At 50.3% G+C, this 127,874-nt stretch overlaps 2 protein-coding genes across 2 annotated transcripts; both read right to left on the bottom strand.

Moving 5' to 3' along the window:
* Positions 1-166: 166 nt before the first annotated feature.
* Positions 167-1,389, bottom strand: SRRT (serrate, RNA effector molecule; the record flags this gene model as incomplete). Its single annotated transcript, XM_075344157.1, is given in 5 exon segments — positions 167-650; positions 725-871; positions 1,060-1,163; positions 1,165-1,189; positions 1,274-1,389. Coding segments are annotated over 5 exon segments (600 nt in total), but the record flags the coding sequence as incomplete, so codon positions are not given.
* Positions 1,390-8,109: 6,720 nt separating this feature from the next.
* On the bottom strand, positions 8,110-62,699 carry TSC22D4 (TSC22 domain family member 4). The gene is made up of 5 exons (XM_075343277.1): positions 62,628-62,699; positions 23,211-23,639; positions 22,917-23,062; positions 22,567-22,615; positions 8,110-8,889 (listed from the first exon to the last, which is right to left on the bottom strand). Exons 2-5 carry the CDS (start codon positions 23,625-23,627, stop codon positions 8,701-8,703), a joined length of 801 nt encoding a protein of 266 aa, XP_075199392.1. The 5' UTR covers positions 23,628-23,639; positions 62,628-62,699; the 3' UTR covers positions 8,110-8,700.
* Positions 62,700-127,874: the final 65,175 nt, after the last annotated feature.

Here is a 127,874-nt window from a genome sequence, read left to right as displayed (position 1 = left end):
GGGGGGAAGAAGACGAAGGGAGGGGGGGGGAAGAAGACGAAGGGAGGGGGGGGAAGAAGACGAAGGGAGGGGGGGGAAGAAGACGAAGGGAGGGGGGGAGAAGACGAGGAGGGGGGAGAAGACGAAGGGAGGGGGGGAGAAGACGAAGGGAGGGGGGGAGAGGGGGGGGGGAGGCGGAAGAAGATGAAGGGAGGGGGGGGACGGAAGAAGATGAAGGGAGGGGGGGGGACGGAAGAAGACGAAGGGAGGGGGGGCAGAGGCTGAGAAGGAGCATGAGAGGATGGAAATGGTGGGACAAAGGATGAGGAGCTAGGAAGAGTAAGGGAGGAGTGAGACAACTGAGGAGGAGGCAGGGAAGGGATGACACTAGAGAGTAGAGTTTGAGGAGAGGGGCGGCACAACACTGGAGGTACAGGATGACACTGGAGGGTGGGCTGACACATTACTCGGGGGTCACATACCACTCCTCATCTTTATGTGCCAGGAAGAAGTCCTGCATCTGTTGCCTCCTGAACTCCATCTTGTACTCGTTGTAGCGGCGCACCGCCTCCGTCTCATCCACCGTGTCCTCCAGGGACAGCAGGAACTCCTTGAAGGTCTTCATAATGGGCGCTGGAGTCCCCAAGTCCACATCATGGAGGTTCCCCAGTCTGAGGAAGCATATATAGGAGTATACAGTATATACATACGGGGGGCGCTGCACCTGACCAGACCGAGCTCCTACCTGGCCTGTATGGGGATCCCATGATGCTGCATGACGTGCATCTCTGGGTGAGCCCAGGGCTGCGGGGGACCGTACGAGGGGGCACCCGACGAGCCGGAGTACTGCATGTCATAGCCGCTGTGGTACGGGTCCGAATTATGGTCATCCCTGAAAAAGAAAATCACATCATCCACAGGAGTCAGAGAACCTGCTGGACACGCCCCCCTCCCGCCAGCCCCCTGCTGGACACGCCCCCTCCTGCCAGGCCCCTGCTGGACACGCCCCCCCCTCCCAACAGCCCTGAGGGCGCGCAGTCCTCCTTACGCCACCCCGGCAGATGCCGGCCCCTCTCTTACCAGTCCCTCCTCATGCGTTTCTGCGGGGGGCTCATCTCATGGCGCGGTGGGGTGAACCTCTCTCTCCGGCTGCGGTCATAGTCTCGATATTCTCCGCGGCTTCTCCCTCTCTCGCCCGCGGTCCCATTCCCTGAATGAAGCAGAGCGTCGCCCCATTAGTGGTTCGGCTGCAGATATCAGACCACCGGCCGGCTCCGTGTGTGCGGCTCCTCACCTGTCGCTCCAGTCATCTCTCCTCCGCTCCTCCCTTTCCCGGGATCGGTCATAGTCGCTTCTCTCCCGTCTGAACTTGTCCCTGCGCCGGCGGTCATACTCATCATCACTGTCCCCCCATTATCTGACGGGAAGACGAGACCGCACAAATAAAGCCCCCAACATATACTAGAGGGCAACTAGCTCGACACACTGGGGTCACCGGCAACTGAGAGCCTTCCCCATACATAGATTGTTGCCCCCCTTCATCTCCCGCCCCGTTGCTCCCCACTTCATCTCCCGCCCCGTTGCTCCCCCTCTCCTCCGTCCCGCGGTGCCTCCCGCCCCGTTGCTCCCCCCTCTCCTCCGTCCCGTGGTATCTCCCGCAGCGCCGCTCCCCCCCTCCCTTGGTATCTCCCTTACCGTTGCTCCCCCTCTCCTCCATCCCGTGGTCTCTCCCTTACCATTGCTCCCCTCTCCTCCATCCCGTGGTCTCTTCCCTTACCGTTGCTCCCCCTCTCCTCCGTCCAGTGGTCTCTCCCTTACCGTTGCTCCCCCCTCTCCTCCGTCCAGTGGTCTCTCCCTTACCGTTGCTCCCCCTCTCCTCCGTCCCGTGGTCTCTCCCTTACCGTTGCTCCCCCTCTCCTCCGTCCCGTGGTCTCTCCCTTACCGTTGCTCCCCCTCTCCTCCGTCCCGTGGTCTCTCCCTTACCGTTGCTCCCCCTCTCCCTTGGTATCTCCCTTACCGTTGCTCCCCTCTCCTCCATCCCGTGGTCTCTCCCTTACCGTTGCTCCCCCTCTCCTCCATCCCGCGGTCTCTCCCTTACCATTGCTCCCCTCTCCTCCATCCCGCGGTCTCTCCCTTACCATTGCTCCCCTCTCCTCCATCCCGCGGTCTCTCCCTTACCATTGCTCCCCTCTCCTCCATCCCGCGGTCTCTCCCTTACCGTTGCTCCCCTCTCCTCCATCCCGTGGTATCTCACTTACCGTTGCTCCCCTCTCCTCCATCCCGTGGTCTCTCCCTTACCGTTGCTCCCCTCTCCTCCATCCCGTGGTCTCTCCCTTACCGTTGCTCCCCCTCTCCTCCATCCCGTGGTCTCTCCCTTACCGTTGCTCCCCCTCTCCTCCATCCCGTGGTCTCTCCCTTACCGTTGCTCCCCCTCTCCTCCATCCCGCGGTCTCTCCCTTACCGTTGCTCCCCCTCTCCTCCATCCCGCGGTCTCTCCCTTACCGTTGCTCCCCCTCTCCTCCATCCCGCGGTCTCTCCCTTACCATTGCTCCCCTCTCCTCCGTCCCGCGGTCTCTCCCTTACCGTTGCTCCCCTCTCCTCCATCCCGCGGTCTCTCCCTTACCGTTGCTCCCCTCTCCTCCATCCCGTGGTATCTCACTTACCGTTGCTCCCCTCTCCTCCATCCCGTGGTCTCTCCCTTACCGTTGCTCCCCCTCTCCTCCATCCCGTGGTCTCTCCCTTACCGTTGCTCCCCCTCTCCTCCGTCCCGTGGTCTCTCCCTTACCATTGCTCCCCCTCTCCTCCGTCCCGTGGTCTCTCCCTTACCGTTGCTCCCCCCTCCTCCATCCCGTGGTCTCTCCCTTACCATTGCTCCCCCTCTCCTCCGTCCCGTGGTATCTCCCGCAGCGCCGCTCCCCCTCTCCCTTGGTATCTCCCTTACCGTTGCTCCCCCTCTCCTCCATCCTGTGGTATCTCCCTTACCATTGCTCCCCCTCTCCTCCATCCCGTGGTATCTCCCTTACCATTGCTCCCCCTCTCCTCCGTCCCGTGGTCTCTCCCTTACCGTTGCTCCCCCTCTCCTCCGTCCCGTGGTCTCTCCCTTACCGTTGCTCCCCCCTCCTCCATCCCGTGGTCTCTCCCTTACCGTTGCTCCCCCTCTCCTCCATCCCGTGGTCTCTCCCTTACCGTTGCTCCCCCTCTCCTCCGTCCCGTGGTCTCTCCCTTACCGTTGCTCCCCCTCTCCTCCGTCCCGTGGTCTCTCCCTTACCGTTGCTCCCCCTCTCCTCCGTCCCGTGGTCTCTCCCTTACCGTTGCTCCCCCTCTCCTCCGTCCCGTGGTCTCTCCCTTACCGTTGCTCCCCCTCTCCTCCGTCCCGTGGTCTCTCCCTTACCGTTGCTCCCCCTCTCCTCCGTCCCGTGGTCTCTCCCTTACCGTTGCTCCCCCTCTCCTCCGTCCCGTGGTCTCTCCCTTACCGTTGCTCCCCCTCTCCTCCGTCCCGTGGTCTCTCCCTTACCGTTGCTCCCCCTCTCCTCCGTCCCGTGGTCTCTCCCTTACCGTTGCTCCCCCTCTCCTCCGTCCCGTGGTCTCTCCCTTACCGTTGCTCCCCCTCTCCTCCGTCCCGTGGTATCTCCCGCAGCGCCACTCCCCCTCTCCCTTGGTATCTCCCTTACCGTTGCTCCCCCTCTCCTCCATCCTGTGGTATCTCCCTTACCATTGCTCCCCCTCTCCTCCATCCCGTGGTATCTCCCTTACCATTGCTCCCCCTCTCCTCCGTCCCGTGGTCTCTCCCTTACCGTTGCTCCCCCTCTCCTCCGTCCCGTGGTCTCTCCCTTACCGTTGCTCCCCCTCTCCTCCGTCCCGTGGTCTCTCCCTTACCGTTGCTCCCCCCTCCTCCATCCCGCGGTCTCTCCCTTACCGTTGCTCCCCCCTCCTCCATCCCGTGGTCTCTCCCTTACCGTTGCTCCCCCTCTCCTCCCGTCCCGTGGTATCTCCCGCAGCGCCGCTCCCCCTCTCCCTTGGTATCTCCCTTACCGTTGCTCCCCCGGTTCCTGTCACTTGGACCTCCCCACGTCCCGCACTCAGGTATCTCCTGCACACTGCCTCCGGTTTAATGACAAGGGGGTTTCCCAGGCCCCTGCTACACACCGACTCACACAAATCCTCCCCGCTCCACACGCTCCGGTCAGGCCGTCTGCAATACACTAAAAGATGGAGGTGGGACGTTACGTCACTTCCTGTCCTTGCCGGAAACACTTCAGTATAGGAGGAGTTAGGGCAGAAAAGGCGGGAGCGAGGAGGACGCCGCCATATTATGTGAGGGCAAAGAAAAGACTGATACTAGCCTGCCCGAGACACATAAGTGGCAGATGAGAGTGCGGCTGACGGCAGGGTTAGGAGCTGCGCACACTGAGATGCCGGGAGGAAGGCGAGCTGTGCAGTGTGGGCTGTGCGCGAAGCCTGCCCTACACAAAGATGGCGGAGGCGGCGTCTCCTCAGACATGCTATGAGGCGTGGACTGTGAGGGGCTCATATAACACGAGTAATCTGAGGTAAATTGTGTGTGTCAGTCCCGTCCGCACATGTACACGTCGTGCCGCACTGTTCTGGTCGCGTATACTTCAGGCGGCAGTTTTACTCATTATTATAGCGCCATTTATTCCAGGGCGCTTTAAACATTATTATTTATTATTATAGCGCCATTTATTCCAGGGCGCTTTACACATTATTATTTATTATTATAGCGCCATTTATTCCAGAGCGCTTTACACATTATTATTATTTATTATTATAGCGCCATTTATTCCAGGGCGCTTTAAACATTATTATTTATTATTATAGCGCCATTTATTCCAGGGCGCTTTACACATCAGGCAATTGTGGATTGTAACACGACTAGGAGGTAATAAACCTCTGTAAGTTAGGACACCATGTCATGGATGTCGTGTGGTGTGTGTTCGGACTAAGCGCAATGTTGCCTGAGACTAATCACGAATATGAGTCCGTACAGCATCAGATACTCCAAAATCTGAGGTAAAGTATGGCCCGGTATACAGAGAAGACCATTCACGCTTTACACCTCACTGCTCTCATTAATTTCACACGGTATTATGGTTGCTCTGGAGTTGCCATAGTAACTTCCTGTCATGTGACCTCCCCTCATGCAACAGGTGTCGATCAGCTGATAGAAAGTCTTATTGTGCTTCCATGGCAACCCCAGAGTGAGCACAAAGCTTCCATGGTGGTGGCAGATCTCTTTCACACTCGTTGAACCTCATTGTCCGGCTGTGAGGTAACGTATGTTCTGAATGGTCGTGTGTCACAAGTACGGGACTACAACCCGATTATCTCACACGCTCAACGATAGTAATTTAAGCAGGATCTGACATACAGAGGGAGAGAAGAAACCAGGAGCGGCTGACTGACATACAAGAAGCCAAGATGGCCGATAGAAAGCAAAAATATCTGACATACTGAGGGAGAGAAGAAACCTGGAGCAGCTGACTGACATAACCAGAAGCCAAGATGGCCGACAGCAACAATATCTGACATACTGAGGAAGAGAATAAACCAGGAGCGACTGACAGATAACAAGAGGCCAAGATGGCTGACAGAAAGCAACAATATCTGACATACTGAGGGAGCGAAGAAATCAGGAGCAGCTGACTGACAGATAACAAGAAGCCAAGATGGCCGACAGCGACAATATCTGACATACTGAGGGAGAGAAGAAAGCAGGAGCGGCTGACTGACATAACCAGAAGCCAAGATGGCCGACAGCAACAATATCTGACATACTGAGGAAGAGAATAAACCAGGAGCGACTGACAGATAACAAGAGGCCAAGATGGCCGACAGCAACAATATCTGACATACTGAGGGAGAGAAGAAAGCAGGAGTGGATGACTGACATAACAAGTAGCCAAGATGGCCGATAGCAACAATATCTGACATACTGAGGGAGAGAAGAAAGCAGGAGCGGCTGACTGACATAACAAGTAGCCAAGATGGCCGATAGCAACAATATCTGACATACTGAGGGAGAGAAGAAAGCAGGAGTGGATGACTGACATAACAAGTAGCCAAGGTGGCCGATAGCAACAATATCTGACATACTGAGGGAGAGAAGAAATCAGGAGCGGATGACTGACATAACAAGTAGCCAAGATGGCCGATAGCAACAATATCTGACATACTGAGGGAGAGAAGAAATCAGGAGCAGCTGACTGACATAACAAGTAGCCAAGATGGCCGATAGCAACAATATCTGACATACTGAGGGAGAGAAGAAAGCAGGAGTGGCTGACTGACATAACAAGTAGCCAAGATGGCCGATAGCAACAATATCTGACATACTGAGGGAGAGAAGAAATCAGGAGCAGCTGACTGACATAACAAGTAGCCAAGATGGCCGATGGCAATAATATCTGACATACTGAGGGAGAGAAGAAAGCAGGAGTGCCTGACTGACATAACAAGTAGCCAAGATGGCCGATAGCAACAATATCTGACATACTGAGGGAGAGAAGAAATCAGGAGCAGCTGACTGACATAACAAGTAGCCAAGATGGCCGATAGCAACAATATCTGACATACTGAGGGAGAGAAGAAAGCAGGAGTGCCTGACTGACAGATAACAAGAAGCCAAGATGGCCGACAGAAACTGACAATATCTGACATACTGAGGGAGAGAAGAAAGCAGGAGTGCCTGACTGACATAACAATTAGCCAAGATGGCCGATAGCAACAATATCTGACATACTGAGGGAGAGAAGAAATCAGGAGCAGCTGACTGACAGATAACAAGAAGCCAAGATGGCCGACAGAAACTGACAATATCTGACATACTGAGGGAGAGAAGAAATCAGGAGCAGCTGACTGACAAATAACAAGAAGCCAAGATGGCCGACAGAAAGCGACAATATCTGACATACTGAGGGAGAGAAGAAAGCAGGAGCAACTGACAGATAACAAGAAGCCAAGATGGCCGACAGAAAGCGACAATATCTGACATACTGAGGGAGAGAAGAAAGCAGGAGCGGCTGACTGACATAACAAGTAGCCAAGATGGCCGATAGCAACAATATCTGACATACTGAGGGAGAGAAGAAATCAGGAGCAGCTGACTGACAGATAACAAGGGGCCAAGATGGCCGACAGAAACTGACAATATCTGACATACTCAGGGAGAGAAGAAAGCAGGAGCAACTGACAGATAACAAGGGGCCAAGATGGCCGACAGCGACAAAATCTGACATACTGAGGGAGAGAAGAAAGCAGGCTGACTGACAGATAACAAGAAGCCAAGATGGCCGACAGTAAGCGACAATATCTGACTTACTGAGGGAGAGAAGAAAGCAGCAGCAACTGACTGACATAACAAGAGGCCAAGATGGCCGACAGCGACAATATCTGATATACTGAAGGAGAGAAGAAAGCAGGAGCAACTGACTGACATAACAAGAGGCCAAGATGGCTGACAGAAAGCGACAATATCTGACATACTGAAGGAGAGAAGAAACCAGGAGCGGCTGACTGACAGATAACATGGGGCCAAGATGGCCGTCAGAAAGTGACAATATCTGACATACTGAGGGAGAGAAGAAACCAGGAGCGGCTGACTGACAGATAACATGGGGCCAAGATGGCCGACAGAAAGCGACAATATCTGACATACTGAGGGAGAGAAGAAACCAGGAGCGGCTGACTGACAAATAACAAGGAGCCAAGATGGCCGATAGACAGCGACAATATCTGACATACTGAGAGAGAAGAAATCAGGAGCGGCTGACTGACAGATATCATGGGGCCAAGATGGCCGTCAGAAAGTGACAATATCTGACATACTGAGGGAGAGAAGAAACCAGTAGCGGCTGACTGACAGATAACAAGGGGCCAAGATGGCCGTCAGAAAGTGACAATATCTGACATACTGAGGGAGAGAAGAAAGCAGGAGCGGCTGACTGACAAATAACAAAGGAGCCAAGATGGCCGATAGACAGCGACAATATCTGACATACTGAGAGAGAAGAAATCAGGAGCGGCTGACTGACAGATAACATGGGGCCAAGATGGCTGACAGAAAGTGACAAATCTACGTTCCGCCCGGAGTGAAGACGACATTTCTGTGGTAGAAAAATAGTTTTATTTATCAGTACAGTTAAATCGCTTCACACAGGAGTGTAAGCTGGGACCTCGCGATCCGCCATTAGTAAAATATATTGTACCGTTACAATATTAACCTGTCGTATCTCCCATTGATCCACCAAGAGGACAGCGGCCAAACCAACTGTGCAGATGCCGCGTCCGCAGACCGGAAGTCACCACTTATGACATCTTTTATTTAGCGTTAGTCCATTAACTACATTCATTAAAATAATTAAGACGGCCCGTCCCCTTGCGCAGGGCCGCAGCAGACAGGACTAGTATTGGCAAACCAGCCTGGTAGTAAACACTGAGGTTGCAGCTGAAAACGTGTAAAATGGCGCGTTGCGAGAGGCTCATCTTTATGGCAGTGTCGACTGTGTGGCAGAATTCTGGAGGTGACCAATATCCCGGATCGAGCCCTCTCATCTAGTGTGAAAGCAGCATGGAGATGGCGTCATTAGGACCCTCTTCATTATTCCCTTTTGTAAAGTGTCTCCGCTACAGGCTTCGCCTTCTTGTCTTCAGATTCCGTTACACAAAACGGAACCATAGTCCGTCTTCTACCGAACGCGAGGCTCACAGCATTTTTCTAGACGTCTGGAGACGCACATTCAGTTCGGAAAGTTGCTGCGGAGTAGCGAGAGTACGCAGCAGGCTGTTCTCATGCTCCAAAATGCCGTTCCTCTCTGTGAGGTCTTTAATTTGTTCCCGTAACGCCTCCACCTCCTCACGTACAGCAAAAAGGAGGTGAGTCTTCACCAGATCCTGGGGACAGCAGTGCGAAGACAGTATAACACACAGATACAGCACCACAAAAAGGTGTAGTACAAGAATAGTAGATACAGGACAGGATGGAGGTGTAGTGTAGAGCTGTGTATACCGTACAGGAATAGTATATACAGGGCAGGATGGAGGTGTAGTGTAGAGCTGTATACAGTACAGGAATAGTATATACAGGGGAGGATGGAGGTGTAGTGTAGAGCTGTATATACAGTACAGGAATAGTATATACAGGACAGGATGGAGGTGTAGTGTAGAGCTGTGTATACAGTACAGGAATAGTATATACAGGGGAGGATGGAGGTGTAGTGTAGAGCTGTATATACAGTACAGGAATAGTATATACAGGGCAGGATGGAGGTGTAGTGTAGAGCTGTGTATACACAGTACAGGAATAGTATATACAGGGCAGGATGGAGGTGTAGTGTAGAGCTGTATATACAGTACAGGAATAGTATATACAGGGCAGGATGGAGGTGTAGTGTAGAGCTGTATACAGTACAGGAATAGTATATACAGGGCAGGATGGAGGGTGTAGTGTAGAGCTGTATACACAGTACAGGAATAGTATATACAGGGCAGGATGGAGGTGTAGTGTAGAGCTGTATACAGTACAGGAATAGTATATACAGGACAGGATGGAGGTGTAGTGTAGAGCTGTGTATACAGTACAGGAATAGTATATACAGGACAGGATGGAGGTGTAGTGTAGAGCTGTATACAGTACAGGAATAGTATATACAGGGCAGGATGGAGGTGTAGTGTAGAGCTGTGTATACAGTACAGGAATAGTATATACAGGACAGGATGGAGGTGTAGTGTAGAGCTGTATACAGTACAGGAATAGTATATACAGGGCAGGATGGAGGTGTAGTGTAGAGCTGTATATACAGTGCAGGAATAGTATATACAGGGCAGGATGGAGGTGTAGTGTAGAGCTGTATATACAGTACAGGAATAGTATATACAGGGCAGGATGGAGGTGTAGTGTAGAGCTGTGTATACAGTACAGGAATAGTATATACAGGGCAGGATGGAGGTGTAGTGTAGAGCTGTGTATACAGTACAGGAATAGTATATACAGGACAGGATGGAGGTGTAGTGTAGAGCTGTATATACAGTACAGGAATAGTATATACAGGACAGGATGGAGGTGTAGTGTAGAGCTGTATACAGTACAGGAATAGTATATACAGGGCAGGATGGAGGTGTAGTGTAGAGCTGTGTATACAGTACAGGAATAGTATATACAGGGCAGGATGGAGGTGTAGTGTAGAGCTGTATACAGTACAGGAATAGTATATACAGGGCAGGATGGAGGTGTAGTGTAGAGCTGTATACAGTACAGGAATAGTATATACAGGGCAGGATGGAGGTGTAGTGTAGAGCTGTATATACAGTACAGGAATAGTATATACAGGGCAGGATGGAGGTGTAGTGTAGAGCTGTATATACAGTACAGGAATAGTATATACAGGACAGGATGGAGGTGTAGTGTAGAGCTGTATATACAGTACAGGAATAGTATATACAGGGCAGGATGGAGGTGTAGTGTAGAGCTGTATATACAGTACAGGAATAGTATATACAGGGCAGGATGGAGGTGTAGTGTAGAGCTGTATATACAGTACAGGAATAGTATATACAGGGCAGGATGGAGGTGTAGTGTAGAGCTGTGTATACAGTACAGGAATAGTATATACAGGGCAGGATGGAGGTGTAGTGTAGAGCTGTGTATACAGTACAGGAATAGTATATACAGGGCAGGATGGAGGTGTAGTGTAGAGCTGTGTATACAGTACAGGAATAGTATATACAGGGCAGGATGGAGGTGTAGTGTAGAGCTGTGTATACAGTACAGGAATAGTATATACAGGGCAGGATGGAGGTGTAGTGTAGAGCTGTGTATACAGTACAGGAATAGTATATACAGGGCAGGATGGAGGTGTAGTGTAGAGCTGTGTATACAGTACAGGAATAGTATATACAGGGCAGGATGGAGGTGTAGTGTAGAGCTGTGTATACAGTACAGGAATAGTATATACAGGGCAGGATGGAGGTGTAGTGTAGAGCTGTGTATACAGTACAGGAATAGTATATACAGGGCAGGATGGAGGTGTAGTGTAGAGCTGTGTATACAGTACAGGAATAGTATATACAGGGCAGGATGGAGGTGTAGTGTAGAGCTGTGTATACAGTACAGGAATAGTATATACAGGGCAGGATGGAGGTGTAGTGTAGAGCTGTATATACAGTACAGGAATAGTATATACAGGGCAGGATGGAGGTGTAGTGTAGAGCTGTATATACAGTGCAGGAATAGTATATACAGGACAGGATGGAGGTGTAGTGTAGAGCTGTATACAGTACAGGAATAGTATATACAGGACAGGATGGAGGTGTAGTGTAGAGCTGTATACAGTACAGGAATAGTATATACAGGGCAGGATGGAGGTGTAGTGTAGAGCTGTATATACAGTACAGGAATAGTATATACAGGACAGGATGGAGGTGTAGTGTAGAGCTGTATACAGTACAGGAATAGTATATACAGGGCAGGATGGAGGTGTAGTGTAGAGCTGTATACAGTACAGGAATAGTATATACAGGGCAGGATGGAGGTGTAGTGTAGAGCTGTATACAGTACAGGAATAGTATATACAGGGCAGGATGGAGGTGTAGTGTAGAGCTGTATATACAGTACAGGAATAGTATATACAGGGCAGGATGGAGGTGTAGTGTAGAGCTGTATACAGTACAGGAATAGTATATACAGGGCAGGATGGAGGTGTAGTGTAGAGCTGTGTATACAGTACAGGAATAGTATATACAGGGCAGGATGGAGGTGTAGTGTAGAGCTGTATATACAGTACAGGAATAGTATATACAGGGCAGGATGGAGGTGTAGTGTAGAGCTGTATATACAGTACAGGAATAGTATATACAGGGCAGGATGGAGGTGTAGTGTAGAGCTGTATACAGTACAGGAATAGTATATACAGGACAGGATGGAGGTGTAGTGTAGAGCTGTGTATACAGTACAGGAATAGTATATACAGGGCAGGATGGAGGTGTAGTGTAGAGCTGTGTATACAGTACAGGAATAGTATATACAGGGCAGGATAGAGGTGTAGTCTAGAGCTGTATACAGTACAGGAATAGTATATACAGGACAGGATGGAGGTGTAGTGTAGAGCTGTATACACAGTACAGGAATAGTATATACAGGACAGGATGGAGGTGTAGTGTAGAGCTGTATATACAGTACAGGAATAGTATATACAGGACAGGATGGAGGTGTAGTGTAGAGCTGTATATACAGTACAGGAATAGTATATACAGGGCAGGATGGAGGTGTAGTGTAGAGCTGTATATACAGTACAGGAATAGTATATACAGGGGAGGATGGAGGTGTAGTGTAGAGCTGTATACAGTACAGGAATAGTATATACAGGGCAGGATGGAGGTGTAGTGTAGAGCTGTGTATACAGTACAGGAATAGTATATACAGGGCAGGATGGAGGTGTAGTGTAGAGCTGTGTATACAGTACAGGAATAGTATATACAGGGCAGGATGGACGTGTAGTGTAGAGCTGTATATACAGTACAGGAATAGTATATACAGGGCAGGATGGAGGTGTAGTGTAGAGCTGTATATACAGTACAGGAATAGTATATACAGGGCAGGATGGAGGGGTAGTGTAGAGCTGTGTATACAGTACAGGAATAGTATATACAGGGCAGGATGGAGGTGTAGTGTAGAGCTGTATATACAGTACAGGAATAGTATATACAGGGCAGGATGGAGGTGTAGTGTAGAGCTGTATATACAGTACAGGAATAGTATATACAGGACAGGATGGAGGTGTAGTGTAGAGCTGTATATACAGTACAGGAATAGTATATACAGGGCAGGATGGAGGTGTAGTGTAGAGCTGTATATACAGTACAGGAATAGTATATACAGGGCAGGATGGAGGTGTAGTGTAGAGCTGTATATACAGTACAGGAATAGTATATACAGGGCAGGATGGAGGTGTAGTGTAGAGCTGTATATACAGTACAGGAATAGTATATGCAGGGCAGGATGGAGGTGTAGTGTAGAGCTGTATATACAGTACAGGAATAGTATATACAGGGCAGGATGGAGGTGTAGTGTAGAGCTGTATATACAGTACAGGAATAGTATATACAGGGCAGGATGGAGGTGTAGTGTAGAGCTGTATACAGTACAGGAATAGTATATGCAGGGCAGGATGGAGGTGTAGTGTAGAGCTGTATATACAGTACAGGAATAGTATATACAGGGCAGGATGGAGGTGTAGTGTAGAGCTGTATATAGTACAGGAATAGTATATACAGGGCAGGATGGAGGTGTAGTGTAGACCTGTGTATACAGTACAGGAATAGTATATACAGGGCAGGATGGAGGTGTAGTGTAGAGCTGTATATACAGTACAGGAATAGTATATACAGGGCAGGATGGAGGTGTAGTGTAGAGCTGTATACAGTACAGGAATAGTATATACAGGGCAGGATGGAGGTGTAGTGTAGAGCTGTGTATACAGTACAGGAATAGTAGATACAGGGCAGGATGGAGGTGTAGTGTAGAGCTATGTATACAGTACAGGAATAGTATATACAGGGCAGGATGGAGGTGTAGTGTAGACCTGTGTATACAGTACAGGAATAGTATATACAGGGCAGGATGGAGGTGTAGTGTAGAGCTGTATATACAGTACAGGAATAGTATATACAGGGCAGGATGGAGGTGTAGTGTAGAGCTGTATATACAGTACAGGAATAGTATATACAGGACAGGATGGAGGTGTAGTGTAGAGCTGTGTATACAGTACAGGAATAGTATATACAGGGCAGGATGGAGGTGTAGTGTAGAGCTGTGTATACAGTACAGGAATAGTATATACAGGGCAGGATGGAGGTGTAGTGTAGAGCTGTATATACAGTACAGGAATAGTATATACAGGGCAGGATGGAGGTGTAGTGTAGAGCTGTGTATACAGTACAGGAATAGTATATACAGGGCAGGATGGAGGTGTAGTGTAGAGCTGTATACAGTACAGGAATAGTATATACAGGACAGGATGGAGGTGTAGTGTAGAGCTGTGTATACAGTACAGGAATAGTATATACAGGGCAGGATGGAGGTGTAGTGTAGAGCTGTATATACAGTACAGGAATAGTATATACAGGGCAGGATGGAGGTGTAGTGTAGAGCTGTATATACAGTACAGGAATAGTATATACAGGACAGGATGGAGGTGTAGTGTAGAGCTGTATATACAGTACAGGAATAGTATATACAGGGCAGGATGGAGGTGTAGTGTAGAGCTGTATATACAGTACAGGAATAGTATATACAGGGCAGGATGGAGGTGTAGTGTAGAGCTGTATATACAGTACAGGAATAGTATATACAGGACAGGATGGAGGTGTAGTGTAGAGCTGTATATACAGTACAGGAATAGTATATACAGGGCAGGATGGAGGTGCAGTGTAGAGCTGTGTATACAGTACAGGAATAGTATATACAGGGCAGGATGGAGGTGTAGTGTAGAGCTGTATATACAGTACAGGAATAGTATATACAGGACAGGATGGAGGTGTAGTGTAGAGCTGTGTATACAGTACAGGAATAGTATATACAGGACAGGATGGAGGTGTAGTGTAGAGCTGTATATACAGTACAGGAATAGTAGGATGGAGGTGTAGTGTAGAGCTGTATATACAGTACAGGAATAGTATATACAGGGCAGGATGGAGGTGTAGTGTAGAGCTGTGTATACAGTACAGGAATAGTATATACAGGGCAGGATGGAGGTGTAGTGTAGAGCTGTGTACAGTACAGGAATAGTATCTACACGGACAGGATGGAGGTGTAGTGTAGAGCTGTATATACAGTACAGGAATAGTATATACAGGGCAGGATGGAGGTGTAGTGTAGAGCTGTGTATACAGTACAGGAATAGTATATACAGGGCAGGATGGAGGTGTAGTGTAGAGCTGTGTATACAGTACAGGAATAGTATATACAGGGCAGGATGAGGTGTAGTGTAGAGCTGTGTATACAGTACAGGAATAGTATATACAGGGCAGGATGGAGGTGTAGTGTAGAGCTGTGTATACAGTACAGGAATAGTATATACAGGGCAGGATGGAGGTGTAGTGTAGAGCTGTGTATACAGTACAGGAATAGTATATACAGGACAGGATGGAGGTGTAGTGTAGAGCTGTATATACAGTACAGGAATAGTATATACAGGGCAGGATGGAGGTGTAGTGTAGAGCTGTATATACAGTACAGGAATAGTATATACAGGGCAGGATGGAGGTGTAGTGTAGAGCTGTATATACAGTACAGGAATAGTATATACAGGGCAGGATGGAGGTGTAGTGTAGAGCTGTGTATACAGTACAGGAATAGTATATACAGGGCAGGATGGAGGTGTAGTGTAGAGCTGTGTATACAGTACAGGAATAGTATATACAGGGCAGGATGGAGGTGTAGTGTAGAGCTGTGTATACAGTACCGGAATAGTATATACAGGACAGGATGGAGGTGTAGTGTAGAGCTGTGTATACAGTACAGGAATAGTATATACAGGGCAGGATGGAGGTGTAGTGTAGAGCTGTATATACAGTACAGGATAGTATATACAGGGCAGGATGGAGGTGTAGTGTAGAGCTGTGTATACAGTACAGGATAGTATATACAGGGCAGGATGGAGGTGTAGTGTAGAGCTGCTGTATACAGTACAGGAATAGTATATACAGGACAGGATGAGGTGTAGTGTAGAGCTGTGTATACAGTACAGAATAGTATATACAGGGCAGGATGGAGGTGTAGTGTAGAGCTGTATATACAGTACAGGAATAGTATATACAGGGCAGGATGGAGGTGTAGTGTAGAGCTGTGTATACAGTACAGGAATAGTATATACAGGGCAGGATGGAGGTGTAGTGTAGAGCTGTGTATACAGTACAGGAATAGTATATACAGGGCAGGATGGAGGTGTAGTGTAGAGCTGTGTATACAGTACAGGAATAGTATATACAGGGCAGGATGGAGGTGTAGTGTAGAGCTGTGTATACAGTACAGGAATAGTATATACAGGGCAGGATGGAGGTGTAGTGTAGAGCTGTGTATACAGTACAGGAATAGTATATACAGGACAGGATGGAGGTGAGTGTAGAGCTGTATACAGTACAGGAATAGTATATACAGGCAGGATGGAGGTGTAGTGTAGAGCTGTATATACAGTACAGGAATAGTATATACAGGGCAGGATGGAGGTGTAGTGTAGAGCTGTATATACAGTACAGGAATAGTATATACAGGGCAGGATGGAGGTGTAGTGTAGAGCTGTGTATACAGTACAGGAATAGTATATACAGGGCAGGATGGAGGTGTAGTGTAGAGCTGTGTATACAGTACAGGAATAGTATATACAGGGCAGGATGGAGGTGTAGTGTAGAGCTGTGTATACCAGTACAGGAATAGTATATACAGGACAGGATGGAGGTGTAGTGTAGAGCTGTGTATACAGTACAGGAATAGTATATACAGGCAGGATGGAGGTGTAGTGTAGAGCTGTATATACAGTACAGGAATAGTATATACAGGGCAGGATGGAGGTGTAGTGTAGAGCTGTGTATACAGTACAGGAATAGTATATACAGGGCAGGATGGAGTGTAGTGTAGAGCTGTGTATACAGTACAGAATAGTATATACAGGACAGGATGGCAGGTGTAGTGTAGAGCTGTATATACAGTACAGGAATAGTATATACAGGGCAGGATGGAGGTGTAGTGTAGAGCTGTGTATACAGTACAGGAATAGTATATACAGGACAGGATGGGGTGTAGTGTAGAGCTGTGTATACAGTACAGGAATAGTATATACAGGCAGGATGGAGGTGTAGTGTAGAGCTGTATATACAGTACAGGAATAGTATATACAGGGCAGGATGGAGGTGTAGTGTAGAGCTGTATATACAGTACAGGAATAGTATATACAGGGCAGGATGGAGGTAGTGTAGAGCTGTATATACAGTACAGGAATAGTATATACAGGACAGGATGGAGGTGTAGTGTAGAGCTGTATATACAGTACAGGAATAGTATATACAGGCAGGATGGAGGTGCAGTGTAGAGCTGTGTATACAGTACAGGAATAGTATATACAGGGCAGGATGGAGGTGTAGTGTAGAGCTGTATATACAGTACAGGAATAGTATATACAGGACAGGATGGAGGTGTAGTGTAGAGCTGTGTATACAGTACAGGAATAGTATATACAGGACAGGATGGAGGTGTAGTGTAGAGCTGTATATACAGTACAGGAATAGTATATACAGGGCAGGATGGAGGTGTAGTGTAGAGCTGTATATACAGTACAGGAATAGTATATACAGGGCAGGATGGAGGTGTAGTGTAGAGCTGTGTATACAGTACAGGAATAGTATATACAGGGCAGGATGGAGGTGTAGTGTAGAGCTGTGTACAGTACAGGAATAGTATATACAGGACAGGATGGAGGTGTAGTGTAGAGCTGTATATACAGTACAGGAATAGTATATACAGGGCAGGATGGAGGTGTAGTGTAGAGCTGTGTATACAGTACAGGAATAGTATATACAGGGCAGGATGGAGGTGTAGTGTAGAGCTGTGTATACAGTACAGGAATAGTATATACAGGGCAGGATGGAGGTGTAGTGTAGAGCTGTGTATACAGTACAGGAATAGTATATACAGGGCAGGATGGAGGTGTAGTGTAGAGCTGTGTATACAGTACAGGAATAGTATATACAGGGCAGGATGGAGGTGTAGTGTAGAGCTGTGTATACAGTACAGGAATAGTATATACAGGACCAGGATGGAGGTGTAGTGTAGAGCTGTATACAGTACAGGAATAGTATATACAGGGCAGGATGGAGGTGTTGTGTAGAGCTGTATATACAGTACAGGAATAGTATATACAGGGCAGGATGGAGGTGTAGTGTAGAGCTGTATATACAGTACAGGAATAGTATATACAGGGCAGGATGGAGGTGTAGTGTAGAGCTGTGTATACAGTACAGGAATAGTATATACAGGGCAGGATGGAGGTGTAGTGTAGAGCTGTGTATACAGTACAGGAATAGTATATACAGGGCAGGATGGAGGTGTAGTGTAGAGCTGTGTATACAGTACAGGAATAGTATATACAGGGCAGGATGGAGGTGTAGTGTAGAGCTGTGTACACAGTACAGGAATAGTATATACAAGGGCAGGATGGAGGTGAGTGTAGAGCTGTGTATACAGTAACAGGAATAGTATATACAGGACAGGATGGAGGTGTAGTGTAGAGCTGTGTATACAGTACAGGAATAGTATATACAGGGCAGGATGGAGGTGTAGTGTAGAGCTGTATATACAGTACAGGAATAGTATATACAGGGCAGGATGGAGGTGTAGTGTAGAGCTGTGTGTATACAGTACAGGAATAGTATATACAGGGCAGGATGGAGTGTAGTGTAGAGCTGTGTATACAGTACAGGAATAGTATATACAGGACAGGATGGAGGTGTAGTGTAGAGCTGTGTATACAGTACAGGAATAGTATATACAGGACAGGATGGAGGTGTAGTGTAGAGCTGTGTATACAGTACAGGAATAGTATATACAGGGCAGGATGGAGGTGTAGTGTAGAGCTGTATATACAGTACAGGAATAGTATATACCAGGGCAGGATGGAGGTGTAGTGTAGAGCTGTATATACAGTACAGGAATAGTATATACAGGGCAGGATGGAGGTGTAGTGTAGAGCTGTATATACAGTACAGGAATAGTATATACAGGACAGGATGGAGGTGTAGTGTAGAGCTGTATATACAGTACAGGAATAGTATATACAGGACAGGATGGAGGTGTCAGTGTAGAGCTGTGTATACAGTACAGGAATAGTATATACAGGGCAGAATGGAGGTGTAGTGTAGAGCTGTATACAGTACAGGAATAGTATATACAGGGCAGGATGGAGGTGTAGTGTAGAGCTGTGTATACAGTACAGGAATAGTATATACCAGGGCAGGATGGAGGTGTAGTGTAGAGCTGTGTATACAGTACAGGAATAGTATATACAGGACAGGATGGAGGTGTAGTGTAGAGCTGTATACAGTACAGGAATAGTATATACAGGGCAGAGATGGAGGTGTAGTGTAGAGCTGTGTATACAAGTACAGGAATAGTATATACAGGACAGGATAGAGGTGTAGTGTAGAGCTGTGTATACAGTACAGGAATAGTATATACAGGACAGATGAAGGTGTAGTGTAGAGCTGTATATACAGTACAGGAATAGTATATACAGGGCAGGATGGAGGTGTAGTGTAGAGCTGTGTATACAGTACAGGAATAGTATATACAGGACAGGATGGAGGTGTAGTGTAGAGCTGTGTATACAGTACAGGAATAGTATATACAGGGCAGGATAGAGGTGTAGTGTAGAGCTGTATATACAGTACAGGAATAGTATATACAGGGCAGGATGGAGGTGTAGTGTAGAGCTGTATATACAGTACAGGAATAGTATATACAGGGCAGGATGGAGGTGTAGTGTAGAGCTGTGTATACAGTACAGGAATAGTATATACAGGACAGGATGGAGGTGTAGTGTAGAGCTGTGTATACACAGTACAGGAATAGTATATACAGGGCAGGATGGAGGTGTAGTGTAGAGCTGTGTATACAGTACAGGAATAGTATATACAGGGCAGGATGGAGGTGTAGTGTAGAGCTGTGTATACAGTACAGGAATAGTATATACAGGGCAGGATGGAGGTGTAGTGTAGAGCTGTGTATACAGTACAGGAATAGTATATACAGGGCAGGATGGAGGTGTAGTGTAGAGCTGTGTATACAGTACAGGAATAGTATATACAGGGCAGGATGGAGGTGTAGTGTAGAGCTGTGTATACAGTACAGGAATAGTATATACAGGGCAGGATGGAGGTGTAGTGTAGAGCTGTGTATACAGTACAGGAATAGTATATACAGGGCAGGATGGAGGTGTAGTGTAGAGCTGTGTATACAGTACAGGAATAGTATATACAGGGCAGGATGGAGGTGTAGAGTAGAGCTGTGTATACAGTACAGGAATAGTATATACAGGGCAGGATGGAGGTGTAGTGTAGAGCTGTGTATACAGTACAGGAATAGTATATACAGGGCAGGATGGAGGTGTAGTGTAGAGCTGTGTATACAGTACAGGAATAGTATATACAGGGCAGGATAGAGGTGTAGTGTAGAGCTGTATATACAGTACAGGAATAGTATATACAGGGCAGGATGGAGGTGTAGTGTAGAGCTGTGTATACAGTACAGGAATAGTATATACAGGACAGGATGGAGGTGTAATGTAGAGCTGTGTATACAGTACAGGAATAGTATATACAGGGCAGGATGGAGGTGTAGTGTAGAGCTGTATACAGTACAGGAATAGTATATACAGGACAGGATGGAGGTGTAGTGTAGAGCTGTGTATACAGTACAGGAATAGTATATACAGGGCAGGATGGAGGTGTAGTGTAGAGCTGTGTATACAGTACAGAAATAGTATATACAGGGCAGGATGGAGGTGTAGTGTAGAGCTGTGTATACAGTACAGGAATAGTATATACAGGGCAGGATGGAGGTGTAGTGTAGAGCTGTGTATACAGTACAGGAATAGTATATACAGGGCAGGATGGAGGTGTAGTGTAGAGCTGTGTATACAGTACAGGAATAGTATATACAGGGCAGGATGGAGGTGTAGTGTAGAGCTGTATACACAGTACAGGAATAGTATATACAGGGCAGGATGGAGGTGTAGTGTAGAGCTGTATATACAGTACAGGAATAGTATATACAGGGCAGGATGGAGGTGTAGTGTAGAGCTGTATATACAGTACAGGAATAGTATATACAGGGCAGGATGGAGGTGTAGTGTAGAGCTGTATATACAGTACAGGAATAGTATATACAGGGCAGGATGGAGGTGTAGTGTAGAGCTGTATACACAGTACAGGAATAGTATATACAGGACAGGATGGAGGTGTAGTGTAGAGCTGTATATACAGTACAGGAATAGTATATACAGGACAGGATGGAGGTGTAGTGTAGAGCTGTGTATACACAGTACAGGAATAGTATATACAGGGCAGGATGGAGGTGTAGTGTAGAGCTGTGTATACAGTACAGGAATAGTATATACAGGGCAGGATGGAGGTGTAGTGTAGAGCTGTGTATACAGTACAGGAATAGTATATACAGGGCAGGATGGAGGTGTAGTGTAGAGCTGTGTATACAGTACAGGAATAGTATATACAGGGCAGGATGGAGGTGTAGTGTAGAGCTGTGTATACAGTACAGGAATAGTATATACAGGGCAGGATAGAGGTGTAGTGTAGAGCTGTGTATACAGTACAGGAATAGTATATACAGGGCAGGATGGAGGTGTAGTGTAGAGCTGTGTATACAGTACAGGAATAGTATATACAGGGCAGGATGGAGGTGTAGTGTAGAGCTGTGTATACAGTACAGGAATAGTATATACAGGACAGGATGGAGGTGTAGTGTAGAGCTGTATACAGTACAGGAATAGTATATACAGGACAGGATGGAGGTGTAGTGTAGAGCTGTATACACAGTACAGGAATAGTATATACAGGACAGGATGGAGGTGTAGTGTAGAGCTGTATACAGTACAGGAATAGTATATACAGGACAGGATGGAGGTGTAGTGTAGAGCTGTATACAGTACAGGAATAGTATATACAGGACAGGATGGAGGTGTAGTGTAGAGCTGTATATACAGTACAGGAATAGTATATACAGGACAGGATGGAGGTGTAGTGTAGAGCTGTATATACAGTACAGGAATAGTATATACAGGACAGGATGGAGGTGTAGTGTAGAGCTGTATATACAGTACAGGAATAGTATATACAGGGCAGGATGGAGGTGTAGTGTAGAGCTGTGTATACAGTACAGGAATAGTATATACAGGGCAGGATGGAGGTGTAGTGTAGAGCTGTATATACAGTACAGGAATAGTATATACAGGGCAGGATGGAGGTGTAGTGTAGAGCTGTGTATACAGTACAGGAATAGTATATACAGGGCAGGATGGAGGTGTAGTGTAGAGCTGTATATACAGTGCAGGAATAGTATATACAGGGCAGGATGGAGGTGTAGTGTAGAGCTGTATATACAGTACAGGAATAGTATATACAGGGCAGGATGGAGGTGTAGTGTAGAGCTGTGTATACAGTACAGGAATAGTATATACAGGGCAGGATGGAGGTGTAGTGTAGAGCTGTGTATACAGTACAGGAATAGTATATACAGGGCAGGATAGAGGTGTAGTGTAGAGCTGTGTATACAGTACAGGAATAGTATATACAGGGCAGGATGGAGGTGTAGTGTAGAGCTGTATACACAGTACAGGAATAGTATATACAGGGCAGGATGGAGGTGTAGTGTAGAGCTGCGTATACAGTACAGGAATAGTATATACAGGACAGGATGGAGGTGTAGTGTAGAGCTGTATACAGGAGTAGTATATACAGGACGGTATGGCGGTGTAGAGGTTGTTTAATAGTGGAGCACTAGGTACTCACCATCGCCTGCTCGATCTTGTTGTCTATCGCCCCCATGCTGTTGGAGTTGCTGGTGGGAGAGACAGTGAGAGGTGTCATCTTGATGTAGCAGTGTTAGTTTAGTGCAGTGCGAGTAGCTCTTAGTTTCGTATCTTGGTGTGAATTTCGCACCTCACATTTCTCATAAAGTTTCCACATTTTTTGTTGCTTCATTTTGCTTATTTGTCATCTTGAGTAAAGTGACCCGCATTCACTAGCGTCTCCCTCTTCCCTGAAGCGCTTTCCCATGTGCCGCCATGTTTTGATGAGCTCTATTGCTCCTCATATTTAAAGGCCAAGTGTTCTGTCTTGATTTGGTTTTCGGCACTTACCTGTCACTCTCATTCTCGCTTCCGATGCTGAACACTGATCGAGCCAAGAGCAGACGTTCATTGAATACATCAGAGACCGGTCGGCTAGGACGCACCTCATTCTGCGCTGTTATGGGCGGTGACACAAGACGTGGGGGAGGAGACAGCTGCATATGGGAGGGACAATGAGAATGTGACAATGAAATGATACATTGTATAGACGTTTGTGTAATTTTGTAATAATCTTATAATTAGCTGATGGGTTGCCTATATTTTACAGGTTTTCTATTTTATTGGTGATGGAGGGGGTCTCACCTGAGCTGTTGGCTCTCTTTCTGTCACAGCACCAAATATAGGGGCCCCTTGTGACCTTGGAGCCTGTTGTCCCTTTCCCCCTGCTCCTGGTGAGAGCAGTAAGGGGCTGGTTGGAGTAGACCTAGGAAGGCCGGAGTCCAAGGAATGTCCGGCGCCGGCTCTGTGCTGGACCCCCACCTCTAGGTTGTAAAAGTCCACACATGTCCACCGCCCTTTCTGATACCGGCGTCCACCGCCCAACGGATCCTGGTCTAACCGTACGAGTCGAAAGCGAGAGGTGGGAGGAGAGCGAAGACCATTGGGCGGTGATGGAGACAAGGATCGCTCTAGAGGAGCTGGAGAGACTGGGGAAGATGGCTGGTAGTCATTGGTCACACTCGTGATCTGGAAACCACTCCGCTTCTTCCCTCCACTCATAATGGAGAGTTCCTAATGAAGAGAAAGATTATGTCACTACAATACCATCCGCCACTTACCACCCGCCACTTACCACCCGCCACTTACCATCCGCCACTTACCATCCGCCACTTACCATCCGCCTCTGCTACATTCAAAGTATACTCCACTATTGTGTCACACCAACATCATACACCAGCGTGACACTGAAGTATGTATGTGTGCTATTCCACTACACACAGGGTATATACCACCATGTGACTACAAAACTCACCTACACACACATCATACACCAGCGTGACACTGAAGTATGTATGTGTGCTATTCCACTACACACAGGGTATATACCACCATGTGACTACAAAACTCACCCACACACACATCATACACCACAATGAATTTAGACCATACAGCTACCACTACATACACATGATTTACTATACACCGAGCATCATACACCGCCATGTACCATACACGTATTATACCACTACGCGATGGCTATCTACTACAATGTCACTACCACACTGCACTATTCTATGTTTTAACTCATATCACTCATAAGATCCTGTAAAATCCAGAAACACATGATCCTACCACGCTCCTGGACTGAACAGACACATCACATACTATGGGGGCATAACTTAAAGCGTTTACTCACAAAAACTGATGTAAAAGACTTTGAAAAGTCACAAGACTTTTGCTTAACAGAATTGGATAAAAATACTTTTGTGTCTCGATTCCTCCTAACAATGTTCCTGGATGCAGTGAATGACAGATCAGCCATCCAATCAGAGGCAGGGGCGTGCTGAGCTGTCAGTATGGTGATGGACAGTGCAGCCGTCCAATCTTGGGCAGGGGCGTGCTGAGCTGTCAGTATGGTGATGGACAGTGCAGCCGTCCAATCTTGGGCAGGGGCGTGCTGAGCTGTCAGTATGGTGATGGACAGTTCAGCCGTCCAATCTTGGGCAGGGGCGTGCTGAGCTGTCAGTATGGTGATGGATAGTACAGCCGTCCAATCTTGGGCAGGGGCGTGCTGAGCTGTCGGTATGGTGATGGACAGTGCAGCCGTCCAATCTTGGGCAGGGGCGTGCTGAGCTGTCAGTATGGTGATGGATAGTGCAGCCGTCCAATCTTGGGCAGGGGCGTGGTGAGCTGTCAGTATGGTGATGGACAGTTCAGCCGTCCAATCTTGGGCAGGGGCGTGCTGAGCTGTCAGTATGGTGATGCACAGTGCAGCCGTCCAATCTTGGGCAGGGGCGTGCTGAGCTGTCAGTATGATGATGGACAGTGCAGCCGTCCAATCTTGGGCAGGGGCGTGCTGAGCTGTCAGTATGGTGATGGACAGTGCAGCCGTCCAATCTTGGGCAGGGGCGTGCTGAGCTGTCAGTATGGTGATGGACAGTACAGCCGTCCAATCTTGGGCAGGGGCGTGCTGAGCTGTCAGTATGGTGATGGACAGTGCAGCCGTCCAATCTTGGGCAGGGGCGTGCTGAGCTATCAGTATGGTGATGCACAGTGCAGCCGTCCAATCTTGGGCAGGGGCGTGCGGAGCTGTCAGTATGGTGATGGACAGTGCAGCCGTCCAATCTTGGGCAGGGGCGTGCTGAGCTGTCAGTATGGTGATGGACAGTGCAGCCGTCCAATCAGAGGCAGGGGCGTGCTGAGCTGTCAGTATGGTGATGGACAGTGCAGCCGTCCAATCTTGGGCAGGGGCGTGCTGAGCTGTCAGTATGGTGATGGATAGTGCAGCCGTCCAATCTTGGGCAGGGGCGTGCTGAGCTGTCAGTATGGTGAGGGACAATTCAGCCGTCCAATCTTGGGCAGGGGCGTGCTGAGCTGTCAGTATGGTGATGGACAGTGCAGCCGTCCAATCTTGGGCAGGGGCGTGCTGAGCTGTCAGTATGGTGAGGGACAGTTCAGCCGTCCAATCTTGGGCAGGGGCGTGCTGAGCTATCAGTATGGTGATGGATAGTGCAGCCGTCCAATCTTGGGCAGGGGCGTGCTGAGCTGTCAGTATGGTGAACGACAGTTCAGCCGTCCAATCTTGGGCAGGGGCGTGCTGAGCTGTCAGTATGGTGATGGATAGTGCAGCCGTCCAATCTTGGGCAGGGGCGTGCTGAGCTGTCAGTATGGTGATGGGACAGTTCAGCCGTCCAATCTTGGGCAGGGGCGTGCTGAGCTGTCAGTATGGTGATGGACAGTGCAGCCGTCCAATCTTGGGCAGGGGCGTGCTGAGCTGTCAGTATGGTGATGGATAGTGCAGCCGTCCAATCTTGGGCAGGGGCGTGCTGAGCTGTCAGTATGGTGAGGGACAATTCAGCCGTCCAATCTTGGGCAGGGGAGTGCTGAACTGTCAGTATGGTGATGGACAGTACAGCCGTCCAATCTTGGGCAGGGGCGTGCTGAGCTGTCAGTATGGTGATGGACAGTACAGCCGTCCAATCTTGGGCAGGGGCGTGCTGAGCTGTCAGTATGGTGAGGGACAGTTCAGCCGTCCAATCAGAGGCAGGGGCGTGCTGAGCTGTCAGTATAGTGATGGACAGTGCAGCCATCCAATCAGAGGCAGGGGCGTGCTGAGCTGTCAGTATGGTGATGGACAGTGCAGCCGTCCAATCAGAGGCAGGGGCGTGCTGAGCTGTCAGTATGGTGATGGACAGTTCAGCCGTCCAATCAGAGGCAGGGGCGTGCTGAGCTGTCAGTATGGTGAGGGACAGTTCAGCCGTCCAATCAGAGGCAGGGGTGTGCTGAGCTGTTAGTATGGTGAGGGACAGTTCAGCCATCCAATCAGAGGCAGGGGTGTGCTGAGCTGTCAGTATGGTGAGGGACAGTTCAGCCGTCCAATCAGAGGCAGGGGTGTGCTGAGCTGTCAGTATGGTGATGGACAGTTCAGCCGTCCATTCTGCGGCAGGGGCGTGCTGAGCTGCCAGTATGGTGAAAGACAGTGCAGCCATCCAATCGGGGGCGAGCTGAGCTGTCACTATGGTGATGGATAGTTAAACCATCCCTTCTTGGGCAGGGGCGTGCGGAGCTGTCAGTATGGTGATGGACAGTGCAGCCGTCCAATCTTGGGCAGGGGCGTGCTGAGCTGTCGGTATGGTGATGGACAGTGCAGCCGTCCAATCTTGGGCAGGGGCGTGCTGAGCTGTCAGTATGGTGATGGACAGTACAGCCGTCCAATCTTGGGCAGGGGCGTGCTGAGCTATCAGTATGGTGATGGACAGTGCAGCCGTCCAATCTTGGGCAGGGGCGTGCTGAGCTGTCAGTATGGTGATGGACAGTGCAGCCGTCCAATCTTGGGCAGGGGCGTGCTGAGCTGTCAGTATGGTGATGGACAGTGCAGCCGTCCAATCTTGGGCAGGGGTGTGCTGAGCTGTCAGTATGGTGATGGATAGTGCAGCCGTCCAATCTTGGGCAGGGGCGTGCTGAGCTGTCAGTATGGTGAGGGACAATTCAGCCGTCCAATCTTGGGCAGGGGCGTGCTGAGCTGTCAGTATGGTGATGGACAGTGCAGCCGTCCAATCTTGGGCAGGGGCGTGCTGAGCTGTCAGTATGGTGAGGGACAGTTCAGCCGTCCAATCTTGGGCAGGGGCGTGCTGAGCTATCAGTATGGTGATGGATAGTGCAGCCGTCCAATCTTGGGCAGGGGCGTGCTGAGCTGTCAGTATGGTGAGGGACAGTTCAGCCGTCCAATCTTGGGCAGGGGCGTGCTGAGCTGTCAGTATGGTGATGGATAGTGCAGCCGTCCAATCTTGGGCAGGGGCGTGCTGAGCTGTCAGTATGGTGATGGGACAGTTCAGCCGTCCAATCTTGGGCAGGGGTGTGCTGAGCTGTCAGTATGGTGATGGATAGTGCAGCCGTCCAATCTTGGGCAGGGGCGTGCTGAGCTGTCAGTATGGTGATGGATAGTGCAGCCGTCCAATCTTGGGCAGGGGAGTGCTGAGCTGTCAGTATGGTGATGGACAGTACAGCCGTCCAATCTTGGGCAGGGGAGTGCTGAGCTGTCAGTATGGTGATGGACAGTACAGCCGTCCAATCTTGGGCAGGGGCGTGCTGAGCTGTCAGTATGGTGATGGACAGTACAGCCGTCCAATCTTGGGCAGGGGCGTGCTGAGCTGTCAGTATGGTGAGGGACAGTTCAGCCGTCCAATCAGAGGCAGGGGCGTGCTGAGCTGTCAGTATAGTGATGGACAGTGCAGCCATCCAATCAGAGGCAGGGGCGTGCTGAGCTGTCAGTATGGTGATGGACAGTGCAGCCGTCCAATCAGAGGCAGGGGCGTGCTGAGCTGTCAGTATGGTGATGGACAGTTCAGCCGTCCAATCAGAGGCAGGGGCGTGCTGAGCTGTCAGTATGGTGAGGGACAGTTCAGCCGTCCAATCAGAGGCAGGGGTGTGCTGAGCTGTTAGTATGGTGAGGGACAGTTCAGCCATCCAATCAGAGGCAGGGGTGTGCTGAGCTGTCAGTATGGTGAGGGACAGTTCAGCCGTCCAATCAGAGGCAGGGGTGTGCTGAGCTGTCAGTATGGTGAGGGACAGTTCAGCCATCCAATCAGAGGCAGGGGTGTGCTGAGCTGTCAGTATGGTGAGGGACAGTTCAGCCGTCCAATCAGAGGCAGGGGTGTGCTGAGCTGTCAGTATGGGGAGGGACAGTTCAGCCGTCCAATCAGAGGCAGGGGTGTGCTGAGCTGTCAGTATGGTGATGGACAGTTCAGCCGTCCATTCTGCGGCAGGGGCGTGCTGAGCTGCCAGTATGGTGAAAGACAGTGCAGCCATCCAATCGGGGGCGAGCTGAGCTGTCACTATGGTGATGGATAGTTAAACCATCCCTTCTTGGGCAGGGGCGTGCGGAGCTGTCAGTATGGTGATGGACAGTGCAGCCGTCCAATCTTGGGCAGGGGCGTGCTGAGCTGTCGGTATGGTGATGGACAGTGCAGCCGTCCAATCTTGGGCAGGGGCGTGCTGAGCTGTCAGTATGGTGATGGACAGTACAGCCGTCCAATCTTGGGCAGGGGCGTGCTGAGCTATCAGTAAGGTGATGGACAGTGCAGCCGTCCAATCTTGGGCAGGGGCGTGCTGAGCTATCAGTATGGTGATGGACAGTGCAGCCGTCCAATCTTGGGCAGGGGCGTGCTGAGCTATCAGTATGGTGATGGACAGTGCAGCCGTCCAATCTTGGGCAGGGGCGTGCTGAGCTATCAGTATGGTGATGGACAGTGCAGCCGTCCAATCTTGGGCAGGGGCGTGCTGAGCTGTCAGTATGGTGATGGACAGTACAGCCGTCCAATCTTGGGCAGGGGCGTGCTGAGCTGTCAGTATGGTGAGGGACAGTTCAGCCGTCCAATCAGAGGCAGGGGCGTGCTGAGCTGTCAGTATAGTGATGGACAGTGCAGCCATCCAATCAGAGGCAGGGGCGTGCTGAGCTGTCAGTATGGTGATGGACAGTGCAGCCGTCCAATCAGAGGCAGGGGCGTGCTGAGCTGTCAGTATGGTGATGGACAGTTCAGCCGTCCAATCAGAGGCAGGGGCGTGCTGAGCTGTCAGTATGGTGAGGGACAGTTCAGCCGTCCAATCAGAGGCAGGGGTGTGCTGAGCTGTTAGTATGGTGAGGGACAGTTCAGCCATCCAATCAGAGGCAGGGGTGTGCTGAGCTGTCAGTATGGTGAGGGACAGTTCAGCCGTCCAATCAGAGGCAGGGGTGTGCTGAGCTGTCAGTATGGTGAGGGACAGTTCAGCCATCCAATCAGAGGCAGGGGTGTGCTGAGCTGTCAGTATGGTGAGGGACAGTTCAGCCGTCCAATCAGAGGCAGGGGTGTGCTGAGCTGTCAGTATGGGGAGGGACAGTTCAGCCGTCCAATCAGAGGCAGGGGTGTGCTGAGCTGTCAGTATGGTGATGGACAGTTCAGCCGTCCATTCTGCGGCAGGGGCGTGCTGAGCTGCCAGTATGGTGAAAGACAGTGCAGCCATCCAATCGGGGGCGAGCTGAGCTGTCACTATGGTGATGGATAGTTAAACCATCCCTTCTTGGGCAGGGGCGTGCGGAGCTGTCAGTATGGTGATGGACAGTGCAGCCGTCCAATCTTGGGCAGGGGCGTGCTGAGCTGTCGGTATGGTGATGGACAGTGCAGCCGTCCAATCTTGGGCAGGGGCGTGCTGAGCTGTCAGTATGGTGATGGACAGAACAGCCGTCAAATCTTGGGCAGGGGCGTGCTGAGCTATCAGTAAGGTGATGGACAGTGCAGCCGTCCAATCTTGGGCAGGGGCGTGCTGAGCTATCAGTAAGGTGATGGACAGTGCAGCCGTCCAATCTTGGGCAGGGGCGTGCTGAGCTATCAGTATGGTGATGGACAGTGCAGCCGTCCAATCTTGGGCAGGGGCGTGCTGAGCTATCAGTATGGTGATGGACAGTGCAGCCGTCCAATCTTGGGCAGGGGTGTGCTGAGCTGTCAGTATGGTGATGGACAGTGCAGCCGTCCAATCTTGGGCAGGGGCGTGCTGAGCTGTCAGTATGGTGATGGACAGTGCAGCCGTCCAATCTTGGGCAGGGGCGTGCTGAGCTGTCAGTATGGTTATGGACAGTACAGCCGTCCAATCTTGGGCAGGGGAGTGCTGAGCTGTCAGTATGGTGATGGACAGTGCAGCCGTCCAATCTTGGGCAGGGGTGTGCTGAGCTGTCAGTATGGTGATGGACAGTTCAGCCGTCCAATCTTGGGCAGGGGAGTGCTGAGCTATCAGTATGGTGATGGACAGTTCAGCCGTCCAATCTTGGGCAGGGGTGTGCTGAGCTGTCAGTATGGTGATGGACAGTTCAGCCGTCCAATCTTGGGCAGGGGCGTGCTGAGCTGTCAGTATGGTGATGGGACAGTTCAGCCGTCCAATCTTGGGCAGGGGCGTGCTGAGCTATCAGTATGGTGATGGACAGTTCAGCCGTCCAATCTTGGGCAGGGGTGTGCTGAGCTGTCAGTATGGTGATGGACAGTTCAGCCGTCCAATCTTGGGCAGGGGCGTGCTGAGCTATCAGTATGGTGAGGGACAGTACAGCCGTCCAATCTTGGGCAGGGGCGTGCTGAGCTATCAGTATGGTGATGGACAGTGCAGCCGTCCAATCTTGGGCAGGGGTGTGCTGAGCTGTCAGTATGGTGATGGACAGTTCAGCCGTCCAATCTTGGGCAGGGGTGTGCTGAGCTGTCAGTATGGTGATGGATAGTGCAGCCGTCCAATCTTGGGCAGGGGCGTGCTGAGCTGTCAGTATGGTGATGGACAGTGCAGCCGTCCAATCTTGGGCAGGGGCGTGCTGAGCTGTCAGTATGGTGATGGACAGTGCAGCCGTCCAATCTTGGGCAGGGTTGTGGTGAGCTGTCAGTATGGTGATGGACAGTGCAGCCGTCCAATCTTGGGCAGGGTTGTCCTGAGCTGTCAGTATGGTGATGGACAGTACAGCCGTCCAATCTTGGGCAGGGGAGTGCTGAGCTGTCAGTATGGTGATGGATAGTGCAGCCGTCCAATCTTGGGCAGGGGAGTGCTGAGCTGTCAGTATGGTGATGGATAGTGCAGCCGTCCAATCTTGGGCAGGGGAGTGCTGAGCTGTCAGTATGGTGATGGACAGTGCAGCCGTCCAATCTTGGGCAGGGGCGTGCTGAGCTATCAGTATGGTGATGGACAGTGCAGCCGTCCAATCTTGGGCAGGGGCGTGCTGAGCTGTCGGTATGGTGATGGACAGTACAGCCGTCCAATCTTGGGCAGGGGTGTGCTGAGCTGTCAGTATGGTGATGGATAGTGCAGCCGTCCAATCTTGGGCAGGGGCGTGCTGAGCTATCAGTATGGTGATGGACAGTTCAGCCGTCCAATCTTGGGCAGGGGTGTGCTGAGCTGTCAGTATGGTGATGGACAGTGCAGCCGTCCAATCTTGGGCAGGGGCGTGCTGAGCTATCAGTATGGTGATGGACAGTACAGCCGTCCAATCTTGGGCAGGGGTGTGCTGAGCTGTCAGTATGGTGATGGATAGTGCAGCCGTCCAATCTTGGGCAGGGGTGTGCTGAGCTGTCAGTATGGTGATGGACAGTGCAGCCGTCCAATCTTGGGCAGGGGTGTGCTGAGCTGTCAGTATGGTGATGGATAGTGCAGCCGTCCAATCTTGGGCAGGGGCGTGCTGAGCTATCAGTATGGTGATGGACAGTTCAGCCGTCCAATCTTGGGCAGGGGAGTGCTGAGCTGTCAGTATGGTGATGGATAGTGCAGCCGTCCAATCTTGGGCAGGGGAGTGCTGAGCTGTCAGTATGGTGATGGACAGTTCAGCCGTCCAATCTTGGGCAGGGGTGTGCTGAGCTGTCAGTATGGTGATGGGACAGTTCAGCCGTCCAATCTTGGGCAGGGGTGTGCTGAGCTGTCAGTATGGTGATGGACAGTTCAGCCGTCCAATCTTGGGCAGGGGTGTGCTGAGCTGTCAGTATGGTGATGGACAGTTCAGCCGTCCAATCTTGGGCAGGGGCGTGCTGAGCTATCAGTATGGTGAGGGACAGTACAGCCGTCCAATCTTGGGCAGGGGCGTGCTGAGCTATCAGTATGGTGATGGACAGTTCAGCCGTCCAATCTTGGGCAGGGGTGTGCTGAGCTATCAGTATGGTGAGGGACAGTTCAGCCGTCCATTCGGAGGCATGGTTGTGCTGAGCTATCAGTATGGTGATGGACAGTTCAGCCGTCCAATCGGAGGCAGGGTTGTGGTGAGCTGAGAGAATGATGATGGACAGTTCAGCCGTCCAATCGGAGGCAGGGTTGTGGTGAGCTGAGAGAATGATGATGGACAGTTCAGCCGTCCAATCGGAGGCAGGGTTGTGGTGAGCTGAGAGAATGATGATGGACAGTTCAGCCGTCCAATCGCAGGCAGGGTTGTGGTGAGCTGAGAGAATGATGATGGACAGTTCAGCCGTCCAATCGGAGGCAGGGTTGTGGTGAGCTGAGAGAATGATGATGGACAGTTCAGCCGCCTAATTGAAGGCTGGGGTGTGCTGGGTTTCCTCCATGTGTGTCATGATTCAGGCTGGTATCTGCCGCTGTGGTATATTCCAGCTCCTGCCTGGTCATGTTAGGGGTTAATTTCTCGCTGCCTTTTTCCGGTTTCCGGGACGATATATGTGGGTGCTGCACCTTTTGTTCAGCGTCAGTGATAGTCTATGTCTCATAATGTGTGTAACTGGCTCTGTTGAGGTACCCGATCTATCCTCCGCCCCCTCTCCCGCCTAACTTGTGTCTGTCTGTCCTCCCCGGCCTCATCCCGCTTGTAATACCTTTGTTTATAGTTTGGACTTCCTGGTACTTGACTTACGCTCCCGTCCCTGTATTGATTCTTACTCTCCCTTCAGCTTTCTCTGTACATTGTTTTGACTTCCTGTTGCTGACTCGGCTCTCTGACTACTCTGCTGCCACCTTGTGGTGACTTTGCTGTACTACTCCATGTCACGTCTTAGCACAGCGTGACATTACTCTGCTGCCACCTTGTGGTGACTCCACTGTACTACTCCAAGCCACGTCAAAATGCAGCATGACATGTGTCTCCTGTTCGTGGTGATTACCTGGCACTGAATCCCTGCCTCCAATTTGCTGCCAGTTATAGCTTATGCTCGGTGGTGTCTGCATGCCTTTGGTTCCTGTGCTCAGTATCTGATATATTGTTACCCGACCTTGGACCTTTCTTCTGACTCTCTGTTTACCTAGCCTGTTTGTCTTTATCTGCTACCTGCCTGGAATGCTGACCTCAGACTGTGACTATGCCTTTTCACTTATCCTTTTGTTTATTAAGGGCCCTCTTGGTATTTTGACCTCCGGCTCTCTAGACTACCCAGCCAAAAGACTAGCCTGCGAGTAGTGGCTAGCATCACATCATGCCAGTTTTAGGCAGTTCCGTCAAAATAGGCAGAGCTGGGGATGTGACGGGGGTGGGTCGGGGCGTAGCTACATCACTGTGACAAATTCATGAAAAGTGTCGGTGTTTCTTACTAACCTAGTGACATTTCCGGCAGGGCGCACACCACTTGATGAAATCAACGCTTCTTATCAATGGTGTGCGCCTCGCCACATATGTGACGCAAGACAGGGACTGGTGCAACCTTTTTGGTGTAAGAAATGCAAATAGAAAGATCAAGAAGTGAAGATGTACTGTGCAGGGTGCAGGGCTGAGCTGTGAGAGTGTCCTGTGCAGGGTGCAGGGCTGAGCTGTGAGAGTGTCCTATGCAGGGTGCAGGGCTGAGCTGTGAGAGTGTCCTGTGCAGGGTGCAAGGCTGAGCTGTGAGAGTGTCCTGTGCAGGGCTGAGCTGTGAGAGTGTCCTGTGCAGGGCTGAGCTGTGAGAGTGTCCTGTGCAGGGTGCTAGGCTGAGCTGTGAGAGTGTCCTGTGCAGGGCTGAGCTGTGAGAGTGTCCTGTGCAGGGCTGAGCTGTGAGAGTGTCCTGTGCAGGGATGAGCTGTGAGAGTGTCCTGTGCAGGGTGCTAGGCTGAGCTGTGAGAGTGTCCTGTGCAAGGTGCAAGGCTGAGCTGTGAGAGTGTCCTGTGCAAGGTGCAAGGCTGAGCTGTGAGAGTGTCCTGTGCAGGGCTGAGCTGTGAGAGTGTCCTGTGCAGGGCTGAGCTGTGAGAGTGTCCTGTGCAGGGCTGAGCTGTGAGAGTGTCCTGTGCAGGGCTGAGCTGTGAGACTGTCATGTGCAGGGCTGAGCTGTGAGAGTGTCCTGTGCAAGGTGCAAGGCTGAGCTGTGAGAGTGTCCTGTGCAGGGCTGAGCTGTGAGAGTGTCCTGTGCAGGGCTGAGCTGTGAGAGTGTCCTGTGCAGGGTGCTAGGCTGAGCTGTGAGAGTGTCCTGTGCAGGGCTGAGCTGTGAGAGTGTCCTGTGCAGGGCTGAGCTGTGAGAGTGTCCTGTGCAGGGCTGAGCTGTGAGAGTGTCCTGTGCAGGGCTGAGCTGTGAGAGTGTCCTGTGCAGGGTGCTAGGCTGAGCTGTGAGAGTGTCCTGTGCAGGGCTGAGCTGTGAGAGTGTCCTGTGCAGGGATGAGCTGTGAGAGTGTCCTGTGCAGGGTGCTAGGCTGAGCTGTGAGAGTGTCCTGTGCAAGGTGCAAGGCTGAGCTGTGAGAGTGTCCTGTGCAAGGTGCAAGGCTGAGCTGTGAGAGTGTCCTGTGCAGGGCTGAGCTGTGAGAGTGTCCTGTGCAGGGCTGAGCTGTGAGAGTGTCCTGTGCAGGGTGCTAGGCTGAGCTGTGAGAGTGTCCTGTGCAGGGATGAGCTGTGAGAGTGTCCTGTGCAGGGTGCTAGGCTGAGCTGTGAGAGTGTCCTGTGCAAGGTGCAAGGCTGAGCTGTGAGAGTGTCCTGTGCAGGGCTGAGCTGTGAGAGTGTCCTGTGCAGGGCTGAGCTGTGAGAGTGTCCTGTGCAGGGCTGAGCTGTGAGAGTGTCCTGTGCAGGGCTGAGCTGTGAGAGTGTCATGTGCAGGGCTGAGCTGTGAGAGTGTCCTGTGCAGGGCTGAGCTGTGAGAGTGTCCTGTGCAGGGCTGAGCTGTGAGAGTGTCCTGTGCAGGGCTGAGCTGTGAGAGTGTCCTGTGCAGGGTGCTAGGCTGAGCTGTGAGAGTGTCCTGTGCAGGGATGAGCTGTGAGAGTGTCCTGTGCAGGGTGCTAGGCTGAGCTGTGAGAGTGTCCTGTGCAAGGTGCAAGGCTGAGCTGTGAGAGTGTCCTGTGCAGGGCTGAGCTGTGAGAGTGTCCTGTGCAGGGCTGAGCTGTGAGAGTGTCCTGTGCAGGGCTGAGCTGTGAGAGTGTCCTGTGCAAGGTGCAAGGCTGAGCTGTGAGAGTGTCCTGTGCAAGGTGCAAGGCTGAGCTGTGAGAGTGTCCTGTGCAGGGCTGAGCTGTGAGAGTGTCCTGTGCAGGGCTGAGCTGTGAGAGTGTCCTGTGCAGGGCTGAGCTGTGAGAATGTCCTGTGCAGGGTGCTAGGCTGAGCTGTGAGAGTGTCCTGTGCAAGGTGCAGGGCTGAGCTGTGAGAGTGTCCTGTGCAGGGCTGAGCTGTGAGAGTGTCCTGTGCAGGGCTGAGCTGTGAGAGTGTCCTGTGCAAGGCTGAGCTGTGAGAGTGTCCTGTGCAGGGCTGAGCTGTGAGAGTGTCCTGTGCAGGGCTGAGCTGTGAGAGTGTCCTGTGCAGGGCTGAGCTGTGAGAGTGTCCTGTGCAGGGCTGAGCTGTGAGAGTGTCCTGTGCAGGGTTGAGCTGTGAGAGTGTCCTGTGCAGGGTTGAGCTGTGAGAGTGTCCTGTGCAGGGTGCTAGGCTGAGCTGTGAGAGTGTCCTGTGCAGGGTGCTAGGCTGAGCTGTGAGTGTCCTGTGCAGGGTGCTAGACTGCAAGGCGTGCATCAGATTATCTAAAACTGATAAACAATTAAGTCTGTAAGAAACGTCAAAAGCAATAAAAAGTAGTTTGGGGGTATGTCAAAAGTAAAAGTAAAGGATGCTATAGGATGAAAATGATGCAGTGGTAAAAAATGATGAAAAGAAACCATACATACAAATACCTTTTTTGCACCTGTTTTCTCTCAGAAAGTAATTGTAACATTATCTGATCACTGTAATATTGAAGGATTAGGAGAATCCAGGCAATAACAGAGAGATAGTGAGGGAAGACTGAGCTAATGAAGGATTAGGAGAATCCAGGAGATCTATGCATGGATAGTGAGGGAAGACTGAGCTAATGAAGGAACAGATGAATCCAGGAGATCTATACACAGAGAGATAGTGAGGGAATACTGAGCTAATGAAGGATTAGGAGAATCCAGGAGATCTATACACAGAGAGATAGTGAGGGAAGACTGATCTAATGAAGGAATAGAAGAATCCAGGAGATCTATACACAGAGAGATAGTGAGGGAAGACTGATCTAATGAAGGAATAGAAGAATCCAGGAGATCTATACACAGAGAGATAGTGAGGGAAGACTGAGCTAATGAAGGATTAGGAGAATCCAGGAGATCTATACACAGAGAGATAGTGAGAGAAGACTGAGCTAATGAAGAATAGAAGAATCCAGGAGATCTATGCATGGATAGTGAGGGAAGACTGAGCTAATGAAGGAATAGAAGAATCTAGGAGATCTATACACAGAGAGATAGTGAGGGAAGACTGAGCTAATGAAGGAATAGAAGAATCCAGGAGATCTATACACAGAGAGATAGTGAGGGAAGACTGAGCTAATGAAGGAATAGAAGAATCTAGGAGATCTATACACAGAGAGATAGTGAGGGAAGACTGAGCTAATGAAGGAATAGAAGAATCCAGGAGATCTATACACAGAGAGATAGTGAGGGAAGACTGAGCTAATGAAGGAATAGAAGAATCCAGGAGATCTATACACAGAGAGATAGTGAGGGAAGACTGATCTAATGAAGGAATAGAAGAATCCAGGAGATCTATACACAGAGAGATAGTGAGGGAAGACTGAGCTAATGAAGGAATAGAAGAATCCAGGAGATCTATACACAGAGAGATAGTGAGGGAAGACTGAGCTAATGAAGGAATAGAAGAATCCAGGAGATCTATACACAGAGAGATAGTGAGGGAAGACTGATCTAATGAAGGAATAGAAGAATCCAGGAGATCTATACACAGAGAGATAGTGAGGGAAGACTGAGCTAATGAAGGAACAGAAGAATCCAGGAGATCTATACACAGAGAGATAGTGAGGGAAGACTGAGCTAATGAAGGAATAGCAGAATCCAGGAGATCTATACACAGAGAGATAGTGAGGGAAGACTGAGCTAATGAAGGAATAGCAGAATCCAGGAGATCTATACACAGAGAGATAGTGAGGGAAGACTGAGCTAATGAAGGAATAGAAGAATCCAGGAGATCTATACACAGAGATAGTGAGGGAAGACTGAGCTAATGAAGGAATAGAAGAATCCAGGAGATCTATACACAGAGAGATAGTGAAGGAAGACTGAGCTAATGAAGGAATAGCAGAATCCAGGAGATCTATACACAGAGAGATAGTGAGGGAAGACTGAGCTAATGAAGAATAGAAGAATCCAGGATATCTATAAACAGAGAGATAGTGAGGGAAGACTGAGCTAATGAAGGAACAGAAGAATCCAGGAGATCTATACACAGAGAGATAGTGAGGGAAGACTGAGCTAATGAAGGAATAGAAGAATCCAGGAGATCTATACACAGAGAGATAGTGCGGGAAGACTGAGCTAATGAAGGATTAGAAGATTCCAGGAGATCTATACCCAGAGAGATAGTGAGGGAAGACTGAGGTAATGAAGGAACAGAAGAATCCAGGAGATCTATACACAGAGAGATAGTGAGGGAAGACTGAGCTAATGAAGGAACAGAAGAATCCAGGAGATCTATACACAGAGAGATAGTGAGGGAAGACTGAGCTAATGAAGAAATAGACAAATCAAAAAGGTCAGTGGAGCCTCTGTTAGGAGTCTCAACACAGAAACCAGCCAGATATCCCTCCGGGAAGGGCCCAGCCAAGGGGTGACTCTTTTTAGGAGACCACCATAACCACCATATTAAGTGGCCCTTTTAGTCAATATCCAACTTTTTGTCAAGTTTAAAGATATGACAAGGGAAATACCAAGTCCAGGTATCCATCCACAGATAGCTGTTTCGGGGTATTGCCCCTCATCAGTGTGGAGTAGGATTCTGGCTGGGTGGGAGCAATGCCTAGTAGACCAACAAAACAAAACAATCACTGATCTCGGGGAGACCAGCCAGAGAAAACACTGCCGGCAGCCAGCGAGGGTGCTCAAGACAGTGAAATCTTAGGTACATTGCCCCCTCTCTCTGGCTGGCCTCCCCGAGATCAGTGAATGAAGAAATAGAAGAATCCAGGAGATCTATACACAGAGAGACAGTGAGGGAAGACTGAGCTAATGAGGAATAGAAGAATCCAGGAGATCTATACACAGAGAGATAGTGAGGGAAGACTGATCTAATGAAGGAATAGAAGAATCCAGGAGATCTATACACAGAGAGATAGTGAGGGAAGACTGAGCTAATGAGGAATAGAAGAATCCAGGAGATCTATACACAGAGAGATAGTGAGGGAAGACTGAGCTAATGAAGGAATAGAAGAATCCAGGAGATCTATACACAGAGAGACAGTGAGGGAAGACTGAGCTAATGAAGGAATAGAAGAATCCAGGAGATCTATACACAGAGAGATAGTGAGGGAAGACTGAGCTAATGAAGAAGAGAAGAATCCAGGAGATCTATACACAGAGATAGTGAGGGAAGACTGAGCTAATGAAGGAATAGAAGAATCCAGGAGATCTATACACAGAGAGATAGTGAGGGAAGACTGAGCTAATGAAGGAATAGAAGAATCCAGGAGATCTATACACAGAGAGATAGTGAGGGAAGACTGAGCTAATGAGGAATAGAAGAATCCAGGAGATCTATACACAGAGAGACAGTGAGGGAAGACTGAGCTAATGAAGAAATAGACAAATCAAAAAGGTCAGTGGAGCCTCTGTTAGGAGTCTCAACACAGAAACCAGCCAGATATCCCTCCGGGAAGGGCCCAGCCAAGGGGTGACTCTTTTTAGGAGACCACCATAACCACCATATTAAGTGGCCCTTTTAGTCAATATCCAACTTTTTGTCAAGTTTAAAGATATGACAAGGGAAATACCAAGTCCAGGTATCCATCCACAGATAGCTGTTTCGGGGTATTGCCCCTCATCAGTGTGGAGTAGGATTCTGGCTGGGTGGGAGCAATGCCTAGTAGACCAACAAAACAAAACAATCACTGATCTCGGGGAGACCAGCCAGAGAAAACACTGCCGGCAGCCAGCGAGGGTGCTCAAGACAGTGAAATCTTAGGTACATTGCCCCCTCTCTCTGGCTGGCCTCCCCGAGATCAGTGAATGAAGAAATAGAAGAATCCAGGAGATCTATACACAGAGAGACAGTGAGGGAAGACTGAGCTAATGAGGAATAGAAGAATCCAGGAGATCTATACACAGAGAGATAGTGAGGGAAGACTGATCTAATGAAGGAATAGAAGAATCCAGGAGATCTATACACAGAGAGATAGTGAGGGAAGACTGAGCTAATGAGGAATAGAAGAATCCAGGAGATCTATACACAGAGAGATAGTGAGGGAAGACTGAGCTAATGAAGGAATAGAAGAATCCAGGAGATCTATACACAGAGAGACAGTGAGGGAAGACTGAGCTAATGAAGGAATAGAAGAATCCAGGAGATCTATACACAGAGAGATAGTGAGGGAAGACTGAGCTAATGAAGAAGAGAAGAATCCAGGAGATCTATACACAGAGATAGTGAGGGAAGACTGAGCTAATGAAGGAATAGAAGAATCCAGGAGATCTATACACAGAGAGATAGTGAGGGAAGACTGAGCTAATGAAGGAATAGAAGAATCCAGGAGATCTATACACAGAGAGATAGTGAGGGAAGACTGAGCTAATGAGGAATAGAAGAATCCAGGAGATCTATACACAGAGAGACAGTGAGGGAAGACTGAGCTAATGAAGGAATAGAAGAATCCAGGAGATCTATACACAGAGAGATAGTGAGGGAAGACTGAGCTAATGAAGGAATAGAAGAATCCAGGAGACCTATACACAGAGATAGTGAGGGAAGACTCAGCTAATGAAGGAATAGAAGAATCCAGGAGATCTATACACAGAGAGATAGTGAGGGAAGACTGAGCTAATGAAGGAATAGAAGAATCCAGGAGATCTAAACACAAAGATAGTGAGGGAAGACTGAGCTAATGAAGGAATAGAAGAATCCAGGAGATCTATACACAGAGAGATAGTGAGGGAAGACTGAGCTAATGGAGGAATAGAAGAATCCAGGAGATCTATACACAGAGATAGTGAGGGAAGACTGAGCTAATGAAGGAAGAGAAGAATCCAGGAGATCTATACACAGAGATAGTGAGGGAAGACTGAGCTAATGAAGGAAGAGAAGAATCCAGGAGATCTATACACAGAGATAGTGAGGGAAGACTGAGCTAATGGAGGAATAGAAGAATCCAGGAGATCTATACACACAGAGATAGTGAGGGAAGACTAAGGTAATGAAGGAGGAGAAGAATCCAGGAGATCTATACACAGAGAGATAGTGAGGGAAGACTGAGCTAATGAAGGAATAGAAGAATCCAGGAGATCTATACACAGAGAGATAGTGAGGGAAGACTGAGCTAATGAAGGAATAGAAGAATCCAGGAGATCTATACACAGAGAGATAGTGAGGGAAGACTGAGCTAATGAAGGAATAGCAGAATCCAGGAGATCTATACACAGAGAGATAGTGAGGGAAGACTGAGCTAATGAAGGAATAGAAGAATCCAGGAGATCTATACACAGAGAGATAGTGAGGGAAGACTGAGCTAATGAAGGAATAGCAGAATCCAGGAGATCTATACACAGAGAGATAGTGAGGGAAGACTGAGCTAATGAAGGAATAGAAGAATCCAGGAGATCTATACACAGAGAGATAGTGAGGGAAGACTGAGCTAATGAAGGAATAGCAGAATCCAGGAGATCTATACACAGAGAGATAGTGAGGGAAGACTGAGCTAATGAAGGAATAGAAGAATCCAGGAGATCTATACACAGAGAGATAGTGAGGGAAGACTGAGCTAATGAAGGAATAGCAGAATCCAGGAGATCTATACACAGAGAGATAGTGAGGGAAGACTGAGCTAATGAAGGAATAGCAGAATCCAGGAGATCTATACACAGAGAGATAGTGAGGGAAGACTGAGCTAATGAAGGAATAGAAGAATCCAGGAGATCTATACACAGAGATAGTGAGGGAAGACTGAGCTAATGAAGGAATAGAAGAATCCAGGAGATCTATACACAGAGAGATAGTGAGGGAAGACTGAGCTAATGAAGGAATAGCAGAATCCAGGAGATCTATACACAGAGAGATAGTGAGGGAAGACTGATCTAATGAAGAATAGAAGAATCCAGGATATCTATAAACAGAGAGATAGTGAGAGAAGACTGAGCTAATGAAGGAATAGAAGAATCCAGGAGATCTATACACAGAGATAGTGAGGGAAGACTGAGCTAATGAAGGAACAGAAGAATCCAGGCGATCTATACACAGAGAGATAGTGAGGGAAGACTGAGCTAATGAAGAAATAGACAAATCAAAAAGGTCCGTGGAGCCTCTGTTAGGAGTCTCAACACAGAAACCAGCCAGATATTCCTCCGGGAAGGGCCCAGCCAAGGGGTGACTTTTTAGGAGACCACCATAACCACCATATTAAGTGGCCCTTTTAGTCAATATCCAACTTTTTGTCAAGTTTAAAGATATGACAAGGGAAATACCAAGGCCAGGTATCCATCCACAGATAGCTGTTTCGGGGTATTGCCCCTCATCAGTGTGGAGTAGGATTCTGGCTGGGTGGGAGCAATGCCTAGTAGACCAACAAAACAAAACAATCACTGATCTCGGGGAGACCAGCCAGAGAAAACACTGCCGGCAGCCAGCGAGGGTGCTCAAAACAGTGAAATCTTAGGTACATTGCCCCCTCTCTCTGGCTGGCCTCCCCGAGATCAGTGAATGAAGAAATAGAAGAATCCAGGAGATCTATACACAGAGAGACAGTGAGAGAAGACTGAGCTAATGAGGAATAGAAGAATCCAGGAGATCTATACACAGAGAGATAGTGAGGGAAGAGTGAGCTAATGAGGAATAGAAGAATCCAGGAGATCTATACACACAGAGATAGTGAGGGAAGACTGAGCTAATGAAGAAGAGAAGAATCCAGGAGATCTATACACAGAGATAGTGAGGGAAGACTGAGCTAATGAAGGAATATAAGAATCCAGGAGATCTATACACAGAGAGATAGTGAGGGAAGACTGAGCTAATGAAGGAGTAGAAGAATCCAGGAGATCTTTACACAGAGATAGTGAGGGAAGACTGAGCTAATGAAGGAATAGAAGAATCCAGGAGATCTATACACAGAGATAGTGAGGGAAGACTGAGCTAATGAAGAAGAGAAGAATCCAGGAGATCTATACACAGAGATAGTGAGGGAAGACTGAGCTAATGAAGGAATAGAAGAATCCAGGAGATCTATACACAGAGAGATAGTGAGGGAAGACTGAGCTAATGAAGGAACAGAAGAATCCAGGAGATCTATACACAGAAAGATAGTGAGGGAAGACTGAGCTAATGAGGAATAGAAGAATCCAGGAGATCTATACACAGAGAGACAGTGAGGGAAGACTGAGCTAATGAAGGAATAGAAGAATCCAGGAGATCTATACACAGAGAGATAGTGAGGGAAGACTGAGCTAATGAAGGAACAGAAGAATCCAGGAGATCTATACACAGAGATAGTGAGGGAAGACTGAGCTAATGGAGGAATAGAAGAATCCAGGCGATCTATACACACAGAGATAGTGAGGGAAGACTGAGCTAATGAAGAAGAGAAGAATCCAGGAGATCTATACACAGAGATAGTGAGGGAAGACTGAGCTAATGAAGGAATAGAAGAATCCAGGAGATCTATACACAGAGATAGTGAGGGAAGACTGAGCTAATGAAGAAGAGAAGAATCCAGGAGATCTATACACAGAGATAGTGAGGGAAGACTGAGCTAATGAAGGAATAGAAGAATCCAGGAGATCTATACACAGAGAGATAGTGAGGGAAGACTGAGCTAATGAAGGAATAGAAGAATCCAGGAGATCTATACACAGAGAGATAGTGAGGGAAGACTGATCTAATGAAGGAATAGAAGAATCCAGGAGACCTATACACAGAGATAGTGAGGGAAGACTCAGCTAATGAAGGAATAGAAGAATCCAGGAGATCTATACACAGAGAGATAGTGAGGGAAGACTGAGCTAATGAAGGAACAGAAGAATCCAGGAGATCTATACACAGAGAGATAGTGAGGGAAGACTGAGCTAATGAAGGAATAGAAGAATCCAGGAGATCTATACACAGAGAGATAGTGAGGGAAGACTGAGCTAATGAAGGAATAGAAGAAACCAGGAGATCTAAACACAAAGATAGTGAGGGAAGACTGAGCTAATGGAGGAATAGAAGAATCCAGGAGATCTATACACAGAGATAGTGAGGGAAGACTGAGCTAATGAAGGAATAGAAGAATCCAGGAGATCTATACACAGAGAGATAGTGAGGGAAGACTGAGCTAATGGAGGAATAGAAGAATCCAGGAGATCTATACACACAGAGATAGTGAGGGAAGACTGAGCTAATGAAGAAGAGAAGAATCCAGGAGATCTATACACAGAGATAGTGAGGGAAGACTGAGCTAATGAAGGAATAGAAGAATCCAGGAGATCTATACACAGAGAGATAGTGATGGAAGACTGAGCTAATGAAGGAATAGAAGAATCCAGGAGATCTATACACAGAGAGATAGTGAGGGAAGACTGAGCTAATGAAGGAATAGAAGAATCCAGGAGATCTATACACAGAGAGATAGTGAGGGAAGACTGAGCTAATGAAGGAATAGCAGAATCCAGGAGATCTATACACAGAGAGATAGTGAGGGAAGACTGAGCTAATGGAGGAATAGAAGAATCCAGGAGATCTAAACACAAAGATAGTGAGGGAAGACTGAGCTAATGGAGGAATAGAAGAATCCAGGAGATCTATACACAGAGAGATAGTGAGGGAAGACTGAGCTAATGAAGGAATAGAAGAATCCAGGAGATCTATACACAGAGAGATAGTGAGGGAAGACTGAGCTAATGGAGGAATAGAAGAATCCAGGAGATCTATACACACAGAGATAGTGAGGGAAGACTGAGGTAATGAAGGAAGAGAAGAATCCAGGAGATCTATACACAGAGAGATAGTGAGGGAAGACTGAGCTAATGAAGGAATAGAAGAATCCAGGAGATCTATACACAGAGAGATAGTGAGGGAAGACTGAGCTAATGAAGGAGAAGAAGAATCCAGGAGATCTATACACAGAGAGATAGTGAGGGAAGACTGAGCTAATGAAGGAATAGAAGAATCCAGGAGATCTATACACAGAGAGATAGTGAGGGAAGACTGAGCTAATGAAGGAACAGAAGAATCCAGGAGATCTATACACAAAGATAGTGAGGGAAGACTGAGCTAATGGAGGAATAGAAGAATCCAGGAGATCTAAACACAAAGATAGTGAGGGAAGACTGAGCTAATGGAGGAATAGAAGAATCCAGGAGATCTATACACAGAGATAGTGAGGGAAGACTGAGCTAATGAAGGAAGAGAAGAATCCAGGAGATCTATACACAGAGATAGTGAGGGAAGACTGAGCTAATGAAGGAATAGAAGAATCCAGGAGATCTATACACAGAGAGATAGTGAGGGAAGACTGAGCTAATGAAGGAATAGAAGAATCCAGGAGATCTATACACAGAGATAGTGAGGGAAGACTGAGCTAATGAAGGAAGAGAAGAATCCAGGAGATCTATACACAGAGAGATAGTGAGGGAAGACTGAGCTAATGGAGGAATAGAAGAATCCAGGAGATCTATACACAGAGAGATAGTGAGGGAAGACTGATCTAATGAAGGAATAGAAGAATCCAGGAGATCTAAACACAAAGATAGTGAGGGAAGACTGAGCTAATGGAGGAATAGAAGAATCCAGGAGATCTATACACAGAGATAGTGAGGGAAGACTGAGCTAATGAAGGAAGAGAAGAATCCAGGAGATCTATACACAGAGATAGTGAGGGAAGACTGAGCTAATGAAGGAATAGAAGAATCCAGGAGATCTATACACAGAGAGATAGTGAGGGAAGACTGAGCTAATGAAGGAACAGAAGAATCCAGGAGATCTATACACAGAGAGATAGTGAGGGAAGACTGAGCTAATGAAGGAATAGAAGAATCCAGGAGATCTATACACAGAGAGATAGTGAGGGAAGACTGAGCTAATGAAGGAATAGAAGAAACCAGGAGATCTAAACACAAAGATAGTGAGGGAAGACTGAGCTAATGGAGGAATAGAAGAATCCAGGAGATCTATACACAGAGATAGTGAGGGAAGACTGAGCTAATGAAGGAATAGAAGAATCCAGGAGATCTATACACAGAGAGATAGTGAGGGAAGACTGAGCTAATGGAGGAATAGAAGAATCCAGGAGATCTATACACACAGAGATAGTGAGGGAAGACTGAGCTAATGAAGAAGAGAAGAATCCAGGAGATCTATACACAGAGATAGTGAGGGAAGACTGAGCTAATGAAGGAATAGAAGAATCCAGGAGATCTATACACAGAGAGATAGTGATGGAAGACTGAGCTAATGAAGGAATAGAAGAATCCAGGAGATCTATACACAGAGAGATAGTGAGGGAAGACTGAGCTAATGAAGGAATAGAAGAATCCAGGAGATCTATACACAGAGAGATAGTGAGGGAAGACTGAGCTAATGAAGGAATAGCAGAATCCAGGAGATCTATACACAGAGAGATAGTGAGGGAAGACTGAGCTAATGGAGGAATAGAAGAATCCAGGAGATCTAAACACAAAGATAGTGAGGGAAGACTGAGCTAATGGAGGAATAGAAGAATCCAGGAGATCTATACACAGAGAGATAGTGAGGGAAGACTGAGCTAATGAAGGAATAGAAGAATCCAGGAGATCTATACACAGAGAGATAGTGAGGGAAGACTGAGCTAATGGAGGAATAGAAGAATCCAGGAGATCTATACACACAGAGATAGTGAGGGAAGACTGAGGTAATGAAGGAAGAGAAGAATCCAGGAGATCTATACACAGAGAGATAGTGAGGGAAGACTGAGCTAATGAAGGAATAGAAGAATCCAGGAGATCTATACACAGAGAGATAGTGAGGGAAGACTGAGCTAATGAAGGAGAAGAATCCAGGAGATCTATACACAGAGAGATAGTGAGGGAAGACTGAGCTAATGAAGGAATAGAAGAATCCAGGAGATCTATACACATAGAGATAGTGAGGGAAGACTGAGCTAATGAAGGAACAGAAGAATCCAGGAGATCTATACACAAAGATAGTGAGGGAAGACTGAGCTAATGGAGGAATAGAAGAATCCAGGAGATCTAAACACAAAGATAGTGAGGGAAGACTGAGCTAATGGAGGAATAGAAGAATCCAGGAGATCTATACACAGAGATAGTGAGGGAAGACTGAGCTAATGAAGGAAGAGAAGAATCCAGGAGATCTATACACAGAGATAGTGAGGGAAGACTGAGCTAATGAAGGAATAGAAGAATCCAGGAGATCTATACACAGAGAGATAGTGAGGGAAGACTGAGCTAATGAAGGAATAGAAGAATCCAGGAGATCTATACACAGAGATAGTGAGGGAAGACTGAGCTAATGAAGGAAGAGAAGAATCCAGGAGATCTATACACAGAGAGATAGTGAGGGAAGACTGAGCTAATGGAGGAATAGAAGAATCCAGGAGATCTATACACAGAGAGATAGTGAGGGAAGACTGATCTAATGAAGGAATAGAAGAATCCAGGAGATCTAAACACAAAGATAGTGAGGGAAGACTGAGCTAATGGAGGAATAGAAGAATCCAGGAGATCTATACACAGAGATAGTGAGGGAAGACTGAGCTAATGAAGGAAGAGAAGAATCCAGGAGATCTATACACAGAGATAGTGAGGGAAGACTGAGCTAATGAAGGAATAGAAGAATCCAGGAGATCTATACACAGAGAGATAGTGAGGGAAGATTGAGCTAATGGAGGAATAGAAGAATCCAGGAGATCTATACACAGAGAGATAGTGAGGGAAGACTGATCTAATTAAGGAATAGAAGAATCCAGGAGATCTAAGCACAAAGATAGTGAGGGAAGACTGAGCTAATGGAGGAATAGAAGAATCCAGGAGATCTATACACAGAGAGATAGTGAGGGAAGACTGAGCTAATGGAGGAATAGAAGAATCCAGGAGATCTATACACAGAGAGATAGTGAGGGAAGACTGATCTAATGAAGGAATAGAAGAATCCAGGAGATCTAAACACAGAGAGATAGTGAGGGAAGACTGAACTAATGAAAGAATAAAAGAATCCAGGAGATCTATACACAGAGATAGTGAGGGAAGACTGAGCTAATGAAGGAATAGAAGAATCCAGGAGATCTATACACAGAGAGATAGTGAGGGAAGACTGAGCTAATGAAGGAATAGAAGAATCCAGATCTATACACAGAGAGATAATGAGGGAAGACTGAGCTAATGAAGAATAGAAGAATCCAGGAGATCTATACACAGAGAGATAGTGAGGGAAGACTGAGCTAATGAAGGAATAGAAGAATCCAGGAGATCTATGCACAGGGAGATAGTGAGGGAAGACTGAGCTAATGAAGGAACAGAAGAATCCAGGGGATCTATACACAGAGAGATAGTGAGGGAAGACTGAGCTAATGAAGGAAGAGAAGAATCCAGGAGATCTATACACAGAGAGATAATGAGGGAAGACTGAGCTAATGAAGAATAGAAGAATCCAGGAGATCTATACACAGAGAGATAGTGAGGGAAGACTGAGCTAATGAAGGAATAGAAGAATCCAGGAGATCTATACACAGAGAGATAGTGAGGGAAGACTGAGCTAATGGAGGAATAGAAGAATCCAGGAGATCTATACACAGAGAGATAGTGAGGGAAGACTGATCTAATGAAGGAATAGAAGAATCCAGGAGATCTAAACACAAAGATAGTGAGGGAAGACTGAGCTAATGAAGGAATAGAAGAATCCAGGAGATCTATACACAGAGAGATAGTGAGGGAAGACTGAGCTAATGAAGGAATAGAAGAATCCAGGAGATCTATACACAGAGAGATAGTGAGGGAAGACTGAGCTAATGAAGGAATAGAAGAATCCAGGAGATCTATACACAGAGAGATAGTGAGGGAAGACTGAGCTAATGAAGGAAGAGAAGAATCCAGGAGATCTATACACAGAGATAGTGAGGGAAGACTGAGCTAATGAAGGAAGAGAAGAATCCAGGAGATCTATACACAGAGATAGTGAGGGAAGACTGAGCTAATGAAGGAATAGAAGAATCCAGGAGATCTATACACAGAGAGATAGCGAGGGAAGACTGAGGTAATGAAGGAATAGAAGAATCCAGGAGATCTATACACAGAGAGATAGTGAGGGAAGACTGAGCTAATGAAGGAAGAGAAGAATCCAGGAGATCTATACACAGAGATAGTGAGGGAAGACTGAGCTAATGAAGGAATAGAAGAATCCAGGAGATCTATACACAGAGAGATAGTGAGGGAAGACTGAGCTAATGTAGGAATAGAAGAATCCAGGAGATCTATACACAAAGATAGTGAGGGAAGACTGAGCTAATGAAGGAATAGAAGAATCCAGGAGATCTATACACACAGAGATAGTGAGGGAAGACTGAGCTAATGAAGGAATAGAAGAATCCAGGAGATCTATATACAGAGATAGTGAGGGAAGACTGAGCTAATGAAGGATCCAGGAGATCTATACACAGAGAGATGGTGAGGGAACGCTCAGCTAACATAAATGAATTCTTGTCTGCAGGTCCAGATGAATGACACCCCAGGGGACTCAAAGAGAGAGGACATTTCTAAACCACTTTCCATAATCTTTTGTCCCCATCTTCAAAAAGGGGATGAAGGTGGACCCAGGGAACCTGTGAGCCTGACTTCCATACCAGGAAAGATCTTTGAACAAATTATTAACAACATTTATGCAAGTACCTGGATGAGAATGAAGTGATTACCAGAGCCAGCATGGGTTTGTAACTAATAAGTCATGTCAGACTAACTTAATTTCCTTCTATCACAGAATGACTGACTGGGTGGATCAGGGAAATGCAGTAGATATAGTATATCTCAACTTCAGCAAAGCATTTGACAAAGTATCTCATACAATCCTTATTGAAAAAATGACCAAGTACTGAATGGACAAGAAAACTGTATTTATAACTGGCAGTGATCGGACCCAAGGAGATGTCATAAATGGCTGCACATCCAGTTGGAAGACTCTCAAGTGGGGTACCACAGGGCTCTGTCCTGGGCCCCATGTAGTTCAACATCTTTATCAATGATTTAGATGAAGGAATTAAGGGTAAACTGATTAAATTTGCTGATGACACAAAGCTAGGAGGAATAGCTAATACTAGAGAAGAGAGCGAGAAAGGATTCAACAAGATCTAAGGCTACATGCGCACGCTGCTTTTTTTCCTGCTTTTTTTGCTGCTTTTTTGGCTGCAGTTTTGTCAGCAGAACTTTCTGACATCTGACTTCCCAGCAAAGTCTATGAGAAGTCAGATTTGTCATGCGCACATTGCAGTTTATTTGTCAGCGTTTTTTTTGTCAAAAGTTTGTGACAAAAAAAATGCAGCATGTTCATTCTTCCTGCGTTTTTGTCAACATTTGTCACCCATTGAAATCAATGAGGGCATCAAAACGCAGGAAAAATGCATGCTAATCAAAAGTGGTGCATTTTACCTGCCTTTTACCTGCGTTTTTGGTACCAAAAACGCAGGTGATTTGTCAGGAAGTGAGGTCAGGCAAGTGGTCCCGTCCCGTCCTCCATGTGTTCCCCGAAGTACCGCTGTCCCCAGGGGAGATGATGTGGAGGACGGGACTATAAGCAGCGGCGGCAGCGAGAGGGAAAAATCAATGTTTTCAGCTGCCAATGTCCATCCCCCTCTTGCTGCCGCCGGCGCTGATAGTCCCATCCTCCACGTGTTCCCCGACGTACCACTGTACCCAGCGTGCACGCACAGGGGAGATGATGTGGAGGACGGGACTATCAGCGGCGGCGAGAGGGGGATGGACATTGTCAGCTGAAAACATTGATTTTTTCCCTCTCACTGCCGCCGCCGCTGATAGTCCCGTCCTTCACGTGTTCCCCGAAGTACCACTGTCCCCAGCGTGCACGCACAGGGGAGATGATGTGGAGGACGGGACTATCAGCGGCGGCGAGAGGGGGATGGACATTGGCAGCTGAAAACATTGATTTTTTCCCTCTCACTGCCGCCGCCGCCGCTGATAGTCCCGTCCTTCACGTGTTCCCCGAAGTACCACTGTCCCCAGCGTGCACGCACAGGGGAGATGATGTGGAGGACGGGACTATCAGCGGCGGCGGCAGCGAGAGGGAAAAATCAATGTTTTTAGCTGCTAATGTCCATCCCCCTCTCGCTGCCGCCGCTGATAGTCCCGTCCTCCACGTGTTCCCCGAAGTACCGCTGTCCCGGCACAGGGGAGATGATGGACCCCTCTCACCGCCACCGCTGAAAGTCCCATCCTCCACGCTCCTGTCAGCTCCACGCAGTAGCGCGATCAGCTGAGCTGTCACTGAGGTTACTCGCGGCCACCGCTGGATGCAGCGGTGGCCGCGGGTGACCTCAGTGACAGCTCAGCTGATCGCGCGGCACTCTTCATTTGCTGCATGGAGCTGACAGGAGCGGCGGTTTCTTCTGCTTCTCCGGTCACCTCCATGCAGCAGAGCTGGATGCGGCGCTGGACCATCCTGGATTACGCCGGATATGGAGGGCTTTGTCGGGGTTAATAAATTGGTAATGAGGGAATGTGTTTGTGTTTTTTATTTCTAATAAAGGATTTTTTCAGTTGTGTGTGTTTATTTACTGTAATTTACAGATTAATCATGGAGGGTGTCTCATAGACGCCTGACATGATTGATCTAGGACTTATTGGCAGCTATGGGCTGCCAATAACTCCTTATTACCCCGATTTGCCAACGCACCAGGGCAAATCGGGAAGAGCCGGGTACAGCCCCAGAACTGTCGCATATAATGTATGCGGCAATTCTGGGCGGCTGCTGACTGATATTGTTAGGCTGGGGGGCTCCCCATAACGTGGGGCTCCCCATCCTGAGAATACCAGCCTTCAGCCGTATGGCTATATGTGGCTGGCATTAAAATTGGGGGGGACCGCACGCCAGTTTTTTTAATTATTTATTTATTTCTAATTTTTTTTTTTTCAATTCAACAAGCTTTATGGGCTTGTTTGAACTGAAAAATACATGAAACAATTGTTGACAAAACTGCAGCCAAAAACGCACCAAAAAAGCAGCAAAAACGCACCAAAAAAGCACCTACATTTTTTGTGACATTTCCAGGCTCTCTCTGACAAGGTGCAGTTTTGGCTGCAGTTTTGGCTGCAGTTTGTTAACACGAAAAAGAAGCAGCGTGCGCATGTAGCCTAAACAAGCTGGAACAATGGGCAGAAACTAACAGAATTGTTTATAACAAGGAGAAATGCAAAGTCCTACATCTGGGCTGGAAAAACAATCTACAGAATGGAAGGATTAGGGATAAGCAACAGCATGTGTGAAAGAGACCTTGGTATACTAATAGATCCACAGACTGGACATGAGTCAACAGTGTGACGCAGCAGCAAAAAGGCAAACACCATTCTAGGATGTATTAACAGAAGCATCCAGTCTAGATCACGTGAAGTCATTAACCCCCTCTACTCCTCTTTGGTCAGACCTCATCTGGAATACTGGGCCAGTTCTGGGCACCACACTATAAAAAAAGACATTAAAAAACTAGAGCAAGTTCAGAGAAGACCAAGCAGAATGATGACCGGTCTATAAACCATGTCCTATCAGGAACGGTTAAAGGAACTGGGAAGGTTTAGCTTGCAAAAAAGAAGAGTGAGAGGAGACATAATAGCCGTCCACAAATATCTCAAGGACTGTCACGCTGTAGAGGGATCAGCCCTGTTGTCATTTACACAAGGAAAGACGAAAAGCAACGGGATGAACCTGATGAAGAGGAGACACATTAGATATTAGAAAAAAACTTTTGACAGTGAGGAGATCAATGAGTGGAACAGGCGACCGTGAGAGGTGGTGAGGTCTCCATTAATGGAAGTCTTCAGAGACTGGACAGACATCTGTGTGAGATGATAGAGTGAATCCTGCTGTGAGTCGGGGGCCGCACTCGAAGACCCTGGAGGTCCCTTCCAGCTCTAACATTCTGTGATTCTATATATTCTGCTCTGTGCTAGGCTGAAGTGTGGTAGTGTTCAGTCGTAGGATGAGCTGTGAGAGTGTCCTGTGCATGGTGCTGGACTGAACTGTGTGAGTGTCCTATGCTCAGTCCTAAGCTGAGCTGTGAGAGTGTCCTATGCTCAGTCCTAAACTGAGCTGTGAGAGTGTCCTATGCTCGATCCTAAGCTGACCTGTGTGAGTGTCCTATGCTCGATCCTAAGCTGAGCTGTGAGAGTGTCTTATGCTCAGTCCTAAGCTGAGCTGTGAGAGTGTCCTATGCTCAGTCCTAAACTGAGCTGTGAGAGTGTCCTATGCTCGATCCTAAGCTGAGCTGTGAGAGTGTCTTATGCTCAGTCCTAAGCTGAGCTGTGAGAGTGTCCTATGCTCAGTCCTAAACTGAGCTGTGAGAGTGTCCTATGCTCAATCCTAAGCTGAGCTGTGACAGTGTCCTATGCTCAGTCCTAAGCTGAGCTGTGAGAGTGTCCTATGCTCAGTCCTAAGCTGAGCTGTGAGAGTGTCCTATGCTCAGTCCTAAGCTGAGCTGTGAGAGTGTCCTATGCTCAGTCCTAAACTGAGCTGTGAGAGTGTCCTATGCTCAGTCCTAAGCTGAGCTGTGAGAGTGTCCTATGCTCAGTCCTAAGCTGAGCTGTGAGAGTGTCCTATGCTCAGTCCTAAGCTGAGCTGTGAGAGTGTCCTATGCTCAGTCCTAAGCTGAGCTGTGAGAGTGTCCTATGCTCGATCCTAAGCTGAGCTGTGAGAGTGTCTTATGCTCAATCCTAAACTGAGCTGTGACAGTGTCCTATACTCAGTCCTAAGCTGAGCTGTGAGAGTGTCCTATGCTCAGTCCTAAGCTGAGCTGTGAGAGTGTCCTATGCTCAGTCCTAAGCTGAGCTGTGAGAGTGTCCTATGCTCAGTCCTAAGCTGAGCTGTGAGAGTGTCCTATGCTCAGTCCTAAGCTGAGCTGTGAGAGTGTCCTATGCTCAGTCCTAAACTGAGCTGTGAGAGTGTCCTATGCTCAGTCCTAAGCTGAGCTGTGAAAGTGTCCTATGCTCGATCCTAAGCTGAGCTGTGAGAGTGTCTTATGCTCAATCCTAAACTGAGCTGTGACAGTGTCCTATACTCAGTCCTAAGCTGAGCTGTGAGAGTGTCCTATGCTCAGTCCTAAGCTGAGCTGTGAGAGTGTCCTATGCTCAGTCCTAAGCTGAGCTGTGAGAGTGTCCTATGCTCAGTCCTAAGCTGAGCTGTGAGAGTGTCCTATGCTCAGTCCTAAACTGAGCTGTGAGAGTGTCCTATGCTCGATCCTAAGCTGAGCTGTGAGAGTGTCCTATGCTCAGTCCTAAGCTGAGCTGTGAGAGTGTCCTATGCTCGATCCTAAGCTGAGCTGTGAGAGTGTCCTATGCTCGGTCTTAAGCTGACCTGTGTGAGTGTCCTATGCTCAGTCCTAAGCTGAGCTGTGAGAGTGTCCTATGCTCGGTCCTAAGCTGACTTGTGTGAGTGTCCTATGCTCAGTCCTAAGCTGAGCTGTGAGAGTGTCTTATGCTCGATCCTAAGCTGACTTGTGTGAGTGTCCTATGTTCAGTCCTAAGCTGAGCTGTGAGAGTGTCCTATGCTCAGTCCTAAGCTGAGCTGTGAGAGTGTCCTATGCTCAGTCCTAAGCTGAGCTGTGAGAGTGTCCTATGCTCAGTCCTAAACTGAGCTGTGAGAGTGTCCTATGCTCAGTCCTAAGCTGAGCTGTGAGAGTGTCCTATGCTCAGTCCTAAGCTGAGCTGTGAGAGTGTCCTATGCTCAGTCCTAAGCTGAGCTGTGAGAGTGTCCTATGCTCAGTCCTAAGCTGAGCTGTGAGAGTGTCCTATGCTCAGTCCTAAACTGAGCTGTGAGAGTGTCTTATTCTCTGTCCTAAGCTGAGCTGTGTGAGTGTCCTATGCTCAGTCCTAAGCTGAGCTGTGTGAGTGTCCTATGCTCGGTCCTAAGCTGAGCTGTGAGAGTGTCTTATGCTCGGTCCTAAGCTGAGCTGTGAGAGTGTCCTATGCTCGGTCCTAAGCTGAGCTGTGAGAGTGTCCTATGCTCGGTCCTAAGCTGAGCTGTGAGAGTGTCTTATGCTCGGTCCTAAGCTGAGCTGTGAGAGTGTCCTATGCTCGGTCGTAAGCTGAGCTGTGAGAGTGTCTTATGCTCGGTCCTAAGCTGAGCTGTGAGAGTGTCCTATGCTCAGTCCTAAGCTGAGCTGTGAGAGTGTCCTATGCTCGGTCCTAAGCTGAGCTGTGAGAGTGTCCTATGCTCGGTCCTAAGCTGAGCTGTGAGGGTGTCCTATGCTCGGTCCTAAGCTGAGCTGTGAGAGTGTCCTATGCTCAGTCCTAAGCTGAGCTGTGAGAGTGCCCTATACATGGCATTAGGCTGAGCTGTGAGAAGGCCCTATACATGATGCTAAGCTTAGCTTTGTGTTTTCTTTGCAGGGTGATAGACTGAGCTGTGACAGTGCCCCGTATGAGGCTGAGCTGTGGGATTGCCCCGTATGAGGCTGAGCTGTGGGATTGCCCCGTATGAGGCTGAGCTGTGGGATTGTCCCGTATGAGGCTGAGCTGTGGGATTGCCCCGTATGAGGCTGAGCTGTGGGATTGTCCTGTATGAGGCTGAGCTGTGGGATTGCCCCGTATGAGGCTGAGCTGTGGGATTGCCCCGTTTGAGGCTGAGCTGTGGGATTGTCCCGTATGAGGCTGAGCTGTGGGATTGCCCCGTATGAGGCTGAGCTGTGGGATTGTCCTGTATGAGGCTGAGCTGTGGGATTGCCCCGTATGAGGCTGAGCTGTGGGATTGCCCCGTTTGAGGCTGAGCTGTGGGATTGCCCCGTATGTGGCTGAGCTGCGGGATTGTCCCGTATGAGGCTGAGCTGTGGGATTGCCCCGTATGAGGCTGAGCTGTGGGATTGCCCCGTATGAGGCTGAGCTGTGGGATTGCCCCGTATGAGGCTGAGCTGTGGGATTGCCCCGTATGAGGCTGAGCTGTGGGATTGCCCCGTATGACGCTGAGCTGTGGGATTGCTCCATATGAGGCTGAGCTGTGGGATTGCCCCGTATGTGGCTGAGCTGTGGGATTGCCCCGTATGTGGCTGAGCTGTGGGATTGCCCCGTATGTGGCTGAGCTGTGGGATTGCCCCGTATGTGGCTGAGCTGTGGGATTTCCCCGTATGAGGCTGAGCTGTGGGATTGCCCTGTATGTGACTGAGCTGTGGGATTGCCCCGTATGAGGCTGAGCTGTGGGATTGCCCCGTATGTGGCTGAGCTGTGGGATTGCCCCGTATGAGGCTGAGCTGTGGGATTGCCCTGTATGTGACTGAGCTGTGGGATTGCCCCGTATGAGGCTGAGCTGTGGGATTGCTCCATATGAGGCTGAGCTGTGGGATTGCTCCATATGAGGCTGAGCTGTGGGATTGCCCCGTATGAGGCTGAGCTGTGGGATTGCCCCGTATGTGGCTGAGCTGTGGGATTGCCCCGTATGAGGCTGAGCTGTGGGATTGCCCCGTATGAGGCTGAGCTGTGGGATTGCCCCGTATGGGGCTGAGCTGTGGGATTGCTCCATATGAGGCTGAGCTGTGGGATTGTCCCGTATGAGGCTGAGCTGTGACAGTGCCCCGTATGGGGCTGAGCTGTGGGATTGCCCCGTATGAGGCTGAGCTGTGGGATTGTCCCGTATGAGGCTGAGCTGTGGGATTGTCCCGTATGAGGCTGAGCTGTGACAGTGCCCCGTATGGGGCTGAGCTGTGGGATTGCCCCGTATGAGGCTGAGCTGTGGGATTGCCCCGTATGAGGCTGAGCTGTGGGATTGCCCCGTATGAGGCTGAGCTGTGGGATTGCCCCGTATGAGGCTGAGCTGTGGGATTGCCCCGTATGAGGCTGAGCTGTGGGATTGCCCCGTATGAGGCTGAGCTGTGACAGTGCCCTGTATGGGGCTGAGCTGTGACAGTGCCCTGTATGGGGCTGAGCTGTGACAGTGTCCCGTATGTGGCTGAGCTGTGACAGTGCCCCGTATGAGGCTGAGCTGTGGGATTGCCCCGTATGAGGCTGAGCTGTGGGATTGTCCTGTATGAGGCTGAGCTGTGGGATTGCCCCGTATGGGGCTGAGCTGTGACAGTGCCCCGTATGAGGCTGAGCTGTGACAGTGCCCCGTATGAGGCTGAGCTGTGGGATTGCCCCGTATGAGGCTGAGCTGTGGGATTGCCCCGTATGAGGCTAAGCTGTGGGATTGCCCCGTATGAGGCTGAGCTGTGGGATTGTCCCGTATGAGGCTGAGCTGTGGGATTGTCCCGTATGAGGCTGAGCTGTGGGATTGCCCCGTATGAGGCTGAGCTGTGGGATTGCCCCGTATTTGGCTGAACTGTGGGATTGCTCCGTATGTGGCTGAGCTGTGGGATTGCCCCGTATGAGGCTGAGCTGTGGGATTGCCCCGTATTTGGCTGAGCTGTGGGATTGCCCCGTATGGGGCTGAGCTGTGGGATTGCCCCGTATGAGGCTGAGCTGTGGGATTGCCCCGTATGAGGCTGAGCTGTGGGATTGCCCCGTATGAGGCTGAGCTGTGGGATTGCCCCGTATGAGGCTGAGCTGTGGGATTGCCCCGTATGAGGCTGAGCTGTGGGATTGCCCCGTATGAGGCTGAGCTGTGGGATTGCCCCGTATGAGGCTGAGCTGTGGGATTGCCCCGTATGAGGCTGAGCTGTGGGATTGCCCCGTATGAGGCTGAGCTGTGGGATTGCCCCGTATGAGGCTGAGCTGTGGGATTGCCCCGTATGAGGCTGAGCTGTGGGATTGCCCCGTATGAGGCTGAGCTGTGGGATTGCCCCGTATGAGGCTGAGCTGTGGGATTGCCCCGTATGAGGCTGAGCTGTGGGATTGCCCCGTATGAGGCTGAGCTGTGGGATTGCCCCGTATGAGGCTGAGCTGTGGGATTGCCCCGTATGAGGCTGAGCTGTGGGATTGCCCCGTATGAGGCTGAGCTGTGGGATTGCCCCGTATGAGGCTGAGCTGTGGGATTGCCCCGTATGAGGCTGAGCTGTGGGATTATCCCGTATGAGGCTGAGCTGTGGGATTGTCCCGTATGAGGCTGAGCTGTGGGATTGCCCCGTATGAGGCTGAGCTGTGACAGTGCCCCGTATGGGGCTGAGCTCTGGGATTGCCCCGTATGAGGCTGAGCTGTGACAGTGCCCCGTATGAGGCTGAGCTGTGGGATTGCCCCGTATGAGGCTGAGCTGTGGGATTGCCCCGTATGAGGCTGAGCTGTGGGATTGCCCCGTATGGGGCTGAGCTGTGGGATTGCCCCGTATGAGGCTGAGCTGTGGGATTGCCCCGTATGAGGCTGAGCTGTGGGATTGCCCCGTATGAGGCTGAGCTGTGGGATTGCCCCGTATGAGGCTGAGCTGTGGGATTGCCCCGTATGAGGCTGAGCTGTGACAGTGCCCCGTATGGGGCTGAGCTGTGGGATTGTCCCGTATGAGGCTGAGCTGTGGGATTGCCCCGTATGAGGCTGAGCTGTGGGATTGCCCCGTATGAGGCTGAGCTGTGGGATTGCCCCGTATGAGGCTGAGCTGTGGGATTGCCCCGTATGAGGCTGAGCTGTGGGATTGCCCCGTATGAGGCTGAGCTGTGGGATTGCCCCGTATGAGGCTGAGCTGTGGGATTGCCCCGTATGAGGCTGAGCTGTGGGATTGCCCCGTATGAGGCTGAGCTGTGGGATTGCCCCGTATGAGGCTGAGCTGTGGGATTGCCCCGTATGAGGCTGAGCTGTGGGATTGCCCCGTATGAGGCTGAGCTGTGGGATTGCCCCGTATGAGGCTGAGCTGTGGGATTGCCCCGTATGAGGCTGAGCTGTGGGATTGCCCCGTATGAGGCTGAGCTGTGGGATTGCCCCGTATGAGGCTGAGCTGTGACAGTGCCCCGTATGGGGCTGAGCTGTGACAGTGCCCCGTATGAAGCTGAGCTGTTGGATTGCCCCGTATGAGGCTGAGCTGTGGGATTGCCCCGTATGAGGCTGAGCTGTGGGATTGCCCCGTATGGGGCTGAGATGTTGGATTGCCCCGTATGGGGCTGAGCTGTGGGATTGCCCCGTATGAGGCTGAGCTGTGACAGTGCCCCGTATGGGGCTGAGCTGTGACAGTGCCCCGTATGGGGCTGAGCTGTGGGATTGCCCCGTATGAGGCTGAGCTGTGGGATTGCCCCGTATTTGGCTGAGCTGTGGGATTGCCCCGTATGGGGCTGAGCTGTGGGATTGCCCCGTATGAGGCTGAGCTGTGGGATTGCCCCGTATGAGGCTGAGCTGTGGGATTGCCCCGTATGAGGCTGAGCTGTGGGATTGCCCCGTATGAGGCTGAGCTGTGACAGTGCCCCGTATGAGGCTGAGCTGTGGGATTGCCCCGTATGAGGCTGAGCTGTGGGATTGTCCCGTATGAGGCTGAGCTGTGGGATTGCCCCGTATGAGGCTGAGCTGTGGGATTGTCCCGTATGAGGCTGAGCTGTGGGATTGCCCCGTATGAGGCTGAGCTGTGGGATTGCCCCGTATGAGGCTGAGCTGTGGGATTGCCCCGTATGAGGCTGAGCTGTGGGATTGCCCCGTATGAGGCTGAGCTGTGGGATTGCCCCGTATGAGGCTGAGCTGTGGGATTGCCCCGTATGAGGCTGAGCTGTGGGATTATCCCGTATGAGGCTGAGCTGTGGGATTGTCCCGTATGAGGCTGAGCTGTGGCATTGCCCCGTATGAGGCTGAGCTGTGACAGTGCCCCGTATGGGGCTGAGCTCTGGGATTGCCCCGTATGAGGCTGAGCTGTGGGATTGCCCCGTATGAAGCTGAGCTGTGGGATTGCCCCGTATGAGGCTGAGCTGTGGGATTGCCCCGTATGAGGCTGAGCTGTGGGATTGCCCCGTATGAGGCTGAGCTGTGACAGTGCCCCGTATGGGGCTGAGCTGTGGGATTGTCCCGTATGAGGCTGAGCTGTGGGATTGCCCCGTATGAGGCTGAGCTGTGGGATTGCCCCGTATGAGGCTGAGCTGTGGGATTGCCCCGTATGAGGCTGAGCTGTGGGATTGCCCCGTATGAGGCTGAGCTGTGGGATTGCCCCGTATGAGGCTGAGCTGTGGGATTGCCCCGTATGAGGCTGAGCTGTGGGATTGCCCCGTATGAGGCTGAGCTGTGGGATTGCCCCGTATGAGGCTGAGCTGTGGGATTGCCCCGTATGAGGCTGAGCTGTGGGATTGCCCCGTATGGGGCTGAGCTGTGACAGTGCCCCGTATGAAGCTGAGCTGTGGGATTGCCCCGTATGAGGCTGAGCTGTGGGATTGCCCCGTATGAGGCTGAGCTGTGGGATTGCCCCGTATGGGGCTGAGCTGTGGGATTGCCCCGTATGGGGCTGAGCTGTGGGATTGCCCCGTATGGGGCTGAGCTGTGGGATTGTCCCGTATGAGGCTGAGCTGTGGGATTGCCCCGTATGAGGCTGAGCTGTGGGATTGTCCCGTATGAGGCTGAGCTGTGGGATTGCCCCGTATGGGGCTGAGCTGTGGGATTGCCCCATATGAGGCTGAGCTGTGGGATTGCCCCGTATGAGGCTGAGCTGTGGGATTGCCCCGTATGAGGCTGAGCTGTGGGATTGCCCCGTATGAGGCTGAGCTGTGGGATTGCCCCGTATGAGGCTGAGCTGTGGGATTGTCCCGTATGAGGCTGAGCTGTGGGATTGTCCCGTATGAGGCTGAGCTGTGGGATTGCCCCGTATGGGGCTGAGCTGTGACAGTGCCCCGTATGGGGCTGAGCTGTGGGATTGCCCCGTATGAGGCTGAGCTGTGACAGTGCCCCGTATGGGGCTGAGCTGTGACAGTGCCCCGTATGGGGCTGAGCTGTGGGATTGCCCCGTATGGGGCTGAGCTGTGGGATTGCCCCGTATGAGGCTGAGCTGTGGGATTGCCCCGTATGGGGCTGAGCTGTGACAGTGCCCCGTATGAGGCTGAGCTGTGGGATTGCCCCGTATGAGGCTGAGCTGTGGGATTGCCCCGTATGAGGCTGAGCTGTGGGATTGTCCCGTATGGGGCTTAGCTGTGGGATTGCCCCGTATGTGGCTGAGCTGTGGGATTGCCCCGTATGAGGCTGAGCTGTGGGATTGTCCCGTATGGGGCTGAGCTGTGGGATTGCCCCGTATGAGGCTGAGCTGTGACAGTGCCCCGTATGGGGCTGAGCTGTGGGATTGCCCCGTATGAGGCTGAGCTGTGGGATTGCCCCGTATGGGGCTGAGCTGTGGGATTGCCCCGTATGAGGCTGAGCTGTGGGATTATCCCGTATGAGGCTGAGCTGTGGGATTGCCCCGTATGAGGCTGAGCTGTGGGATTGTCCCGTTTGAGGCTGAGCTGTGGGATTGTCCCGTATGGGGCTTAGCTGTGGGATTGCCCCGTATGAGGCTGAGCTGTGGGATTGCCCCGTATGAGGCTGAGCTGTGGGATCGCCCCGTATGTGGCTGAGCTGTGGGATTGCCCCGTATGAGGCTGAGCTGTGGGATTGCCCCGTATGAGGCTGAGCTGTGGGATTGCCCCGTATGAGGCTGAGCTGTGGGATTGCCCCGTATGAGGCTGAGCTGTGACAGTGCCCCGTATGGGGCTGAGCTGTGACAGTGCCCCGTATGGGGCTGAGCTGTGACAGTGCCCCGTATGGGGCTGAGCTGTGACAGTGCCCCGTATGGGGCTGAGCTGTGACAGTGCCCCGTATGGGGCTGAGCTGTGACAGTGCCCCGTATGGGGCTGAGCTGTGACAGTGCCCCGTATGGGGCTGAGCTGTGGGATTGCCCCGTATGGGGCTGAGCTGTGGGATTGCCCCTTATGAGGCTGAGCTGTGGGATTGCCCCGTATGAGGCTGAGCTGTGGGATTGCCCCGTATGAGGCTGAGCTGTGGGATTGCCCCGTATGAGGCTGAGCTGTGGGATTGCCCCGTATGAGGCTGAGCTGTGGGATTGTCCCGTATGAGGCTGAGCTGTGGGATTGCCCCGTATGAGGCTGAGCTGTGGGATTGCCCCGTATGAGGCTGAGCTGTGACAGTGCCCCGTATGGGGCTGAGCTGTGACAGTGCCCCGTATGGGGCTGAGCTGTGACAGTGCCCCGTATGGGGCTGAGCTGTGACAGTGCCCCGTATGGGGCTGAGCTGTGGGATTGCCCCGTATGGGGCTGAGCTGTGGGATTGCCCCGTATGAGGCTGAGCTGTGGGATTGCCCCGTATGGGGCTGAGCTGTGGGATTGCCCCGTATGGGGCTGAGCTGTGGGATTGCCCCGTATGAGGCTGAGCTGTGGGATTGCCCCGTATGAGGCTGAGCTGTGGGATTGCCCCGTATGAGGCTGTGCTGTGGGATTGCCCCGTATGAGGCTGAGCTGTGGGATTGCCCCGTATGGGGCTGAGCTGTGACAGTGCCCCGTATGAGGCTGAGCTGTGGGATTGCCCCGTATGAGGCTGAGCTGTGGGATTGCCCCGTATGAGGCTGAGCTGTGGGATTGCCCCGTATGAGGCTGAGCTGTGGGATTGCCCCGTATGGGGCTGAGCTGTGACAGTGCCCCGTATGAGGCTGAGCTGTGGGATTGCCCCGTATGGGGCTGAGCTGTGACAGTGCCCCGTATGGGGCTGAGCTGTGGGATTGCCCCGTATGGGGCTGAGCTGTGACAGCGCCCCGTATGAGGCTGAGCTGTGGGATTGCCCCGTATGAGGCTGAGCTGTGGGATTGCTCTGCACACGGTGTTGTGCTGAGGTGTGAAGGATTTGTGCACGGTGCTGCGCTCCTGTAAACCTGTGCCAGGTAACTCAGTGTCCTGTGAGGAGCTCTCTGGCACCACATAGTAGTGAGCATACCCTGCAGCGCTCCATGTAACCCTGTGGTGGTGGCAGAGGGGTCTCATCTGCTGTGGACCTGGAGGGCTGGGCAGGTGTGGTGCCCCTCAGCTAGGTGGTAGAGAACCTCCTCAGTGAAGTTGTGGCTGGTGTCAGGAGACACCCCGGGCCTCCTGTCCCCCTCATCCTCCGGGTTGTCCCCTTTCGTCCCTGTCTATGCTCACCCTGTTGACATCTCGCCTGTCAGGAAGTCCTGCCTCTTCTCTCTGCCTGTCCCCCAAGTGCTTCCTTCCCTCTTTCTCCTCACTGTGTCTCTCCTCCCCTTTCTGCTGTCTCTCCCTCCTCTCGGGGTGTCTCTGTAACACCCTGCTGTCTATCCTCCCTCTAACCTTACTGCTCTGTGTCTTCTTCCTCTCTCTTCAGGAACTTCTTGAACTCCTGTAGACTCCTCATAGCTCTGCCTGCCCTTACTCTGGGACGTCTCCCCATCTCGCGTCTGCTATCTCTATTTCTTTGTAGCACCCTTTCACTCCTTTATTTCTTCCTGACACTCTCTTGCCTCTTTTCGCCCTTACGGGTTTGATTTCCCTTAGTGATCGCTGGGTCAACGTAAAGCATTAGACAACGACGCGTTTCGGGCGACAGTCTTACTTCGATGGGCGCTCCGGACAATTGATTGTTGGGAGAGTTAAGGATCTGGCATGCCCAATTTCAGATTTCTAATCCTCCTGTTCACACTGAGATAAGCCGCCATCAGAGGTGTCTGTATGGGAGAGACTACATAGGTAAGGATGGTTCACCTCCCCTAGGTCAACCATCCTTACCTGTGTAGTCTTCTACTAGGCATTGCTCCCACTAGCCAGTTTCCTACTCCACACTGATGAGGGGCAAATACCTGTGGATGGATACCATGTTTGGTATAGGTGGTCTCCTTGACTGGAGACTGCCCTTCCCGTGGTTGTCCCTTCCCGGTGAAAGACCTGGCTAGTTTCCTGCCAGCGTTGAGAAACATGTGATGGTGTCTCCGCGGCATTCTTGTTTTGTATGGGAGAGACGGCTGAGAATCCGCATTCTGCCGACATCGATCTAGTGTGTATGGGGGCTTCAATCCAGCCGCCATCGATCAGTCAATGACTGCGCGCTTGGTAATTGCTGATCTCGTCTTACGTGCTGACCATTACTGTTTGAATGACCGGTCTAAGCAGCAGGAGAGGAGGGAAGCGGAGCGATCGCCCCACCGCTCACAAAAGATCAGGGAATTGTATTGTACAGTGCCTTGACAATCCATCATCCAACAATGGAAGGCGTATGGCACAGCTGCAACCCTACCAAGCCGTGCCCGTCCACATAAACCGACATCCCAAGCACGGAGAGCCATAATTAGAGAATACACACCATCGTCACTCTGGAGGAGCGGTAGAGATCCCAGCGCAGGTGGAAGAATCTGTGCACAGGACGGTGGCTCAGTGGTTAGCACTGCAGTCTTGTGGTGGCCAGTGGTTAGCACTGCATTCTTGTGGTGGCTCAGTGGTTAGCACTGCAGTCTTGTGGTGGCTCAGTGGTTAGCACTGCAGTCTTGTGGTGGCTCAGTGGTTAGCACTGCAGTCTTGTGGTGGCTCAGTGGTTAGCAGTGCAGTCTTGTGGTGGCTCAGTGGTTAGCACTGCAGTCTTGCAGCGCTGGGGTCCTGGGTTCAAATCCCACCAAAGACAACATCTGCAAGAAGTCTGTATGTTCTCCCCAAGTTTGTGTGGGTTTCCTCCAGGTTCTCTGTAATTAGATTGTGTTGCTGATGAATGGCGCTATATAAATAAATAAATATGTATCTGGAGCAGCAAGAAAAAAGCTATTTTTTTAAAGCAAGAAGCCATAAGACATCCTGTGGCTAGGTTGCAAAAAGCCATGTAGTGGTTACAGCGAGCAGTGGAGGAAGGGGCTACGGTCACATGAGACCAATGGAGAACTGGGCTAAATACAGAATCCTAACCTTGCACATAACCTTGAGATCACCATCCACACCATCACACATGGTGGAGGCCGCATCCTGTAGTGGGGAGGCTTTTCTTCAGCAGAGGCAGAGAAGCTGCTTAGAGTTATGGGAAGATGGATGGAGATAAATACAGGACAATTCTGGAGGAAATCTATTAGAGGCTGCAGAAGACGGGAGACCGGGGCAAAGGTTCAATTTCCAGCAGGACAACGACCCTCAACATCCTGCAGAGCTGCAATGGAGGGTTCAGATGAGAGCATATTCCTGTGTGCTTCTGGCTAGCACTCTCTTTCTCCTCTATTTCTGGCCAGCACTCTCTTTCTCCTGTATTTCTGGCCTGCACTCTCTTTCTTCTCTATTTCTGGCCAGCACTCTCTTTCTCCTCTATTTCTGGCCAGCACTCTCTTTCTTCTCTATTTCTGGCCAGCACTTTCTTTCTCCTCTATTTCTGGCCAGCACTCTCTTTCTCCTATTTCTGGCCAGCATTCTCTTTCTTCTCTATTTCTGGACAGCACTCTCTTTCTTCTCTATTTCTGGCCAGCACTCTCTTTCTTCTCTATTTCTTAACAGCGCTCTCTTTCCCCTCTATTTCTGGCCAGCACTCTCTTTCTTCTCTATTTCTGGCCAGCATTCTCTTTCTTCTCTATTTCTGGCCAGCACTCTCTTTCCCCTCTATTTCTGGCCAGCACACTCTTTCCTTTCTAATTCTGGCCATCACTCTCTTCTTCTCTATTTATGGCCAGCGCTATCTTTCCTCTCTATTTCTGGCCAGCACTTTATTTCTCCTCTATTTCTGGCCAGCACTCTCTATCCCCTCTATTTCTGGCCAGCACTCTCTTTCTCCTCTATTTCTGGCCAGCACTCTCTTTCTCCTCTAGTTCTGGCCAGCACTCTCTTTCTCCTCTATTTCTGGCCAGCACTCTCTTCCTCCCCTAGTTCTGGCCAGCACTCTCTTTCTCCTCTATTTCTGGACAGCACTCTCTTTCTCCTCTATTTCTGGACAGCACTCTCTTTCTTCTCTATTTCTGGCCAGCACACTCTTTCCCCTCTATTTCTGGCCAGCACACTCTTTCCCCTCTATTTCTGGCCAGCACACTCTTTCCCCTCTATTTCTATCCGGCACTCTCTTTCCCCTCTATTTATGGCCAGCACTCTCTTTCTCCTGTATTTCTGGCCTGCACTCTCTTTCTTCTCTATTTCTGGCCAGCAATCTTTCCCCTCTATTTCTGGCCAGCACTCTCTTTCCCCTCTATTTCTGGTCAGCACTCTCTTTCCCCTCTATTTCTGGCCAGCACTCTCTTTCTCCTCTATTTTTGGCCAGCACTCTCTTTCCCCTCTATTTCTGGCCGGCACTCTCTTTCCCCTCTATTTCTGGCCAGCACTCTCTTTCTTTTCTATTTCTGGCCAGCACTCTCTTTTCCCTCTATTTCTGGCCAGCACTCTCTTTCTCCTCTATTTCTGGCCAGCACTCTCTTTCCCCTCTATTTCTGGCTGGCACTCTCTTTCCCCTCTATTTCTGGCCAGCACTCTCTTTCTTCTCTATTTCTGGCCAGCACTCTCTTTCCCCTCTATTTCTGGCAAGCACTCTCTTTCTCCTCTATTTCTGGCCAGCACTCTCTTTCCCCTCTATTTCTGGCTGGCACACTCTTTCCCCTATATTTCTGGCCAGCACTCTCTTTCTTCACTATTTCTGCCCAGCACTCTCTTTCTCCTCTATTTCTGGCCTGCACTCTTTCTTCTCTATTTCTGGCCAGCACTTTCTCTCTTCTCTATTTCTGGCTAGCACTCTTTCCCCTGTATTTCTGGCCAGCACTCTCTTTCCCCTCTATTTCTGGCCAGCACTCTCTTTCTCCTCTATTTCTGGCCAGCACTCTCTTTCTCCTCTTTTTCTGGCCAGCACTCTCTTTCTCCTCTAGTTCCGGCTAGCATTCTCTTTCCCCTCTATTTCTGGCCAGCACTCTCTTTCCCCTCTATTTCTGGCCAGCACTCTCTTTCTCCTCTAGTTCTGGCCAGCACTCTCTTTCTTCTCTATTTCTAGCCAGCACTTTCTTTCTCCTCTATTTCTGCCCAGCACTCTCTTTCTCCTCTATTTCTGGCCAGCACTTTCTCTCTTCTCTATTTCTGGCCAGCACTCTCTTTCCCCTCTATTTCTGACCAGCACTCTCTTTCTTCTCTATTTCTGGCCAGCACTCTCTTTCTTCTCTATTTCTAGCCAGCACTTTCTTTCTCCTCTATTTCTGCCCAGCACTCTCTTTCTCCTCTATTTCTGCCCAGCACTCTCTTTCTTCTCTATTTCTAGCCAGCACTTTCTTTCTCTTCTATTTCTGCCCAGCACTCTCTTTCTCCTCTATTTCTGGCCAGCACTTTCTTTCTCCTGTATTTCTGGCCAGCATTCTATTTCTTCTCTATTTCTGGCCAGCACTCTCTTTCTTCTCTATTTCTGACCAGCGCTCTCTTTCCCCTCTATTTCTGGCCAGCACACTCTTTCCCCTCTATTTCTGGCCAGCACTCTCTTTCCCCTCTATTTCTGGCCAGCACTCTCTTTCTTCTCTATTTCTAGCCAGCACTTTCTTTCTCCTCTATTTCTGCCCAGCACTCTCTTTCTCCTCTATTTCTGGCCAGCACTCTCTTTCTTCACTATTTTTGGCCAGCACTCTCTTTCCCCTCTACTTCTGGCCGGCACTCTCTTTCCCCTATATTTCTGGCCAGCACTCTCTTTCCCCTCTATTTCTGGCCAGCACTCTCTTTCTCCTCTATTTCTGGCCAGCACTCTCTTTCCCCTCTATTTCTGGCCAGCACTCTCTTCTCTATTTCTGGCCAGCTCTTTCTTCCTCCTATATTTCTGGCCAGCACTCTCTTTCTCCTCTATTTCTGGCCAGCACTCTCTTTCTCCTCTATTTTTAGCCAGCACTCTCTTTCTCCTCTATTTCTGGCCAGCACTTTCTTTCTCCTGTATTTCTGGCCAGCATTCTATTTCTTCTCTATTTCTGGCCAGCACTCTCTTTCTTCTCTATTTCTGACCAGCGCTCTCTTTCCCCTCTATTTCTGGCCAGCACTCTCTTTCCCCTCTATTTCTGGCCAGCACACTCTTTCCCCTCTATTTCTGGCCAGCACTCTCTTTCTCCTCTATTTCTGGCCAGCACACTCTTTCCCCTCTATTTCTGGCCAGCACTCTCTTTCCCCTCTATTTCTGGCCAGCACTCTCTTTCTCCTCTATTTCTGGCCAGCACTCTCTTTCCCCTCTATTTCTGGCCAGCACTCTCTTTCCCCTCTATTTCTGGCCAGCAATCTCTTTCCCCTCTATTTCTGGCCAGCACTCTCTTTCTTCTCTATTTCTTGCCAGCACTTTCTTTCTCCTCTATTTCTGGCCAGCACTCTCTTTCTCCTCTATTTCTGGCCAGCACTCTCTTTCTCCTCTATTTCTGGACAGCACTCTCTTTCTCCTCTATTTCTGGACAGCAATCTCTTTCTCCTCTATTTTTGGCCAGCACTCTCTTTCCCCTCTATTTTTGGCCAGCACTCTCTTTCCCCTCTATTTCTGGCCGGCACTCTCTTTCGCCTCTATTTCTGGCCAGCACTCTCTTTCTTCTCTATTTTTGGCCAGCACTCTCTTTCCCCTCTATTTCTGGCCAGCACTCTCTTTCTCCTCTATTTCTGGCCAGCACTCTTTCTCCTCTATTTCTGGCCAGCACTCTCTTTCCCCTCTATTTCTGGCGAGCACTCTCTTTCTCCTCTATTTCTGGCCAGCACTCTCTTTCCCCTCTATTTCTGGCCGGCACTCTCTTTCCCCTATATTTCTGGCCGGCACTCTCTTTCCCCTCTATTTCTGGCTGGCACTCTCTTTCCCCTATATTTCTGGCCTGCACTCTCTTTCTTCTCTATTTCTGGCCAGCACTCTCTCTCTTCTCTATTTCTGGCTAGCACTCTTTCCCCTCTATTTCAGGCCAGCACTCTCTTTCTTCTCTATTTCTAGCCAGCACTTTCTTTCTCCTCTATTTTTGGCCAGCACTCTCTATCCCCTCTATTTCTGGCCAGCACTCTCTTTCTCCTCTATTTCTGGCCAGCACTCTCTTTCTCCTCTATTTCTGGCCAGCACTCTCTTTCTTCACTATTTTTGGCCAGCACTCTCTTTCCCCTCTACTTCTGGCCGGCACTCTCTTTCCCCTATATTTCTGGCCAGCACTCTCTTTCCCCTCTATTTCTGGCCAGCACTCTCTTTCTCCTCTATTTCTGGCCAGCACTCTCTTTCCCCTCTATTTCTGGCCAGCACTCTCTTCTCTATTTCTGGCCAGCTCTTTCTTCCTCCTATATTTCTGGCCAGCACTCTCTTTCTCCTCTATTTCTGGCCAGCACTCTCTTTCTCCTCTATTTTTAGCCAGCACTCTCTTTCTCCTCTATTTATGGCCAGCACTCTCTTTCTTCTCTATTTCTGGCCAGCACTCTCTTTCTCCTCTATTTCTGGACAGCACTCTCTTTCTCCTCTATTTCTGGACAGCAATCTCTTTCTCCTCTATTTTTGGCCAGCACTCTCTTTCCCCTCTATTTTTGGCCAGCACTCTCTTTCCCCTCTATTTCTGGCCGGCACTCTCTTTCCCCTCTATTTCTGGCCAGCACTCTCTTTCTCCTCTATTTCTGGCCAGCACTCTTTCTCCTCTATTTCTGGCCAGCACTCTCTTTCCCCTCTATTTCTGGCGAGCACTCTCTTTCTCCTCTATTTCTGGCCAGCACTCTCTTTCCCCTATATTTCTGGCCGGCACTCTCTTTCCCCTCTATTTCTGGCTGGCATCTCTTTCCCCTCTATTTCTGGCTGGCATCTCTTTCCCCTCTATTTCTGGCCAGCACTCTCTCTCTTCTCTATTTCTGGCTAGCACTCTTTCCCCTCTATTTCAGGCCAGCACTCTCTTTCTTCTCTATTTCTAGCCATCACTTTCTTTCTCCTCTATTTTTGGCCAGCACTCTCTATCCCCTCTATTTCTGGCCAGCACTCTCTTTCTCCTCTATTTCTGGCCAGCACTCTCTTTCTCCTCTATTTCTGGCCAGCACTCTCTTTCTTCACTATTTTTGGCCAGCACTCTCTTTCCCCTCTACTTCTGGCCGGCACTCTCTTTCCCCTATATTTCTGGCCAGCACTCTCTTTCCCCTATATTTCTGGCCAGCACTCTCTTTCTCCTCTATTTCTGGCCAGCACTCTCTTTCCCCTCTATTTCTGGCCAGCACTCTCTTCTCTATTTCTGGCCAGCTCTTTCTTCCTCCTATATTTCTGGCCAGCACTCTCTTTCTCCTCTATTTCTGGCCAGCACTCTCTTTCTCCTCTATTTTTAGCCAGCACTCTCTTTCTCCTCTATTTATGGCCAGCACTCTCTTTCTTCTCTATTTCTGGCCAGCACTCTCTTTCTTCTCTATTTCTGGCCAGCACTCTCTTTCTCCTCTATTTCTGGCCAGCACTCTCTTTCTCCTCTATTTCTGGCCAGCACTCTTTCCCCTCTATTTCTGGCCAGCACTCTCTTTCTTTTCTATTTCTGGCCAGCACTCCCTTTCCCCTCTATTTCTGGCCAGCACTCTTTCTCCTCTATTTCTGGCCAGCACTCTCTTTCCCCTCTATTTCTGGTCAGCACTCTCTTTCGTCTCTATTTCTGGCCAGCACTCCCTTTCCCCTCTATTTCTGCCCAGCACTCTCTTTCCCCTCAATTTCTGGCCAGCACTCTCTTTCTCCTCTATTTCTGGTCAGCACTCTCTTCCTCCTCTATTTCTTGCCAGCACTCTCTTTCCCCTCTATTTCTGGCCAGCACTCTCTTTCTCCTCTATTTCTGGTCAGCACTCTCTTCCTCCTCTATTTCTTGCCAGCACTCTCTTCCTCCTCTATTTCTTGCCAGCACTCTCTTTCTTCTCTATTTCTGGCCAGAACTCTCTTTCTTCTCTATTTCTGGCCAGAACTCTCTTTCTTCTCTATTTCTGCCCAGCACTCTCTTTCTCCTCTATTTCTGGCCAGCACTCTCTTTCTCCTCTATTTCTGGTCAGCACTCTCTTCCTCCTCTATTTCTTGCCAGCACTCTCTTTCTTCTCTATTTCTGGCCAGAACTCTCTTTCTTCTCTATTTCTGGCCAGCACTCTCTTTCTTCTCTATTTCTGGCCAGAACTCTCTTTCTTCTCTATTTCTTGCCAGCACTCTCTTTCTCCTCTATTTCTGGCCAGAACTCTTTCTTCTCTATTTCTGGTCAGCACTCTCTTCCTCCTCTATTTCTGGCCAGCACTCTCTTTCGTCTCTATTTCTGGCCGGCACTCCCTTTCCCCTCTATTTCTGCCCAGCACTCTCTTTCCCCTCTATTTCTGGCCAGCACTCTCTTCCTCCTCTATTTCTTGCCAGCACTCTCTTTCCCCTCTATTTCTGGCCAGCACTCTCTTTCTCCTCTATTTCTGGTCAGCACTCTCTTCCTCCTCTATTTCTTGCCAGCACTCTCTTCCTCCTCTATTTCTTGCCAGCACTCTCTTTCTTCTCTATTTCTGGCCAGAACTCTCTTTCTTCTCTATTTCTGGCCAGAACTCTCTTTCTTCTCTATTTCTGCCCAGCACTCTCTTTCTCCTCTATTTCTGGCCAGCACTCTCTTTCTCCTCTATTTCTGGTCAGCACTCTCTTCCTCCTCTATTTCTTGCCAGCACTCTCTTTCTTCTCTATTTCTGGCCAGAACTCTCTTTCTTCTCTATTTCTGGCCAGCACTCTCTTTCTTCTCTATTTCTGGCCAGAACTCTCTTTCTTCTCTATTTCTTGCCAGCACTCTCTTTCCCCTCTATTTCTGGCCAGCACTCTCTTTCTTCTCTATTTCTGGCCAGCACTCTCTTCCTCCTCTATTTCTTGCCAGCACTCTCTTTCTCCTCTATTTCTGGCCAGAACTCTCTTTCTTCTCTATTTCTGGCCAGCACTCTCTTCCTCCTCTATTTCTTGCCAGCACTCTCTTCCTCCTCTATTTCTTGCCAGCACTCTCTTTCTCCTCTATTTCTGGCCAGAACTCTCTTTCTTCTCTATTTCTGGCCAGCACTCTCTTTCTCCTCTATTTCTGGTCAGCACTCTCTTCCTCCTCTATTTCTGGCCAGCACTCTCTTTCGTCTCTATTTCTGGCCAGCACTCCCTTTCCCCTCTATTTCTGCCCAGCACTCTCTTTCCCCTCTATTTCTGGCCAGCACTCTCTTCCTCCTCTATTTCTTGCCAGCACTCTCTTTCCCCTCTATTTCTGGCCAGCACTCTCTTTCTCCTCTATTTCTGGTCAGCACTCTCTTCCTCCTCTATTTCTTGCCAGCACTCTCTTCCTCCTCTATTTCTTGCCAGCACTCTCTTTCTTCTCTATTTCTGGCCAGAACTCTCTTTCTTCTCTATTTCTGGCCAGCACTCTTTCTCCTCTATTTCTGGCCAGCACTCTCTTTCTCCTCTATTTCTGGCCAGCACTCTCTTTCTCCTCTATTTCTGGCCAGCACTCTCTTTATTCTCTATTTTTGGCCAGCACTTTCTTTCTCAAAACTCACTAGTATAGGGTATTCAAAAAATATATACATAAACCCCCTTAAAACTTAACATTTAATATTGATGTTTAAAAATATATATAATAATACCACACTATGTGATCAAAGTGAAATAGTGCACAGGAGAAAGAGGGAAAATATCCCTACAATATCCGCTCCCTCCTGTGCTCTACCTAACCGTGGAGGTTGGCACCCTAAAAGATACGTAGTGGCGCCCCCTCTCCTCGACGGCTGTCCCTACTGATAACCCTATGAGCCCCTAGCCAAAGGATAAAGTGCAGTGCAAGCTATTAAAGTGCAGTGCCAACATACATATAAAGTGATACTTGTGCAAAAACTGGAGCTCATAAACAAGCCTAAATTGATAAGAGGCTATAATCCTATCTCAAACGAGACCCTCGATAATAGCAGGGACAACTGGACTTAACTTAAATGCCTCAACGCGTTTCACCATCTCATGGTTCATCAGGAGGCCGATGTCCATATGCTGTGGTATGATAGATCTGTGGCAGAAACTGTGCTGCCAGATTCACATGATGCTAAGGGGCCACCAGGTGAATAATCAACCTTATAACCCCTCAAGGGTCCTCCAATCCAGGTGCCAATCAATGAGCTGGGTTGTTACCTTAGATATTATCCAACGGAGGCCCATTCCCACTCCTCCACGTGCTCTGGCTATGGTGCCCGTGCTTACTTCCGCGTTCCTCAGTGGAACGCACGCGTGCACCGCCCCCATACACGTGGGGTCGCGTCAATGCGCGTGCCCCAAGGGGCGGGGATCTGCCCGCACGCAGGTACAGCATGGTGTATGGTGTACTTCCGCGTTCCAAGGTGGAACGCACGTGCGACACGCCCCCACATAGCCTGTAGAGCCGCGTCTATGCGCACGCTCCAGGGGGCGGATCGCAAATCGCATACAGGCACCGCCTCCATACACGTGGGGCCGCGTCAATGCGCGTGCCCCAAGGGGCGGAGATCTGCCCGCACGTAGGTTCAGCATGGTGTATGGTGTACTGGCGGTGCTCTTACTTCCGCGTTCCAAGGTGGAACGCACGTGCGGCACGCCCCCACATAACCTGTAGAGCCGCGTCTATGCGCACGTTCCAGGGGGCGGATCGCAAATCGCATATAGGCACAACACAGCCAGACCCTCCTGGTTCGGATAAGGAGTGTCAAGGGCCAGATTAACATGGTACCTTCATTACTTCCGCGTTCCATAGTGGAACGCATGCCTATGACACTCCTATATTGCATTATCGGCAAACAGATTATTCGATCGCAAAACATAAGTATCAACAATGCAATGGATAGTAGTGCAATAAAGTGCCCAAACTACTTATATCCCATCCTAAAAATATTAGGAAGGATCGATCTATCCGAATCCCATATTGGGGAAGGAGGAGGAGAATATTCCAACCGGGCCTCCTGTGGAGTATAATAACGAGGGGCATCAAAAATTATAGATACCTCCCCGATACACTCTGGGTATAGAGGACCCCCGATTTGATACTTTACATAAGAAATAATGCCCCTTAGCATCATGTGAATCTGGCAGCACAGTTTCTGCCACAGATCTATCATACCACAGCATATAGACATCGGCCTCCTGATGAACCATGAGATGGTGAAACGCGTTGAGGCATTTAAGTTAAGTCCAGTTGTCTCTGCTATTATCGAGGTTTTCGTTTGAGATAGGATTATAGCCTCTTATCAATTTAGGCTTGTTTATGAGCTCCAGTTTTTGCACAAGTATCACTTTATATGTATGTTGGCACTGCACTTTAATAGCTTGCACTGCACTTTATCCTTTGGCTAGGGGCTCATAGGGTTATCAGTAGGGACAGCCGTCGAGGAGTGGGGGCGCCACTACGTATCTTTTAGGGTGCCAACCTCCACGGTTAGGTAGAGCACAGGAGGGAGCGGATATTGTAGGGATATTTTCCCTCTTTCTCCTGTGCACTATTTCACTTTGATCACATAGTGTGGTATTATTATATATATTTTTAAACATCAATATTAAATGTTAAGTTTTAAGGCAGCACTTTCTTTCTCCTCTATTTCTGGCCAGCACTTTCTTTCTCCTCTTTTTCTGGCCAGCACTCTCTCCTCTATTTCTGGCCAGCACGCTCTTTATTCTCTGTTTCTGGCCAGCACTCTCTTTCGCCTCTATTTCTGGCCAGCACTTTCTTTCTCCTCTATTTCTGGACAGCACTCTCTTTCTCCTCTATTTCTGGCCAGCACTCTCTTTCCCCTCTATTTCTGACCAGCACTCTCTTTCTCCTCTATTTCTGGCCAGCACTCTCTTTCTCCTCTATTTCTGGCCAGCACGCTCTTTATTCTCTGTTTCTGGCCAGCACTCTCTTTCTCCTCTATTTCTGGCCAGCACTTTCTTTCTCCTCTATTTCTGGACAGCACTCTCTTTCTCCTCTATTTCTGGCCAGCACTCTCTTTCCCCTCTATTTCTGACCAGCACTCTCTTTCTCCTCTATTTCTGACCAGCACTGTCTTTCTCCTCTATTTCTGGCCAGCACTCTCTTTCTTCTCTATTTCTGACCAGCACTCTCTTTCTTCTTTATTTCTGGCCAGCACTCTCTTTCCCCCCTATTTCTGGCCAGCACTCTCTTTCTCCTCTATTTCTGGCCAGCACTCTCTTTCCCTTCTATTTCTGGCCGGCACTCTCTTTCCCCTCTATTTCTGGCCAGAACTCTCTTTCTCCTCTATTTCTGGCCTGCACTCTCTTTCTTCTTTATTTCTGGCCAGCACTCTTTACCCTCTATCTCTGGCCAGCAATCTCTTTCTTCTCTATTTCTGGCCAGCACTCTCTATCCCCTCTATTTCTGGCCATCACTTTGTTTCCCCTCTATTTCTGGCTAGCACTCTTTTTCTCCTCTATTTCTGGCCAGCACTCTCTTTCTTCTCTCTTTCTGGCCAGCACTCTCTTTCACCTCTATTTCTGGCCAGCACTCTCTTTCCCCTTTATTTCTGGCCAGCACTCTCTTTCCCCTTTATTTCTGGCCAGCACTCTCTTTCCCCTCTATTTCTGTCCGGCACTCTCTTTCCCCTTTATTTCTGGCCAGCACTCTCTTTCTTCTCTATCTCTGGCCAGCACTCTATTTCTTCTCTATTTCTGGCCAGTACTCTCTTTCTCCTCTATTTATGGCCAGCACTCTCTTACTTCTATTTTTTTTATGGCCAACACTCTCTTTCTCCTCTATTTCTGGCCAGCACTCTCTTCCTCCTCTATTTCTGGCCAGCACTCTCTTTCTTCACTATTTCTGGCCAGCACTCTCTTTCTTCACTATTTCTGCCCAGCACTCTCTTTTTCCCCTCTACAGTTAGGTACAGAAATATTTGGACAGTGACACAAGTTTTGTTATTTTAGCTGTTTACAAAAACATGTTCAGAAATACAATTCTATATATAATATGGGCTGAAAGTGCACACTCCCAGCTGCAATATGAGAGTTTTCACATCCAAATCGGAGAAAGGGTTTAGGAATCATAGCTCTGTAATGCATAGCCTCCTCTTTTTCAAGGGACCAAAAGTAATTGGACAAGGGACTCTAAGGGCTGCAATTAACTCTGAAGGCGTCTCCCTCGTTAACCTGTAATCAATGAAGTAGTTAAAAGGTCTGGGGTTGATTACAGCTGTGTGGTTTTGCATTTGGAAGCTGTTGCTGTGACCAGACAACATGCGGTCTAAGGAACTCTCAATTGAGGTGAAGCAGAACATCCTGAGGCTGATAAAAAAGAAAAAATCCATCAGAGAGATAGCAGACATGCTTGGAGTAGCAAAATCAACAGTCGGGTGCATTCTGAGAAAAAGGAATTGACTGGTGAGCTTGGGAACTCAAAAAGGCCTGGGCGTCCACGGATGACAACAGTGGTGGATGATCGCCGCATACTTTCTTTGGTGAAGAAGAACCCGTTCACAACATCAACTGAAGTCCAGAACACTCTCAGTGAAGTAGGTGTATCTGCCTCTAAGTCAACAGTAAAGAGAAGACTCCATGAAAGTAAATACAAAGGGTTCACATCTAGATGCAAACCATTCATCAATTCCAAAAATAGACAGGCCAGAGTTACATTTGCTGAAAAACACCTCATGAAGCCAGCTCAGTTCTGGAAAAGTATTCTATGGACAGATGAGACAAAGATCAACCTGTACCAGAATGATGGGAAGAAAAAAGTTTGGAGAAGAAAGGGAACGGCACATGATCCAAGGCACACCACACCCTCTGTAAAACATGGTGGAGGCAACGTGATGGCATGGGCATGCATGGCTTTCAATGGCACTGGGTCACTTGTGTTTATTGATGACATAACAGCAGACAAGAGTAGCCGGATGAATTCTGAAGTGTACCGGGATATACTTTCAGCCCAGATTCAGCCAAATGCCGCAAAGTTGATCGGACGGCGCTTCATAGTACAGATGGACAATGACCCCAAGCATACAGCCAAAGCTACCCAGGAGTTCATGAGTGCAAAAAAGTGGAACATTCTGCAATGGCCAAGTCAATCACCAGATCTTAACCCAATTGAGCATGCATTTCACTTGCTCAAATCCAGACTTAAGACGGAAAGACCCACAAACAAGCAAGACCTGAAGGCTGCGGCTGTAAAGACCTGGCAAAGCATTAAGAAGGAGGAAACCCAGCGTTTGGTGATGTCCATGGGTTCCAGACTTAAGGCAGTGATTGCCTCCAAAGGATTCGCAACAAAATATTCAAAATAAAAATATTTTGTTTGGGTTTGGTTTATTTGTCCAATTACTTTTGACCTCCTAAAATGTGGAGTGTTTGTAAAGAAATGTGACAATTCCTACAATTTCTATCAGATATTTTTGTTCAAACCTTCAAATTAAACGTTACAATCTGCACTTGAATTCTGTTGTAGAGGTTTCATTTCAAATCCAATGTGGTGGCATGCAGAGCCCAACTCGCCAAAATTGTGTCACTGGCCAAAGATTTCTGGACCTAACTGTATTTCTGGACAGCACTTTATTTTTTCTCTATTTCTGGCCAGCACTCTCTTTCCCCTCTATTTCTGGCCAGCACTCTCTTTCTCCTCTATTTCTGGCCAGCACTCTCTTTCCCCTCTATTTCTGGCCGGCACTCTCTTTCCCCTCTATTTCTGGCTAGCACTCTCTTTCTTCTCTATTTCTGTCCAGCACTCTCTTTCTTCTCTATTTCTGGCCAGCACTCTCTTTCTTCTCTATTTCTGGCCAGCACTCTCTTTCTCCTCTATTTCTGGCCAGCACTCTCTTTCTTCTCTATTTCTGGCCAGCACTCTCTTTCTTCTCTATTTCTGGCCAGCACTCTCTTCCTCCCCTATTTCAGGCCAGCACTCTCTTTCTTCTCTATTTCTGGCCAGCACTCTCTTTCTCCTCTATTTCTGGCCAGCACTCTCTTTCCCTTCTATTTATGGCCAGCACTCTCTTTCCCCTCTATTTCTGGCTAGCACTCTCTTTCCCTTCTATTTCTGGCCAGCACTCTCTTTCTTCTCTATTTCTAACCAGCACTCTCTTCTCTATTTCTGGCCAGCACTCTCTTTCTCCTCTATTTCTGGCCAGCAATCTCTTTCCCCTCTATTTCTGGCCAGCACTCTCTTTCTCTTCTATTTCTGGCCAGCACTCTCTTTCTCTTCTATTTCTGGCCAGCACTCTCTTACTTCTATTTTTTCTGGCCAGCACTCTCATTCTCCTCTTTTTCTGGCCAGCACTCTCTTTCTCCTGTATTTCTGGCCAGCACTCTCTTTCTCCTGTATTTCTGGCCAGCACTCTCTTTCCCCTCTATTTCTGGCCAGCACTCTCTTTCTTCTCTATTTCTGGCCAGCACTCCCTTTCCCCTCTATTTCTGGCCAGCACTCTCTTTCTCCTCTATTTCTGGCCAGCACTCTCTTTCTCCTCTATTTCTGGCCAGCACTCTCTTTCTTCTCTATTTCTGGCCAGCACTCCCTTTCCCCTCTATTTCTGGCCAGCACTCTCTTTCTCTTCTATTTCTGGCCAGCACTCTCTTTCTTCTCTTTTTCTGGCCAGCACTCTCTTTCCCCTCTATTTCTGGCCAGCACTCTCTTTCTTCTCTATTTCTGGCCAGCACTCCCTTTCCACTCTATTTCTGGCCAGCACTCTCTTTCTCCTCTATTTCTGGCCAGCACTCTCTTTCCCCTCTATTTCTGGCCAGCACTCTCTTTCTTCTCTATTTCTGGCCAGCACTCCATTTCCCCTCTATTTCTGCCCAGCCCTCTCTTTCCCCTCTATTTCTGGCCAGCACTCTCTTTCTCCTCTATTTGTGGTCAGCACTCTCTTCCTCATCTATTTCTGGACAGCACTCTCTTTCTTCTCTATTTCTGGCCAGCACTCTCTTTCTTCTCTATTTCTGGCCAGCACTCTCTTTCTCCTCTATTTCTGGCCAGCACTCTCTTTCTTCTCTATTTCTGGCCAGCACTCTCTTTATCCTCTATTTCTGGCCAGCACTCTCTCCTCTATTTCTGGCCAGCACTTTCTTTCTCCTCTATTTCTGGCCGGAACTCTCTTTCTCCTCTATTTCTGGCCAGCACTCTCTTTCTTCTCTATTTCTGGCCAGCACTCCATTTCCCCTCTATTTCTGCCCAGCCCTCTCTTTCCCCTCTATTTCTGGCCAGCACTCTCTTTCTCCTCTATTTGTGGTCAGCACTCTCTTCCTCATCTATTTCTGGACAGCACTCTCTTTCTTCTCTATTTCTGGCCAGCACTCTCTTTCTTCTCTATTTCTGGCCAGCACTCTCTTTCTCCTCTATTTCTGGCCAGCACTCTCTTTCTTCTCTATTTCTGGCCAGCACTCTCTTTCTCCTCTATTTCTGGCCAGCACTCTCTCCTCTATTTCTGGCCAGCACTTTCTTTCTCCTCTATTTCTGGCCGGCACTCTCTTTCTCCTCTATTTCTGGCCAGCACTCTCTTTCTTCTCTATTTCTGGCCAGCACTCTCTTTCTCCTCTATTTCTGGCCAGCACTCTCTTTCTCCTCTATTTATGGCCAGCACTCTCTTTCTTCTCTATTTCTAACCAGCACTCTCTTCTCTATTTCTGGCCAGCAATCTCTTTCTCCTCTATTTCTATCCAGCACTCTCTTTCTTCTCTATTTATGGCCAGCACTCTCTTTCTTCTCTATTTCTGGCCAGCACTCTCTTTCTTCTCTATTTCTGGTCAGCACTCTCTTTCTCCTCTATTTCTGGCCAGCACTCTCTTTTCTATTTCTGGCCAGCACTCTCTTTCTTCTCTATTTCTGGCCAGCACTCTCTTTCTTCTCTATTTCTGGCCAGCACTCTCTTTCCCCTCTATTTCTGGCCAGCACTCTCTTTCTCCTCTATTTCTGGCCAGCACTCTCTTTCTCCTCTATTTCTGGCCAGCACTCTCTTTCTTCTCTATTTCTGGCCAGCACTCTCTTTCTCCTCTATTTCTGGCCAGCACTCTCTTTCTTCTCTATTTCTGGCCAGCAATCTCTTTCTCCTCTATTTCTGGCCAGCACTCTCTTTCTCCTCTATTTCTGGCCAGCACTCTCTTTCTCCTCTATTTCTGGCCTGCACTCTCTTTCCCTTCTATTTCTGGCCGGCACTCTCTTTCCCCTCTATTTCTGGCCTGCACTCTCTTTCTTCTTTATTTCTGGCCAGCACTCTTTACCCTCTATTTCTGGCCAGCAATCTCTTTCTTCTCTATTTCTGACCAGCACTTTCTTTCTCCTCTATTTCTGACCAGCACTCTCTATCCCCTCTATTTCTGGCCATCACTTTGTTTCCCCTCTATTTCTGGCTAGCACTCTTTTTCTCCTCTATTTCTGGCCAGCACTCTCTTTCTTCTCTATTTCTGGCCAGCACTCTCTTTCCCCTCTATTTCTGGCCGGCACTCTCTTTCCCCTTTATTTCTGGCCAGCACTCTTTACCCTCTATTTCTGGCCAGCAATCTCTTTCTTCTCTATTTCTAGCCAGCACTTTCTTTCTCCTCTATTTCTGACCAGCACTCTCTATCCCTTCTATTTCTGGCCATCACTTTGTTTCCCCTCTATTTCTGGCTAGCACTCTCTTTCTTCTCTATTTCTGGCCAGCACTCTCTTTCTCCTCTATTTCTGGCCAGCACTCTCTTTCTTCTCTATTTCTGGCCAGCACTCTCTTTCTCCTCTATTTCTGGCCAGCACTTTCTCTCTCCTCTATTTCTGGCCAGCACGCTCTCTCTTCTTTATTTCTGGCCAGCACTTTCTTTCTCCTCTATTTCTGGCCAGCACTTTCTTTCTCCTCTATTTCTGGCCAGCACTCTCTTTCTTCTCTATTTCTGGCCAGCACTCTCTTTCTCCTCTATTTCTGACCAGCACTCTCTTTCTTCTCTATTTCTGACCAGCACTTTCTTTCTCCTCTATTTCTGACCAGCACTCTCTATCCCCTCTATTTCTGGCCATCACTTTGTTTCCCCTCTATTTCTGGCTAGCACTCTTTTTCTCCTCTATTTCTGGCCAGCACTCTCTTTCTTCTCTATTTCTGGCCAGCACTCTCTTTCCCCTCTATTTCTGGCCGGCACTCTCTTTCCCCTTTATTTCTGGCCAGCAATCTCTTTCTTCTCTATTTCTAGCCAGCACTTTCTTTCTCCTCTATTTCTGACCAGCACTCTCTATCCCTTCTATTTCTGGCCATCACTTTGTTTCCCCTCTATTTCTGGCTAGCACTCTCTTTCTTCTCTATTTCTGGCCAGCACTCTCTTTCTCCTCTATTTCTGGCCAGCACTCTCTTTCTTCTCTATTTCTGGCCAGCACTCTCTTTCTCCTCTATTTCTGGCCAGCACTTTCTCTCTCCTCTATTTCTGGCCAGCACGCTCTCTCTTCTTTATTTCTGGCCAGCACTTTCTTTCTCCTCTATTTCTGGCCAGCACTTTCTTTCTCCTCTATTTCTGGCCAGCACTCTCTTTCTTCTCTATTTCTGGCCAGCACTCTCTTTCTCCTCTATTTCTGACCAGCACTCTCTTTCTTCTCTATTTCTGGCCAGCACTCTCTTTCTCCTCTATTTCTGACAAGCACTCTCTTTCTTCTCTATTTCTAGCCAGCACTCTCTTTCTCCTCTATTTCTGGCCAGCACTCTCTTTCTCCTCTATTTCTGGCCAGCACTCTCTTTCCCCTCTATTTCTGGCCAGCACTCTCTTTCTCCTCTATTTCTGGCCAGCACTCTCTTTCTCCTCTATTTCTGGCCAGCACTCTCTTTCTTCTCTATTTCTGGCCAGCACTCTCTTTCTCCTCTATTTCAGGCCAGCACTCTCTTTCCCCTCTATTTCTGGCCAGCACTCTCTTTCTTCTCTATTTCTGGCCAGCACTCTCTTTCTCCTCTATTTCTGGCCAGCACTCTCTTTCTTCTCTATTTCTGGCCAGCACTCTCTTTCTCCTCTATTTCTGGCCAGCACTTTCTCTCTCCTCTATTTCTGGCCAGCACGCTCTCTCTTCTTTATTTCTGGCCAGCACTTTCTTTCTCCTCTATTTCTGGCCAGCACTTTCTTTCTCCTCTATTTCTGGCCAGCACTCTCTTTCTTCTCTATTTCTGGCCAGCACTCTCTTTCTCCTCTATTTCTGACCAGCACTCTCTTTCTTCTCTATTTCTGACCAGCACTTTCTTTCTCCTCTATTTCTGACCAGCACTCTCTATCCCCTCTATTTCTGGCCATCACTTTGTTTCCCCTCTATTTCTGGCTAGCACTCTTTTTCTCCTCTATTTCTGGCCAGCACTCTCTTTCTTCTCTATTTCTGGCCAGCACTCTCTTTCCCCTCTATTTCTGGCCGGCACTCTCTTTCCCCTTTATTTCTGGCCAGCACTCTTTACCCTCTATTTCTGGCCAGCAATCTCTTTCTTCTCTATTTCTAGCCAGCACTTTCTTTCTCCTCTATTTCTGACCAGCACTCTCTATCCCTTCTATTTCTGGCCATCACTTTGTTTCCCCTCTATTTCTGGCCAGCACTTTCTCTCTCCTCTATTTCTGGCCAGCACTTTCTCTCTCCTCTATTTCTGGCCAGCACGCTCTCTCTTCTTTATTTCTGGCCAGCACTTTCTTTCTCCTCTATTTCTGGCCAGCACTTTCTTTCTTTCTCCTCTATTTCTGGCCAGCACTCTCTTTCTTCTCTATTTCTGGCCAGCACTCTCTTTCTCCTCTATTTCTGACCAGCACTCTCTTTCTTCTCTATTTCTGGCCAGCACTCTCTTTCTCCTCTATTTCTGACCAGCACTCTCTTTCTTCTCTATTTCTAGCCAGCACTCTCTTTCTCCTCTATTTCAGGCCAGCACTCTCTTTCCCCTCTATTTCTGGCCAGCACTCTCTTTCTCCTCTATTTCTGGCCAGCACTCTCTTTCTCCTCTATTTCTGGCCAGCACTCTCTTTCTCCTCTATTTCTGGCCAGCACTCTCTTTCCCCTCTATTTCTGGCCAGCACTCTCTTTCTCCTCTATTTCTGCCCAGCACTCTCTTTCTCCTCTATTTCTGGCCAGCACTCTCTTTCTCCTCTATTTCTGGCCAGCACTCTCTTTCCCCTCTATTTCTGGCCAGCACTCTCTTTCTTCTCTATTTCTGGCCAGCACTCTCTTTCTCCTCTATTTCAGGCCAGCACTCTCTTTCCCCTCTATTTCTGGCCAGCACTCTCTTTCTCCTCTATTTCTGGCCAGCACTCTCTTTCTCCTCTATTTCTGGCCAGCACTCTCTTTCGCCTCTATTTCTGGCCAGCACTTTCTTTCTCCTCTATTTCTGGCCAGCACTCTCTTTCTTCTCTATTTCTGGCCAGCACTCTCTTTCTCCTCTATTTCTGACCAGCACTCTCTTTCTTCTCTATTTCTGGCCAGCACTCTCTTTCTCCTCTATTTCTGACCAGCACTCTCTTTCTTCTCTATTTCTAGCCAGCACTCTCTTTCTCCTCTATTTCTGGCCAGCACTCTCTTTCTCCTCTATTTCTGGCCAGCACTCTCTTTCCCCTCTATTTCTGGCCAGCACTCTCTTTCTCCTCTATTTCTGGCCAGCACTCTCTTTCTCCTCTATTTCTGGCCAGCACTCTCTTTCTTCTCTATTTCTGGCCAGCACTCTCTTTCTCCTCTATTTCAGGCCAGCACTCTCTTTCCCCTCTATTTCTGGCCAGCACTCTCTTTCTCCTCTATTTCTGGCCAGCACTCTCTTTCTCCTCTATTTCTGGCCAGCACTCTCTTTCTCCTCTATTTCTGGCCAGCACTCTCTTTCTCCTCTATTTCTGGCCAGCACTCTCTTTCTCCTCTATTTCTGGCCAGCACTCTCTTTCCCCTCTATTTCTGGCCAGCACTCTCTTTCTCCTCTATTTCTGGCCAGCACTCTCTTTCTCCTCTATTTCTGGCTAGCACTCTCTTTCCCCTCTATTTCTGGCCAGCACTCTCTTTCTCCTCTATTTCTGGCCAGCACTCTCTTTCTCCTCTATTTCTGGCTAGCACTCTCTTTCCCCCTCTATTTCTGGCCAGCACTCTATTTCTCCTCTATTTCTGGCCAGCACTCTCTTTCTCCTCTATTTCTGGCCAGCACTCTCTTTCCCCTCTATTTCTGGCCAGCACTCTCTTTCTCCTCTATTTCTGGCCAGCACTCTCTTTCTCCCTCTATTTCTGGCCAGCACTCTCTTTCCTCCTCTATTTCTGGCCAGCACTCTCTTTCCCCTCTATTTCTGCCAGCACTCTCTTTCTCCTCTATTTCTGGCCAGCACTCTCTTTCTCCTCTATTTCTGGCCAGCACTCTCTTTCTCCTCTATTTCTGGCCAGCACTCTCTTTCTCCTCTATTTCTAGCCAGCACTCTCTTTCTCCTCTATTTCTAGGCCAGCACTCTCTTTCTCCTCTATTTCTGGCCAGCACTCCTCTTTCCCCTCTATTTCTGGCCAGCACTCTCTTTCTCCTCTATTTCTGGCCAGCACTCTCTTTCCCCTCTATTTCTGGCCAGCACTCTCTTTCTCCTCTATTTCTGGCCAGCACTCTCTTTCTCCTCTATTTCTGGCCAGCACTCTCTTTCTCCTCTATTTCTGGCCAGGACTCTCTTCCCCTCTATTTCTGGCCAGCACTCTCTTTCCCCTCTATTTCTGGCCAGCACTCTCTTTCTCCCTCTATTTCTGGCCAGCACTCTCTTTCTCTCTCTATTTCTGCCAGCACTTTCTTTCTCCTCTATTTCTGGCCAGCACTCTCTTTCCCCTCTATTTCTGGCCAGCACTCCTCTTTCCCCTCTATTTCTGGCCAGCACTCTCTTTCTTCTCTATTTCTAACCAGCACTCTCTTTCTCCTCTATTTCTGGCCAGCACTCTCTTTCGCCTTTATTTCTGGTCTGGCCAGCACTCTCTTTCTCCTCTATTTCTGGCCAGCACTCTCTTTCTCCTCTATTTCAGGCCAGCACTCTCTTTCTCCTCTATTTCTGGCCAGCACTCTCTTTCTCCTCTTTTTCTGGCCAGCACTTTCTTTCCTCTCTATTTCTGGCCAGCACTCTCTTTCTCTCTATTTCTGGCCAGCCCTCTCTTTCTCCTCTATTTCTGGCCAGCACTCTCTTTCTCCTCTATTTCTGGCCAGCACTCTCTGGTCCCCTCTATTTCTGGCCAGCACTCTTTCTCCTCTATTTCTGGCCAGCACTCTCTTTCTCCTCTATTTCTGGCTAGCACTCTCTTTCCCCTCTATTTCTGGCCAGCACTCTTTCTCCTCTATTTCTGGCCAGCACTCTCTTTCTCCTCTATTTCTGGCTAGCACTCTCTTTCCCCTCTATTTCTGGCCAGCACTCTATTTCTCCTCTATTTCTGGCCAGCACTCTCTTTCCCCTCTATTTCTGGCCAGCACTCTCTTTCTCCTCTATTTCTGGCTAGCACTCTCTTTCTCCCCTATTTCTGGCCAGCACTCTCTTTCCCCTCTATTTCTGGCCAGCACTCTCTTTCCCTCTATTTCTGGCCAGCACTCTCTTTCTCCTCTATTCTGGCCAGCACTCTCTTTCTCCTCTATTTCTGGCCAGCACTCTCTTTCTCCTCTATTTCTGCCAGCACTCTCTTTCTCCTCTATTTCTAGCCAGCACTCTCTTTCTCCTCTATTTCTAGCCAGCACTCTCTTTCTCCTCTATTTCTAGCCAGCACTCTCTTTCTCCTCTATTTCTGGCCAGCACTCTCTTTCCCCTCTATTTCTGGCCAGCACTCTCTTTCTCCTCTATTTCTGGCCAGCACTCTCTTTCTCCTCTATTTCTGGCCAGGACTCTCTTTCCCCTCTATTTCTGGCCAGCATTCTCTTTCCCCTCTATTTCTGGCCAGCACTCTCTTTCTCCTCTATTTCTGGCCAGCACTCTCTTTCTCCTCTATTTCTGGCCAGCACTTTCTTTCCCCTCTATTTCTGGCTAGCACTCTCTTTCTCCTCTATTTCTGGCCAGCACTATCTTTCTCCTCTATTTCTGGCTAGCACTCTCTTTCCCCTCTATTTCTGGCCAGCACTCTATTTCTCCTCTATTTCTGGCCAGCACTCTCTTTCCTCCTCTATTTCTGGCCAGCACTCTCTTTCCCCTCTATTTCTGGCCAGCACTCTCTTTCCCCTCTATTTCTGGCCAGCACTCTCTTTCCCCTCTATTTCTGGCCAGCACTCTCTTTCCCCTCTATTTCTGGCCAGCACTCTCTTTCTCCTCTATTTCTGGCCAGCACTCTCTTTCTCCTCTATTTCTGGCCAGCACTCTCTTTCTCCTCTATTTCTGGCCAGCACTTTCTTTCCCCTCTATTTCTGGCCAGCACTCTCTTTCCCCTCTATTTCTGGCCAGCACTCTCTTTCTCCTCTATTTCTGGCCAGCACTCTCTTTCTCCTCTATTTCTGGCCAGCACTCTCTTTCTCCTCTATTTCTAGCCAGCACTTTCTTTCCCCTCTATTTCTGGCCAGCACTCTCTTTCCCCTCTATTTCTGGCCAGCACTCTCTTTCTCCTCTATTTCTGGCCAGCACTCTCTTTCTCCTCTATTTCTGGCCAGCACTCTCTTTCTCCTCTATTTCTAGCCAGCACTTTCTTTCCCCTCTATTTCTGGCCAGCACTCTCTTTCCCCTCTATTTCTGGCCAGCACTCTCTTTCTTCTCTATTTCTGGCCAGCACTCTCTTTCTCCTCTATTTCTGGCCAGCACTCTCTTTCTCCTCTAGTTCTGTCCAGCACTCTCTTACTGCTATTTTTTTATGGCACTCACTCAGTCATCACTGTATCTCCTATGTAGACTTCTTTCTGACTTGCAGTGTAGTGGTCTCTCACTCTACAGTTTCTCTGTGTAGCGGTCTCTCTCATTGGAGCTCTCTCTGTGTAGCTGTCTCTCCCTGCAGTCTCTCTCTGTAGCGGTCTCTCTGCCAGCATTATCTCTCTGTGTGGCGGTCCCTCTTCCCGCAGTCTCTCTGTGTAGCTGTCTCTCTCCCAGCAGTTTCTGTATAGCTGTCTTTCCATGTAGTCTCTCTGTGTAGCTGTCTCTCTTCCCGCAGTCTCTTTCTCCCAGTAGCAGTCTCTTTTTCTCTGTAGCAGACTCTCACTCTCCCCCTGCAGTCTCTTTTTCTCGGTGGCAGTTTCTTTTTCTCGGTGGCAGTCTCTTTCTCTCAGTAGCAGTCTTTCCTCCTCCCTCTGCAGTCTCTCTCTCGGTTACAGACCCTCTCCCTCCCTTTGCAGTCTCTTTCTCTCAGTGGCAGTCTCTTTCTCTCAGTGGCAGTCTCTTTCTCTCAGTGGCAGTCTCTTTCTCTTGGTGGCAGTATCTCTCCTGTCTTGGCAGTCTCTTTCTCAGTGTCAATCTCTTCCTCTCGGTGGCAGTCTCTTTCACTCGGTTACAGTCTCTTTCGGTGGCAGTCTCTTTCTCTGGGTAGTCTCTTTCTCTTGGTGGCAGTCTCTTTCTCGCAGTCTCCTTCGGTGGCTATCTCTTTCTCTGGGTCTCCGTCTCTTTCTCAGTGGCAGTTTCTTTCGTTCGGTGGCAGTCTCATGGTCACAGTCGTCTCGTTCTCTGGGTGGCAGTCTCTTTCTCTGGGTGGCAGTCTCTTTCTCTTGGTGGCAGTCTCTTCCCTTCAGTGGCAGTCTCGTTCTCTCGGGGGCAGTCTCTTTCTCTCGGTGGCAGTCTCTTTCTCTCGGTGGCAGTCTCTTTCTCTCGGTGGCAGTCTCTTTCTCTCGGTGGGAGTCTCTTTCTCTCGGTGGCAGTCTCTTTCTCTCGGTGGCAGTCTCTTCCTCTTGGTGGCAGTCTCTTTCTCTCGGTGACAGTCTCTTTCCTTCAGTGGCAGTCTCTTTATCTTGGTGGCTTTCTCTTTCTCTCGGTGGCAGTCTCTTTCTCTCTGGGGCAGTCTCTTTCTCTTGGTGGCAGCCTCTTTATCTTGGTGGCAGTCTCTTTCTCTCGATGGCAGTCTCTTTCTCTCAGTGGCAGTCTATTTTGGTGGCAGTCTCTTTCTATTGGTGGCAGTCTCTTTCTCTCGGTGGCAGTCTCTTTCCTTCAGTGGCAGTCTCTTTCTCTTGGTGGCAGTCTCTTTCTCTCTGGGGCAGTCTCTTTCTCTCTGGGGCAGTCTCTTTCTCTTGGTGGCAGCCTCTTTATCTTGGTGGCAGTCTCTTTCTCTCGATGGCAGTCTCTTTCTCTCGATGGCAGTCTCTTTCCTTCAGTGGCAGTCTTTTTCCTTCAGTGGCAGTCTCCTTCTCTTGGTGGCAGTCTCCTTCTCTTGGTGGCAGTCTCTTTCTCTCGGGGGCAGTCTCTTTCTCTCGGTGGCTGTCTTTCTCTCGGTGGCAGTCTCTTTCTCTCGGTGGCAGTCTCTTTCTCTCGGTGGCAGTCTCTTTCTCTCGGTGGCAGTCTCTTTCTCTCGGTGGGAGTCTCTTTCTCTCGGTGGCAGTCTCTTTCTCTTGGTGGCAGTCTCTTTCTCTTGGTGGCAGTCTCTTTCTCTCGGTGACAGTCTCTTTCCTTCAGTGGCAGTCTCTTTATCTTGGTGGCTTTCTCTTTCTCTCGGTGGCAGTCTCTTTCTCTCAGTGGCAGTCTCTTTCTCTCAGTGGCAGTCTATTTTGGTGGCAGTCTCTTTCTATTGGTGGCAGTCTCTTTCTCTCGGTGGCAGTCTCTTTCCTTCAGTGGCAGTCTCTTTCTCTTGGTGGCAGTCTCTTTCTCTCTGGGGCAGTCTCTTTTTCTCTATGGCAGTCTCTTTCTCTTGGTGGCAGCCTCTTTATCTTGGTGGCAGTCTCTTTCTCTCGATGGCAGTCTCTTTCTCTCGATGGCAGTCTTTCCTTCAGTGGCAGTCTTTTTCCTTCAGTGGCAGTCTCCTTCTCTTGGTGGCAGTCTCCTTCTCTTGGTGGCAGTCTCTTTCTCTTGGTGGCAGTCTCTTTCTCTTGGTGGCAGTCTCTTTCTCTTGATGGCAGTCTCTTTTTCTGTATGGCAGTCTCTTTCTCTTGGTGGCAGTGTCTTTCTCATGGTGGCAGTCTCTTTCTCATGGTGGCAGTCTCTTGGTCGCAGTCTCTTTTTTTCGATGGCAGTCTCTTTCTCTTGGTCGTAGTCTCCTTCGGTGGCAGTCTCTTTCTCTCGGTGGCAGTCTCTTTTGGTTGCAGTCTCTTTCTCTTGGTGGCAGTCTATTTCTCTTGGTGGCAGTCTCATTCTCTCGATGGCAGTCTCTTTCTCTCGATGGCAGTCTCTTTCTCTGGGTGGCAGTCTCTTTCTCTTGGTGGCAGTCTCTTTCTCTCGGTGGCAGTCTCTTTCGGTGGCAGTCTCTTTCTCTTGGTGGCAGTCTCTTTCTCTCGATGGCAGTCTCTTTCCTTCAGTGGCAGTCTCTTTCTCTTGGTGGCAGTCTCTTTCTCTCGGTGGCAGTCTCTTTCTATGGGTGGTAGTCTCTTTCTCTCGAGTGCAGTCTTTTTTTCTGTTTGGCAGTCTCTTTCTCTCGGTGGCAGTCTCTTTCTCTCGATGGCAGTCTCTTTATTCCGACGGCAGTCTCTTTTTCTGTATGGCAGTCTCTTTCTCTTGGTGGCAGTCTCTTTCTTATGGTGGCAGTCTCTTTCTCATGGTGGCAGTCTCTCTGGGTGGCAGTCTCTTTCGGTGGCAGTCTCTTTCTCTGAGTGGCAGTCTATTTTGGTGGCGGTCTCTTTCTTTTGGTGGCAGTCTCTTTCTATTGGTGGCAGTCTGTTTCTCTCGGTGGCAGTCTCTTTCCTTCAGTGGCAGTCTCTTTCTCTTGGTGCCAGTCTCTTTCTCTCTGTGGCAGTCTCTTTTTCTGTATGGCAGTCTCTTTCTCTTGGTGGCAGCCTCTTTATCTTGGTGGCAGTCTCTTTCTCTCGATGGCAGTCTCTTTCTCTCGATGGCAGTCTCTTTCCTTCAGTGGCAGTCTTTTTCCTTCAGTGGCAGTCTCCTTCTCTTGGTGGCAGTCTCCTTCTCTTGGTGGCAGTCTCTTTCTCTTGGTGGCAGTCTCTTTCTCTTGATGGCAGTCTCTTTCTCTTGATGGCAGTCTCTTTTTCTGTATGGCAGTCTCTTTCTCTTGGTGGCAGTGTCTTTCTTGTGGTGGCAGTCTCTTTCTCATGGTGGCAGTCTCCTTCGGTGGAAGTCTTTCTCTCGGTGGCAGTCTCTTGGTCGCAGTCTCTTTTTTTCGATGGCAGTCTCTTTCTCTTGGTCGTAGTCTCCTTCGGTGGCAGTCTCTTTCTCTCGGTGGCAGTCTCTTTTGGTTGCAGTCTCTTTCTCTTGGTGGCAGTCTCTTTCTCTTGGTGGCAGTCTCTTCCTCTCGATGGCAGTCTCTTTCTCTCGATGGCAGTCTCTTTCTCTGGGTGGCAGTCTCTTTCTCTTGGTGGCAGTCTCTTTCTCTCGGTGGCAGTCTCTTTCTCTTGGTGGCAGTCTCTTTCTCTCGATGGCAGTCTCTTTCTCTCGATGGCAGTCTCTTTCTCTGGGTGGCGGTCTCTTTCTCTTGGTGGCAGTCTCTTTCCTTTAGTGGCAGTCTCTTTCTCTCGGTGGGAGTCTCTTTCTCTCGGTGGGAGTCTCTTTCCTTTAGTGGCAGTCTCTTTCTCTCGGTGGGAATCTCTTTCTCTCGGTGGCAGTCTCTTTCTCTCGATGGCAGTCTCTTTCCTTCAGTGGCAGTCTCTTTCTCTTGGTGTCAGTCTCTTTCTCTAGGTGGCAGTCTCTTCCTTTCGGTGGCAGTCTCTTTCTCTCGGTGGTAGTCTCTTTCTCTCGAGTGCAGTCTTTTTTCCTGTTTGGCAGTCTCTTTCTCTCGGTGGCAGTCTCTTTCTCTCGATGGCAGTCTCTTTATTCCGATGGCAGTCTCTTTTTCTGTATGGCAGTCTCTTTCTCTTGGTGGCAGTCTCTTTCTTATGGTGGCAGTCTCTTTCTCATGGTGGCAGTCTCTCTGGGTGGCAGTCTCTTTCTCTTGGTGCCTGTCTCTTTCTCTCTGTGGCAGTCTCTTTTTCTGTATGGCAGTCTCTTTCTCTTGGTGGCAGCCTCTTTATCTTGGTGGCAGTCTCTTTCTCTCGATGGCAGTCTCTTTCTCTCGATGGCAGTCTCTTTCCTTCAGTGGCAGTCTTTTTCCTTCAGTGGCAGTCTCCTTCTCTTGGTGGCAGTCTCCTTCTCTTGGTGGCAGTCTCTTTCTCTTGGTGGCAGTCTCTTTCTCTTGATGGCAGTCTCTTTCTCTTGATGGCAGTCTCTTTCTCTTGATGGCAGTCTCTTTTTCTGTATGGCAGTCTCTTTCTCTTGGTGGCAGTGTCTTTCTTGTGGTGGCAGTCTCTTTCTCATGGTGGCAGTCTCCTTCGGTGGAAGTCTTTCTCTCGGTGGCAGTCTCTTGGTCGCAGTCTCTTTTTTTCGATGGCAGTCTCTTTCTCTTGGTCGTAGTCTCCTTCGGTGGCAGTCTCTTTCTCTCGGTGGCAGTCTCTTTTGGTTGCAGTCTCTTTCTCTTGGTGGCAGTCTCTTTCTCTTGGTGGCAGTCTCTTCCTCTCGATGGCAGTCTCTTTCTCTCGATGGCAGTCTCTTTCTCTTGGTGGCAGTCTCTTTCTCTTGGTGGCAGTCTCTTTCTCTCGGTGGCAGTCTCTTTCTCTCGATGGCAGTCTCTTTCTCTCGATGGCAGTCTCTTTCTCTGGGTGGCGGTCTCTTTCTCTTGGTGGCAGTCTCTTTCCTTTAGTGGCAGTCTCTTTCTCTCGGTGGGAGTCTCTTTCTCTCGGTGGGAGTCTCTTTCCTTTAGTGGCAGTCTCTTTCTCTCGGTGGGAATCTCTTTCTCTCGGTGGCAGTCTCTTTCTCTCGATGGCAGTCTCTTTCCTTCAGTGGCAGTCTCTTTCTCTTGGTGTCAGTCTCTTTCTCTAGGTGGCAGTCTCTTCCTTTCGGTGGCAGTCTCTTTCTCTCGGTGGTAGTCTCTTTCTCATGGTGGCAGTCTCTCTGGGTGGCAGTCTCTTTCGGTGGCAGTCTCTTTCTCTGAGTGGCAGTCTCTTTCTCTGAGTGGCAGTCTCATTCTCTGGGTGGCAGTCTCTTTCTCATGGTGGCAGTCTCTTTCTCTCGGTGGCCGACTCTTTCTCTGGGTCTCAGTCTCTTTCTCGGTGGCAGTCTCTTTCTCTCAGTGGCAGTCTCTTTCTCTCAGTGGCAGTCTATTTTGATGGCGGTCTCTTTCTTTTGGTGGCAGTCTCTTTCTCACGGTGGCAGTCTCTTTCTCACGGTGGCAGTCTCTTTCTCTGGGTGACAGTCTCTTTCTCTAGGTGGCAGTCTATTTCTCAATGGCAGTCTCTTTCCTTCAGTGGCAGTCTCTTTCTCTTGGTGGCAGTCTCTTTATCTCAGTGGCAGTCTCTTTCTCTCAGTGGCAGTCTCTTTCTCTCAGTGGCAGTCTCCTTCTCAGGGTGGCAGTCTCTTTCTCTCGGTGGCAGTCTCTTTCTCATGGTGGCAGTCTCTTTCTCTAGGTGGCAGTCTATTTCTCAATGGCAGTCTCTTTCCTTCAGTGGCAGTCTCTTTCTCTTGGTGGCAGTCTCTTTATCTCAGTGGCAGTTTCTTTATCTCAGTGGCAGTCTCCTTCTCAGGGTGGCAGTCTCCTTCTCAGGGTGGCAGTCTCTTTCTCATGGTGGCAGTCTCTTTCTCATGGTGGCAGTCTCTTTCTCATGGTGGCAGTCTCTTTCTCTGGGTGGCAGTCTCTTTCTCTCGGTGGCAGTCTCTTTCTTTCGATGGCAGTCTCTTTGTCTTGGTGGCAGTCTCCTAGTCGCAGTCTCCTTGGGTGCCATTCTTTTTCTCTCAGTGGCAGTCTCTTTTGGTGGCGGTCTCTTTCTTTTGGTGGCAGTCTCTTTCTCACGGTGGCATTTTCTTTCTCTTGGTGGCAGTCACTTTCATTCTGTGGCAGTCTCTTTGTCGCAGTCTCTTTTTTTCGATGGCAGTCTCTTTCTCTCGGTGGCAGTCTCTTGGTCACAGTCGTCTTCGGTGGCAGTCTCTTTCTCTGGGTGTCAGTCTCTTTCTCTGGGTCGCAGTCTCTTTCGGTGGCAATCTTTTTCTCTCGCTGGCAGTCTCTCTCGGTGGCAGTCTCTTTCTCTTGGTAGGAGTCTCTTTCCCTCAGTGGCAGTCTCTTTCTCTCGATGGCAGTCTCTTTCTCTCGATGGCAGTCTCTTTCTCTGGGTGGCAGTCTCTTTCTCTGGGTGGCAGTCTCTTTCTTTCGGTGGCAGTCTCTTTCCTTTAGTGGCAGTCTCTTTCTCTTGGTGGCAGTCTCTTTCTCTCGATGGCAGTCTCTTTCCTTCAGTGGCAGTCTTTTTCTCTTGGTGGTAGTCTCTTTTTCATGGTGGCAGTCTCTTTCTCTGGGTGGCAGTCTCTTTCTCTGGGTGGCAGTCTCTTTCTCTCGGTGGCAGTCTCTTTCTCTTGGTGAGAGAGGGGAGCCAGCATGATCTGAAATTGGCATGCATAATATAAAAAGTGAAAATTCACACATTTATTCCAACTGTACTACAATAAAAAAATGAGATTTTTAGCAAATAATTGATCAATTTTTTTGAGCCACCCCTGCCAACGTCACGGCAAATCTCAATAGGGGGGTCCTACTCTACATTCTGTATTTCATGTGCCATGCGGCCTCCTAGATAAAGTTAAAAGCAGAACCATAATAGAGCACACATACCTGTAACCTGTATATAACCGCTTCTATGTTGCAAAAAAGGCACTTGTGGATAGAGACCAGCCCAGGTCCCAGCATGTGGAGCAAGCTCTGCACCATACCAGGACTATATCAGAACTGATCCTCCCAGTGCCAAACAGCAACCATTGATAAAGGCGAACCAGATCCAAGATGGTGCTTAATTAGCATTGCCTGTGGAAAGGGGTGAGGTAACTGAATCTGAACAGCTACCAACAGGAGGAATACATAGCAAACCAAAATCAGGCATGCATGGCATGGTGGTGACCGGCCACCAGAATTTGTAGCATAACTACGACCAAACAGAGAGAGAGGGGAGCCAGCATGATCTGAAATTGGCATGCATAATATAAAAAGTGAAAATTCACACATTTATTCCAACTGTACTACAATAACAAAAATGAGATTTTTAGCAAATAATTGATCAATTTTTTGAGCCACCCCTGCCAACGTCACGGCAAATCTCAATAGGGGGGTCCTACTCTACATTCTGTATTTCATGTGCCATGCGGCCTCCTAGATAAAGTTAAAAGCAGAACCATAATAGAGCACACATACCTGTAACCTGTATATAACCGCTTCTATGTTGCAAAAAAGGCACTTGTGGATAGAGACCAGCCCAGGTCCCAGCATGTGGAGCAAGCTCTGCACCATACCAGGACTATATCAGAACTGATCCTCCCAGTGCCAAACAGCAACCATTGATAAAGGCGAACCAGATCCAAGATGGTGCTTAATTAGCATTGCCTGTGGAAAGGGGTGAGGTAACTGAATCTGAACAGCTACCAACAGGAGGAATACATAGCAAACCAAAATCTCATTTTTTTATTATAGTACAGTTGGAATAAATTTGTGAATTTTCACTTTTTATATGATGCATGCCAATTTCAGATCGTGCTGGTTCCCTTTTTTTCTCTGTTTTGACCGTAGTTATGCTACAAATCTGGTGCCTGACCAACACCATACCATGCACGCCTGATTTTGGCTTGCAATATATTCCTCCTGTTGGTAGCTGTTCAGACTCAGTTACCTCACCCCTTTCCACAGGCAATGCTAATTAAGCACCATTCTTGGATCTGGTCCGCCTTTATCAATGGTTGCTGTTTGACACTGGGAGGATCAGTTCTGATATAGTCCTGGTATGTGTAGGGCTTGCTCCACATGCTGGGACCTGGGCTGGTCTCTATCCACAAGTGCCTTTTTTGCAACATGGAAGCGGCTATATACAGGTTTCAGGTATGTGTGCTCCATTATGGTTCTGCTTTTAACTTTATCTAGGAGGCCGCATGGCACATGAAATATAGAATGTAGAGTAGGACCCCCCTATTGAGATTTGCCGTGACGTTGGCAGGGGTGGCTCAAAAAATTGATCAATTATTTGCTAAAAATCTCATTTTTTTATTATAGTACAGTTGGAATAAATTTGTGAATTTTCACTTTTTATATGATGCATGCCAATTTCAGATCGTGCAGGTTCCCTTTTTTTCTCTGTTTTGACCGTAGTTATGCTACAAATCTGGTGCCTGACCAACACCATACCATGCACGCCTGATTTTGGCTTGCAATATATTCCTCCTGTTGGTAGCTGTTCAGACTCAGTTACCTCACCCCTTTCCACAGGCAATGCTAATTAAGCACCATTCTTGGATCTGGTCCGCCTTTATCAATGGTTGCTGTTTGACACTGGGAGGATCAGTTCTGATATAGTCCTGGTATGTGTAGGGCTTGCTCCACATGCTGGGACCTGGGCTGGTCTCTATCCACAAGTGCCTTTTTTGCAACATGGAAGCGGCTATATACAGGTTTCAGGTATGTGTGCTCCATTATGGTTCTGCTTTTAACTTTATCTAGGAGGCCGCATGGCACATGAAATATAGAATGTAGAGTAGGACCCCCCTATTGAGATTTGCCGTGACGTTGGCAGGGGTGGCTCAAAAAATTGATCAATTATTTGCTAAAAATCTCATTTTTTTATTATAGTACAGTTGGAATAAATTTGTGAATTTTCACTTTTTATATGATGCATGCCAATTTCAGATCGTGCTGGTTCCCTTTTTTTCTCTGTTTTGACCGTAGTTATGCTACAAATCTGGTGCCTGACCAACACCATACCATGCACGCCTGATTTTGGCTTGCAATATATTCCTCCTGTTGGTAGCTGTTCAGACTCAGTTACCTCACCCCTTTCCACAGGCAATGCTAATTAAGCACCATTCTTGGATCTGGTCCGCCTTTATCAATGGTTGCTGTTTGACACTGGGAGGATCAGTTCTGATATAGTCCTGGTATGTGTAGGGCTTGCTCCACATGCTGGGACCTGGGCTGGTCTCTATCCACAAGTGCCTTTTTTGCAACATGGAAGCGGCTATATACAGGTTTCAGGTATGTGTGCTCCATTATGGTTCTGCTTTTAACTTTATCTAGGAGGCCGCATGGCACATGAAATATAGAATGTAGAGTAGGACCCCCCTATTGAGATTTGCCGTGACGTTGGCAGGGGTGGCTCAAAAAATTGATCAATTATTTGCTAAAAATCTCATTTTTTTATTATAGTACAGTTGGAATAAATTTGTGAATTTTCACTTTTTATATGATGCATGCCAATTTCAGATCGTGCTGGTTCCCTTTTTTTTCTCTTTCTCTTGGTGGTAGTCTCTTTCTCTCGAGTGCAGTCTCTTTTTCTGTTTGACAGTCTCTTTCTCTCGGTGGCAGTCTGTTTATCCCGATGGCAGTCTCTTTTTCTGTATGGCAGTCTCTTTCTCTTGGTGGCAGTCTCTTTTTCTGTAGGGCAGTCTCTTTCCTTTAGTGGCAGTCTCTTTCTCTTGGTGGCAGTCGCTTTCTGTCTGTAGCAGTCTCTTTCTCTGGGTGGCAGTCTCTTTCTTTCGGTGGCAGTCTCTTTCTCTTGGTGGCAGTCTTTTTCTCTGGGTGGCAGTCTCTTTCTCTTGATGGCAGTCTCTTTCCTTCAGTGGCAGTCTCTTTCTCTGGGTGGCAGTCTCTTTCTCTGGGTCGCAGTCCTCTTCCTCTCGGTGGCAGTCTTTTTCTCTGGGTGGCAGTCTCTTTCTTTCGGTGGCAGTCTCTTTCTCTTGGTGGCAGTCTTTTTCTCTGGGTGGCAGTCTCTTTCTCTTGATGGCAGTCTCTTTCCTTCAGTGGCAGTCTCTTTCTCTGGGTGGCAGTCTCTTTCTCTGGGTCGCAGTCTCTTCCTCTCGGTGGCAGTCTTTTTCTCTGGGTGGTAGTCTCTTTCTCTCGAGTGCAGTCTCTTTTTCTGTCTGGCAGTCTCTTTCTCTCGAGTGCAGTCTCTTTTTCTGTATGGCAGTCTCTTTCTCTTGGTGGCAGTCTCTTTCTCATGGTGGCAGTCTCTCTGGGTGGCAGTCTTTTTCGGTGGCAGTCTCTTTCTCTGAGTGGCAGTCTCTTTCTCTGAGTGGCAGTCTCTTTCTCTGAGTGGCAGTCTCTTTCTCTGAGTGGCAGTCTCATTCTCTGGGTGGCAGTCTCATTCTCTGGGTGGCAGTCTCTTCCTTTCGGTGGCAGTCTCTTTCTCTCGGTGGCAGTCTCTTTCTCGCGAGTGCAGTCTCTTTTTCTGTTTGGCAGTCTCTCTCGGTGGCAGTCTCTTTCTCTCGATGGCAGTCTCTTTATCCCGATGGCAGTCTCTTTTTCTGTATGGCAGTCTCTTTCTCTTGGTGGCAGTCTCTTTCTCTTGGTGGCAGTCTCTTTCTCTTGGTGGCAGTCTCTTTTTCTGTAGGGCAGTCTCTTTCCTTTAGTGGCAGTCTCTTTCTCTTGGTGGAAGTCTCTTTCTGTCTGTAGCAGTCTCTTTCTCTGGGTGGCAGTCTCTTTCTCATGGTGGCAGTCTTTTTCTCTGGGTGGCAGTCTCTTTCTCTGGGTGGCAGTCTCTTTCTCTGGGTGGCAGTCTCTTTCTCTTGGTGGCAGTCTCTTTCTCTCGATGGCAGTCTCTTTCCTTCAGTGGCAGTCTCTTTCTCATGGTGGCAGTCTCTTTCTTATGGTGGCGGTCTCTTTCTCTGGGTGGCAGTCTCTTTCTCTGGGTGGCAGTCTCTTTCTCTGGGTGGCAGTCTCTTTCTCTGGGTGGCAGTCTCTTTCTCTGGGTGGCGGTCTCTTTTTCTGGGTGGCGGTCTCTTTCTCTGGGTGGCGGTCTCTTTCTCTGGGTGGCGGTCTCTTTCTCTGGGTGGCGGTCTCTTTCTCTGGGTGGCGGTCTCTTTCTCTGGGTGGCGGTCTCTTTCTCTGGGTGGCGGTCTCTTTCTCTGGGTGGCGGTCTCTTTCTCTGGGTGGCGGTCTCTTTCTCTGGGTGGCAGTCTCTTTTTCTCTGTGGCGGTCTCTTTCTCTGGGTGGCGGTCTCTTTCTCTGGGTGGCGGTCTCTTTCTCTGGGTGGCGGTCTCTTTCTCTGGGTGGCGGTCTCTTTCTCTGGGTGGCGGTCTCTTTCTCTGGGTGGCGGTCTCTTTTTCTCTGTGGCGGTCTCTTTCTCTGGGTGGCGGTCTCTTTCTCTGGGTGGCAGTCTCTTTCTCTGGGTGGCAGTCTCTTTCTCTGGGTGGCGGTCTCTTTCTCTGGGTGGCGGTCTCTTTCTCTGGGTGGCGGTCTCTTTCTCTGGGTGGCGGTCTCTTTCTCTGGGTGGCGGTCTCTTTCTCTGGGTGGCAGTCTCTTTCTCTGGGTGGCAGTCTGTTTCTCTGGGTGGCGGTCTCTTTTTCTCTGTGGCGGTCTCTTTTTCTCTGTGGCGGTCTCTTTTTCTCTGTGGCGGTCTCTTTTTCTCTGTGGCGGTCTCTTTTTCTCTGTGGCAGTCTCTTTCTCTCGGTGGCGGTCTCTTTCTCTGGGTGGCAGTCTCTTTCTCTCGGTTGCAGTCTCTTTCTCTCCCCCTCCCTCATTCTCACTGTATATATTGGCAGGTTGGCAGCAGTGGCTGCTTCTCCATTAACCTTTTCTCTCCCGCTTTCGATTGATCTACATGTAGGTGGCAGAGCTGGTGGCTCATGGATCCTGGTGTCTCATGGCTCCTTGTGGCCAGTGGCTCCTGGTGGATCGTGGCTCCTGGTGTCTCGTGGATCCTGGTGGCCGATGCCAGGTCCCAGGCCTCGTTTGTCAGTGAGTTTGGTGACACTTTTAAGGGCTGCACCCTGCAATCTGCAGGATATCAGTGGTGACCTCTGCCCTGCGTGATATCTGCTGCAGGTGACATATCAGCAGGGCAGCTTCGGGCAGCACCCATCATCACCCATCATCACCCATCATCACATAGGGTTAACATCACCCAGGTTACTCTTCATGCCAAAATATCTTTCATAATGGGGCAGCTGATTACCAGTCCTGTGTACTTCACCACTGATCTGCCTTTCTCTGGTAGCCCCAGATCAGTGTTGGACAGGGGCGAAACTACAGCCCGTGCAGGGGGTGCAATCGCACCCGGGCCCTGGAGCCTAGGGGGAACCAAAGTCCCTTTGGCCTATATGAAAATTCCAATGCTATTAAAGCCTTGCAATGATTGGGCACCCGTTGGAGCTTTCGTCTTGGGAACCATGAACTTTAAAGTTGCACCATCGATGGTCGGAAGAACCAGGGTTTAATAGCTTTGTTGGACGTAACCCAGAGCACAAGTCAATCGTGACAAAAGCCAAGGAGGGACTGACTGGGGAACATGGATAGGGTGGAACGGATGAAAACAAAAGTGAAGCCCTAGACAAGTCATAAGACAGATGTGGACTGGCCCAAGAAGTCGGGATGGGTGGAAGAGGGCGCTAAAAAGAGCGATGAGAAGTTGTGGAAACTGAAGTCTCTGATTATCAGGAGCATCGTAAACCTAAATCATGATACTGTACAGCACAATATGCCCCGAGGGCGCCAGAGAGATTTACTGCTGCGCAAGAGAAGGCTTGGTGCTCAGGAAGAAAGTCCAGACATGTCATGGGATTGAGATTGTGGTAAGAGAAGAAGGTAGAAATGGGTGGATATCCCACACGAGAGAAGCGATGTAGGGAGAAGAGGCCGTGCGGAGAGCTGTGTGAATGAGGACAAGATCAGATGCAGCACAAGTGGGCAGAGAAGTAAGAGGTTACGTCTGACAACCATATTACACATGCGAAAAGTAACTGCCCCACTCCGAAAAAATGAGTCAGATACCCTGTAACGATCCCTGGGCTTCCCTGATTCTGCCGCTCTTTTCCGTTTTGCTTTGTGTCGCTCCATTGCGGAGATATTCACATTTGTTGCTTTTGGAACACACTATGTGAAATTTCTTCTTGTAGAACAACCGGGCGTTTCTTCAGAGTCTTCTCCAGGGACATGTGCTTCCACCCTTCCCTACCAAACTCTACCAATCACAGCTGAGCAGCTAAGCTACCAGTCTCATACACTGCTGACCTGTCATTGGCAGAGTCTGGGAGGGAGGCGTGAAAGCCAAGACTCTGAAGAAAGCCCCAGATGGTCTACAAGGAGAAACTTCACATATTGAGCTCCAGAAGAAACAATGTGATATCTCCTCCATGGAATGACTCAGAGGAAAACGGAAAAAAGCAGCAGAATCAGAGAAAGTAGCTGTCACACCTGGTACGGGGAAGTGCCAAGCGAACGGCGTAAGGCTGTGTCTAAGGAAAGGGGAGATGGTGACCCCTGACCAAACCTACTGCTGGTCCCTGGGTCCCTCACCACCCTAGATTGGTTCCGCACTTATACGCCGAACCGGATACCTGACCTTAGGTGTCCCTAGTGCTGGACCCTAAATAGGGAACGGGTGGGATGAACTCATCATTAACCCAACTAAACACCAGAGAAGACACAAGGAGGACACACGGCGAAAAGCATGAACTACTTATCCACAGATGACTCAGGTAGAAGTCCAGCAATGATACCAGAGCTGAGTACAAGCCACCTGCTTGCATCCAGGGCTTGAATGAACTGAATAATATCCAGTGAAGATGGGAGTATTTAAGTACATGGAGAATACTGATAATCATCAGCTGGCTGGAAGGCGAGCTCTGCTGGGTCCTAAACGGGAAGGGATGAATCCAGATGTGTTTTTTATTTTTTTGAGCAAGTGACAGGTCCTCCCTATGGTAATTAACCAATGAGCCAAATATAATTGCCCTAAAACCAGGCAGACTTGGTACTAACCTAAAGTGGGAATGTTACAATGAGAGTACAGCTGTCACCACGATAATCAGAAATCAGGAGCTCTGAAGAATGTTCCAGAACATTTCCAAGGCCCTGGCCCTGCAATCATTGACAGTAGACAGCTATGTGAGTGCAGATGTGGAACGGTACAGAAATGTTGAGAGTTTTATGGGGGAGACTTAAAACACAGCTGCAGCACAGGAGAAGTCTTGGAAACTGAAATGAGATGTTTGGTGGCATTGAAGAGCCTAGGCAAGGTCAATCAGCTGGAGACTAGAAGATGTGTGGGAAGGTTCAGCACAGTATGGAGCCCTGAGAATGATAACTAGAGGACAGGTGCAGCACGGGAGAAGTCTGAGGGACAGACATAAGAAGTTATCCTGAGGAGATGATGTTTGGTGGCATTGAAGAGCCTAGGCAAGGTCAATCAGCTGGACACTAGAAGATGTGTGGGAAGGTGCAGAACAGCGTGGAGCCCGGAGGATGAGAACTAGAGGACAGGTGCAGCACGGGAGAAGTCTGAGGGACAAAAATGAGAAGTCCTGAAGAGATGAGATGTTTGGTGGCATTGAAGAGCCTAGGCATGGTTATACAACTACAGACTAGAAGATGTGTGGGAAGGTGCAGTTCAGTGTGGAGCCCGGAGGATGAGAACTAGAGGACAGATGCAGCACGGGAGACGTCTGAGGGACAGACATGAGAAGTTATCCTGAGGAGATGATGTTTGGTGGCTTTGAAGAGCCTAGGCATGGTCATACAACTATAGACTAGAAGATGTGTGGGAAGGTGCAGCTCAGTGTGGAGCACGGAAGACGATAACGAGAGGACCAGTGCTGCACAGGCGAAGTCTGAGGAACAGACATGTGACATTATCCTGAGGAGATGATATTTGGTGGCATTGAAGAGCCTAGGCATGGTCATACAACTATAGACTAGAAGATGTGTGGGAAGGTGCAGCTCAGTGTGGAGCACGGAAGACGATAACTAGAGGACAGGTGCAGTACAGGAGAAGTCTGAGGGACAGACATGAGACGTCCTGAGGAGATGATGTTTGGTGGCATTGAAGAGCCTAGACAGGGTCATACAGCTGGAGACTAGAAGATGTGTGGGAATGTGCAGCACAGTGTGGAGCCCGGAGGACAAAAACGAGAGGACAGGTGCAGCACAGGAGAAGTCTGAGGTACAAAAATGAGAAGTCCTGAAGAGATGATGTTTGGTGGCATTGAAGAGCCTAGGCATGGTCATAGCGCTGGAGACTAGAAGATGTGTGGGAAGGTGCAGCCCAGTGTGGAGCCTGAATGATGAGAACTAGAGGACAGGTGCAGCACGAGACAAGTCTGAGGGACAGACATGAGAAGTTGTCCTGAGGAGATGATGTTGGTGGCATTGAAGAGCCTAAACTGGGTCATACAGCTGGAGACTAGAAGATGTGTGGGAAGGTGCAGCTCAGTGTGGAGCCCGGAGGATGATAACTAGAGGACAGGTACAGTACAGGAGAAATCTGAGGGACAGAGATGAGACGTAATCCTGAGAGAAGATACAATCCTAGCTGATGATAGTTGGTGGCACTGCTGAACATCGGTAAAGTCATACAAGAGAAGGTCTGGAAAGTGGACAAGCTCCATACAAACCTCTTTGGTAAAGACGCTGAACAGGCAGGGCCTGTGAGAGCCTGATCTCAGCGAGGTGACTCCAGATCAGTCCCAGATAGGTGCAGGGAAGTGATTACAGAGCGACTGAATATCATATGAAGGTTTGGTCTTGGCACGACGTCTATGGCACCGGTGCCTTTCCCTCCTGTCGTCTTCATCACACCTTTCTTCTCCTGCCAGTTCCTCGGTCTCCACAGAGGAGGATGAGCCTCGTCGTGTCCTGTTCCCAGAGGGAGATTATCTACGGATTCAGAACGTGACGCACCCAAGTGTCCATGGCCCTGTGAGGAAGACGACACGTTCCAGCAGACGTACGTAATGGACATGAGGAGTCGTGAGCCTTACCACTGGCCCCGGGTAAGATCGGGCCGGACAGATCTCCCCCTAGATCCCCGGGCATGATTCACATATTTAAATCAATTACGAGAAATACCAAATTGTTAGTATAAGTTTGGAAAGAGTCACACAAAGAAAGTGTGGCCATTGGTGGCAGCAATCAGTGTCTACGGCCTCTAAAGAGAAAAGGAAAGCTGCATGCAAGGAAATCTGTGACCAGTGGTGGCCGGAGCGGAGCTCACAGGGAGTCTTCCATGACACTATCAGTAGTGGACTCCAGGGACCTGCCTGGACAAGGTCTCATGGACAAAACCCCATCTTATAATGGAAAGAGACCTAGTAGATGGAGAAGATAACTGTCCTCAGCCCAGACTGAGGGCACCTGGTCACTACGGCTGTCATAATCAGCCCAGACTGAGGGCACGGGGTCACTACTGGCCACTACGGCTGTGATCCCCGACCCAGACTGAAGGCACGGGGTCACTACGGCTGTCATCCTCGGCCCAGACTGAGGGCACGTGGTCACTACGGCTGTCATCCTTGACCCAGACTGCGGGCACAGGGCCACTACGGCTGTCATCCTCGACCCAGACTGAGGGCACCTGGCCACTACGTCTGTCATCCTCGGCCCAGACTGAGGGCACCTGGTCACTACGTCTGTCATCCTCAGCCCAGACTGAGGGCACCTGGCCACTACGTCTGTCATCCTCGACCCAGACTGAGGGCACCTGGTCACTACGTCTGTCATCCTCGGCCCAGACTGAGGGCACGGGGTCACTACGGCTGCCATCCTCAGCCCAGACTGAGGGCACCTGGTCACTACGGCTGTCATCCTCGGCCCAGACTGAGGGCACCTGGCCACTACGTCTGTCATCCTCGACCCAGACTGAGGGCACCTGGTCACTACGGCTGTCATCCTCAGCCCAGACTGAGGGTACCTGGTCACTACGGCTGTCATCCTCGGCCCAGACTGAGGGCACCTGGTCACTATGGCTGTCATCCTCGGCCCAGACTGAGGGCACCTGGTCCCTACGGCTGTCATCCTCGGCCCAGACTGAGGGCACCTGGTCCCTACGGCTGTCATCCTCGGCCCAGACTGAGGGCACCTGGTCACTACGGCTGTCATCCTCGGCCCAGACTAGGGCACTGTGATTGTGACAGGGCCTTGAGATTCTAATGGGCTCTGTGATTGTTATGTGGCACCGTGATTGTGATGGGGTCCTGTGATTGTGATGGGGCTCTGTGCCTGTCATGGGGATACTTGTGGATGCTATGGGGCACTGTGAGTGCTGTGGATTCGGTGGTTTGAGTCCTCGGAGACATTTGGCTAGTAAAGCTGTGACGGTAGCTCTGCATTAGTGGACACCCTGTCTGTCCCACCAGATGGGGCTTCTGCAGATTGGCTGACCTCCCCATTACATGGACGGAGCTTCTTTCTCTGACTTTTCACCTCCTACATGAGCACATGTGGCCCTGGTGGTGATTGTTGGCTTATCTGGGCCTGGTAGTGAGGAGCACATGTGGCCCCGGTGGTGATTGTTGGCTTATCTGGGCCTGGTGGTGATTGTTGGCACATGTGGGCCCGGTGGTGATGAGCACATGTGGCCCCGGTGGTGAGGAGCACATGTGGCCCCGGTGGTGATTGTTGGCACATCCGGGCCTGGTGGTGAGGAGCACATGTGGCCCCGGTGGTGATTGTTGGCACATCTGGGCCTGGTGGTGAGGAGCACATGTGGCCCCGGTGGTGATTGTTGGCACATGCTGCCCCGGTGGTGATTGTTGGCACATGTGGGCCCCGGTGGTGATTGTTGGCACATGTGGGCCCGGTGGTGATGAGCACATGTGGCTCCGGTGGTGATTGTTGGCACCTGGTCACTACGGCTGTCATCCTCGGCCCAGACTGAGGGCACCTGGTCACTGCGGCTGTCATCCTCGACCCAGACTGAGGGCACCTGGTCACTACGTCTGTCATCCTTGGCCCAGACTGAGGGCACGGGGTTACTACGGCTGCCATCCTCAGCCCAGACTGAGGGCACCTGGTCACTACGGCTGTCATCCTCGGCCCAGACTGAGGGCACCTGGTCACTGCGGCTGTCATCCTCGGCCCAGACTGAGGGCACCTGGTCACTACGTCTGTCATCCTCGACCCAGACTGAGGGCACCTGGCCACTACGTCTGTCATCCTCGACCCAGACTGAGGGCACCTGGCCACTACGCCTGTCATCCTCGACCCAGACTGAGGGCACCTGGCCACTACGTCTGTCATCCTCGGCCCAGACTGAGGGCACCTGGTCACTACGTCTGTCATCCTCAGCCCAGGCTGAGGGCACCTGGCCACTACGTCTGTCATCCTTGACCCAGACTGAGGGCACCTGGTCACTACGTCTGTCATCCTCGTCCCAGACTGAGGGCACCTGGTCACTACGGCTGTCATCCTCGGCCCAGACTGAGGGCACCTGGCCACTACGTCTGTCATCCTCGACCCAGACTGAGGGCACCTGGTCACTACGTCTGTCATCCTCGGCCCAGACTGAGGGCACGGGGTCACTACGGCTGCCATCCTCAGCCCAGACTGAGGGCACCTGGTCACTACGGCTGTCATCCTCGGCCCAGACTGAAGGCACCTGGTCACTATGGCTGTCATCCTCGACCCAGACTGAGGGTACCTGGTCACTGCGGCTGTCATCCTCGGCCCAGACTGAGGGCACCTGGTCTCTACGGCTGCCATCCTCACCCCAGACTGAGGGCACCTGGTCACTACGTCTGTCATCCTTGGCCCAGACTGAGGGCACCTGGTCACTACGGCTGTCATCCTCGACCCAGTCTGAGGGCACCTGGTCACTACGGCTGTCATCCTCGGCCCAGACTGAGGGCACCTGGTCACTACGGCTGTCATCCTCGGCCCAGACTGAGGGCACCTGGTCACTATGGCTGTCATCCTCGGCCCAGACTGAGGGCACCTGGTCCCTACGGCTGTCATCCTCGGCCCAGACTGAGGGCACCTGGTCCCTACGGCTGTCATCCTCAGCCCAGACTGAGGGCACCTGGTCACTACGGCTGTCATCCTCGGCCCAGACTGAGGGCACCTGGTCACTACGGCTGTCATCCTCGGCCCAGACTAGGGCACTGTGATTGTGACAGGGCCTTGAGATTCTAATGGGCTCTGTGATTGTTATGTGGCACCGTGATTGTGATGGGGTCCTGTGATTGTGATGGGGCTCTGTGCCTGTCATGGGGATACTTGTGGATGCTATGGGGCACTGTGAGTGCTGTGGATTCGGTGGTTTGAGTCCTCGGAGACATTTGGCTAGTAAAGCTGTGACGGTAGCTCTGCATTAGTGGACACCCTGTCTGTCCCACCAGATGGGGCTTCTGCAGATTGGCTGACCTCCCCATTACATGGACGGAGCTTCTTTCTCTGACTTTTCACCTCCTACATGAGCACATGTGGCCCTGGTGGTGATTGTTGGCTTATCTGGGCCTGGTGGTGAGGAGCACATGTGGCCCCGGTGGTGATTGTTGGCTTATCTGGGCCTGGTGGTGATTGTTGGCACATGTGGGCCCGGTGGTGATGAGCACATGTGGCCCCGGTGGTGAGGAGCACATGTGGCCCCGGTGGTGATTGTTGGCACATCTGGGCCTGGTGGTGAGGAGCACATGTGGCCCCGGTGGTGATTGTTGGCACATGCTGCCCCGGTGGTGATTGTTGGCACATGTGGGCCCCGGTGGTGATTGTTGGCACATGTGGGCCCGGTGGTGATGAGCACATGTGGCTCCGGTGGTGATTGTTGGCACCTGGTCACTACGGCTGTCATCCTCGGCCCAGACTGAGGGCACCTGGTCACTGCGGCTGTCATCCTCGACCCAGACTGAGGGCACCTGGTCACTACGTCTGTCATCCTTGGCCCAGACTGAGGGCACGGGGTTACTACGGCTGCCATCCTCAGCCCAGACTGAGGGCACCTGGTCACTACGGCTGTCATCCTCGGCCCAGACTGAGGGCACCTGGTCACTGCGGCTGTCATCCTCGGCCCAGACTGAGGGCACCTGGTCACTACGTCTGTCATCCTCGACCCAGACTGAGGGCACCTGGCCACTACGTCTGTCATCCTCGACCCAGACTGAGGGCACCTGGCCACTACGCCTGTCATCCTCGACCCAGACTGAGGGCACCTGGCCACTACGTCTGTCATCCTCGGCCCAGACTGAGGGCACCTGGTCACTACGTCTGTCATCCTCAGCCCAGGCTGAGGGCACCTGGCCACTACGTCTGTCATCCTTGACCCAGACTGAGGGCACCTGGTCACTACGTCTGTCATCCTCGTCCCAGACTGAGGGCACCTGGTCACTACGGCTGTCATCCTCGGCCCAGACTGAGGGCACCTGGCCACTACGTCTGTCATCCTCGACCCAGACTGAGGGCACCTGGTCACTACGTCTGTCATCCTCGGCCCAGACTGAGGGCACGGGGTCACTACGGCTGCCATCCTCAGCCCAGACTGAGGGCACCTGGTCACTACGGCTGTCATCCTCGGCCCAGACTGAAGGCACCTGGTCACTATGGCTGTCATCCTCGACCCAGACTGAGGGTACCTGGTCACTGCGGCTGTCATCCTCGGCCCAGACTGAGGGCACCTGGTCTCTACGGCTGCCATCCTCACCCCAGACTGAGGGCACCTGGTCACTACGGCTGTCATCCTCGGCCCAGACTGAGGGCACCTGGTCACTACGGCTGTCATCCTCGACCCAGTCTGAGGGCACCTGGTCACTACGGCTGTCATCCTCGGCCCAGACTGAGGGCACCTGGTCACTACGGCTGTCATCCTCGGCCCAGACTGAGGGCACCTGGTCACTACGGCTGTCATCCTCGGCCCAGACTGAGGGCACCTGGTCCCTACGGCTGTCATCCTCGGCCCAGACTGAGGGCACCTGGTCCCTACGGCTGTCATCCTCAGCCCAGACTGAGGGCACCTGGTCACTACGGCTGTCATCCTCGGCCCAGACTGAGGGCACCTGGTCACTACGGCTGTCATCCTCGGCCCAGACTAGGGCACTGTGATTGTGACAGGGCCTTGAGATTCTAATGGGCTCTGTGATTGTTATGTGGCACCGTGATTGTGATGGGGTCCTGTGATTGTGATGGGGCTCTGTGCCTGTCATGGGGATACTTGTGGATGCTATGGGGCACTGTGAGTGCTGTGGATTCGGTGGTTTGAGTCCTCGGAGACATTTGGCTAGTAAAGCTGTGACGGTAGCTCTGCATTAGTGGACACCCTGTCTGTCCCACCAGATGGGGCTTCTGCAGATTGGCTGACCTCCCCATTATATGGCCGGAGCTTCTTTCTCTGACTTTTCACCTCCTACATGAGCACATGTGGCCCTGGTGGTGATTGTTGGCTTATCTGGGCCTGGTGGTGAGGAGCACATGTGGCACCGGTGGTGAGGAGCACATGTGGCCCCGGTGGTGATTGTTGGCACATCTGGGCCTGGTGGTGAGGAGCACATGTGGCCCCGGTGGTGATTGTTGGCACATGCTGCCCCGGTGGTGATTGTTGGCACATGTGGGCCCGGTGGTGATGAGCACATGTGGCCCCGGTGGTGATGAGCACATGTGGCCCCGGTGGTGATTGTTGGCACATGTGGCCCCGGTGGTGATGAGCACATGTGGCCCCGGTGGTGATGAGCACATGTGGCCCCGGTGGTGATTGTTGGCACATGTGGCCCCGGTGGTGATTGTTGGCACATGTGGCCCCGGTGGTGATTGTTGGCACATGTGACCCCGGTGGTGATGAGCACATGTGGCCCCGGTGGTGATTGTTGGCACATGTGGCCCCGGTGGTGATTGTTGGCACATGTGGCCCCGGTGGTGATTGTTGGCACATGTGGCCCCGGTGGTGATGAGCACATGTGGCCCCGGTGGTGATGAGCACATGTGGCCCCGGTGGTGATTGTTGGCACATGTGGCCCCGGTGGTGATGAGCACATGTGGCCCCGGTGGTGATGAGCACATGTGGCCCCGGTGGTGATTGTTGGCACATGTGGATCCGGTAGTGATTGTTGGAACATGTGGCCCCGGTGGTGATTGTTGGCACATGTGGATCCGGTAGTGATTGTTGGAACATGTGGCCCCGGTGGTGATTGTTGGCACATGTGGATCCGGTAGTGATTGTTGGCACATGTGACCCCGGTGGTGATGAGCACATGTGGCCCCGGTGGTGATTGTTGGCACATGTGGATCCGGTAGTGATTGTTGGAACATGTGGCCCCGGTGGTGATTGTTGGCACATGTGGATCCGGTAGTGATTGTTGGCACATGTGACCCCGGTGGTGATGAGCACATGTGGCCCCGGTGGTGATGAGCACATGTGGCCCCGGTGGTGATTGTTGGCACATGTGGGCCCGGTGGTGATGAGCACATGTGACCCCGGTGGTGATGAGCACATGTGGCCCCGGTGGTGATGAGCACATGTGACCCCGGTGGTGATGAGCACATGTGACCCCGGTGGTGATGAGCACATGTGACCCCGGTGGTGATGAGCACATGTGACCCCGGTGGTGATGAGCACATGTGGCCCCGGTGGTGATGAGCACATGTGACCCCGGTGGTGATGAGCACATGTGACCCCGGTGGTGATGAGCACATGTGACCCCGGTGGTGATGAGCACATGTGGCCCCGGTGGTGATGAGCACATGTGACCCCGGTGGTGATGAGCACATGTGACCCCGGTGGTGATGAGCACATGTGACCCCGGTGGTGATGAGCACATGTGACCCCGGTGGTGATGAGCACATGTGACCCCGGTGGTGATGAGCACATGTGGCCCCGGTGGTGATGAGCACATGTGACCCCGGTGGTGATGAGCACATGTGACCCCGGTGGTGATGAGCACATGTGGCCCCGGTGGTGATGAGCACATGTGACCCCGGTGGTGATGAGCACATGTGACCCCGGTGGTGATGAGCACATGTGACCCCGGTGGTGATGAGCACATGTGACCCCGGTGGTGATGAGCACATGTGACCCCGGTGGTGATGAGCACATGTGGCCCCGGTGGTGATGAGCACATGTGACCCCGGTGGTGATGAGCACATGTGACCCCGGTGGTGATGAGCACATGTGGCCCCGGTGGTGATGAGCACATGTGACCCCGGTGGTGATGAGCACATGTGACCCCGGTGGTGATGAGCACATGTGACCCCGGTGGTGATGAGCACATGTGACCCCGGTGGTGATGAGCACATGTGACCCCGGTGGTGATGAGCACATGTGACCCCGGTGGTGATGAGCACATGTGGATCCGGTAGTGATTGTTGGAACATGTGGCCCCGGTGGTGATTGTTGGCACATGTGGATCCGGTAGTGATTGTTGGCACATGTGACCCCGGTGGTGATGAGCACATGTGACCCCGGTGGTGATGAGCACATGTGACCCCGGTGGTGATGAGCACATGTGACCCCGGTGGTGATGAGCACATGTGACCCCGGTGGTGATGAGCACATGTGACCCCGGTGGTGATGAGCACATGTGACCCCGGTGGTGATGAGCACATGTGACCCCGGTGGTGATTGTTGGCACATGTGGGCCCGGTGGTGATTGTTGGCACATGTGGGCCCGGTGGTGATTGTTGGCACATGTGGATCCGGTAGTGATTGTTGGCACATGTGACCCCGGTGGTGATGAGCACATGTGACCCCGGTGGTGATGAGCACATGTGACCCCGGTGGTGATGAGCACATGTGGCCCCGGTGGTGATGAGCACATGTGGCCCCGGTGGTGATGAGCACATGTGGCCCCGGTGGTGATTGTTGGCACATGTGGCCCTGGTAGTGACTTTTAGCTGGTAGAGTTGGGCTACCACAGTTCTGGCTCCAGCTCACGTCGCCGCAGGTACAGAAATCTCAGACACAAGGCTCTGTGTACACTGAGGATATAAGACATCGGCCTCGTCATACACCGGAAGCCCCGCAGCATTCGGAGCCCTGCACCGATACTCAGGACTACATCCGACACTTTGGCAGGCTCCGTAATTGTCACAGTGCCAGTCCTGCCCGCAGGTGACATCTCTGCATCCTCTTGGCCGCTTCTTAAGGAAGTGAAGTGCAATGTACCAGAACAGAAGAAGAGCCATTGTCTGCTCCGAATGCAACTGGAAAAACAGTCCTACAGTTGGGATGTATCCAAGCAGAGGGGTGCATCCAAACAGCTGGGGTATATCCGAGCAGAGGAGTGCATCCAAACATCTGTGGTGTAGCCCAGCAGAGGGGTGCATCCAAACATCTGGGGTGTAACCGAGCAGAGAAGTGCATCCTAACAACTGGGGTGTATCCGAGCAGAGGGGTGCATCCAAACATCTGGGGTGTATCCAAGCAGAGGCTGCATCCAAACATCTGGGGTATATCCGAGCAGACCGGTGCATCCAAACATCTGGTGTGTATCCAAGCACAGGGGTGCATCCAAACATCTCGGGTGCATCCAAACATCTGGGGTGTATCCGAGCAGAGGGGTGCATCCAAACATCTGGGGTGTATCTGAGCAGAGGGGTGCCTCCAAACATCTGTGGTGTATCTGAGCAGAGGGGTGCATCCAAACATATGTGGTGTATCTGAGCAGAGGGGTGCATCCAAACATCTGGGGTGTATCGAGCAGAGGGGTGCATCCATCATCCCCCTCTGACGCCTTGGTGTGAATTTAATCTCCAGATCAAGTTTTATAGGATCATAAAAAAAGGTTTTAACAAGTAAAAGTTTGGAATGTCACTAAACTTGATCGTCCGCCCGAGGTGGCGATGTACAGTGTCTGCAGTACCACACATGGCCAGCAGGAGGCAGAGCAGCACCATGGATCACCGTCCATTGTCGTCCTATATACAGTATCCGCAGTACCACACATGGCCAGCAGGAGGCAGAGCAGCACCACTGATCACCGTCCATTGTCATCCTATATACAGTATCCACAGTACCACACATGGCCAGCAGGAGGCAGAGCAGCACCATGGATCACCGTCCATTGTCGTCCTATATACAGTATCCGCAGTACCACACATGGCCAGCAGGCGGCAGAACCGCACCATGGATCACCGGCCATTGTCATCCTATATACAGTGTCTGCAGTACCACACATGGCTAGCAGGCGGCAGAGCAGCACCATGGATCACCGTCCATTGTCGTCCTATATACAGTATCCGCAGTACCACACATGGCCAGCAGGCGGCAGAGCCGCACCATGGATCACCGTCCATTGTCGTCCTATATACAGTATCCGCAGTACCACACATGGCCAGCAGGCGGCAGAGCCGCACCATGGATCACCGGCCATTGTCATCCTATATACAGTGTCTGCAGTACCACACATGGCTAGCAGGCGGCAGAGCAGCACCATGGATCACCGTCCATTGTCGTCCTATATACAGTATCCGCAGTACCACACATGGCCAGCAGGCGGCAGAGCAGCACCATGGATCACCGGCCATTGTCATCCTATATACAGTATCCGCAGTACCACACATGGCCAGCAGGAGGCAGAGCAGCACCACTGATCACCGGCCATTGTCCTATATACAGTGTCTGCAGTACCACACATGGCCAGCAGGCGGCAGAGCAGCACCACTGATCACCGGCTATTGTCATCCTATATACAGTGTCCACAGTACCACACATGGCCAGCAGGAGGCAGAGCAGCACCACTGATCACCGGCCATTGTCATCCTATATACAGTATCCGCAGTACCACACATGGCCAGCAGGCAGCAGAGCAGCACCACTGATCACCGGCCATTGTCATCCTATATACAGTGTCCACAGTACCACACATGGCCAGCAGGAGGCAGAGCAGCACCACTGATCACCGGCCATTGTCGTCCTATATACAGTGTCCGCAGTACCACACATGGCCAGCAGGAGGCAGAGCAGCACCATGGATCACCGTCCATTGTCGTCCTATATACAGTATCCGCAGTACCACACATGGCCAGCAGGCGGCAGAGCCGCACCATGGATCACCGGCCATTGTCATCCTATATACTGTGTCTGCAGTACCACACATGGCTAGCAGGCGGCAGAGCAGCACCACTGATCACCGGCCATTGTCGTCCTATATACAGTATCCGCAGTACCACACATGGCCAGCAGGCGGCAGAGCAGCACCATGGATCACCGGCCATTGTCATCCTATATACAGTGTCCGCAGTACCACACATGGCCAGCAGGAGGCAGAGCAGCACCACTGATCACCGGCCATTGTCCTATATACAGTGTCTGCAGTACCACACATGGCCAGCAGGCGGCAGAGCAGCACCACTGATCACCGGCTATTGTCATCCTATATACAGTGTCCACAGTACCACACATGGCCAGCAGGAGGCAGAGCAGCACCACTGATCACCGTCCATTGTCATCCTATATACAGTGTCCGCAGTACCACACATGGCCAGCAGGCGGCAGAGCAGCACCACTGATCACCGGCTATTGTCATCCTATATACAGTATCCGCAGTACCACACATGGCCAGCAGGCGGCAGAGCAGCACCACTGATCACCGGCCATTGTCATCCTATATACAGTGTCCACAGTACCACACATGGCCAGCAGGAGGCAGAGCAGCACCACTGATCACCGTCCATTGTCATCCTATATACAGTGTCCGCAGTACCACACATGGCCAGCAGGAGGCAGAGCAGCACCACTGATCACCGGCCATTGTCATCCTATATACAGTATCCACAGTACCACACATGGCCAGCAGGAGGCAGAGCAGCACCACTGATCACCGTCCATTGTCATCCTATATACAGTGTCCGCAGTACCACACATGGCCAGCAGGCGGCAGAGCAGCACCACTGATCACCGTCCATTGTCATCCTATATACAGTGTCCGCAGTACCACACATGGCCAGCAGGAGGCAGAGCAGCACCACTGATCACCGTCCATTGTCATCCTATATACAGTGTCCGCAGTACCACACATGGCCAGCAGGAGGCAGAGCAGCACCACTGATCACCGTCCATTGTCATCCTATATACAGTGTCCGCAGTACCACACATGGCCAGCAGGAGGCAGAGCAGCACCACTGATCACCGGCCATTGTCATCCTATATACAGTATCCACAGTACCACACATGGCCAGCAGGAGGCAGAGCAGCACCATGGATCACCAGCCATTGTCATCCTATATACAGTATCCGCAGTACCACACATGGCCAGCAGGAGGCAGAGCAGCACCACTGATCACCGGCCATTGTCATCCTATATACAGTGTCCGCAGTACCACACATGGCCAGCAGGAGGCAGAGCAGCACCACTGATCAACGGCCATTGTCGTCCTATATACAGTGTCCGCAGTACCACACATGGCCAGCAGGCAGCAGAGCAGCACCATGGATCACCGGCCATTGTCATCCTATATACAGTATCCGCAGTACCACACATGGCCAGCAGGAGGCAGAGCAGCACCATGGATCACCGTCCATTGTCATCCTATATACAGTATCCGCAGTACCACACATGGCCAGCAGGCGGCAGAGCAGCACCACTGATCACCGGCCATTGTCGTCCTATATACAGTGTCCGCAGTACCACACATGGCCAGCAGGAGGCAGAGCAGCACCATGGATCACCGTCCATTGTCGTCCTATATACAGTATCCGCAGTACCACACATGGCCAGCAGGCGGCAGAGCAGCACCATGGATCACCGGCCATTGTCATCCTATATACAGTATCCGCAGTACCACACATGGCCAGCAGGCGGCAGAGCAGCACCACTGATCACCGGCCATTGTCATCCTATATACAGTATCCGCAGTACCACACATGGCCAGCAGGAGGCAGAGCAGCACCACTGATCACCGGCCATTGTCATCCTATATACAGTGTCCGCAGTACCACACATGGCCAGCAGGCGGCAGAGCAGCACCACTGATCACCGGCCATTGTCATCCTATATACAGTGTCCGCAGTACCACACATGGCCAGCAGGCGGCAGAGCAGCACCACTGATCACCGGCCATTGTCATCCTATATACAGTGTCCGCAGTACCACACATGGCCAGCAGGCGGCAGAGCAGCACCACTGATCACCGGCCATTGTCATCCTATATACAGTGTCCGCAGTACCACACATGGCCAGCAGGCGGCAGAGCAGCACCACTGATCACCGGCCATTGTCGTCCTATATACAGTGTCCGCAGTACCACACATGGCCAGCAGGCGGCAGAGCAGCACCACTGATCACCGGCCATTGTCGTCCTATATACAGTATCCGCAGTACCACACATGGCCAGCAGGCGGCAGAGCAGCACCACTGATCACCGGCCATTGTCGTCCTATATACAGTGTCCGCAGTACCACACATGGCCAGCAGGCGGCAGAGCAGCACCACTGATCACCGGCCATTGTCATCCTATATACAGTATCCGCAATACCACACATGGCCAGCAGGCGGCAGAGCAGCACCATGGATCACCGGCCATTGTCATCCTATATACAGTATCCGCAGTACCACACATGGCCAGCAGGAGGCAGAGCAGCACCACTGATCACCGGCCATTGTCGTCCTATATACAGTGTCCACAGTACCACACATGGCCAGCAGGAGGCAGAGCAGCACCACTGATCACCGGCCATTGTCATCCTATATACAGTGTCCACAGTACCACACATGGCCAGCAGGAGGCAGAGCAGCACCATGGATCACCGGCCATTGTCATCCTATATACAGTGTCCGCAGTACCACACATGGCCAGCAGGCGGCAGAGCAGCACCATGGATCACCGGCTATATTTTCTCTATATCACAGGTCACTTTCAGATGCAGGACACGGTGCAGAATGAAACCAGATATTAAAAGAACCTAAAGATAAAGGTGTGACCCCGGAATCTGACCCCAGCACTAGGGACCAGAAATGCTGTGGCCCCTCGGTGCTGCTGGAGCTGCAAACTACTCGCAGGGTCCCGGAGAAGCCCGGGGAAGACTACGATTGACTGATCAAAGCTGTCAGATCGTGTAAGTTGTGCCCCGCGCTGCAGCCCCCGCTATAACCTAAGCAGGGGGGGCTCTTTATGAGCTGCTCTGTGGCAGGAAGGACTTTGTGAGGATGGAGGTGTGGCGCCCCAGGATCTGGTTGCCACAACAGCATTGCCCCTCAAAAGGGTTAATGCTGAGCCTGGAGGTAATTGGGGGAATCATTGGCCAGTAGGTACCAGTTTCTCCCTCAGGCCAGCAGAGGGAGCTCTGAACCTGGAGTTCCAGGGAGCGTTCCTCAAGCCTGACCTGAGGGAGGAGTTAGTGTTCAGTCTGTGAGGAGAGTCCAGAGAGTGAAGATGCAGAGTAGTGCTGTCCTGTGGACTGGGGCCTGGAGCTGGAGTAGCTTGGCCCAGTGAGGCAGGATTGGCAGAGAGGCGCAGAAGAGACTTAGACATCGGAGTCTGTGGTTGCCAGGGTGTAAAACCCTTCCCTGGCAGCCGAATCCGAAAGGCAGGAGGACTGCAAGTCTCCTGGCCCCCCAAAATAACCCGAGGTTCCAGCTGCATCACCAGGGCCCGGTGTGGACTCCAGCAGAGAAACATTAGAGAGGGCCTGCGCAGCCTACCACGCGGGAACGGGACGCACCACAAGTCCCAGCAGCGAAAGGGCCACTGCTAAACCTCGGACGCAGGGTCCTGTAGAAGCAGAGAAAGAGCAGGGAGTAGGCCTCATACTCAGCTGGCCAAAGAGATGACCCCAGCTACTTCCAGGCCGACCGGAGCCCTCTACCACCTGTAACGGTCTCCCAGGACTAACCGTTTGCCCAGTAAAAGAGGAGAAGGTAAAGAGACTGTTGTTTGTGTCCGGTCCTTTCACCGCCCTGTCGGCCCTGCACTACACCGCAACTACATCGACACTTACAAGCACCAATAGTTGCCCCGGGGCACCGCTCCACCTGTGGGGAGCAGGACCATCAAGCTGCCGTTACATCAGCCCCGGAGGCCCCATACAGCAGCGGCGGCTTAATAGCCGCAAACCACAGGTGGCGTCACGAATATAAACTTTAATAATAACCCCCAACACTGAAGCCATATTAATTGACACCCACCAAGGTCACGGAGTCGGGCCCAGCCACCACTGACTAACCCCCGGACTAGTCCGGCCCGGCACCGGGTGTCCCAAAGCCCTGGGGTGGGCGAGTCAGAGGAGCCGGAGAAGGCGCAGACATGGCGGAACATGCAAAGGCGGACTGGATCCAAGCAGTTGCGTAACTACAAGTAGTGCAAGGGTTGCAATCACACCCGGGCTCTGGAGCCTAAGGGGCCACAAAAATCCCCTTCGCCTACAATGGCATGTAAAAGTCTGTGCACCCCTGGTCAGAATGACTTATTGTGAACAGGTCAGCAAGTTGAAGCTGAAATGATCTCTAAAGACAGAAAGCCATAGATGACGCATTCCTTTATATACTGGGCAAAAAAAAACGTTTTATTTAATCTTTTACATTTTTCAATTAACAAAAAAGAAAAATGGGCCAATGCAAAAGTTTGGGCACCCTGCGTGGTTAGTACCTAGTAGCGCCCCCTTTGGCAGTACCACAGCTTGTAAATGTTTTTTTGTAGCAGCCAAGAATCTTTCCATTCTAGTTTGTGGAATTTTCATCCATTTTTCCTTAGAGACGTCTTCCAGTTCTGTGAAATTCCTGGCTCATCTTTCATGCACTGCTTTTTCTTGGAGACGTCTTCCCATACTGTGAGATTCCTGGCTCATCTTGCATTTTCTGCGCTTTGTTTGAGACATCTTCCAGTTCTGTGAGATTCCAGGCTCATCTTGCATGCACTGCTGTTTCTTGGAGACGTCTTCTAGTTCTGTGAGATTCCTGGCTTGTCTTGTATGCACTGCTCTCCCTTGAAGATGTCTTCCAGTTCTGTGAGATTCCTGGCTCGTCCTGTATGCACTGCTCTTCCTTGGAGAAGTCTTCCTGTTCTGTGAGATTCCTGGCTCGTCTTGCATGCACTGCTCTTCCTTGGAGACGTCTTCCAATTCTGTGAGATTCCTGGCTTGTCTTGCATGCACTGTTCTTCCTTGGAGACGTCTTCCAATTCTGTGAGATTCCTGGCTTGTCTTGCATGCAATGCTCTTCCCCAGTTTTGTGAGATTCCTGGCTTGTCTTCCAGTTCTGTGAGATTCCTGGCTTGTCTTGTATCCACTGCTCTCCCTTGAAGATGTCTTCCAGTTCTCTTAGATTCCTGGCTTGTCTTGCATGCACTGCTCTCTCTTGGAGACATCTTCCAGTTCTGGGAGATTCCTGGCTCGTCTTGCATGCTCTGCTCTTTTGAGATCTCACCACAGATTTTCAATGATGATCAGATCAGGGGACTGTGAGGCCATTGTAAAATCTTCAGCTTGTGCCTTTTGAGGTTGTGTATTGGAGATTTTGACTTGTGTTTAGGATCATTATCCATTTGTAGAAGCCATCCTCTTTTCTCCTCTTTTCTCCTCTTTTCTTCTCTCTTCAGCTTCAGCTTTTTACAGATGGCGTTATGTTTGCATCAAGAATTTGTTGAAATTTCATTGAATCCTTTCCTTTCTGTACCTGTGATATGTTCCTCGTGCCATTGGGTGCAACACAACCCCAAAGCATGATTGATCCACCCCCATGTTTAATGGTTGGCGAGATGTTTTTTTCTTGAAATGCTGTCCCCTTTTTTCTCCACACATACCTTTCATCATTGTGGGCAGAGTTTCTATTGTTACCTCATCGGTCCACAGGACTTGTTTACTCAATGCATCAGGCTTGTTTCGATGTTCTTTTGCAGACTTCTGACACTGAAATTTCTGGTGAGGATACAGGAGAGGTTTTCTTCTGATGACTTTTCCATGAAGGCCACATTTCTGCAGGTGTCTCTAAACAGCAGACCAATCAATGTACCACAACTCCAGAGTCTGATAAATCTTCCTGAAGGTCTTTTGCAGTCAAGCAGAGAATTCTGATTTGTCTCTCTAGCAATATTACAAGGAGCTCTCCTAGACTTTTTGCTTGGTTTTCCAGACCTGATCTTGACTCCACTGTTCCTGGTAACCGCCATTACTTAATTACATTTCAAACTGAGGAAAAGGCAACTTGAAACCGCTTTTCTTATAGCCTTCTACTATTTTGTGGGCCTCCACCATTTTCATTTTCAGAGTGCTAGGCAGCTGCTTAGAAGAATAACTGATAGTTTTTGGCACAATGTTAGAAGAGGCTGGGTTTTTATAAAGCACCCTACAACTTCTCCTCCTGCTTCATGGAAAGAAGTTAGTATTGACGCTTAGTATAGGACCACCAACCATACCTTATCACCAGGACTGAATTTGTGTGATGGGCAGCATCCTCTATTGTCTTATTTTTTGCCCTTAACTGTGGGATACAAAAGACAAACAAAAGAGTCAGGTCCAGGAACATTCGACACCTTCCAATAAAGCATTGTCATACAATAAGATTGCACCCTGTGGAGTTTTGAAGCATATATATGGGGAAGGGCGCACAGCTGAAATAAGTAAGGGTGAGGGGGCTACATCCTGTATAAAGAAAACAATGATGAAACAAGAAACTAAAGACAATACATAATGGATTTAAACACAAAGTATAAACAATAATATATAAGCTTTATTAGTAACCAAAAGGAGAAACACATAAAAACACTAAAAAAAGTTATACTCCAACAATGGCCAGCCCTGTGAAGTGAGAATAGGCAAGGCTACCACTAAACCCCTAATACAGCTTCATCAGGGAGGTGTGGGGTCCCCCCTATTTATGGTAAGCAGACAGCTGGGGGCTGGTATTATCAAGTTGTGAGGTCCATGGTTATTGGACCCTTCGCAATCTAAATATAACAGCCTGCAGCCTCCCCAGGAGTGGCACATTGCATTGGATACACCTCAGCTCTTCCTGATTGCCCTGGTGCGGTGACAATTGGGGTAATGCTACCTGGGGTTGATGTCAGCTGTTTAGCATCAGCTGGCATCAAGCCCAGGAGTTAGTAATGGTGAGGAGTCTATCAGACACCCCCATTACTAACCCAATAAGTGAAAAGAAAAAAAAAACACAAAAAATTTTTTAAAAAAACACCCCCAACTCTTGCCCTGGTTCACCAATTTATTAAAAGAAAAAAAATGCCATGTAGATCCGAAGTAGTCCACCGAACCCGACATAGTTCACACTAGGAAACCGGGAAGTCGTAAAAATAGAGTAAGAAAGACAAGATACCATCCCTCGTTCACCAATTTATCAGTAAAAAAATAATTCCTGCAGCTCCACCGTAGTCCATGGTGTTCCCACGACATCCATCGATTCTGTAGTATGACCTATGGAGCCTGGTTCTGAGAAGGACACTTCATAGGTCACTCACAGTCAGGCTGCGCGCTGCGATACCCAGCGACTGTGACGAGCGGTGATGACGTCAGTAATGTTACCGCTTATCACTGCTCTCGCCGGGACACACAGAGGGCAGCACCAGATTCGGAATGTCCCACGAGCGGGGATGTTACTGAGTTACCGATGTCACGTATTTGTGAACCAGGTCTAGAGATGGGGTGCGTTTTTTAAAATCAAAAATTTCTGTGAGTTTTTTTCTTTTCACTTACTGAGTTAGTAATGGGGGTGTCTGGTAGAAGCCTCTCTATTACTAACCCCTCGGCTTGATGCCAGCTGACACTACACAGCTGACATCAAACTTCAAATAAATCCCCCGATTGTCACCACACCATGGCAATTGGGGGGAGCCGAGGTTATGCGCCAGAATTGAAGCCTCTAATGTGATGTGCCACTTTCTTCTTGAGCGGCTGCAAGCTGCTATTTTTAGGCTGGGAAGGGCCCAATAACCATGGGCCTTCCCAGCCTGATAATATCAGTCCCCAGCTGTCTACTTTAGCTTAGCTGGTTATAAAAATAATAGTTTATTAAAATAATTTATTTGGTTAAACAAAGCTAAAAACATACTCGGGGCACCAAGTGCACCCCAATGCTCAACCCCCTTTTGCTCAGTGGCGAGCAATAATTAACAGTCCCAAATAGGCAATTTTTGGAGTGACTTTTCAGGTGATAGCTGTCAAGTATGTAACAATCATTGAGCAATCGCAGATAACCTTGGGAACATCTGAACAGACTTCATCACAAGGAGTCCTTCAGTGATGCAACTTTTCCTGGAAGAAGCAGGTTTTTTTGGAAAAGGGACTTTTACACTCTCCTCTATTTGTCAGAGACTAAACTAGAATTAATGATGATGTAGTGTTTATATGCTGGTAGTTTGACACTGAAAACCCAGCAATATGGGATGCAGCAAGTGCAAATAATGTGTTCTGCTCAAAAACAGACAGTGGATTGCAGATCTGCCTGCAGGAGATCTCTGACTCCTCTTTTTCTGTCATTCTATCACTTTCTTAAAACTAAGTCTATCTATTGTCTTCTCAAACACGAATACCCACAAATGTGTGCTGTGATAATCTCCGAGGTCCTTTCCCCATGCACATTCCCCACAAAATGACAGCAGCATTTCCTGCTTGGGCTTTTATACTGGCTACCACCTATTGTCCCTCATGATTGTCTATACTATAGTGCGGATAAACTGCATTCAAATGTGTATGGGGACGTTTAAGGATAACTGTAGGATCACGTATCTTCAGAATAAACTGTCTTTCGTGAGTACATGAGAAATAACACTATTTCTGGGTAATATATTGTTATGCGCATGTGGAAAATAGCATAAAAATAAGGTCTAACGTAAAACTACTACACCTGAAAAGTTCGTTTCCTGTACAGAGTAGAGGTCCCAGCTGTGCAGTCCCTAAAGGCCCCTGTACAGACTGAAACAGCCCTAACTGGATGACTCAGATAATCACTTAGTCCTTTACCTCCTAAGTGGCCATCGAGGGTTCCACGTATCGGCTTAAGAATCCAGTGGAAGGTGCAGAGTAAAATAAGGTAAACCAAAAGTAATAATCTGCCCTGAGAAATATCAGGCAATCAGGCTGTCATTCCAAGCAGGGTCCACTTCAGAATTATCACCAGGGAAGCTTTAAGTAGTAGCACCCGCTGCGTGATAGAACAGACTACGATACAGCATTAGAAACACTTGTTGGCAGAAAGGAAATGAACACACAGACAAAGTGTTCAGAACCAGGACAGCAACAGACCCCGACTGTGGCTCAGTGGAGAGGGAAATGGACTACAGCACAAGAGGCTGGTGGATCAAATCCAAGGCATAACAGTACCCCCCCAATCCATGATGAGCCACTATACCCTCCGAAATGCCCATCTGGCACACTGGGTGTGGGGAGAGACACCCAGCAAGTGGACTTCTTGGAATAAGGGAGGCTGAAACACAAAGAGGGGGGTAACCAGGGGTTCCTGCACTGACCTTGACCCTGCGCTAGCCCTAGAACCACAAGTACCAATAAGGATTAAGAGGTGTGGTCCGCCAACATGACCCTGTCTCCTAACCAGACCCTAGGACTAAATCCCACCATCCACCAATCCACGGAGGGAGAAACAAACACAAATAAACAGCAAAAGGGGAAAAAGGAAAAACAACAACTTATCTAGAAAGGGAATCTTCAGAATATACAGCAACAGTAGTCTGAAGCCACATGTACTCCTGAGCAAGCAACTTCTCCAAGTGCCTGGGCTGGCATGCTGGGTATCGCTACCGGTTGCGGTGGTAGCGGGCCTAGTGGCGGGGTCACGGCTTCCGAGACGGGTGGTGAGGGAGGCAGCAGGGCGAGAGGGTTTAGACCGGGTCCCGCAGCCGCGATGACCGGCCCTTCAAGGGCATCGGGGCGTGGGTCACTCACCCTCCCTTCCTCCGCTTCCTCCTCGCGTCTCCGCACGGTCGCTATGACATCCGCCATGTCGGTCTCCCACTCCTCCATGAGGAGCTGCATCTTGACCTGCAGCCTCTGGTAGAGCTGCGCGGTCCGGATTTCCACCCACGCCGCGGTTCCAGGCGCGGGGGCTACGGTGCTGCGGGACGGCATCCACATGTTGCTGGCGGCTTCTCCCAGGAACAAGATGGCTGCAGAGTCCTGGCGTCCCTGCCTTTATAGCCGCGGCTACATGCGACCAGTCGCCATTTCGTCCCCCTTAGCCTCTTTTCGGCCCCTCCTCTATAGGGGTGGGGTTTTGGCCTTCGCGCCTCCACTACTCGAGAAGACGCTTGAGCGGGAACTTTTCGCGCCAAAGATGGCGACTTCCGAAATTTTCCGGCCGGACACCTCCGGCGGTCACAAGGCGCACCTCTACCCAACGGCAGAGCGGTAAGATCCTGTTCGTGACGCCAAGTTGTCGCGGGCGGAGGAGGGGACGCCGCGCTCTCCCACTGCTCGGGTCCGGCTGCCGCTGCTGCTGCGGCCTGCTGCTTCTCGGTGGCTCGAGCGATGGGCCGGATCCCGGGGACTCGAGCGGCGCTCCTCGCCCGTGAGTGAAAAGGGATTGGTTTTTGGGATTGTTTATTGTCCGTGACGCCACCCACGGTTGTGGTGATTGTGTTGACACCACCGCTGCTCTGTATGGGGATCCCGGGAGCGGTGACAGGGAGCAGCAAAGTTGTTGGTTCTCCCCTCCGTGGGTAGGGGGTAGTTGTCCCGGGGCCAGTGATGAGGTGGGTGATGAGGGATGGTGGGGCCGGTGCAGGGCTTGACGGGGTGCAGGGACGCGGGGGCAGCGCTGTGCCTCGCGGCACTGTGGTACTCACTCAGCCTGAGACAGGGACACAGTTCTCGGTAAAACACACGGCTGGAAAGACGGTTCCCACGGACGGCTGCAGTTGCTTTTCCCCAGTAGTTGACGGTGACAGTCCCTTTTCCTGCACCTAAGATGATGTTGGTAGCGATGGGTTCCCACCGGTAACCCGCTCCCCGACTTGGATATGGGCCGGAGGAGCCCTACTTTGCCCGCAGGCGCTGGCCCTGAGAAACTGGTGCCCTGGCGGTGGCGGTGTCTCTCTCTAACGGTTGGACTGTTGCCTTCAATCGGGACTTGGTTGTTGGGAGACCCAGAGGTCCCCTTCACTGACGGATTTGGCAAATTCACGGCGACTCCTAGCCTTGCCGGGATCCGAAAGGCCCCTGCCAATGGTGCTGACTGCTCTTCGTATACCGCTTCGGTACCGCCGGGCCACCACCCGTCCACGGTACTTTCGGCAACCTCCAAGCAGCCTCTCCTGCAGACAGTCACCGCCGTCTGCTGACCTTGCTGTTCTCAGTCCGGGGCACACACCCGGACAAACTTCAGGCTTTCTCAACTGTCACTTCTTCTTCCACCTTTACTCACTGTTCTGTCTACACTCCTTCACTTCCCTAGCTTAACTCATCTCTCTTCCTCCTCCAAACTCTAACTGTCCGGTTTTCCCGCCTCCAGGGCTGTGAACTCCTCGGTGGGCGGAGCCAACCGCCTGGCCCACCCCCTGGTGTGGACATCAGCCCCTGGAGGAAGGCAACAAGGATTTTTGTGTAGCTTTGGTGTACCTATCTGGGGTGTAGGGTGTGGTGGTGTCATGACCTGTGACCCCTGACTTGCCCAGGGCGTCACATTCCCCCTTTGCAAAATGCAGACCGTCCGCGGGCTGCCCGTCCAACACCAGTTTTATTTTCTGAAAAGATATAAAAACATGACATACAAGTAAAATAACTTCATCCCACATCGGGAGGTTCATTTCTTAAACGTTACGTAACATTTCAAACGGTTGCGGCTGCCGCTCTCTCCCACCCAAGTAACCTGGCCCTGATGCTGCCCCTAAAACTCAGGCAGCACCCCTTGACCCCAGTCCTGAACCAGTTACCCGAGCGGGATCTGTCCTTCCCCTCCAGAGGGTAGCCACCGGTTCCTGTGGTGGCTGGGCCCCAGCCTGCTCCACTGCGGGCCCTCCCTCCAACCTGCCTCTCCGGAGGCGGTAACGGTAGCTGCAACAAACATATTTATTTACATGCCACTAATGTTTGTGGTTGCCCTGCAAGTTCTCGGGCCTGTTCATAGAAGTTTCTATGCAGCTAGATGGTCCCCACGGGGACAACGGTGCCAGCAATGACCGGTTTCAATCACATGGCTAATCAGGTCAATCTTCGGTTATTATTCTCATTTTCACAACTTTTCAAACTTTTAAAAACACACATACTTTTGGTCCCAACGGGAACGGTGCAACGGTGCTCCGCTGCCATCACTCTGAGTCCTCGACATCACCTGAGGGAGGGGGCGCAGCGCTCACACGGGACTCCTGGCTGCCCCTGAACTTGGCATCCAGCGCGAACCACCCCCTCTCCCCACAGTGCCGGGTGTATTGGACTATGTCGCCCGGCATCAGGTTACGACCGGGGTGCTCCTCTGGTAGGTGAGCATTCACATCCCGCCGGGCTATAAACACTTCGGCCTCCAGGCCCGGTTCATAAATAAATCCATAGCCCCGGCGGACATCAAACCGCCTCACCTGCCCTTCATACAGCGGGCCCCGTACCCGGAAGGTAGCTTGTCTCAGGCTCTCCTTCTCCCGGATCGTACGGGCCACCATCTCCGCCTTCTTTCTCTCTCGTTCACCGATTTCCAGGCCCAACGGTACCGGCTCCCTGTCCCAGTACGGCGCTGCTGCGAGCTCCGGCGCACGGGTCGGGCCCCGCGAGACCTGTTGGACATTGCCTACTGCTGGTACTCTGGGCGACAGGTCCCGCGGGGACTTGGCCTTAGACGCTGCCTTGCATCGGCAACCCGGCGCAACCTCCCCCTAGGTGTGGGGGATGGGCACAGGGGCTTTCCGCGGCTGGGCCTTCGGCATGGAGCGGGCTATCGGCTCCGGCTCGGGGACTTTCTCGGGGGACGCCTCCGGTTCGGTTTTCTGGGCTTTCCATGGCAGCACCTCCGGTCGACTACGGGCTCTTCGTATACCGCTCCTGTACCGCCGACATGTACAAGTTGTTGTCGTTACCCCTGTTAGTCTTATTTGTCGGTGGGGTTGTTGACATTTGTTCTTACACTTGGGTGGTGGGTTGTGGAGGTGGGGGGGTCTTATCATCAGAGAAAAGGACAGGAGATAGATCCTAGGTTGGGGGCCCGGACCTCCCTACCTTCAAGAATACTTCCAGGTGTTAGGGTGAGCACAGGGGCCCAAGCCTTAGGGCCAGCGTAGGTTTCCTTGTGTTCCCTGGGCACCTGTGACACTTATACTGACCAATAAATTTGGGAGCAAATTTCTTAGATGGTAATTTAAGGCGTAGATTTTTTGAGGATAACCAAACAAACTCCCCCCCCCCACACCATAAAGACAGGAGCCCTCCTTCGTCTGCGGTTTACAGTTCTCTTGGTCCGGTCACAAGTTACCATAAGACTTTTTTTAACCTCCCTCCAGACTTTAATCAAATGTGAAGAAAATCTCACTTCTTCTGGTACAGATGACTGTAAAAGAGAAATATTTCCAAAAATGGGATAAAACCCCCCATAGCAGAAAACAGGTGAGGTATCCCCAGAGCACCCACCACCACTCTTCACTAAGACTCTTAACCAGATTTTCATCTCTCAACTACCGAATAAAGCTACATGACAAAGCCTTGGCCTTCACATTCTTAGATCCAGGGAGATAAGTCACGGAAATGTTAAAATGTGCAAAAATAAAGCACCCCCGGGCCGGTCTTGTATTAGTGTCGCGGGCGGAGGAGGGGACGCCGCGCTCTCCCTCTGCTGCTCGGGTCCGGCTGCCGCGGCTGCTGCGGCCTGCTGCTGCTCGGTGGCTCGAGCGATGAGCCGGATCCCGGGGACTCGAGCGGCGCTCCTCGCCCGTGAGTGAAAGGGGATTTTGGGTGTGGGGATTGTTTATTGTCCGTGACGCCACCCACGGTTGTGGTGATTTGTTGACACCACCGCTGCTCTGTATGGGGATCCTGGGAGCGGTGGTATGGAGCAGCAAGTTGTTGTGTTGCCCCTCCGTGGGTAGGGGATTGGTGGTCCCGGGGCCCAGTGATGAGGTGGGTGATGCAGGGCTTGGTGGGGTGCAGGGATGCGGGGGCAGCGCTGTGCCTTGCGGCACTGTGGTACTCACTCAGCCTGAGACGATGACACAGTTCTCGGTAAAACACACGGCTGGAAAGACGGTTCCCACGGGCGGCTGCACTTGCTTTCCCCAGTAGGTGACGGTGACGGTCCCTTTTTCCTGCACCTAAGTTGATGATGGTTGCGATGGGTTCCCACCGGTAACCCGCTCCCCGGCTTGGATATGGGCCGGAGGAGCCCTACTTTGCCCGCAGGCACTGGCCCTGAGAAACTGGTGCCCTGGCGGTGGCGGTGTCTCTCTGTTACGGTTGGACTGTTGCCTTCGATCGGGACTTGGTTGTTAGGAGACAGACGTCCCCTTCACTGACGGATTTGGCAAATTATGGCGACTCCTAGCCTTGCCGGGATCCGAAAGGCCCCTGCCCTGGTGCTGACTGTTCTTCGTATACTGCTCCAGACCGCCGGGTCACCACCCATCCGCGGTCCTTCCAGCAACCTCCGAGCAGTCACCCCTGCGGACAATCACCGCCGTCTGCTGACCTTGCTGTCTCTCAGTCCGGGGCACAAACCCGGACCAGCTTCAGGCTTCCTTACTGTCACTTTTACTCCATTACTCAAGTTCCTCTCCTTGGCTCCTCTACCACTTCACTTCCTTCTACTTTCACTTTCCTCACTTAACTCTACTCTAGCCCTCAGCTAGACTTCAACTCCACTCACTTCCTCCTCCAAACTCTATCTGCCTGGTTCCTCCCGCCTCCAGGGCTGTGAACTCCTCGGTGGGCGGAGCCAACCGCCTGGCCCACCCCCTGGTGTGGACACCAGCCCCTGGAGGAAGGCAACAAGGATTTTAGGTTAGCCTTGGTGTTCCTAACTGGGGTGTAGGGTGTGGTGGTGTTGTGACCTGTGACCCCTGGCTTGCCCAGGGCGTCACATTCCCCCTTAGCAAAATGCAGACCGTCCGCGGGCTGCCCGTCCAACACCGGTTTTATTTTCTGAAAAATATATAAAAAGATAAACGGTAACCATAATACAAGTTATAACATCATCCCACATCGGGAGGTTCGGTTCTTAAACGTTGCAAACGGTTTACGGTTACGGTCTCCGCTCTCTCCCACCCAAGCAACCTGGCCCTGATGCTGCCCCTAAAGCCCAGGCAGCACCCCTTGACCCAAGTCCAGCACAAGTTACCCGAGCGGGATCTGTCCTTCCCCTCCAGAGGGTAGCCACCGGTTCCTGTGGTGGCTGGGCCCCAGCCTGCTCTGCTGTGGGCCCTCCCTCCAACCTGCCTCTCCGGAGGTGGCAACTGCGGAAACGGTAACGGTAAAACAACTTATTTACATGCCACTAACGTTTGTGGTTGCCCTGCAAGTTCACGGGCTTGTCCATGGAAAGTTCTCCATGCAACTTTTTAAACGGTCCCCACGGGGACAACGGTGCCGGCAACGGCCGGTTTCCAATCACGGTAGACAATCAGGTAAATCTTCGGTTATCATTCTTATTTTTAACGTTCAAACACAAACTCAGTGGTGGTCCCAACGGGGACTGCTGCAGCGGGCATCCGCTGCCCTTACTCCGAGTCCTCAACATCATCTGAGGGAGGGGGCGCGGCGCTCACTCGGGACTCCTGGCTGCCCCGTAGCTTAGCGTCCAGCGCGAACCACCCCCTCTCCCCACAGTGCCGGGTGTACTGCACGATGTCGCCCGGCATTAGGTTGCGGCCGGGATGCTCCTCAGGCAGGTGGGTATTCACATCCCGCCGGGCTACAAACACTTCGGCCTCCAGGCCCGGTTCATATATAAACCCATAGCCCCGGCGGACATCAAACCGCCTCACCTGCCCTTCATACAGCGGGCCCCGGACACGGAACGTTGCTTGA

The sequence above is a fragment of the Anomaloglossus baeobatrachus genome, chromosome 4 (genome assembly GCF_048569485.1).
Source record: "Anomaloglossus baeobatrachus isolate aAnoBae1 chromosome 4, aAnoBae1.hap1, whole genome shotgun sequence".
Taxonomy (NCBI): Eukaryota; Metazoa; Chordata; class Amphibia; order Anura; family Aromobatidae; genus Anomaloglossus; species Anomaloglossus baeobatrachus.
Note: the sequence above shows the minus strand (reverse complement) of the source record. Positions and strands in the feature narration are given on the sequence as shown.

What these genes read in the sequence shown, in the direction of transcription:
- TSC22D4 (XM_075343277.1), bottom strand. Translation starts at nt 23,627, where the DNA reads ATGAGTGGAGGGAAGAAGCGGAGTGGTTTCCAGATCACGAGTGTGACC. An exon ending in AAAGAGAGCCAACAGCTCAG is followed by an intron (nt 23,063 to 23,210) that starts GTGAGACCCCCT and finishes TCCCATATGCAG; the next exon opens with CTGTCTCCTCCCCCACGTCT. An exon ending in ACAAGATCGAGCAGGCGATG is followed by an intron (nt 8,890 to 22,566) that starts GTGAGTACCTAG and finishes TGCTGTCCCCAG; the next exon opens with GATCTGGTGAAGACTCACCT.